This window comes from Diadema antillarum, unplaced genomic scaffold (genome assembly GCF_040938485.1).
Source record: "Diadema antillarum isolate AM-2024a unplaced genomic scaffold, OU_Dant_1.0 seq00000615_RagTag, whole genome shotgun sequence".
Classification (NCBI taxonomy): domain Eukaryota; kingdom Metazoa; phylum Echinodermata; class Echinoidea; order Diadematoida; family Diadematidae; genus Diadema; species Diadema antillarum.
In genome coordinates this window covers 317,550-461,728 of record NW_027271539.1, presented here as the reverse complement: position 1 = coordinate 461,728, position 144,179 = coordinate 317,550, and the positions used below count along the sequence as shown (strand labels likewise).

The window sequence follows — 144,179 nt, the reverse complement described above, 5'->3', positions numbered from 1 at the left end:
AGGCCATATGCAAAGTTGCAACCCAAGATATAAAACCTTGGCATTTTACGTGGGACGTTGTCGTCATTGTCCTTGGGGGATACAGAGACACCTCGAGTGCTACACGTTTCCAGATACCGGACAATTGGGACAGAGAAGCTTACTCTGATTTGTCAGTTGACATTTGTTCAGTGAACTGTTGCTATTTCTTTCTATGGCTGCTGACTCTTTTTCTTAGTTAAATATGGAAACAGTAACACCGTTTCCACATTTAGCCTTGCCTCATCTGCATTTTCTTCAATATATCACTTCACATGTGACCAACATTCTTTGACCAGTGCTCACCACTGTTTCTCACCTGTTGCAAACATGCACCGCTTAGCGCCATTTTGCATTTTCTTGTTAGCAATAGCATAGACCTAATATACACGGACTGTTCACGGCAGTCTTTCTTTGATGTAATCATTGTCGCCAACACATGATTATGTGCATCTTTTATGAGTAACATTCAGGTGTCTGGACAATAACGATTGTGTGATCATGTATCGTCACTAACAAAAGAATAGTTTCCCTCATTTCAGTCTTGTTTTACTGATGAGCCTTTTTCAGACGTAAATGTCTTTGTCTGGACAATAACGATTGTGTGATCACGTATCGTCACTCACAAAAGAATAGTTTCCCTCATTTCAGTCTTGTTCCACTGATGAGCCTTTTTCAGACGTAAATGTCTTTGAATAAATATAGATGATGAGGAGCAGCAAAACCTGAGAACATGACAAATTTTGTGTCAAAAGATGGGTAATTGCTGATTTGCACATTTTCGCACATGCATAAGACCTTGCATAATGGCAAGATACCTGTTCTCTACCATTACCGTCCCTTTTTGCTCTGGAATAAGCTGTGGAAAAGTGAGATATTGAGATCACAAATGACAATCATTCTCCCAAAATGTTAGCTTTCTTTTACAAACTGCTTCTCCCAAGCGAAATTGTTTGAGGCATGATTTCCTAACATACACCACAACTGCACATTCACTTTACTTTATTTTTGTGAGATATTTTCTTTTGCGCATGTAGTTACTTGTTCTTCTCCCGGGTTGCTGGCGGTGACGATCATGGGATCAAAGCAGTGAAGCATGTTAAAAATGTCTTTGTGGCACTTTCGAGAGTTACAGGTGCATGAATTAATTAACGATACAATGAACGTCCTTAGGCGTTTTCACATCAGCCCGATGTTTCGAAATAGCATGCTATCTTCTGACTTGGGAAATTAACCCGATCACAAAATAGCGTGCTATCTGATGTGAATACAAATTAGCACGCTAATTTTATCGCTCTGATCGAGAAAATTTCTCAAGTCCAACTCGGAAAATTTCCGAAAAAGCGTGATAATTTTCGAACTAGCGCGCTATTTGATAATGTAAAATCGCCTCAAGAAATTAGCGCGATGCATCCCATCATGCCTACCATGTGTGACCCGACCGGAACGCATGCTCAGCTGTCGAATTAGCTCAAAAAAATTTCGAGCTAATTCTCTTCGGGCTGATATGAATAGGAAATGAAATAGTGCGCTAATTTGCGATCGCGAAATATATCTCGAGCTTGGATTTTTATCGGGCTGATGTGAAAACGCCTTGTGATTAGGTCCATGGCAATAGCAAGTAACAGGTTGTTATTAACAAGTGATCAATTCAAGAGTCAGTAACAATACAAGACATTTTTGATTGCAGAACACAAGCAGATATAAGCTTGGAAAGAGTCATGTATGGCAAAGCTTAGGTAAAACATGCACTTTCAAAAAACTGGAATTAAATCAAGTGACTATGATGATGAAAACAGAGTGTCAATAAATTGTTTTCTGATATCAAAGTCACAGGAACAGGACTCTTAGAGGCAGAAAATGTAGTGCCCAAATTCATTTTACTTTGTGAGTTTGGAAAGCAATTCGATCCAATATCTGACACTTGTCCTTCTGAACACAGGTGCATGGAATAAGTAGCAGAAATGGAGGATATGAAAAATATGTCACGGTCTCTGCAAATCTAAAATATCCTCAAACTAAGACACTTAAACATTGTTACACTACAGGTGGCACTGCACTATCCCTACATGGGTACTGCATAGAGGCTGCATACTGATTGCCCAACAATGGGGACCGCACAGTCACCACACCATTCCTTTGCAGTATCTGCATGGAAGATGCAAAGGGCTCAACATATAGTTTCTGTGCCGAGGCTGCGGAGACTGCTACTGCAACCGCACTGAGGTTTGCTCAATTTCATTCCAATCTCCATGCGGCATCTGTATAAAGGTGTTACCACACTCTTACGTCCCTTAGGGGCCATGCAAGAAATGGCACGATGCTCACAGACAATGTGAATACTTGTACCTCCAATACCCGCCCCCCCCCCCCCCCCCAAAAAAAAAAAACAACAACAACAACAACAACAACAAAGAACAAAAAACACACACCAAAAAAAAAAAAAACACACAAAAAAAACCCCACAAAAAATATCAAAAACATGCAGAGAAAGGTAAAAGATATTAGAGCATACTGCCCTGCCCTAAACAGCAAAGTATTTATTTGCAGCCTTCTTTATATTGGTGAAGATGTCTAAAGATCGTGATTACATTTTAACAATGATACATTTGAACAATGATGCACTTTTTGACTGTGACTTTATCATAGCTTCCAAGCATGAAAATGTTTCTGCCATACCCCTCATGGATTCTTTTCCTTCCAATAGCCCTTCCCTCCTGAACCATTCATTGGGATTATGCCAAGAATGCACAATATTATTTTCTCCTTGAACCGTTTTGCAGTACTTGGCCATATCAAAAGCAAGGCATCACACATAGGGAATCAAAAGGAAATAAACTATTACAAGACAAACACACTACAGTGTATGCATTCTTTCAGCAGATGTGGTGAATACACCATGAAAACTTAATTGATATCCCACAGTTGGTTTCATGTAACGCATTCCCCATATTTGCTATTCAACTGGTGTGTATGTGTGTGGAATTCCCAATGAAATGGAAGCCTTCAATATTGTGGCTAAATTCATGGTATGTGTGGTTTGAATATGAGAGCAATTAATGCACACGTTCAATGTACTATGCACCACATGTACTTTCTAATCTCTTCTTTGACGGCAGTTATAATTATGATGCCTGCAGCATCAAGAGTAAGTGCAGCCACATCCCGCAAGTACTTCAGAGTCAACGAGGAAAAGCCCCACGAGTACATCCAATCAATTAATAGGTATTTAGTTAAAAAATCTTTAGGTGAATTCAAATGGAGGTCTGCCCTTTTAGAATATGAAGTATTTAACATGAAAGAGTAAAAATATAAATTAACAAAAACTTAAACCTGGCTTGAGAAGTCTAAAATCCTATCTATTTTGCTTTGTGTTTTTTTTCTCCTCTGATCCCTAGTCTTCTCAAGGATACACTAAATTAATGCAGTCCACAGAAGCAACCAGAATCTCGATACACTTTGGTTTTTCATCACTTGGAAATTGCAAGGCATGTAGTTTGAAATGAAAAACACTTTCTGCAGCATTGTAAAACAGTAAGTTCCCTCAAAAATCCAACACATATCGACTATGTACTCCATTTTAGGAAGGGTTTTGAAAGATTTTGGAACTAGAAAAGCACTCTGAGAGCGCAGACCTCTGCCAAGCAGCTGCTTTTCACCGATGATCTTGCGCTTCCATAGTGATCAGTGATTTCCATCCATTACGTATGCATGCTGAAAATTTGCCATATTTCCCAATATAAAAGCCTTTGTTGCGTCATAAACCCTCTATTGTGTGGCTTGCCTCCCCCTAGCAGAAACTAGAGCACGCACTTTAGTGTGCGTATGAAAACCTCAAACATGCGTACCTGGGACTCCCAAGTTCATTGACCCTACCTGCCAAAATATTGAAAATCCTGCATAAAATCCATAAAAGTTTCCGGAACACTACCAAAATTTAATCATCTGTTCCTTTTGTCATTCTCAACCTTTCCTGCAAGTTTCATCTAAATCCGTTCCCAACTTTTCGAGTTATTTTGCACAAGGACAAACAAATGGTAACGAAAACATAACCTCCCCCTTGGCGGAGGTAATGGATGAGATAAATCTATGAATATGCAAATTCAATCCATAAATATTCTGCCAACGATAAATAATCCATGGATAAATTTCGAACGACATGCATTTACCACTTACTGTGCACGCATACAGCCTGAAGAACTACTTGTGATGCAAAAGAGCTGCTTTAACAAGTTTTGCCTCAGATCTTGATATTACTAATCTTGACTGACATATCATGTCGACCTTGTCCATCTAGCACTTGACTACATTAAATATTCAAAGTCACTTTTGTCAAAACTATTTGTCTGTTGGCCAGCTTTTGGGCTGTTTCCATCGTGTCCCCCCCCCCCTTTTTTTTTTTGGTAACCTTAATGGAGCAAATGAATTAGCATAGTAAAGTGTAGAGTCTGGAAGAATTGTAAAAAATACTGAAGTCATGAAATTGATAATGAGCCATGATTTCATGATGATGGGAATGTACCAGGCATTTCAGAGGATTTTTTTTTTCTTTTTAAGCAATGGTTTGCTATTGGAAGATTCCTCCAATTGCACAGAGACCCAAGATTTAACCCGTTGAGGACGAGACCCGTGTATACTCTGGCAAGCGTCTATGGGAAATGCGTGCTGTAGCAAAATCAAACTGTCCTTAACAAGTTAAGAAGCTTTTGCCAACTTGAGGTGGTCAATAGCTGTGTCTGTAAAGTTAAGCTTCTTGATAAATTGATTCATAATTCCTAAAGCTGAAATGTTGGAATGGAAATGCTCAATGAAGACAGCTTTAAAGCATTTAATACATTATGATGATTCACATAGAAACGCCAGAGTTTGAAAAATGTAAAATGACCGAATATGTTTTCATATGTCTCATAATATTTTACGATTAGTCACAGTTTTAGTTTGAGCTTGTATTACTGGAAAAGGGAAAAGACAGGAAATTTCACAATTTTAAAAATTATCTCAAATCCACCCTAATCATCCAAAATAACGAAATTGAAGAAACCACCTCTGTTGCACTTCAAGAATGGAGCTTTGCAAATGGAGCCCTTTGCCTCTGAAAGAAAAAGAGTACATTAGCTGTATTGTGAAAATAAAGAAAGAACAAACCACTATTGAATGAGCACTGGAGTGATTTGTTACAAAGTTTCTGTAAATCCCCTGTATCTCCTTTCAGTCCAATTTCATCTTACTTTAATCTAGGATCTTGAATTATCCTCTTTTATACGGTCGGACATTTATCACCTAAGGCCAAACATCATCAACTGCTGGAAAGATTTAAACCAAACCACGTTATTACATGCTGTCATTGTCAACCAAGGTCCTAGAGGCTTGCCTAGATGCAGCTTACTGCTAAACTGGTACATCTGTCGGTAATGCTCAGGTGGATTTTCGTGTCTGTGAAAGGATAAGTGCCAACATATTGGGGGAAATCTTCTCCTTAAGGAGATAACTTCTGGCAGGTCCACACATGTGAATATTTCTACAAAGAACTACAAGAATGAGGTAATGACCTCTACCATGAACTGAAATGTGCTGACAGGGAAAAATGAAACCTCGTTCTTAACCAGTCAGCATCTTTTTTCTCTTTCTAAAAAGTGAAAACGAATGCCACATTGATATGGACCAAAAACAAGTAACATAACTCCGCCCCCCCCCCAAAAAAAAAAAAATCCACACACAGACTACACTAGTTTAATAAAAACCAAAACTGAGATACGAAAGTCTTATGAAAGACTGCACAAAATGTTTCAATGTCATATAAAGTGTAGTTACATGTGTTTTGTAAGATGGTAATATTGGCCACAGTCATGTATGCAAATTAACTGCTCAAGGAGATATCATGGCCTTAAAAGTCTCCTGAAGTTTTTGATCCCAATGAAACTTATGAACACACACAGACACATAATCTACATGATAGGGATGAAAATCTGTTATTGCAATGCTGCCCAGTCTCTGGGAAAGCTCACTGGAAAAAAAAAATACTCAGATTTAAAGGAAATTTCCCGGAACATTAAGCATAAGTTTAGATACAGTGAAATACTCAATGAAAGTTTGAGGAATATCAGACAATTTGTTGGAGTTATGTAGCTCTGAAGCTTTGTTGATTCGATATTCCGCACTGTCAAGAAAAAAACTCTAGCACAATTTATGATGCCAGAGTGGTAAAGCAACATCAAGAAAATATAGATCTTTGAAGAATAACAGCTGAAGTGTCCATCATTCCACTAGTTTTTCCATCATCTTGAGTAAATCAAACTTTGAAAAAAATGCTGGCAAAAATTAGTGCTATGTGTTTCACGAAAATGAAACTCTGTGACAGAGATGCCAAGTTCAAAAAACTTTTTTGAGTGAGATTTTTATGACTCGGCGTCTCGACGCTCGCGCGCATGCGCACGCGAACAAGGCTCCCACGGTAAGGAGCTTTTTGAAATTATTATCTCTTCATGATGCGATCTGACCTATACTTAAGTGACTATTTTTTACTAATTTTGAAAGGCAAAAGGGAAATATACCTTCAATTGCAACTATCACTCTAATCCTTTGAGCTATGCTCCTTATTTTTGGCCCAAATTGCAGACTTCACCAGATGCGTGAGAAAAATGGGTGCCATGCGTGAAATCGTGAGACAGACCCTAAATGCTTTAGTCTCACGCAGAATGCGTGAGACTTGGTAGCTCTGCTGTGAATGATTGGATTCGTCAAACTTTAATACTGTAAACATATCTCTGCAAAACAGTACAATGTGATTATCGGTAAACCACTTTTGAAGTGGTTCACCAGCATGGTGTTATTTGTTCATAGATATCTTGATGATAAATATTTTCATGACTTCTGAATGCTTGATTGTTTCCTCACCCATTTCTTCACAATAATTCATTTCAGCAAGGAAAGAACAGACAAACTAATGTATGCCTGAACCATGTGAGCACTCCATCTGTAGTCCCACCTATAAAAGTATCTGTGCAGACTCACTGGTAGCCAGTGAATACATTGGGCATTGCAAAAAAGTCACAGGAATAGGAAAACCAAATTGAAAATATCAGCCCACACTGTGGATAAATATTTCATTAATGTGCAATTCCATACCCTAATCATGTTGGCTGTAACAACTAGAGTAAATCAAATTACGAACATAATGGAAGTTTCCATACATTCCAACATGAAATGAAAAGGTCATGATATTTCAATATCTAATCTGTTTTCACACACACACACAAAAAAAAAAAACCTGACGTTCATTGAAACCACATATGGTGATTGGATGAGGATACGGCATCACTGTCTAAAATATTTTTCACTGACATATTAAAACCTCTTTAACTGAATTGGATGAAAAAAAATACATGTGTCCACAGAATTAAACAATTGCTATTTTTGTCATGACTAATGTTAATGAGTTCTGCGGGAGTAAGAATTACCTGGCTACTACATTCATGTACTATCCAACGGGAGACTTGTGACGTACTGCAATCACCACATGTGATTCTCACATGCTTACTTGCTTACATTCTTACGTGCTTACTGCTCTTTCATGGAAATGGTGAAACTGTCCATCCCTCCCCCTCAAGAAAAAAAAGAGCAGAAAATACAGTTGTAAAAAAAAAAAAAAAAATCCCACTTTTTAAACTCGTTGAGGACGAGTTGCGAGTATACTCAGGCAGGTGTCTAGATGCAAAATATGTGTTGTAGCAAAATCAGCCCATCCTCAAGGGGTTAAAGTCCTATATCATTAGTGATGGTTCTGTTTTTTCTTCTTGAGCTGTGCATTTGATTCTGCTCAATCTATTACAATTCATAACAACTTGAACACGGAGTGGAAAACCCCTTCAGTACTTTCAATATGTGGTCAAATTATAATGACAATATACATGGCTACTTTAGAACATTCAATGAATGAATTTGCTTGATAACCAGAGAGAGAGGAAAAAAAAAATCAAGCCCGGACACAGAACAAGATAGTTCTGCTACTAGTCTAGAGTAAAATGAAAATGGTTCTTATGTTGTGCATTTGCTCGTAGATAGAGTACCACTCATTTGCCTTAATATACGTATCATTATTCCACGTAACTTTGTAAGTAACTGTTTTGTGACAAGATGATAAATTGGCAATTTGGGTGTCAACTAATTCACAGTGATGCTAACACACCTCCATCCACAGCTCCCTTTGCAACCAAGAGCTACAACCTATATGAAAGCTAAAAGAAGATTTCATTATCAAGAAGAATGCAGTGTAGAATCCACACATAGGAATTCCTGAAAGCACCATTACAATTATAAAATCCCAAATCACCAATTGCCTGCCTGTCAGACAGAATCTCTAAATGTCACTCCCACAGTGTGGCATCGTTTGTCGGTAAGACGAGTCAAAGAAATCTATTCTTTTTTTTTTTCATTTCACGTTTTATTCAACGAGACGAGATGAGTCTCATAAAATACTAGCGTCTGAAGAGATTTTGCGGTGGTGCAAACTGAAATCAATCTCAACGTGTTGCATCAACAAGTGATAAAGTGATAAGACAAGGTCAAGGAGGCTTCCTTTATCCAATGCTATCACTCTCCTGCAACATAATGCGGTGGTAAACAAAACTATGACATGAACAAAAAGAAAGAAAGAAACAAGAAAAAGGACACCAGCTCCAACAAGGAGACAAGAGCAAAGCAAATTCTCCAGGGAGGGTAGTCGTAGCACTTGAGGATCCTTGGCAAAAGATATAATGACTGTTGTATTGGACAGGAGAGAATTAAAGGACAAGTTCACCTTCATAAACATAAGGATTGAGAAAATGCAACAATATTGGTATAACACATCAGTGACAGTTTGAGGAAAATTGCACAATCGATGCAAAAGTTATGAATTTTTTAAATTTTTGTGTTGGAACCGCTGGATGAGGAGACTACTACAGCTTGTGAGTCATATGCGTACAACAGTATAAAGAAAATGTAAAAGAAAATTCAACATATTTTCACTTTTTTTGCATAATAAAAGTGCACTTGACTTGCCTCTTTCTAAAGGCAGGGGGAATAATATTACCCATAACATTTGTCGGTAACAAGTCAGGGGAATGTGTACTTTTTTCAAAAGATGGAATTTTGTGAAATTCTCTTAATATTTTCCTTATATTGTTGTACGCATGTGACATCTAAGTTATTCATACACTGGAGTAGTCTTCTCATCCAGCGGGTACTGCACAAAAACTTCAAAAATTCACAACTTTTGAACGGATTGTCTGATTTTCCTCAAACTTTCAATGATGTGTTCTACTAATATTGCTACATTCTCTCAATCCTTATGTTAATGAAGGTGAACTTGTCCTTTAAAGAACTAGAGTGTATCCATTCCTTTAACCCATTGAAGACAAGCTGATTTTGCTGCCGCACACATTTTCCATAGACACTTGCACTGGTATAATAAGATAATAAGTAGAGGAAAATGGCACATACTATACAGAATTGTGATAGCATCAAATGAGACAAAGATATTTAGAAAATTATAGGATTTTGAACATGCTTTTGATATCAAAATAATGATACTGAAAACAAATACACTATTATGCATATTTGACTCTCTGGTCTACTATTGGTTTGTAAACAACAATATCACTGACTCCTTTTGTCAATAATTTATAAGACCCTTAATTTGAATTACATTCGTACATTTACTGTCATAATTTCTGATTTGTTTAAGCTGGAGTACAGTGTGGTGCATTATTTTTTTCTCCTTGAATTCATGTCAATATTAAGGAAAATTTAGTACTTTTTGTGCACAAGTAAATGGGAGTCTTGCTGAGCTGAGACATCGTTGTTTCTACTTTGCCTCTGTTGCTGTGACCCACATCACTACTACTGCTACTTCAAAACTGGAAATTCCTTGACTCTTCCTCATCTTTAGCCTGATTTCATTGAAACCACAATACTCTGTTTTCTTGAGTTTGTTCAGTTTCATCAGTTTCATTTATCCTGTCCGAGTACATTTTGTTCTTCAAGGCCTCATTGAGGCACGCAGCAGCAGGCTCTCACACCCAATCAACCACAGATATCCAGGGAAACACTCTGTTGGCATGCATGCACATGGTTGCCAACATCCACTTCCCACCCCACACTGTTATCAGCTGTGCGCGCTCCACATGCAGGAAGAATTGATTGATTGAACACTGATGCAAGCGGGTGTGTCGGCTGCAGAGAGATCACATAATATCCTTGCACCTCCTCACAACCTACACTTACCCCACATGGTATGAGACCTTCACTAAGTAATGGAAGGATGATTGGTCATCATCAACCTATCGCCTAAAGCTCATGCTTATCTTGTTAGAATATGAGAGCGATGATGAAAGGGTGTGACCATTTCTAGGAAATGTGAATTCCTGTTTCCACCTCTCTTCCCCTCATCCTCCCCCCCCCCCCATAAGAACAGATTAGCTACAGAGAATAGTGTTCTATCCCCTTCTTCTTCTTCTTCTTATCCGTCTTCTCTTCTTCTTTTTCCCTTTCTTCTTCTTTTCACACAACACACATCAATGGTAAGCTGTGAATACAGGAATTAAGCCTAGAAACTTCTGGGTTACATACTTCAGACACATCAATCACTGAGCCTGCCACCCAAACTTTTCAAATGCATTTCAGCATAATTAGAGAGTCCCATGCTTGCTAGTATTAATGCTGAAGGTTTGAATGTTTTCATGATTTAAGCATATCATCCATGAATTAGTTTCTTTTGTTTAGAACTAGAAGAAACAATCATTTGAGGTATGGAAATCGTGGTCATATGTTTCCAAACGCAATCATTTCATTTAATCCAACAATTATACAAAATTTACTAATGGACACCACTCACTGATTCCATTCTTTCAATGGCATTCCATGGAGTAAAAAAAAAATAATTAATTTGATTTACTTCTAACCCAATTTAGTACAACCAGCCCAAGTCTGACCAGTTGGCTTAAATGATGTTATCATATTGATAATGATTTGGCCATCACACAAAGCACATATGCAGTGTGTCTTTATTGTTAAAGAATCTCTGAACATGCTATTCATGGCTACAATCACACTTACATCAGAGGATAGCACCTGTATTCGGTCATTCTAATTCTTCTACTTCAGTTATTCAGACAAACCGTCAACAGGAACCTCGTTCGACCAAAACAAATGTTAGACAGGACGCAGCCATGACATTTTCAGATCTCAAAAAAACATGCATCTCTCAAGAGGAAAAATACACCCACATAATGATAAAAATCAATTGCTCTTTCTCTATCCAGAAAATCTTGTTTCTTTGAAGTATTTGTCACAAAATGTATTCTATGTAATAAAGCAACACTAAAAGAAACTGGAACAAGACATGTCTTAAACTATTTTCTTTAAATTTTCTTTCTCTCTCTCTTTTTTTTTTTGGGGGGGGGGGGTTGGGTGGGAACTGGGAGGGGAGGGCAGGGCAGGGGATACAGCATGAACGTTTCATGTTGCACATAAGATGTTCTCTCTCTCTCTCCCTCTTTGTACATGTGTTTGTATATATTTATAGAATAAATCAACAATTTGCAAATTGTTCTCCTCTTCACCCACTTAATGTCAACTGATGTGCATGGTTAATTAAATGGAAAGGGAAACTCAAATCTAACCTGCCCAGAAACCACATTTCTGTGGATTGGTGCTAAATATATGTATCTTTAATCATGATTTTTGCCAAACACTATATGCATTATTTGTAAGGTAGAGTGAAAAAAAAAAACACCCAACTTTGGTCATTTGAGCCCTTTGTTGTTTAAACAAAGGATCTATACTATCATGGTTATGCGACTGCAACCACTATCACTGTTTTGTAAAATCATATGAAACATTAAAACTTAATGACTTTATTGATATATATGTCCGATACCAAAGACAAGTTTACCAATCTCCTTTAAATTACCAAGACTTTGGAGTAATTTCACTTTAAATCTCGGTAACTACAGCACATTGTTGATTTTTTATTCTTGCTTTGTACATACCATCTTTTTGCTTTTCATTTCAATGCAGACATAAAAAAATACCCAACAAAGTGAAGTCATTTGTAGAAAAACAAAAAGGGCAGTTCACACTCAGATGTAAAATCATGATTTTACTCATGATTTTACTACACAGTGAAAGCTGCTGTGCTTAAAGCCACCTCATCCTCGTGTTAGCAAAATCACACACCATAGTAAGATTTTCTGTTCAATTCATGATGTTGATAATATGATTTGCAGATATTTTCATATTTTCACCTAAAAAAAAAACACACACACACACACAAAACAACTTGTGAGTTTTGTTAAAGGGAAGCAGTCCTGAGATTTTCAAAGTAATGATAATTAAGAAGAGTAAAACACATAACCTTTCACCAGTTTATACGCGTGTAAATGAAAAACTGTCTCCGTACGCGATTTTTGAAAAATAATTCCTGCAAGCGATCGTGTAAGAGCCGGCAAAAAGATGCTACGTAGTGCATGCCCTACTCACCAAGTTGACAGCCGTGCCTCTAACAACCAATTTAAGTGTTAAAATGATTAGTTGCAATTTTATCATATAATGTGAAAGTTTGTGGTTTTATTATTTCAAACAAAATATTTCAAGCTTAGATACATAATTCATGAAAAATTGATATTGTTAACATAAATTTATACGTATTTTTAAACCAAATATACCATGAACTTGACATCAAATAGGCACGGTCCTTTTCTAGCTTCCGTCCATGTCGCATACTTCTTAGCGTAGAAACAACTCTCGCGCGCGAATTCTTACCATACTAATGTACACAGTGCTAGTACTCTGTCTAGCTGATTTTGCCGAAGATAACCTGTGCATGAGAGAGTCGAATTCTTCAAAGAAAATATTGTTTGTATCTCAATATTTTTGTAAGTAGTCAGATATCGCCTTTCCTCGACGTGAGCCGCGAAGGGTAAACACAGGGGGTCGTAGGGATATGATTTCGCTCCTTTTTGCCGTGCATGTCCAGTCGGCACTGGCAGCAGCTAGCTCAGTAGCACTGTACTGCAGTCCAACCCCGGCTGCAGCCCAACGGTAAATGAAACATAGCTAGCCACTTTCCTTACCTCTCTACGCTTTTTTCCCTCGGTTCTCTTCGAAGTCGATGCTCGAGGTGTTTCTGTTGTATAACTCATGTGAGCAAATGGTCAGGATTGCATCTGGCTTCAGGAGTTTTCTCGGTTTATAACCGGAGGGCCACAGCCTGCCGGTCCATGTAAAAACATCGCTTCTCAAATGGTCCACGCACAGGTAGGTCACAACACGATATCGAGATTTTGTAGGCCCTATGTTTCTTATGTTCGGCATTGTTGTACCAAGATTTCTCAGCTATACAGCTCACCTTTCACGATACTTTTGTGGGTCTGGGACGGAAAAAAGGATTTTCCTCGGAAATTTTCTGCACGATTCGAGCAAAACTACTGATGTAAGATAGCCTGACCAGACGACGCTGAATGCGGTCGCCCCTATAGTGTACTAGCAGGCCTGTAGCTAGCTGTGTAGCCGTTTCTACCTACAATCTGTACATACTAGAACGTATACATGAGCGGCGACAGGGCTGCAGCTGCGCTTGTGATAGACTGGAAAAGTATGAAGGGCAAACTGCGTACGGGGTACTGTATCTACCGTAGATCTAGTTGTACCGTCCACACGTATACTGTGCGACTATAATACACAATACACACACACACACACACACACACACAACGTAGAAACAATGTCAAATACTACTACACGTAGTAGCCATCGACGTCTTCATGCATCCGGGTAACTAGGGAGCGTACAGATAACGAGCAGAACACGGCTGGGAAGAGTTGTGCATCGGTGACGTCTGACTCTCCGCCAGGATTTGCTCATTAGCATATTCACCATGCAGATTCACACTTTTTCAACCAAAATTTACGAGCTTATTTGGTGATCTGAAAGTTCGGTGAAAGTAGTTCACTGGAGGTACCAACAACAACATATTTTTTTAAATTTCGTGAGGACTGTGTCCTTTTAAGAGTAGCTTCCATCAACTACTTGGTTAACTGCCTACAGCAAAATAGAGCAAATTGTGCATTTCCAGCACTGAAACAAACAAATAATTGTGTTCTCTATAAATTGCAAAGATGAGTTCAGATTGTCAAAAGCATGCACTTTGAGAAGACATGCTTTGGTCCTGATGCCAGAACATCACAATTCTTCTTCTTTTTTTTTGTCACTGTGAAAATTAAGAAACAGCCAATATTATAAACTGTATTGTTGCAGTTTCCAAGTGAGAACTTGCCCGTAGGGAAGAAACTCAACACCTGAGAGTGCACATTCCTGAGATTGAAAGCTTCTTTTATTCCCACATGATCAGATATTTGATTCACCAGGTATGTCTTTTGGGCTTACACTAAACATTAATTACAAATGTGAAGGGACTAAACATCAGGAAAAAAAATAAATGAGTCCAGTAAGCTGAAATGTGTCTTTCCAGGTAAAACTATTTGTTTTCTGAGTGTCATAAGCCTTTGTTTTTATTTCTAATACAGGGTATGAGTATTGTTTTCTTAAAGCATATATAGCACAGAAAGGTTCTAGTTTGTCTTGTTGCATATATAACATATCAAAGAATTGGATTCATGTCTTAACTTTGAGATCTTGATTTTTTTTTTTCAAGCTGACAATACAGAATGCAATTTGGTCTTAAACCGCAAATGATGAATTATTACCAAGGAAGGAGTTTATGTTTTCATTGGCATTGGTTTGTTTGTTTATTTGTCTGTCTGTCTGTGTGCACAATAACTCAAAAAAGTTAAGGATGGATTTGGATGAGACGTGCAGGAAAAGATGATAATGACACAGGGAACAGATATGATTAAATGTTGGTAGTGATCTGGGAATTTTTATGAATTTTTGAAGGATTTTAATTTTGTTTTTTTGCAGAAAGGGTCAATGAATTGCTCATATTTGAGGTTTGCACAAGCACTCTAGAGCGCATGCTCTGCTCAGGCAAAGCACCGTGCAGCTGGAAGTTGATGACATAAACAAACAGCTTCTATATTGGGAAACTGGATGACTTTTAGCATGTGTGTATGGGTAGAAATTAGCTGCTTGGCGGAGATCTGCGCTTTCAGAGTGCTTTTCTAGTTCTAAATGGGAATGGTGATAATACCTATCATCCTTTGTCTATATTTTTCTGAAGTCAAGAGCTCTTCAAACTGAGAAAGACATCAGCTGGAGATGAGGTGAATTAATTTCAAGTCTCAAGACTTTACAGCTTGCATATGTTTAATGCCAAATAAATACACTATGCATTTGTGTTTCCAAACCAAAGTATTGATACATGTCTTAATGGAAAAAAAAAATCAAATCGAGGAATCAAATTTGATTTTTGAATTGTCTCTCTTTTAAAGCCACCATTTAACATTGGTAGCAGTGATTAAAAAGATATTTGAATAATCACACTTGATGCATATGTATTATAGTTCAGTTGTATCACAAAACACCTTTAATACCATACAAAAATTTGCAATAAAGTTGCAAATATACGGAAATATCATTAAGTTTCTCAATAAACTGTCACAGTGATTGTTTATTATAGAAATGGTTTTTAATAAAACTATTGTTTGCATTTTGTATCTTTAACAATACTTAACACTGATTACACTAATTTACATTTTATTGTTGGTTATTTTAATCCCCAAATCACTGTTATAGAACTTTTTTTTTCATCTACAAATGTTAGCAATGTTAGCATGGGGTTACTTATACCATGGAGCTGTTCCATGCCTAAGCTATGGATTCAGCCATAAAATGAAATTAAAGGGACTGTACAGTACTGGTTTAGGTGGGGATTCATGTTTTGAACATTCCTAAGTAAGGTACTGAGAAACCTCTTATGAAATATGAAAGAGCATGTAATTTTAAGAAATACTCAACGTATATTTGATGTAAATTGGTTTTCAAATGGCTGAGATATCCAGAAAAAGGGATAATAATAAAAGACTACAGGCCACGCCTTTTATTAGGATCTATTTGTTTCACCTTGTTTTTGGATATCTCAGCCATTTCAAAACCGATTTTCATCAAATAAGCTTTTGATACCCCTTAGAATCGCAGTGTCTTTGACATCTCATAGAGTGGTTCCTGAATATGTCGCAAAATGTTAAAAGCTAAATCCTTACCTCGACCAGAACTGTACACACCCTTTAACTGCCAAGATCAGCAGGCACAGACATACACTATATTTTGATTATGAGCAAACATAAATGTGTCACGTCAATGGAGGCAGGGGTTAATGACAGCAGCACATGGAGTGAGGGCTCAAATAAAAAGGTTAGGTCATTTATATCATCTAAAGACAAAAAAGATATTCCCCCCAAAATAGTGAAAGGTCATATGAAAAAAAAAAACTGTGAAAATGTAAATGAATCGAACCAAAGGAGAGAGAGAAAAAAGTTAATGAGAGAAAATTAGTTTCCAAAGTTTTAGCAAAACAGTAATGTCGATCACAATTACATTTGTCAGTTATAAAAGGTGATGATGTCAATATCCCACAAACTCTGCCTTTGGTTTGTACGTGATGGTAAATTAAAAAACTTCTGAATCCATAATTTACAGCTGGCAGTAACTACCCCTGATTAAAGTATTTACATGGAAACGACTAATAACATTAGTTTGATGTACTTGGGATACAAGTTAATTCATTATGTTGAAAACATGTAAATCAAATTAAGATTTGTGTTGGAGACAATAGCTTGTACTTATGATCATGGCCATCATCACTTTAATATCTAATGAAAACAGGAACATTTAGAACTTTGAACCTAACCTTCACTATTTTATTTCTCTGATTATGTACTCTTCATCACAGAGAACTTGAACGATGAGTGGAGTTTATCTCCAATGTCTTAAAACTGTACATTGAAACAGAGAAATGGGTGTTGCCCTGGATACAATCTGCTCCATCCTCCCTATGAAGCAACATCCACAGCCGATCACGGCCAACATCTCTCCGTAACCATGACAGTTTGGACAAACACAAGGGCCTTCAGGAATTGGGCAGCCTTCTCCAGACACATCACGCTGGGAGGTTGTCTTGCAGCATCATCCGGTGCTATGATCTACACCAAGGAACTGGGGCGATCCGCTCAATGATTACCTTTAACAAACACCATCTGTACACATGCCTGTCAGGGAGGCGTGAGGTGATATTGTTACAGTCTCTCTCTCTCTCTCTCTCTTTCTCTCTCCAATGGGACAATGGTTTACTGGGTATTTCATTCCTACAATTGTATCATACATGAAATATTTTCCTTTAGTTATATAAACAACAATATGTTATCCACAGATTAGAAGGAAAGATCAAGTGGGGAAGATGCTTCAAGGGATTATAATGGTCAGAGTAACATTCAAGCATTGTAAGGATATACAAAACCCTTCTTACATCCATAGGATAAGTCAATTGTGGGTTGTTTTTTTTTATGTATACCAACATTTTTCAGACACTCTTCGTATCAATTACAGCATGTATTTCAACGTGGAAGATCCTATCCCTTTTTTCCCACAATTATTCTTTTCCTGCAAATGAAACTCATGCGTAAAATCAAAGCCATGCTTCAAGTACATTTTTTTCACAAATTTGCTTGAGATTGACCCAAACAGTGGAGCTATATGGGTCCCAATCATGTTCAGTGTGAGGTTTGGTCAGAACTGCAGCTGGGGTGAGAGGTCATGGGCAAATTCCAGACCTGCACACACTGTAACTACATGACTACTTAGACCCCGTTTACAGTGCGAGGTGAGGCCGCGGCTCAGACGCGGCCGAGCCCACCTTCATTTCAGTGTAAACACGCAAAAGAAAAGGCCAAATGCGAGACCAAAATTGGCCTCGTATTTGGCCACGCTTTGGAGGTGGTCTTGGCCGCGGCTCAGCCGCGGCCGCCGCCGAGCCCGGCCTTTTCTCAGTGTAAACGCAAACTGGGCCAATTGCGCGTCCAATTTTAGTCTGGCTTCCTAACCCTCTGCCTGTACTATTTCGCTATTCAGGATATTAACCCCCTCAATATCCAAAACTAGTATAGTTTAAGGTAGTTTTGTCCAGCAAAGGATTTTTTCCTTAGGCAAAGGCCTTTGCCCGAACGGTGACTTTGTCGCCACGGAATTCAGTTGGCAAAGGGTCTGAAAACCAGACGATACCAAATTGCGTTTGTTTACAAGCAGAGCGCCACTACGACAAAATATTGAAAGGTTTGAATCAAAAGCGCGGCCGAGCCCGGCAGTGTAAACGGACAAAATTGCGGGGCTCGGTCTGGCAATTGAGGCTGGGCTCGGCTGCGGCTTGGCCGCGGCTCGGCCCAGCCCCCGCACTGTAAACGGGGTCAAAGTTTATTACAGTGACTACAAAGTTATATAACATGGGAGGAGCTATTTTGTGACCAATCACCATTTTATGCTCAATAACATGCAAATCATATTTAACTTGCAAACATTTAGCTTTGACAATGCCTCATTAACCTTCTAGGAGGTTGTAATGAAACGCTCAGGGCGGTGTCAAACTGACCTAAAGATTAAGTCATGAAAGTATACAAAAATACAAAATGTTTCTTATTACCAAGAGGATTTAGTTTTTCCTCCACACTGGAGAATAATTTTGGTATTACAGAAGAGAGAGCAGCTGTTCACTTCTATTGACTAACTGGAAAAATCAATAATGATTGAGTGCAAGTCACAACGCTACCAGACAGACAGTGGTAAGATGATCTATTATCATCTCCATCAAATATCAGAAATTTCTGTAACTCGTTTTGTCCTCACTCTTTCTGCACTCAATTTAATCATTTACTGGCAAGACTATCTAATTCCCATAATACTTCTATTTCCTTCTCCCTTTGACACGCAGAATTACAGAGAAAAAAATACAAACATTAACTTTTCCATTTTAGACAGGATGCAACTGAAGTCAATAAAAGTGATATATTGTACATAATTGCACTACCAAGAAAATTACAGTAGAATGTTTTTCCACGCACAAAAAATGGAGGCATACACGAAGGAACACAGTTCATATCTAAGCAAGACAATGATAAAAATGATACCACCATGCCCCCCTCCCCCAAACATACACGAAAATGATGATGATTAACCTTTGGTTTTTACTGATTGCAATGTTAGATGGCATCTGCATCTGCGTCACATGGCAATGGTTGCTGAAACAAGCAAACAAACAACTAAATCATACCTACAGGGCCTCTCAACTGATGAGGGTGGGGTCATTACACTAGTTGAGCAGTCAAGCATAAGCCAGCAGCCCAAAACACTGTGGCTGCATCACGGCACATTGCAGCTGAATTCCAGGCAAATGAAAAGTGATTTTCAATTACCGTATGCTTATCAGTGGATCAGTTTGATGTCTGATTCAAACAACTTTTCTTTTTTCTTTCTTTTTTTCTTGATCGTCCTTTCGCAATCCCGGAAAGCTTCAACTGTGGATGGGGTCAGTGCACAGTGGGCAATTTTCAATGCGTGGCGTGAATGCATGATGACTGCCATAAGTGCAGTATGCAAGCTATGCTACGTGTTTCCCACATGTCTGTCAGAATTAGCATACTTTGATATAGTTGCAAGTACATGTATGTACACCATCATCTGCCTCTACACAGTATTCTTATTGGGTAACTGAGATGCCTACATCAAATATTCAAGTGTAACAGCACCCAAGGCAAAGCCATCATCTGGGTCTGTTGCATAAAACTATGGTAACTCTAAAATCAAAAGTAACTCTGCAAATTAATGGTTATCATCAGCAATTACTTGGCTTTGACTGGCAATAAAGTAGTGATGTAATGGCACATGTACAGCATTGTAGGTACCATTGATTTCAGAGTTTAATATAATTGAATTGTAAAATTACCATTATGGTTTTATGCAACGGGGCCCTAGAGTTTACCTGAGTTGGTAGTATCCCTAATTCATGTTAACCCACACCATTTTTGTTTGTTTGTTTGTTTGTTTCTCAGGGAAGGGGGGTGCCAGTTTATTTCTTGCCCTCCACGTGACAGGCTTAACCCTAACTAGGCCGGGGGGGGGGGGCCTCCGAGGCCCCCCCTCGACGTTCCGCGCGATGTATCGCAATTGCAAAAAGCTATCGCTGCGATGTTTCATGACATTTTTCTTTCGAGTCTCCCGCATCTTTTGACACCAAATTTGCGATGCCCGGGAACGCAGTTCCGAAGTTACGCATAAATATGTACATGCATGTCAGACCAAAATTGCTCAAAAACGTGAATTTGTGTACAAATTCAATGCAAACTATGTTTACAGGCAAATTTCATAAAAGCATGGTTATTTTGGTGTTTTATTGATTAAAATCAATGAATAACATATTTTCTTGTTCGGAGCGATGTCGCGGACAAATTTCATCGAAAAAACAATGAAAAACATGAAGTCGAAAAAACAATAAAATACTTAAGAATTTTTTCTGATATAATAATAATTTTTTTTATTACATTTGCTAAGGACACTAAAAAGAATATTTACACAAAAAATGTGCCTGTTTTGAGCTTTATTTAGTGATTCATACCAAATAGTCTGATTTTATGCATCATCATGCATAAATTAGCATAATTTAGCATAAAAGATGATTATTTGAAAAAAATACCTTCATGGGCGATCGCGCAGCAGCCCCCCCGGCTCTATCAACTACCTAAATAGCCCGGCCTAGTTAGGGTTAAATTGGCGAACAGAGCTAAACTGTGATGAATTGTTTGAACAAAGTAGCTCAAAAAACTGCTTTTGGTCAACTTGGATGCTCATATTTTGTGTCCCATTCTCCAATACAGCGCAGTATGACTGCCCTGTAAACATAACTGCGTAAATACAATGTATGCCATATGAAGCAACATTCACCTTAACATAATTATAGACATTCTTGAATGATGTGAGGGCTGCAGTATGAATGGGGCATAACTGTAACTGGCCATCCCCTTGGGGTCATGCTATCCAATCATCACTGGGATCTGTTCCTGCAGCTTCATTCCCGTTCAAAGCAGGAGATTTATGGGAATATCCAGTGATCCTAATGAATAGAGGCTCCTCGTTGACGAGACATTGATAGTAGAGTTGTGCCATCGCAGGAGATATTGTAGCCATGCACACACGTACTGCATTCAAAGTCAAAGCACAACTGCACAACTGCCATTCCACATCAAATCTTGGCGTTAAACTGAACAGAGCATCACAGCAATCACTTCACACTTGAGGTTTGGGATGGGATGGAGGAGCCATGATCTGGCTCCTGTCGCTATTCTTAAAGGCCTAGTACAACTGCAGGAAATTCTGTTCAAAGTAATACACTGCAAAAACTACTTTTTTGAAGCAGAAATAAGGCATATATGACAATGAATTGTACATAGAACCCATTCGGTCACAAACACAATTTAAATTCTGTGGTTTTCAATTCTGTGGTTTTGCACTGAATGTATCAACAAGCTTTTCCTATTGATATTGGCATATTTTGCAACAGGCTTGCTGTCAGGTGGATGTGCTGGCAAGTACCAGTTGAAAGGATTATATGAATTATAGTCTTTATAGCACAGAGGCTTATTTCAGTGAATTTAAGACCCAACATACCTGTTGGTACAAATTACCTTTTTCTGCTCAAGCACAAAATGAAACTCCTTTCTGGCTTTAATATTGGTTTATGGTAATTATTTGACAAACACTGACATGCTTTAGCTTTAATACCATTCCTCCATGACATATGATATTGTGACCTCTAGTGAAAACAGTGTCCTCTTAAAATTCCCAGATTACTAGATGAAGTTATAGGCTATTTCAGTATTACACATGTATACAGTGCATTTTGTTTAAATTTGTATGGCAAGTGTGACAAGTACAGTTATGAGAACTGCAGAGATAATTTTTGCTTCCCATGATGTAAATTTATTTTTTTTTCTACAAAAATGTAGTCTAAAGCAGGTTTTTGTGATTTTGTATCATTTGTATAAAAGCTGGTGGTCATTATGAGGGTAGAGATAAACTGAAAAATGCCTGATTGATCATTTTAGGCAAAAGTGGCCTGTGTATTATGTCTACGGGGATTTCAGAATTCAGTATGGAATGGGTTAATACCATTCCTCCGGTAATGAACAACCATTCTCTCTCTCACAAACACACACACACACATTCTGTATGCTGACAGTTACTTGCTCATATATTCCTGATGAGCAACTTAATGTAATCATGTACATGTCGTGCATTTTCTTGCCACACAAGATGTTTCTAAATATTTTCCCCTTAAGAATAAAATGATATCAGCTTCAATGTAGCTTTTGCAAATTACGCTACATCACTTCTACTGTCCCTAAGCATTTCTTACAAAGCAACACTCCTCATGAAGCTGAGCAGAAAAATTATCCAAAGGTTGTTGGAAACCAGGCAGTCAGTGGCATATTGGGATGTACAGGTGTATTGATAGAAAATATCAATTTTCAATCACATTTTCCAACAGGCTAAATTCAAAAGGTCAATCATTTCTTATCAACTCTTATTCCAGGCAACAATTCTGCCATAAATGTTCATGACACATCATATTGTGACCTCTAGTGAAAACAGTGTCCTCTTAAAATTCCCAAAGTATTAGAAGTTATAGGCTATTTCAGTATTACACATGTATACAGTGCATTTTGTTCAAATTTGTATGGCAAGTGTGACAAGTACTGGTAAGAGAACTGCAGAGATAATTTTAACATCCCATGATGTAAATTCAAATTATTATTACATTTTTTACAAAAAATGCAGTCTAAAGCAGGTCTTTGTGATTTTGTATCATTTGTATGAAAGCTGGTGGTCATTATGAGGGTAGAGATAAACTGAAAAATGCTTGATTGATCATTTTAGGCAAAATTAGTGAACTTCAAGCCAGTTTCTAATGACATTCTGCAACTAACTAAACCTTGAGGCTGGAACTGTACATGAGTGTGCTAGCTTGATGTAATTAAAACACTATGCATTGTGCATATATTTACAATCATATCCCAAACATGATGCATGCTTATGACATTCAGAACAATTCAAATTCAATGTTCGCAATGTTGCTAAAAGAGAAAGCTACGTGAACAGCAGCATCCATTTTCATTGTTTGATCCGTTCCGCCCACTTATAGAATGGCATACCAATCCTCATTCAGAACATGGACACACTCACATCATGTGGCGCCAGCAATTACCGCTTGAGAAAAGAAAGAAAATGCTTAATTGTCCAATGGGAAATGGAATCACAGCCCAAGCGTAGTCACAGTTGCCTGAGCTGCCGACACCGGTTTTGGATTCAGACATGTGCAAAATAAGAAAAACCCTCACGGGAACTTCAAATGGGAGGTGATCAGGAAAATGTGAGGAGAAACTACGTCAAAAGAAAAAAAATAGAAGAGATAGCAGTGTTCATGAACATTTTTTATGCATTCCAGGCTGTACTCTCAAAATGAGGAAAACATGGAATGAAAATGACTATTAGAACATTAGGTCGAGTATTTAGGATGAACTTGAGTAGGATGATTGCCTACGTGTAGTCATGCATGAATGCTGAAATAAAATTAAAGTAATAAAAAAATTTATTGATTTATTGAACCACATTTTCCTGAATTTAAAGAGCAATTCTGTACACTTCCCATTGATACTGTTTGCTTAATATCATGTATCAAAAAAAAAAAGCCACCTCGAAAACAAAAACAAAGGGGGGAAACAGATTCTGTATCTCCCTTCTTCTTTTTTTTTCTGGGGGAGGGGTGCTCATGTAAGACAGTTCTGATCAGTTCGATGACATTTATTTCCCACAAACATTACACGTAAGTACAAATTACAATGTGATCATTTTGAACAGACTCTATTATCACAGCATTTCTATGAGAACCCCTGTTTTACCCCATGCTTGTTTTGACCATGCCAATGAGTTTTGGTGAAGAATAGTTGGTTTGATGGCAAATTGGCCACAGATATGCATTTGGTTTCTTTTGTTTAAGTGGCTCTATTCTTTAAACTATGGTAACTTTGCAAAGCCCCCCCCCCAAAAAAAAAAAAAAAAAAAAAAATAGTTAAAAAAATTTCTGAAGCTTTCAGATTATCAAACAGCAATTGAAGTTTGGGTCAATTGGGAATGTAACATGATATCTTTATTGCGCCGAGTTTCAACGACACATTACTTCAGGGCAAATCTTATTATTATTTCTGTATTAAAGAAAGAGCTCTTATGTACTCTTGAAACAGGGATGAAAACCACATGTATCAAAAGCTGAGTTTGTTTATACTGGAACTTAAAATGCCTTAAAGGAGAATGTTCTCCCTAATTGAACAAGAGAACAAAATATCACTGCAGAATCCTTTTAAGTAATGCCTGTTAAGTAATTGGGAATGTAACATGATATCTTTATTGCGCCGAGTTTCAACAACACATTACTTCAGGGCAAATCTTATTATTATTTCTGTATTAAAGAAAGAGCTCTTATGTACTCTTGAAACAGGGATGAAAACCACATGTATCAAAAGCTGAGTTTGTTTATACTGGAACTTAAAATGCCTTAAAGGAGAATGTTCTCCCTAATTGAACAAGAGAAAAAAATATCACTGCAGAATCCTTTTAAGTAATGTCTACGGATCATTACAGTAAGTAATCACTTATTCCTGGTTGTGGTGTTTATCCATAATATGAGAAAAAGGAGGGAAAGTGTTTAAGTCACATATACTGTTCGACCTTGATTATTCGGCTTCCTTTTATCCGGAAATCTCTGTTATCTGGACGCGTTCATGCAGTGAAGGACTTTTTTTTTTCATCCAAAAATTGAGAAAAAAACAGTGACTTTAAACTCAATTAAAATTTCTACAAAACTCACATATTTACCTACAATTTTCCCGACAGAACTTGCATAAATTCACACCACATTAATCATTGTAAAAGTAAGGGACTACAATTTTGCAAAAGGCTAGCATAGATTACACCACCGTTGCGGGGTACGTTACCTGCATAGCTGCCAGTGCACTGGGACTGCAGCTTGGAAGGCAGCTATACATTATTATAAAATGGGTTCAAGAATGTAGCCAATTGGAAGCGCTGAAATGAGTCACGTGTACATGCATTAATTTCTCACTAACATGCACGGCCTGACGTCACAATGTTTACACTAGCAGTGCGCACTCAATCAGTTGTTACAAAAGCGTCGCGCGCTACTTTACGCGCTGTCAATCCTGTAAACAACTTCTAGTTTGATCGAGCTGCCGGCCGGCCTTTCTTGTGCATAACATGTGTGGCGTACGTATACTTTTATACTTACAGTTCTTATATGTGCGGGATTTCCAAGTGCGACGTGCGTAAATGTTTGGGACGAACATCTTCGGACATCTTGATTCTTGAGCGAGTGCTACATGTAGTTGACTGGTATTGACCCACAAAGGTACGTGAAAAATGCTGTTAGTTTTCGACCCATTTTATAAAACAAATGATGCACAGGATTATTTTGTGGCGTTAGTGGAGATGTAGCGCACTCAAGGGTATTTACAATTGTGAAACATGCACGAGGCGAAGCCGAGTGCATGTTGCACTACATTGTAAATGCCCGTGAGTGAGCTGCATCTCCACTAACGCACTCTATCCTATGCATCATTTGTATAACATTGTGTCTCCCATATCTGGCCAATTCGCTTATCTGGATGAGCGCCGCTTCCGACATGGCCAGATAATCGAGGTCGAACTGTACTGAAGGCTGCGTTTATAATTTTTCCCAAGTTTGAAATGGCTTTCCATACCCACTATCAAAAGTTGTTTCCAAAGTCCTTTACAAACGTCTTCCAAAATACCAGTAAGTTGCATTTATCAACTCATTGCCAATAAGAAAACCGGCCATGTCACTGTGTTGCTGCATTGCGCCATTTGACCTGAGGAGAAGGGGTCATTATACAGCACGCGCAGCACAAAATTGCTTCAGAACGGCTTTGCGTTTCTCTCGGTTCTAGAAAAACGTTTCTGGCTGAAACCTGCTTCGGAAAGCACAACTTTGCGGTTTTCAAAAAGGCTTTCTGAACCCCATAATCAAAACAGCTTTGTGTTTATCATCTCTAAAGATATCCCTGAAAGCTTTTTGGATAACTTGTTTCTGCTGAAAGAAAGAGTTTATAAACAAACCCATAGATTCAGAGTTAGATGGACAAGATATGTCAATATTCTTTGGCCAACAATAGGTACATGGGTAGTTTCATCAGATTCTTCTGATAGTCTGCGTTGAACTTAGTTTTCTGTTGAACATAAATCTCTGATGCAAAGGCTTAAGTCTTTTTATATCACTGATTCTATGCCACAAAGTAAAGTTTTATAGCCAAAAAATGTCGCAGTATTTTGATGAATTAAAATCTGCAATTAAATCACTATGCCATGCTGCAACCTCACTGTTTTTACTCCACGTAGTATGGGGCACTGGATACATACTTGCCAACATTTTGAAATCCTGAAGAGGTAGATTTTGCGAGGGAGCGAAGCGACCAAACCCGAGCGCGCTTGCACGCGAGGGTGGGAGGGTGTGGGAGGAGGGTGTCCCCCCTCCCGCGGTGTGGACTTTTTAAGTTTTTCATTATAAAAATATTGGATTTGGTGCATGCTTTTTAACCTTTTTAAAGGATTCTTGGTATTGATAAAAAAACATATAATCCATGTAAATCTATGAACTATTTTGTAGACTATGCATATAAAAATAAAATCAGACATATTGGTAAATAATTTTTGTAGGCTAAGCATATGTGAAAAAGTAATCAAACATATTGTTATCACAAGTTACATAGTTTTATGAAAATACATGTATGTTTAATACAATCACGTACGTACACGGCCGCCTGGGATCATGCACACGTGAGCTACCAAAACATTTCTATTGTGCGTGGTTCTAGCTACACATATACGTGTATAAGTCTTGCACGCACGTAGATATGATAGAGACTACTCAGTGCGCCACTATACAGTGTGCATACATGTGTGCATATTAGAAGGCTGAATACAGCGTTTTTGAGGAACGAGTTCCTGGAAATCACTGTATTAGTATTCTAATTACTAGCTTATATTAGGGAATCAACGCACAATGAAGGGAAGATACGACTTCTATTTCATTTTATGGTAGGTTTGCTACAAAATCGGTAGATCAGAAGAGAAAATCGGTAGCCGGTCAAAACCTCTAAAAAGTGGTAGTCTACCGCCCAAAGCGGTAGAGTTGGCAAGTATGTGGATATCATGCCTAATGTTGTTTTACCTACCTGACCTCACAATTTCACGTAAGTTATGAACAAAAACATAAAACATTACAATCAAAATTAATCAATTACATTAATTTCAGTTGGGAAATGTCCCTAGATTTAATAAATGGCAGGGGGGGGGGGGGGGAAACAAAGGCAATGCAGATGTACTTGGTTCCAAAGACAGCTCTTACATTGTAATACAGTGCTCTTGTTCCCATGTTTGTCAAAGAGTGATCATACAAATTCACAACCACATTTCATAGTAATTTATATGGTGAGTATGATAAAAAGATTTATGCAATACTACCTAACTACTTTAAGTCTGGATCACAGAATGACCCTGATAGCAGACAGATGTAAATATCATGCCTTATTTATGCCCCATGTCATCAACGCCATCTTAGAATCAAGGCAACGGTGAGACCATGAAATGAATTGTTATTACAATCAAATGACATGCAACTATCAATTCACAACTAGTCAATGATGTCTTATTACACATGTCTGCTATCAGCATAAAAGTTTGCAACAGCTATTCCTTCTTTCCAGCCTAGCAAAATCCTTGTTCTGAGGGACCACTCATATTCATATGAAATGTTTATCCTCTCTATATTTTTTCTTCTGGGCAACCATGATATAAAGTGGACAAACTCCAAAGGTAAGACAGCTACAAGTTATTGTACAGTGCCCAGTTACTCTAGGCTGGTATTATTAACCCATTCCTCCCACAATTCAATAGGAACCTTCGATGCCCACAAATGAGATTTTTTTTTTTTTGCCGGTCACCTAAAAATGGACAGGTCAATAATCTGCCTTTGCAAGGCAGTCAAGCAGTACATGGATCCCCTTTCCACAATTAACTGCATGTGCCCGCGAACATTGCAAAACATCGATTGGATGTAGGAAATGAATTAAGCCTGCACAGGGCACTTTTGTTTTAAACACTACATAGAAGTACAAGGGCACCTGAATGGGGTCAGCAAAAGTCAATATATAGTGAGATCAGCCTTGATTGCTATGTACGTCTTCATACGAGTTTTATTGCATGACATCAACCTACACTGGAAAAGGTGAATCAGACAAAAACACACACAGCTTTGATACAGAAAAAAAGGAGAGATATTGAAAGATGAACCTGACCAGTGTAATCTTTTGATCAAAGTCATTCTTCTGGTCAACATAACACAAACATACAATCTCGACCACAGATGAAGACACTCGTGTCTACACTTTGGGAACACCCGTAAGGAATGGGTTAATTGCTGCAAAATTACATTGTGACACCTGTCAAATCTTACTTACCGGTATAGTGATGTTTTATCAGAATTTAAAAAAAAAAAAAAATTGGCAATGCCCATGACTTAATTTTTCAAGAAAGCCATTTGCCTTGATTCATTTTACAAAGGCCACCTCCATGATTAACTTGGGCACTGTAGGCTTGAGTTTAAATAATGGTAATTACCTCCGCCAAGGAAGGAGGAGGTGAAGTGATCAGTGAAATTGGTTTGTCTGTTTGCAAAATAACTCAAAAAGTTGTGACCGGATTTGAACGAAACTTGCAGGAAAAGTTGATAATGACACAAAGAAGTGTTGATTCAGTTTTTGTAGTGATCCAGGAATTTGTATGGATTTTTGAGGGATTTTTACAATCTTTTTGCAGATATGGTCGATGAAGTTAGGAGTTCAAGCTGCGCCGATTTGAGGCTTGAGATGACGTAAACAAAAGGCTTTTACTAGCATATTGGGAAATTCAGCAATTTTCAGCATGCATGTATACATAATAATGAGTGGAAATGAGCTGCTTATTGGCAGAGATCTGCGCTCTATGAGTGCTTTTCTAGTTATGAACAGCAGTGAGGTGATCATAACATATTGGCTACCACTATGACCATATGGGGACCTTCCTACTCATGAGGCTGGACTTTCTTAGTCTTGTGTATGTTTGAGTGCGATGCAATATTGCCACTTGTAAGGTGTAAGGTAAAAATGGTTTTCTTTGATTCTGCTGGCAGCATACTCTCATACATCTACAGACACTGAATTCTTCATTTTCTTTTTATTTGTGACCCTGCATCACAAAACCACAAAAAGTTGCCAGACATAGATTGCTAGAGAAAGGCAGATCTGAAAGAGCAGACTTTATGCTTGAAAATAATGTGTAACTCAATTCAAATGGACTCTCCCAAGCTATGTAAATATCGAAAAGAAAGCCATACTCTGGAAAAGTGTGTACTGAGAAAAGAGGCTTTAAAGTATAGGGTATACTCAAGCATTCAATCTTTAATATCAAGCCCTGCTAGCTGTGCAAAGAATGTGACAAAAGACAGGATACAAAACACCACAGCAAAACAACAATGAAGGAATAATTAGATAATATCTATGAAATAGACAAACACTGTAGTTTTTTATGGGGTGCCAAGTGTCGCATGGCCTATTTCGTTACGAAATCAGTTATTTCGTCAATGAAATGACCATTTCATCAACGAAATGAAGAACTTGACAATTTCTAGCATTTGATACTAAAATTGTCCCTGTAGCTCATATATTTTTTAAATTATTGCTGATTTAGGATTTTTAGGAAAAGTAACATTTTTCACGGAATTGCCCTTAACACGGATTTTTTCCCCATAAAGTCGTATCTGTTTGCAAAGTTTGGTAACCTCAATAAATGGAATTCTCAGTGAATAAACTTTAATGTCCTACAAAACAGCCTTAATTAAAATTGACTTATTCTGCCTGTGTTTGAACTACATATTTATCAAGGCCCATACTGCATCTAAAGGACAGAGCATTCACAAGCTACAAAGAAGTAAAACTGCTAAAATACAAGCAAATTAATTGTGAGAAATTTTAACTGTTGCCATGGTAGATACAATTATCACAGTCTACTCTTACAGCACCAGACCCCTTACAGGGTGGGGCTATGGGTAATTCATGATTGCACGTAATTGTTGGGGGCCCTTGCCACATGCATTATGTCACATGGCGGACGGAGAAGCAGCCAGGTCTACTGTGAATGCTGATGAGTGATGACTGACACAAAATCCAATTCCAAGCTCCAATGCACTTTGAAAATGCAATTCAGTATGATGATGTATACACTCTTCCATGAACAATGCAAGCTGAAATGGTGGATGGAGCCTAATTTGCTCCTCCTCCACAACCTCGCCCCCCCCCCCCCCCCCCCCCCTTGACATCACCTTGCAATATTACTATCTGAAATAGGGTACTGTTGTCTGCACATCCTAATTGTCAATAACTGTGCAGGTAGCTGATTACTGATTAATGTCTAAATAATTCAAACACACCATACAATCAATGCAGTTTTGAACTTCTAATTTTCAGCAGTCACGAGCACAGCAGCCAACTTCCTTTTGTTTGCACCAATCGCGCAGTTGTATAGGAAACCTAAGACCAGCATGGTTACAATTACACTTGAAACAATTTTGTTATCTACAATGAAATACCCCTACACAACAAAATGGTAAAAATGGTAAAAATGTACAATCCAGACACTAATACTATAATTAAAACTGTGAAGACAAAGGTGATTCATTGATATTTCTTGATTTTGTTGAAGTTTGTAATCTTACAATCAATCAAGTAAACTACAGCTTGAACAATGTACATACTGTAAAACAAGAAATGTTCGCATGCATTTTAATTTCGTGAATTTCGCGAGCGCCAAGATTCGGGAAATTAAAATGCACGCGAAATCTCTTATCTACACTATATGCATTGAACGCAAGAGGCACTTCGCGAAAATTTCTTGCCACGAAAAAGGCCGTCGGCTCCAATTCGCGAAAATTTCGTGCCACGAATATATCATGTTTTACAGTAGCAGGAACAACAACTGCTAACTAAATGAGATCACCCCACTCTCAAGGTAAAAGCCCCTCATGATGTATATCACCAGGGTTACAAATCTGTTACTAGATAATGTGTCACAGGTGTTCACATGACCTCAGTGGTGATTATGTGACCTAATCTTATTGCTCATCTTGCTTAATTCATGGAGGATAGCCATTCCTATGTGAATACACTAAAATAAAAAGGAAGCATTATCTTTATATTCACATTCACAAATCTATGATGTCATCTACTTAGCATTCCATTAGTGATAAATGGAATTTAGATTTGATCAACCCCAAGGTCTATTCCTGGCTCTCTCTCTCTCTCTTGATGTATGAAATACTGTGGCAAGCATTTGATAGGCATTTCTATAAGTTTTGATTCTCTGAATGTAGTTCATGTGTAATTCAATTAATCATCTACGTATGTATATCACAGGATACAGAATGCCACAGAAATTGATTCCAACTGTACTCGTTAGACAGGAGATCTGTGGGTCTCACGCTCACCTTAGGTACCTTATCAGTATCACAAGTTCACCTTCCACGCATTCTTTTACACTGGTAAAAATACCTGCAAAGTATACTGTATTTGGAAAATATGACAATGCAGTTTAAAGAAAAAAGAATAAAGTGTAAAAACTGGCCCCTAATTCAGTCCCCGCCCTACCCCTGGACTGATCATAAATAACCCTTGAAAGTACACTTTTAAAACCTAATGTATTTACTCATTTTCAAATTTTCAAACAAGAATTTTCAAACAAGATTTGTGTGAGCGTGTGTTTGTGTGTGTGTGTGTGTGTGTGTGTGTGTGCATGTGTGTGTGTGTGTACGAGTGTGTATGTGTGTGTGTGTGTGTGTGTGCAGGTGTGTGTGTGTGTGTGTGTGTATAGATTCCAGGCTAATGCATTTACAAGAAGAAAATAATGAAAACATAAAAATTGGTTCCAGTTTGGTCCTCCCCCATGCCCCAGCCCCCAATCTGCCATGAACAAACTTGAAACTACAGTTAGCAATCTAACTTTTTATGGACCACATTGTAACTCAGCTTTGAATATCGCTTAAGGTTTGATAGAATAATATTTGTAAAGATTCCTTACTTTTGGGGTTTTGTTTGTCTCTTCCCACTATCTGTCCCACCCCAGGACATCATGCTCCATGGGACCCCCAAGTGGGGAATGGTGCCAGTTTGTAGAAAATATCTATTCTATCACCCTAGCGATAACATCTGCCAAGTTTGGAGAAAATTTGACAAGTAGAAGATGAAAATGTACAATTTAGGCCCCAATATGAACCCCCTCACAGGGCCCTAAGGGGGCATCCCCTGGAGCTGCCATGAACAAACTTGAAACTACAGTCATCAATCTACTTACTTCTAGCATTAACTCAGCTCTATCACTTCTGGTTCTAGAGAAGAAGATTTTAAAATATTCCATATTTTCTTGGGGGGGGGGGGGCTGGGGCCCCATGGGGGAGGGAGCATGGTGCCCATGTGAACAAATTGAGATTCTATCTCCTTACGGTGGGATTTCACAGAACGCGAACGATTTGCGAAGGACGCGAATGACAAAATCCAACATTTGGAAAAGTTTTTCTCCGAATGTATTCCGACAATGATGCCGAAAACTATTCTTGCGCAATTTGTGCGAAGTTTCCACGACGTATGTGCGAACGTCGTGTGTATCATTGCTTAAGTACACGCGACGGAAATGTGAACAACGAAAAATTTTCAATAATCATGGGAGAAAATGTACCCAAGGAGAGGTGGAAGCTGTCTTGAGCTGAATTGTTTTTCTTTCCTCTATTTCTCCTTTCTTTTTCTCTCATTTCTCTATCGTGTGATTGCCTACATTTTTTTTCCTAGAACCTACATGTATCGCCACTAGTAAAGCATTTGATTTTTTTTTGCAGTTCCTCCAACACATAATCTCTACAGTTCAAATTTTACATACTTTAGATTAATTCTAAGTGTATCTCTGATTTTTTTTTATATTTCTTTCTCTTTGATAGTCTTTAATTACTTTTGTTACTATAGTTGTTAAAAATTTTTTGATGTTTAGATGTATGCTTCGATTTTTATTTGTAGAAAACGTATCGTAGGTCATACATCCCCAAACGTGCGCTAAATGTTCGCGAGAATGTCTCAAAAGGTACAAGAACAGTTTGCGATTGCGTCGTAAAATGATCGGAAAAACTTCGCAGATTTCACGTAACATACGCGAGACATTCTCCAAAGTTTCGGAGTCTGTTTGGGGTTTCACGAACATTTTGCGAACATCGCGCGTGTCTTACGAAGGTCTTGCGCATATGACGAGGCTTTAAAGACACTTTCGAGAACAATTCACGAGCAAATCACGACCAAGTGTGTGGAAAAGGTTCGGAAAAAAATTTCAAACTTTTTTGAAATTTTCGCCGGAGTAAAAACGACATTCGCGAACAACTGACGACGCTTCCGAACCATCACGTTCGACTGGCGATCTTTTGCAGACTAAAATACGACTGCTGGATTTTGCCATTCTCGTCCTTCGCAAATCGTTTGTGTGCTCCGTGAAATCCCATCCTAAGGGATGCTACCTGCCAAGTGTAGTGAAAATCCGTCAAGGGGTTGCCAAGAAGAAAATGAAAAATAATTCAAAAAGTTTACACACAACTGATGCCAGACGATGAGTGATAGAATAGCTCACTTGAGCCTTTGGCTTGGGTGAACTAAAAATGCAAACATAAAATACTAAGATTTGAGATAAAGTTTATTTGGTTGTCCATTGGATGTATCTCCTCTTCATTACCTAACATTACCATCCACACAATGTCAGTAACAAGTTGAAGCAATGTGTCCTTTTTACACAAAATGAAATTTTGATTGCAGGGGACAGCATGACAACACACAACATTGCTTGGCTGAGCATGAACTCAAACTACATTTTTCAAGATAGACACACATCTGACTGTACCATTTTTGGTTACAGCTCGTTATTCTGAAGGTTCGTTATTCCGAAGGCTCTTTATTCCTAAGATTCCTTATTCCGAGGGTTCATTGTTCCGAATTTCATTTTCGGATTAACCAATCTTCGGAATAATGAACCTTCGGAATAGCGCCACAAATTTTCGGATTAACGAACCCTTTTTTATTTTCGGATTAACGAACCTGTAGGTATAGGGAATTTGTGTGTTTCGGATTGACAGCCTTCGGAATAATGAACCTTCGAAATAGCGAACCTTCGGAATAACGAACAGCACCCCCATTTTTTTCCACTGATAAAATGAAATTTTAGTAAAATTCTCACCATGTTTTGCTTTAAATATCATTGTTGTGAACTCTTGCAGTTGTCTCATCCAGCGATGATGGTGCAACAACGACTCAAAACATTCATAACTTTCTGATGGATTTTCCTCACACTTTAAAGATGCATTCTAATTGCTGCATTCACTCGATTGGCATGTATATTTGGGGAAACCTCCCCTTTTAAAGTAGGCTCTTTCATGAACACGAATTGCAGATCCCTGACACACAGGGCTCCATTTCATGTCTAATCTGAGTGGTGCCCACGTTTTGCCTCTCATCACAGGGGACAGCATGACAACACACAACATTGCTTGGCCGAGATTGAACCCAAACTACATTTTGCAGGATAGACACACATCTGCCTACAACACAGGTGCCAATTTGCCAGTCACAATTGTGGCAAAACAATCACTAAAGAGAGAAGGAGAGAGAGAGAAGGAGAGGGCTTGTGGAGCAGGGAGAAACTAGACACCCTATCTTCATTATACATCAAAAACAACTAATTATTGTAATTTCTTTGCATTTTCAATATACCCATTCAGATTGATTTTGATCAGAATGGCAGGGATGTTATTTCATTTTTATGCTATTCTTCAGACTCAGTGAGGGAAAACAGTCATCATGAGACAACAACAGTTTCTTAAAATCATACTTTAATAGTTGTCTGCACTTTTGGTCGCAACAATGAAATCTGGAATATCAGAGATGTTTTTCCTCACTTTTTTCGGAAAAGGAAGCAAAAGGGAGCTGTGCTTTATTGTGCTTCCCAAAATCTGGAGGCATAAGCATTTATCTAAATAAAGGTTAAAACTTGTTCCCACTCAGGTTCACACTTTGCATCACATTCCTATTACCGGCACTTGTGAAGAGTATGCTTGGATCCCTCAGTATCAAATAATATTATAGAGATCATTGACCCGTTGAGGACGAGTCCCGAGTTATACTCGGGCAGGTGTCTATGGGAAATGCGTGTTGGAGCAAAATCAGCCCATCGTCAACGGGTTATGTTCAAATGAAATGTACAATCTTTAAAATATCAATAATGAATAAAAACAACAACCTGCAGAGACAAAAATATTCAACATCGAGACTACGTATTATTGGCAGCTGAATAAAATGCACGATACTGACACCAGAAATATGACCCTAGACAGAAAGACAAGTTTGTATAACATCAATCATCACACAGCCATGAGATGCAGGCAATAACCTGTCTTACTGCGGGGACATGAGGGTGAATTACATGGCAGTATATGTCACTATTATAAAGCTAACATTAAACAGCAGCAATAAGACAGTGGCAGTGGCTCACAAAACAATCATAAAGAAACAAAGTAAAAAAACTACAGCAAGTTACTGCTTGACAATGGTGGCATTACAACGTATACAAATATGTACTTCTCCTGCTCTGTGCATAACTAATTCTGTCATATCTAAGGCCACGACAGAAATAATTATGCAGTGACTGCAGTAACATCAGGTTGTACACTTTATTCATTTTGATAGGCAATTACTTAATTCATGTCATAAGGGCTAGCCTATGTATTTTACTTAAGACTTTATCTAGTGGCACAGCAATAGCCTGTACTTAAAATACATTCCAACTACACAAGCAATGTAAAAGGGAAGTGCCAATAGGGAATCACCATTCACGCATTGTAAAAGTGGATATTTTTCCGTGAGTAATTCTTCAGGCTCGGCTGGGTAAGAAAATTTCACGTTTCTAATTCCGTAGAATCAAGACATTTATTACTGGAATGTATATGTCAAGCAGAAACATTTGCATGCTTTTATTTCTATTTTTTGAAAAATGCTCTTTTTTCACAATAAAATTGTTTTTATACCTATGTGAGTACTTTCGCCTACGACTGGTGGCTTCTTTGGACTGCGTCGTAGATGATGATTGTGAAAAAGGAACGTATTTCTATGAAATCACCAATCAGATGAACCTTTACAATTCAAGCTTGTATTTTTGTCTAGTTTCTGGATGGGCGAAATGAGCAAAGTTTTCACACTGTGAAAATGTCCACTTCTGCAGTAATCACAATACAGGACCACTGTCCCATTTTAGTTTGACCATGTCAGTTAATAAGAATGATCTCAATAACCAGACAACAATTATATCCTGATACAACTATGCCTTCTTCTGGCAAGATAACAACAGTAAGCCCTGGTCTGCTGTGTTGGTTCTTTTTACACTTAACACCCTTCCTCCACCCCACCCTCTCCTCACCTCTCATGCATCCCTTCACCCAATTCCCATCCCATAAAAAGAGCGAGCGAAAGGGAGAGTAGTTACTCTTGCCGTTAACTGCCCCTCTCCACTACTACCATTAAAAAAAAAAAAAAAATCAGTTGGTCAAAATTAGAATGAAATAAAATACAGTCAGACGGAAAGGAGGAGAAAGGTAATAAAAGCAGAGTAGTCTAAAACGTTCATCAGTCTGTCACTTTATTTGAACTCTCACCAAGAGGGTTTGGTTCATATCACTATATTTTGACAGACACCAGATTGCTCTGTGATGTGAGCCCTTGCACAACTTATACATGCCTGAAGAATGACCAGTTATATTATCTGTACTCATAAGATATAAGACAGTAGCTGTCAAATTTCCAGCGTACATCGCATAACAAATTCATCTCCATACTTCTAAATTTGTACATAGTGTTATCCATGTCTCAAACACAGAGCTTGATTTGCAATTCGTTTCTCTTGAGATGGTAGTATCTTGTTCAAGCCAGTGAATTGTACATGTACATCTTGGGCAATTCTCGGTAGGTTGACACTATTAACAAATCACATGAAACTCTTGGCGAGTAGAACAGTCCACCAAGGCAGGGAGACATGTGTGATGCTAGCCTTGCTTTTTACATGAGTCATTACAAATAAAGAAACAAACATACAGACCTACAAACACACACACACACACACACACACACACACACACACACACATACATAAAAAAAAAAAAACAGACTTAAACTGAATAACATTTATATGTATGAATACCAAAAAGCTGGCAATCTGTGCAGCTAACAGAATAGCAACAGCAGACTGCTGACTTTTCTCTTAAATCAAAATATAAATGATACTTATTTCATCACATAACTTGTTGTTTTCAATTGTGAAGTTTTCAATTGTGAAGTTAATGCAATGGTCACAAAATATAAAGCATATACAGTATTAGGGACCATGACTGGAAGTCAGGCTGTAAGTTTGGGCAAATACAGATTGCTGAAATGCAGGTAGGTAACCAAATGTGGAAAGAACTGATACATTTTTAAAAATGTTTTGGAGAAAAACTATACCTACTAAAGTGAGGGAAATTAGAAAAAAAAAAAGGAAAAAAGGAAAGAAGAAGAAGCATGATATGTCCTTGGTTCTGCAAGAAAAAGACTTTACGTGCACAGCAAACACCAAACATTTCACCAGATTAACATTTTGTGAATTGGGACTTGCAAGACAATTTCGCAAGTGGTTGGATTCTGATTAAGAATCAGCAACCAAATGAGAATGAGAATATCGCTCTGCAAAAAAAAAATAATAATAATAATAATGATAATGATACATGAATAGATAAAACAGCTAGTAATCTCCCTGGAGACAATTGTTAATCAGTTGCAGTTCTTTTCTATTGAATAGGTGTACTTACTCCTTGAAGAAGTTCTCTGGTCGCTGCGTGAATTCACCGAAGAGCGGGAACAGACCCTTAGTCATGTCAAAATGAATCTGCGCTGCTCCGCCCTCATTGAACTGACTCGTCAAAATTACCTGCCAGTCAACAACACAGAACAATAAGTGACCAACTCCAACATTTCTTGTCCTGTGAATTTGAACACAAGGGACAATGAGCTCCCACATTTGAGTGAACAAGTGATATATGTGACCTTGTATCACAAAACCAACTAAAATTCGCATGTGCTGATTTTGTGTGAGGACTGAAAATAGGTGAAACTGGTCAACCTAGCAAATCTTGAGTCTTTCATATTTTCTGAAAGAGCAAGTCTTCTTCTACATTATGCTAAAGTTTGGGATCACAAAATGAACAAGAAATTGTGTCTTTCACAGGTTTTCTCAAACACTTTTTTTTTTTGTAGAATACGGTAATTAGGTGTGTTTTATACTTGTTTAACATCTTGTACACACTCTTCAATTTCAACTCCAATAACTTTAGAAAGGATAATGCTACTGCTTTGAAAGTTGGCATTAATCTTGGACAGAATATGTTGATAAAGCATGCTCAATTTCAGCTTAACCCTATTCTAACTGGGCTATTTGAGACCAAGTTTTTACTGGGGGGGGGGGGTATTTTGACCCCCCTTCAGATCTCGGGCGCCGATCGCGCAATCACCGCGAAATTTTGCCTGAAGATAGAGCTGGATGTCAACTACAAGATTACATGGTCATACAATAGAAAAATATTGGCTTTCTATTTTTAATAAATTAATTATGCAAATTTGTGCATGAAATCATATTTTCACCTATAACACCATTAAAAAGACTGGAGGATTGCTAAATTTTTGTGTCAGAATTCCTCAAGACACATCAAACAATTTTCGTGTAAAAAAATAGCACAATTGAAATCAGTTTCTTTTGTTTTTTATTGTTTTGTTAATTTCTTATATATTTTATTGTTTTTTCGACCTATTGTTTTCTATTGTTTTTTTGCCAAAATTTGTTGCAGGCACTTTTTCAGGCTTATCTACACTAGAATTGATTAATTTCAATGGTTAAAAGTTGAAATAATCTAATTTATATCAATTAAACCAAAAAACACAATTTGCATTGGATTTGCACACGATATCATGAATTTGAGCTGTTTTTTGGTTGACATGCATATGCAAAACATTACGTAACTTCAAAATGGTGTACCCGGACGTCGCAAATTTGGTCTTAAATATGCGGGAGACTTCAATGAAAAAAGTCATGAAACGACGCAGCAAAATTGTGCGCATTGCGAAATCGTGGCGTGAAACGTCGAGGGGTGGTCAAATTGACCCCCCCCAGTTAGAATAGGGTTAATCTGATAATCTCTTCATTGTTGTTGCTCCAGTGGTTTACATCCTGTTTTTTGTCCCATTCATCACACAGCTAGCACAGTTTGGTGAAGATTAAGTACTTGAAAAGACTCTGTACTTCAGAGCCTCTTTTCTCGGTTCACACTTTTCTGGAGCGCGTGCTTTCTTTCCGATATTTAGAAAGGTTAGGAGACTCCATTTGAATTGAGGTATACATCATTATAAAGCATAAAGTTTGCTCTTTCAATATCTGCTCTTCAATATAAATCCATGTCTGGCGACTTTTGTTGGTTTTGTGAACAAGTGATATATATATCCATCACTAGGCTTTTTAAGCCTTTGTCTGCCATGGGCTTTAGGCAGTGTGCACACTAAGACAGTGCTATGGGGTTTTCTGTGCCAATCAGCACTCAGAGCACATATAGTCTTATGCCATTGTCTTCTAGAATCTCGTGATTTCCTTTAAAAGATAAAACATGGTTTCCATATGCCTGCAGAAACTGCCAATTTTGCCCTAAAATGGATACAACACAATCACGTATACTGACATGTATGAAATATTACTGTTATAACTTGATTTCAGCACGGGTAATGACAAAAATGCAAAATGTTAGCCAAAAAGACATGCAAAAAACATTGCAATATGAGAAACATATCCAATCATCATGGTTGTCATGTAACGTTTTATGATCAATTACAAATTGGGCCATACATGTAGCTGTATCCATCAATCTTTGTGTGGGTGTTAATTGCATACAGCTTGTAAGAATATACTACAGCTGCTAGGGCATGATCGATCATCATGTAGTGTTTTATTTTTAATACACAATACTGAACAGGGAGGGTCTGGTACTCTACAGTTATCCGGTAATCTAGATTATTTCACAATTTTTATCTCACAAAATTCAAAACAACTTATCATACGGCAAACTGCATCAACAGCCACAGTCACACTGACAAAAGATCTTTAAGTTTAAGATGACAAAGTCTTCGCAACCTTTTGTCGTCCATTCAGACTGGCAGCCAAACCTCTCGACTTTTGGATCGAGAAGTTTGGGTCACTAGTGTGCGTGTGCAAGAAAAAAGAAAGAATGATTGTGACTGAACAATACACTCCTGTTCCTCACAATGACCGTGGGCTTCAGAGACACCGTCTGCAAAAAGATGGTGGACTGGTCACATGACAAACTTTGCAAAGTTTTAGTTGCTAGCCTTCACACTGGCAAGAGATCAAGAAGTTTGGCAGGGGTGGGGGAAATACCCCCAGTTAGAGTGGGAAGTTTCAGGAGACGTTTAGCGATGAAGTTTGCAGTCACACTGGCAAATCATTGAGATCCTAAAAATAGCAATCTTAAACTTTTGCCAGTGTGACTGCCGCTAGTGAGACAAGTTTCTTAGTAGGACCTTTCTGTATATAGTATTGTATAAAAGAAATTCCCAATGGTGTTAGATTTGGTTTGAGTCCTTCTGAGAACTATATTTTACCTTTAAAGTCTGTGAGGATTCAATATGTCGGAAGGAAGAGGTCATTTTGTCACTTATAGACATGGACACTGCATGAAAATCCTATCAGAGTTATGGTACAGTTTCATTTTCTTGTGGCCAACTATTGAAGAAAATATGTAATGCCAACTGTACACACATGAACTTGGAGACAAATTGTCACTAACATATAGATGAGATCATTTTCTTTTTTCAAAGAGAAAATCAGAGATTACCATACAAACAATGCTTGGAAAAAGTGAAGCTGACATGAACAAACATACAGTGTTCATCAGCGACAATAACATGGGTTATTTCATTGCCTGTGCTTTCATTTTGCATGTTATTTTTATCACTGCTGATTAGAGCCTCAGTGAACATAAACATTAGCTGAAAGACAGATATTTATAAACTCTTTAATGTGACATAACAAAGGCAACTGATTAGAAAATTGTGCCCTGTTTTTGTCATTTACCCACAATTAGTTGTAATGATTTTGTTTTGACATTTACTTTAGGCACTAAATTTAGATTGGTGGAAGCTATACATGTCCTTCTGAGGCAAAAACAGTAACAAGATGGGGTACTGTAATCATGTTAAAGTAGTCATTAGAATCATTACGAACAAAATATATGTATATATAAAATGACGGAAGAAACAAATAAAAGCACTCACATAACAAGCTTGTTTCCACAAGGTCAAAATTGATTTTTGTGTCTTTGACACCTTGATAAAGAAGATATGACCTTCATATAGTATTGATCAGTGCATCACTTTGACAAACACATTAACACAAAATAGATTTCTATGGCACAGTCTTGTGGCACACTGAGTATAGGCACTTGCATACCAAAGAATAAATTCTGATGCAAACACAGTATTTATCTTTATTGTTTGAAGTAAAAATAACGCCATTTACCTCCTGGAAGATGAATTTGTTTAGTTTGCCAGCGATGCCTTGCCACAACTTGTCGAAGAGATAGAAAGTGAGTTGGTCTCGTATTAGGTGTAGTCTCTCTTTCAGACTCTGCAGCATGTCACAAGCTGTCACAGACAGTGCAGGCAAGATGTAGTCTTTTGCAGAAGGCATGGAAAACCACCTGTTGAAAGAAATTTATAATTCAGTCAAGAACAAGACATTTCTATACCACACCTAAAAAGATTCTAGCTGTCCAATTGGTCAATTGCTAATCATGTGACATATAATACAATTTATAGTGTATAGAATGAACTCATGCAGTGGAACCAAATTTCACACTTGGTGAAAGATGAACTATCACATGCGTGACCACTCTCTATTTGTATAATATAGAGATATTGAGAGGACTCATACCTAAGTACATCTTTTGTGTTTTCATATTTCTCAAACTGAAGATGTGTCTTTTCATGTACATGCTTTCAAACAACCTATGAATCTTACACTCACAAAGCACCCCCACTGACAAAGAACAACACTTCATAACATACTATAAGTTCTGAGTTTTCCACTGAAGTCTAAATTTCCATATTTTAGGCTTCTCTTTGAATGTGTGCTTTAATACTAGAATGAATCTTTACTGTCAATACAAACTTTACGACGAAGTAATTCTATTCTGAAAAAAAAAAAAAATATGTGATTCAATGTTCTGCAGTTCCACATTCTAACTTTTTCTTTCTCTTTTAACAATTCTCACTAAACTTGTCTCTATCTCTGTCTATCTGTCTCTCTCTCTCTCTCTCTCTCTCTGTGACAAATGTAATAGTAACAACAATAGAGGGCCTCAGTCCCAAAGGCTCATTAGGCAACATTCATATTTGTACCAGTTCTTTTGATCCTTGCAGGAAAATACTTCCTTTTTTTCACCCCATGTGTGTGTTTACAAATGTATTTGAAGTCATCTACCCCTTCAGAATAAATGAATACACTCTACCAGATTTCTAGCTTGCAATGAGGAGTAGTGAGAATCCTAACCACAATCACTTCTGGAATCTTTACCACGCAAACAAAAACAAAAAACAAAAAATGGGGAAGGGAAGGCTTATTTGATGGCTCGTTCATGATTTATGCATGTGAAACTCATATTTTAGAAAGTTGAGAAACGAAAAGAAAATTAGACTGAACTGATTTGATTGATTTCATTAGGCCACTATGGAAGCAATGAATGCAACAATGGAACCCACAACTATTTAAAGGGATGGTATAGTTTTGGTTGAGATAGGGGGATTCAGATTTTTAATTTTTGCGAGATGACCAGAGACCACTTACATGAAATACTAAAGAGCAGACAATTCTATGAGGAATTAAAAGTTTACTTGATGAAGATCAGTTTTGAAATGGCTAAAATATCAAAATATAGGATAACAAAGTGGTCCAAACAAAAGGTGTGTCCCCCTTTTATTAGGAGCTCTTTGTTTTTGGATATCTCAGCCATTTCACAACTAATTATCATCAAATAAACTTTGAATTCCTCTTAGAATTGTATGCTCTTCAATATTTCATAATAGGTTTCTCATAATCTCCCTGAAAAGCTGGAAACCTGAAGCCCCATCTCAACCAAAACTATACCATTCCTCTAAGTCCCCTCTGAAGGGCTGGACACCAAAAATAAAGCGCCTTGCCTAGGGCCAGATCCACTGCAGATATGGAACTCACAACAGCACCCTCATGGTTTGACATTCCATGGTCTTATCTCCTGAGCCACAACAGCTCCTCACAAGTGGTGTTTATTTTTAAATACCTCCAGTGGCATTCATCTTTAAATACACCGCAAGTGGTATTTATTTTCTCAGCTAAGGACATGATGCTATTATCCCAAATCAGGCCAGTGCACGCATTGTATAATGTGCACAAACAAAGGAGGCCAGCACATTTTCTGGGGTTTTTTTTTTTTTTTTTTTTGGTTTTTTTTTTTTTTTCATATGAGTGCATTCAAACTGATTGCTGTCAAAAAAACTGCTCCTTGCTGGAAAACATAACATGAAATACGGCAAATTATGTATCATTTTACAGAGGAGAAAAGTGTCTGTATTTACATGATTGTATGAATCACTAGCATTTTATTCATTCAGCAATGACAGCATTCAAAACAATTCTGAAACGAATGGTTGCATGCGCTTTTTAAAACTACGGGATATCCCGTACATGGATTCTGTGATGATTTGCATCAACTTCACCGCACCGTTTCTTAACAGTTGCCAGCCCTGACAAGTTATCAGTCTCTGACGATTACCACAGTAACAGTCAGTGAACAGAGCTTCTCAGCCAATCAAAACCAAGGATTTTACTGAAATTGTAAGAGACAGGCAACTTGTAAGGGTTGACAACTTTCATGAAATGGTGCCCTGGATATTCCACACCAGGCAAAACACATTGTATGACTTAAAGTAGTGAGGTTCTCATAGAAGAAGCCCCTGATCCCACTTACTTCTCTTTTTGGTAGTATCTGGCCTTCTCCTTGATCTCCATGACAACGGTCTTCTCTATGGTGGCAGCCATGTCTTCCCGGAGTAGCTCAAAGAGGGAGAGGATCTCATCAAACACTGTCCCTGACAGTGCCTCAGTGGGACTCTCATCCAGGAGCTACATGTAAGTACAGATTACATCAATAATCATAGGATGATAATACGAATGGTGATAATGATAATTACATCAAAAAAATCAAAATTAATATATGTAATGACCATAAAAAATATCAATATCAATAAATGTAATGATCATGGTGATGATGATAATAATCCCAACAATGACAGTAATAACGTTGAAAAACATTATCATGCAAAGATAATAAGTGATATGTAAGAACAATATCAGTAAAATATAATCATTACTTTGTAATCATTTTTTACTATCAATGAAATGACTAAAATCTTCAAAAACAAAACCACTGATAACAAATATTTATTCTACTACATTTCCACCACACTGTATCGATTGAATGCTCTCCAGCGTATTACCTAGGTCACAGGATGTGAACTCAATCAATAACTATCATGTGCGTCGTCTTTTTCAAACATGAAAGGAAGTGACACTGTCTGAAATAACATCTACAGCTGTGCAGATGTAGGACTCCCCTTACCGTGGGCAGACTTGGGGATTTTCCCTCGGCTAGCTGGGCGTTGAGCCTCTCCATGCGAGCCTGCTCTTTGGAAAAGTATTGCAGCTGAAGAAAGAACTAATGGAGAAGGAGGACGAAAGGATGTGGAATGGGTTACAAGGTGACTGTCTGACATTTAAAAAAAAAAGTGTGACTTCTTGTTGATGTCATTGAATGGAAACACAATCTCCAACAAAGAAACAACTCATCATGCTACCTACAAGACAGCCCTATTTCCATTACTCTCCATGTGCTTTGTTATCACACAGTACGTACACATGTGTGTACAACAGTTTGCTAAATACGATAATTTGTTCCAGAAGAAGAACAAGAAGAAGATTAATGACTATTGCATAAAATGCAGTGCAAAATCACAAAGGAACGATTGAATTCATATGAAGTGAGCCAAATGGTAACTGACTCTATCAAGTATGACATGCAAACACATATCGTTCTCCTAAACTTAATGTTATACGAACCATGCAGGCTACATACAGTGTACTCCTGTTAAAATGAATATGGTTATAACAAAATTCCAGTTATAACAAAGTAAATGTTTAGGCTGCAAGATTATCCGCTCTATGTTTTTTATTGTTTATTTCTTCAATTTCAATTTATCTTTGATATACAAAAGACAACTGCCAGTCCCGAGGACTTTGTTATACATGTAATGGGAGTCAACAGTACCAGAAATGGAGATTTTGCCACATCTTTCGTTTAAATTTCAAAGCGTAGCAGTGTTTTGAAATACAAACTATTTCAGTTCATATGAAGCATGTTGCTATAGCGTTTTGAACTGACCGACAGTTTTTCAATGTCAAAATCTCCTGAACGCCTGACCACGTCTAAATATGAAAAATATATACAGTCAAACCTGTCTATAGCGGCCACCCGAGGGAAACGAAAAAAGTGGCCGTTATAGACAGGTGGCCGCTATAGACAGGTAATCCAACTTAATGTGCATTGCCTTTACATGTACATATATCATCGTTGGATACGTCGATAAGTATTTAATGTACATAATGTACTATGCGTAAGTATACACACGTGTATTTCATGCATTGAACAATGCCGGTGTTTATGAAATTGTTGCACAGTAGCATGTGTACAGTCGTGAAGAAAGCTTTACACTAGTGCATTATTATGACTGAGTAAGTGATGAATGCAGCGGTGGCGATCACTGAACGTTGCCCATAAATGTCTGGCACGGCCACAAATCAGAAAAACATGCTGAATTACCGGCTCTGTGGCCGCTATAGACAGGTTAAAATCTACCGCGGGAAACAAAATTTGTGGCCGCTGGCCGCGTTAGACAGGTGGCCGCTATACACAGGGTCTTTAACAGGGCTTTTCTCTCGGGGGGATTTTTCAGTGGCCGCTGTAGACAGGTGGCCGCTATAGACAGGTGGCCGCTAAGACAGGTTTGACTGTATATATATGTGACCCGCTACAACAAAATGGTCCTAAAGTCGCGCACGGTCGAAGCTGTGAAAATCGAGTTTTGAAGTCAGAGCATCAAAATTGGTCAAAACTTACGATTTTCTGAATTTGACATATTATTAAAGTCTGACATGTCTTCTATCATCTGTCTAAATTTTGAAGCAAAATGATGGAAGGAAAGACTAAAAAATAGCGTTTTTCTAGGCCATGTTTTTTTGGCGTTTCAACGAAGCAGAAACTGGTTCGAACATTTGGATTAAGCGCCACACATAGGCTCCGCCCCTAACAACGGCCAGAGTGATCTCATTGGTCAGTTTGCTGCTTGCCGCTAACCGAAGCGTGAAGCTCGCACACTGCCCAGTCGACTGGTGCGTGCTGGCGGGGTGCGCTATGCCCAGCCACTTCTCCTGGCCTCCTGGTCACTGATTGGTCGGTGAGGAGACCGTCGACGCTGTGTTTGAATGAACATTTCGGGGGTTGCTAGGGCTTACCTTCTATTGTCCGGAGGTGAATACTGACTTGTGTGTCCCTTGATCATGATTGCGTCGCAAGGAGAACTTTTAGGGCGCTTTTCTCGAAACAGTGATTTCCCAGACGTCTCGACATGCTCTTTTTTGAAACATCGATATCTCTGCAGCCGATTATTTTTATAAGATGTGTTTAAATATCAATTTAAAGCAGAAAGATTAGGGAATTGTGTCATGCAATTTTCAAATAATCGACCTCGCCCAACTTTAGGATCATTTTGTTGTAGCGGGTCACATATTTTTCAAACTTGTGTTTGTCTGGTGGCCAGCTTATTCCCACTTCTCTGACAGGTTTTTGGAATTAGAGAAGACAAATTATACATTACTTAAAAGCTTACATTCAGGAAAAATTATGGATACCTCAATCAGAAAAGTAATGTAACAAATCACAATGTGGGGTTGAGAGCATGTAAATGCGTAAGAAATGCGAGTTGGCACGTCTATCACCGGTAATGTATACATAGCATTAAGTGGGACATTCAGTTTTTATGATATTGCTACCTGTTTGATTCACATGTCTTCATTTGGCCATTGTACACTATATCAACATGATAGATATGGATCTTTATGTGTGTGTATGTCACCAAATTGGTAAATCTAAAATCTCTGTACCAATGACATTTCAAGAAAGTGTGCGTCTGTGTGTCTGTGTGTGTGTGTGTGGTGTTAACAACGGGAAAGTGTGCATGCACATGAGTTATGGCCAGAACAAAATAGCGTATGTGTGTGGATAGTGTGCGTTATGGCAACCAGCTTCAATTTGGGATATTGTAGTGTTTAACTCCAGGTAAGCAGGGAAACATTTCACATCAGGCTTATGTGCCCCTTTGTTTAGAGTATTTAAACCAAATGAAAAAGCATCCTCTTAAGGCCCTACCCCTAGGGGTACATAATTATGTACCTTTATAGGGGTATATAATGCGCCTGCCTGTTCTGCATATAGACGAATAGCACTTCACACTTTTCAAATGAGGAAATGTGACCATTTTTACAAGTTACCTCGATTGTTGTGCATGCGCCTATACATTACATGGAGCCTACCTAATTCTTTAAATACTAAACTGAATTTGAATATCATTTTTTTTATGGTTTTCAATTTCATTTATTCAAGTTAGCATAATAGAGAAAAATAATCATTTTCAAAAACAAACAATCATGAAATATGCACTCATACCTTGAAGAAACTATCATATCCTCAGTTGACACATCTTACAAGAATGTGTGTATGTGTGTGTGGGGGGAGGAGAGGGGGGGGGGGGGAGAAGGAAAGGGAGCAAAGGTCATGATGACCTCACCACTTGTTCAGACCACTCGGAGAGCACTGTGATGATGTAGTGCACTCCGTTGAGCATGGCCGTGTAGTGGTCTCCGAGGGGGTTGGAGGCTTCCTGCCTCATGACCTGGAGTAGCCTCACTCGGAAGTCATCCAGGAGCTCAAGCTGCAAGTCCAGGAAGCGGAGGTGGTGGGTGGGGGAGTCGAGAGACCTGTAGCGCTCTAAGGTGTGGTTAAAGAGATGGACAACAGAGACATGATACAAGTTAATATCCTACTGCTAAAGGAGAATGAAACCCCAAAATATACGATGATTAAGGGGATGCAGCAATATTACTGAAACACATTAGCAAAGATTGTTGGAATTGGACAGTTGGTTGAAAAGTTATGAATTTTTAAAGTTTTGGTGTCAGTATTGCTGGCTAAGACTGCAACAGTTTGTGACATCACTACGGGATAAATAGAGAAAATTCAACATATTTTCATTTTACTATCATAATGAAAGAGCACTTGACTTTCCTTCTCTGAGAAAGTAGGGGGAATAATAAAAATACCCTTAAGATGTGTCATTGGCAAGTCGAGAGAACATGTACTTTTCCTTTAAAACATATGTGACCAGCAACAACAGTTTCAGGCAAAAGTCAGGAATTCTGAAAATTCATTTTTTCATCGAATCACATAGCCCATTTCTTCAAGGTCCAGTTTACCTTTGGGAGCAGTCATCTGAAAAATGTTCAAGATAACGCCTCTCATGCATATGTGTAGGTCTCTTGTACCACAAAACACCCTCCCATAAAAAGTTTTGCAATAAAGCCTAAGATATATTAAAGGAAATGTTAGTATTTTTCTCAATAAACCTGAACGGTATACGGTTTAGTCTGGAAACATTTTTATTATAACTATTGTTCACATTTTCTATATTTAACAATACTTAGCATCGATTGTACTGATTCAAATTTTCACAGTGGTTGTTTCTACCCCTAACTCACATTTTAGAACTATTTTAAAGCACTAAATGCTGGGTTCTGTTTCATCTGCAAATGGTAAATTATGCCTTTAAGCTTTGCATTGATGTAAAATACTTGTATTCCTCGGTACTGTAAGTGGGCATATAAAGCGAAATGTAATTCACTTTTTAATTTATTAACCTGACAAAATTGCGAGAAAACAGGCTTTGAAGATTCACCTCTTGCTCAAAGACAATGTCAGAGCGGCGATGCGAGGTGAGAATCACCCACCCGTACGATGGTGCCAATCGAGATTAAGCTCCGCCTCTATCAACCACAGCACCTTCTGATTGGCTCACTAAGAGAGTCAAATTTCCCTAGCACCTTCCTCAGAACTCAGCATGCGGAGCCGAACACAATGGGTTTCTCTCGGGTTTGTTTACCACTACGTCTTTCAAGATGGCAGGTAAGATAATTGCAAACCTGCTGGTGTTTGAGTGTATACGTATGGTGCACACATTACCGAATGGCATCCAAACACCCCGCCTGTGTGTACACATAACAGGAGCAGGTGGCGCATTGTTTTTTTTTTCAAGCCATGCATGTGTAGCACTGTGCGATGGTGTTCATCATAGAAAAAACACACACACACATAACTACTTAGTTTGGCGCAATCTTGACGTTCAGTATCAATATTGGTCATTTATGACTGCTCCTTTTCTCTCCTCTGCTGTCTCTTGTGTCAACCTTCTGTCATAATCATTTACTACGAGAACACATTTTTGAGAATATTGTATGTTTTCTTTTACAAGATTATGTCATTTTGCTGCAATTGAAATGTGAGTTTTCGATCGCATGTTGCACCATTTGTGTGGCGATTTGCGACTCTGATGGGTTCAAACCATGTTCCCCATGTATCTGTTTTTACGTTGGAAGTTAGTGTACATTGTAGCTGTTCACTTTTTGTGTTACTTCCGCTGTCGAACATAGCGGTAGAAAAGCTTGGATAGTAAAAGCCAAAGATCGGACACTGCAGAGCGAGTGTATCTATTGTGGCAACAACAATGGAAGATGCACGCGTGGACAAAACATTCCCGAAACGCTGCGAGACGTGTCTCCGAAAGCCGAACTGTGTAAATGTGTGCGACCCACCAGCCAATCACACGCAACACGCCGCACCGTAGCAACAATGGGCACTTTGGCGCAGCGTTCGAATGAAGATCGAAACTGACAAGTGCGATCCGATATAGGGTGTTTAAAATTCCATTTTCGCTTGGAAAAACTTAATCTTATGCTACGAAATTTAGTGTAGATGTAGAAAACATATCAAGGATTCTATTTCTGCAAAAAAACAAAATCGACAAAAATAAAGGTCAAAATCTTCGTACCCGACTAGGAGGGAATTTGCTCTTGCGACTATTGCCTGAAACCGTTGTCGCGGGTCACATATGTATTTTGTGGATTTCTCTCTATATTTTTTTTTAACTGTTGTCCTGCAGTGACATCATGCCCTGTAGTAGTCTTCTCATCCAGTCATGGCTGCATCAAAACTTTGAAAATTCATAACTTTTCAAAATAGCGTTTGGTTTTCCTCAAACTTTGCTGATGTGTTCTACTAAACTTGCTGCATTAATTACGTCATTTTTTTGTGGGATACAAATAACCAACCAAATGCATGAACAAATGATCCTATGTGGATGCAGTGGACAAGGCAAATGCACGGTGTCATAACTACACAATGACATACGATGAAGTTTGCAGTTGAAAGGCCACATTCATCACCAGCTCATCTGCTAAATGCTCTGAGAGTAGACGGAGAGCTTATCTAACTAAAAACACAACAACAAACACAAGAATTCAGTGAAATTATTAACCCACACAGCTGGATTAGGGCAATAGGTTGGCATAGAAATGTAACATGGTATGATCAGTGATGGATGCTAAACCTATATATGTGCTCTAACAGCTACTAGTGCTTTACAACCCCATACACCAGTACAAACCACTGCAGGTAGAGAAGCAGCTTGACTAACCTGTAATGACTAACATGAGAGTCATGAATCCCTCTACACACTCAGGAACTTTTGACTCATCAGCCTCCATCATGTCCTTGTACTGGGACACCCAGGCTGATGACGAAGATAGCAACGTCTCCACTTTCCGTACCGCAACTGTGCATGCAGAAAAGACACAGAGAGAATGTGAAATCCAAAGCAAACATGAAAGTTCTGTGACATGGTACAACCACAAAACAATAAAAAAACGTTGTGACATTCTACCAGGGAGAACGGTACATGCCAGGAAGATAGTACTGGTGGCAAATGGTTTAGTTCCAATAAATGTTTGTTTGTTTCACTTCCATTTGAGAAGATGGCTGGATAGCCCATATTCAGGTGCAATAGCTGGTCTCCCATGGGGTCCAGTTGGATGTGAGGCGGACCACTTCACCAGGATCATAAACCCTGCTTTTGCAATGAATGAAGGACCTCCATTTTATGTCCTATCCAAGGACATGTTCCTTTATGTATTTTGCATTCTGTATTATGCCTCTTTATAGGGGATGGTATGATTACACACAATATTGCTCAGATAGACTTGGAAATCAAACCCAGGTCATATGGATTGGGAGGCAGATGCGCTACTGACTGAGCCAAATCACCACCCTATGCAGTGATTTTGTCAAGAATCATTCAGATATCTGAAAAGATATTTCTGTAATACCCACAAATATAGTGATGTCCTAATAATTTGATATAATATCTCTTTGCCCAAGTGGCTTACTCTGTTTTTCAATGCCGATCCACCGATCAAAGCAGGCTGCTTGAGTGAGGACATGCAGACAGCCCGGCTGTGAGGGTGGGTAGTGCGCACTCCGCAGCTCTTTGTCAAAGAGGAGCAATTCATCAATGGTGTGGCACAGGAGCTGCTCATCAAAAAGGAGTTCTGGGATATCATGCTTTAACTTGGCAGCCACCAGGTGCAATAATCCTCGGATGAATTCCGTCTATCATTACGAAAACAATAACAAAAAGTCAAAAAAAAAAAGGAACAAAATGGTTATAAACATTTTACAGGTGACTGCTGTGCAATCCTGGTACCTTGATACACCACCAATGACAAACTGAATAAAAAATGCACACATTTGTGTCTACTGCTACAATTCTGCTTCTTTCTAGTGACATTTGCTTTCTGAATTTTGATTTGATTTGATTCACATATTTTTTCATGGGACGCTTACGTACTGCAATAGAATGCATACATATTAAAATTATCCTATTTTCGATTTTTGTTCTTTTATCCTTTTAATACTCTTTATGAATGGGCAATGATGTATCATTACTTTCAGCTTTCTAAATTTGGAAGAGAAATAATCTTGAAGTATAGTAGAGTACCGGTTCATACTCAGTAAATGTGATTGGAATCCTCTGACTTGGGTAATTAACTTTTATTCGTTGGCTGTTCCCTCATGATAAGCCCTGTGCTGCAATACATTTCTGTGCTGTTTCGAAAGTCATTAAAGACAGATTAAAGAAAGTACAGGGTACTTCCACAACCTAATATTTTCACAGCCTATTCACTATTTCTACGATGGCATCTACCATATTAACACTCAGTAAGAAATGTCAGCATTACACTTTTCAAGACTGGTGCATTGTAACTTTGGACTGGGGTCTGGTGTGTTTTTGATATCAAAATCGTGATCATCTGTGATGGTCTAGGGGAAGATCAGGTGGGGCATGGGAGACGGGATGGGAGATTTATGGACTTGTATCATTTATAACTCCCCTTACCCTTGCATCAATTACTGCAGTCCCATCTTCATCCAGGATAGGTTGAATCGTCCGCTCAAGGAATTCTGTGTGGTCTCGTATCCAGTTGAGGATTTGTGTGAAGTACCATTCAGGCTGTAGGCATAATAAATGGAGAGAAATTACACATTTCACTCATCTTTTGCCATCCTGGCAAAAGTCATCCTACCACTGGTTTCACCACAAGTGTTTAGAATCTCTATACATGTATCATTCATTCCTAAATAATTTTATCTTGTTTCTCCATCTTGCGGGTATCCATGCATCATGTCTCTTGATGGATCTGATGGTTTGGCCCTTATTTAGCCCTTGTTCTGAACCTTGTTTTGGCCTTCTTTTCTTGTCCACAACGTACATCTCCACATGCTTGGCACCATGCATTTGGTCGTAACTTGTCCAGCCACTGATCCCCCCCCCCCCCCCGACTCTCGGCAATAGGTCAGTTTGAACAAACTACTCTAGTAAAAACAATGTGACAGGTATACAAAGGAGCCACTGTGCTACAGTAGAGGTTGGTCACATTTCGGTCCCTAAACACCAACAGCTAATTTGAGGACTTCTGTACTAATTGGCAAAAGAATATAAATCAGCTCATGTGCCAATCAATAAGCAGAGCACATAGAGGGTGAACTTTAGTAAGATTCCTATTAATGTGACAAGTTTTCACATTTCATTCAATGTCAAATCAGGTCTAAGTTGTTGTTACTTGTTTTCTATTTGTTACATGGAACTGTTTCTCACAACTGAAGCTTGATAATCCCTTACAATCCCTCTAGGAATCTTACGTCTTCAGAGTCATCTTCACTTGCTGTGCCATAAACCCATAATTCTCAGGTGATTGATAACTTTTATATGCTGGTCTACTTCTATGGAATAAACTCCCACAAGACATTCATAATCTGTCCTCCCTTACTAAATTTCATTCAAAACCTGGTGATCTAGACAAGCATTTCTGTAAACGTTTCCTTCATCCTATTTCTCAGATCTCTCTTCATGCTTGCAATATGTTTTCTCTGCACCATGAGCATCTATTCACGATGGTTCAATGACATTTGCTCCCGTGACAACTGCTCTCATGAAATACAGTATCTGCATGCAATGCCTAGCAAATTCTACCCTCAAACATAATCTTAACCCTAATCCTAATCCTCACATCAAACTAAACCTAAAACCCTATCACAACCCTAACCATAAGTTCTTGGAGAAAATAAGACAAGAGCAATTGCCACAGAAGCAAATGTTGTGTCACCATTCACGATGAATACTGGCACATTGCAAGCGTTTGTATCATTATCATTTTCACAGGTGGTCTTTTTTGTTCCCAAAATACTGAATAATTTCCCACTTGGCTACCATTTTCGGTGGCTTTTGAGGCAACAACACACTGACCTTGTCCAAGCTGTTGGTGAGTTTCTTGCCGTAGAAGTGATACTTAAATCTCTTTTTCAGCGGCTGTAGGAGTAGCTGGAGGGGGAGGAGGAGAGGTGTGGAGCCAGGGATGACAAGGTAATCTTGAGATGATTTGTCTTCCGCTGCAAGTGCATCTCTGCATTTAACATGTCAAGGATTTTTACGCAATCTTACATTTTTTCTTCATTGTATAAAGGTCAGAACAGTTGTGATATATATATATAACTTTCTTTTAAAACCTTTTATGTGCTCTTGACATCAGCTGTAACTTGTCTGGCATTTCATCAGCATTGATCTATCCCTATCCCTCACCTGATAATCATTTAAGTTACCCCATGCATCAATGCTGAACACTATTTGAACAAAGGCCACTGGAATGCCACAAGGATTACTAATTCTTACTGTCTGACAGTCAATTTTAGAATGTCTGTACACACAAATATGCATTGTTTGTTTTATCATATCATACAATTTGCACATACATTCAGTAATATTCTTTCCAGTGTGTACTTTCTTTATTTTTTGCTTGTACACTTCGTACTACTAGGTATCGTCTTTTGTTTGATGGAAATAAAGAAATTGAATTGAATTGAATTGAATTGAATTGAATTGAATAGTGAAAGAAGCATGCCAGCTGTGATTGGCAAATGATAAACATGAAGGATTAGGGAATTACTCCATCATTCACAACCAACTACATGTAGCTTGGATTTTTGCTAAAACTGAATTGATTTTGCCATGAAAAGAAAGAACTGATAATACTTGAAGTATTTTGAATCTTTTTAAATGAATACTAAATGATTCAAGAGAGTTGACCTTACTACAATGTACATGCTCATACATCTGTTAAAATATTGGTGCAAAGACACACAAGAATAACACTTGCCATGTTTCAGGTACCTGAAAGTTCATTGCTGGGGTTTTGTTGAGCAAGATTAATATAATGGTGGATTTTCTGCACTTATTTGGAGGGACATAAAATTGACATTAACTTTTTTTAACAAATGGAGCAAAGGAATTGCTAAAATGGCTGATGTTCAATGGTAGCTTACTGCAACTTTTGTTTGTACTGCACATATGACCAATTGTTGACAAAGCTCTAACGACATTACAATCAAAAGTTGTGTCACCACAATTTTGTATTCATGCACACAAGATAAATGTTTATAGATGGTGGGCAGCATGCTTTCCAACTTGTATTTCCTTGCTCATAGGAGTTACCAATTATTATCATTATCATTTATCTGCCATTTCAACATAAAATACAAACAGAAAATCATATCACATGATAGAAAGATTGTGGTGATTCTAGGTGCATACTGCTGGTTGCCAGGGGAGGAAAAGGCAAACTTTATCACCGAGGCTCAAGGTCTTTCTCCCCAACCAGTGCATGCAACCAGAATCAGCTATATCAAGGTAACACAGTTACAAACGATATAAAATAACACATTATTAGCTAGAAATGTTGTTATGGCGACTGGTATGCCTCCGCCATAATGCATGGTTCTCCTACAATATGTAATAAGTGCAGTACGTCTTGACAATGTGTGATGACAGCATAATTGTTAAAATATAAAAATAACAGGTTTGTCACAAATGTATGGAATGTTCACTTCCCCTGAATGAAATTCAACTGGATGAATGGCTAGATTGCCTATGAGTGCAGGTAATTGGGGATTTGAGAATTTTTGCTTGACTTTTGACCCTTTTATAAGTTTATGCATCAGAGTAATTTTCAAGGTATGGAGAAAAAGTGTAATTTCAGTACAAATGGTATTAAATAGTAAAATAATGATAGTGTAACCTGGACTTTGACTCTTGACCTTTGACTCTATGGCCATAGAATTCCCAGGAGAATCATTGTCACTCCAGGTAGAACATGCATGTACTAAGTTTCATGATGATACCTTCAGTCACTTTCGAGATATGAAGGAAGTGAAATTTAGCACTTTAACTTGACCTTTGACTTTTGACCTTTAGGCAAGAAACTTCCCTGAGAATCTCTGTTGGGTATTACATATATATATTAAATTTCAACGAAAATGCTGCAGGCAGTGCATAAATATGAGGGGAAATAGTGAAATTTTGAGGAGTTGACCTTGACCTCTGACCTTTGACCCATGCCCCCCAAATTCCCTAGATAATCAATGGCAGTCAGTACAAGCATATATACTAAGTTCTATGAAAATACCTCAAACCATTTGCGAGATATGGAAAAAAAAAAACTTGTGATATTTTACATTTTCACTCAACCTTTGACCTTTGACCTTTAACCTCATGACCCAAAACTCTTCTTGGAGAATTTTCATTTGGTAATACAACTGTACATGTATACACTAAGTTTCAAGAAAATACCTTTGGGCATTGCATAGATATGGGGAAAATAGTGAAATTTTGAGCATATGACATTGACCTTTTGACCTTTGACCTCGAGCATGTGCATCCTAAAGTAGATAGGCACAACTGCGCCCACTCATAAATATACATGCCAAGTTTCAGTAGGATACCTCAAACAGTTTTTTAGTTACGCTGTCCACAAAATTCATTACAGCTAGGGAAGGACGGGCGGACAGACGGACAACCTGAAAACATAATGCCTCCGCCACAAAATAATTTTTAAAAAAGGGAGAATATGCACTGAATTCAAATACAAATAAATACAGATGACATTATTACATCATTGCTTTAAAAAAAAAAAAAAAAAGATACGGCAGCTGAAGTTTGAGAAGTTGGCGAAGAAGTGTGTTCAGCTTTGTCTTGAGCTCTGCAGTGGTGGTCGATGATGGTGGCATTGGGACAGCAGCAGTCACGAAGGGCCATCCAAGCAACTTTAACACCTCCTCAAACTCTCTGGTGCAAGCAAACAGACAAAAATTGATTGTCACAGCTCACATACTGACACTGACACATTCCTGCTGAAGTAGTATCAGGCATATTTGTTTGTCTTCATTACATTAAACAAACTTTTGGTTTTAAGACTGCACTCATCATGCTTACAATCTTGGGTCTACTTTGCCTTTGGCCATGTTCTTTTTCCTCTAAAAGCCGTAAGTCCAATTTCGAAAGCCCTGACAATTTCTGAGACTTTAAACAAATGCAACTGACACATGGTATGCATATCAGTATTAAAAACAGGATATCAAGTTGTATCCAGTTGAGAAATTACATCAGTTTGTAAAAATCGTTTGTTTGATTTTATTCTACTTCTTTCAGCATTACAAGCAATTTGGGGCCACTTTAGAATACCCATCATAATTTGATGCTTTAAAGATATATCTAGAACCATGGACATGGAATAAAGGTGTTCTTGATATTTCATAAATTGGAGGCTGAAGCACAAAGTGCACTGCATCTGTGTGGCCACTTGATTGATTGATTGATTAAAAGGTCTTTATTCAAATAAAATCTGAGTCGGCGACTCAGCTGCATAAAAAGTATCATTCATTCATGATATCCACCCTCTTCATCGGAGTGCCGTGGTATTCTGCTCTGGACACTTACAGTGTACATGTACATGTACATCAAAAGCTCAAATCCCAATCAGTGCGTACGTTGTGGAAAATTTGCTCTTTCCACAGCATTTCACAAAAGTTGTCACCTCTGACGAGTTGTCAGTCTCTGACAATTTCAGTAGAATCCTTGGTTTTGATTGGCTGTGAAGCTTTGGTCACTGACTGTTACTATGGTGATTGTCAGAGACTGACAACTTTCATGAAACAGTGACCAGGGGGGCGTTTCATCAACGAGTTCGTCGGAGGTTTTCACTGACAAATTTGCTATCAGCCAATCAGACGCAAAGATTTCAGTAGCTTTTAACAGTTGTCAGTGCAAATCACTGACAAAAAGTTTCATGAAACGGTCCCCAGGTGTATATAAAGTGGGTACTTGTATCTAGCACTATGAAGATGATAATAATGGTTGTGCTCTAATGGAGGTCAGAACTAACACCAAAGAGCTAGGCAAAATAGGACAAAAGAAATAATTTACCATTACTACCATGCATACAAGAGTGCAAAAGTTAATAATGCCTCCGGTGACACTTCGTGGCGGAGGCACAAAAATTTGGAAGGATTTACAGTATAGCTACCCAACCCATGTTGTCTAGAGAAAACCAGCCCTAGTTTTATTCCAGAGCTTAAAAGTGTATCAATACCCTGATAATTAACTTTGTCACATGGAAGAGCATTGTTCCAATGTTTTCTGAAAGTGGGATTTGTTACACACGTCTTATAAAATGCATATCTTTGTTACTGTACTAAGGCGAGATGCAATGGAAGCGGATGTATGGTCTGTAGCATGCATGCCGTGTTTAACATTTGCAATTGCACAGCTTGGATTATTTCAAAACAGCTGCAATGAGCAGACACAGACACAAGAAGGGCTTTTATGGAGTTCATCTGGGAACAAACTTACAGGTACTTTGTAACCCATTCTATACAGAAACCTGGTGGCCTGTGTATTAAGTCTATGGGCATTTCAGAATTCAGTATGGAAAAGGTTAATATGTGACATAAAATTGTTTTCTACAAATTATGGAGGAAATTGATAAACAATGAGTATCATATTTGGGATAACTCTTTAGGTGCTCTTTCATGTCATAAAGTTAATTTTTAGGGTAATGCCACACTTCCAATCACTCTCACCCTGCCAGTTTCTCCTTGAGTATCTTGTACCAGAAGAGTACAGTCCTGTCCACAAAGTCCACCAGGTTGTGGCACACTGAGCCCTGTAGGGACTGGCTGACCTGGGCCAGCTTGGCAAAGTGCTCCACGGCACTGGGCATGGCACTGGCCGACAGGGACTGCTGCACGGCGGAACTGTGGAACAAGGCAAATGGGGCTGAGTTGACCAGTAGAGAGCCTTGAATTTCAGTGCTGTTTAGGTGATTGAAGTTGATGAGTGGAGTGGTAGATGGATAGATGGATGGATGGATGGATGGATGGATGGATGAATAAATGAATGTATGGAAGGAAGGAGAGTTGGGTGGTATGGCAATGAGAAGAAAGATTGACGCCTTGTAGAAACAGCACAAAAATAAATCCAGTTACGTCAATGACATTATGTGCGTAAGATTGGGTTAAGGTGAAAATGAAATGACAGATGACATGATAAGGCAAATATTTTGAATTTTGTTGCAAGTAAAGTTTGCAAATTTGTTTCCATTCATGACATCAACACAATACATACAACGTATATGGATAAAAAGACAATACCACATGGTTTATGATATTGAAATAGAACACACATACACAGAGAGTAGTGCATATATCCTCTTCATATAATGGGCAGCAACAAAATTCAGAACATACAATTGTATCATAAAGGGATAACATTACAACACATTAAGGATACCTTTTGTAAAATCAAATTCATGATGTTGACAATCATTTTAATGGTGATTTAATTGCAGCAACATTGAGGACAAGATGCAAAGAATTATTGAGCAAGGAGAGAAAAAGTAGTCTCAAGGCCATGTAGATATTTCAGACATGCAGGACAAGAATACTCGACATTCCATTCAATGGAGAAGAATAACAGCAACACAAACAGAGCGTTGGCAAGAGTGAAGATGAAACGAGGCGAAGAAACAATGCCAGCAGTGATCGATGCATTCCATGGAAGGAAGGGAAGGAGGGAGAGGAAAAAGAGAAGAGAAAACTGTGTTACAAACTTTGTACTTACATACAGAGCATTCTGTACAGATCTACACGAGACAATGTACAAATGCATCACAGGAAACTATGGTCATTCTGGTGATAAGAGCAACTACTTCTATCACACAGACATAGTACAGGTGTCAGAAAGTTGACAAGCAGACATAATCTGGCCCTGTTACACAAATCTAGGTCTGGACTAAAATGGTCAAAACACAGGTCCTATTAGTTATGAAATTACATGACGATATTCCATATTCTTAAATTCAGCTGTGTAGATTATCTTTTCTGGTAAACATATCTCTCTGTCATGCAACAGGGCCCTAATCTAACCCACTGGACAGTTCACAAAGCATGCATTGGTGTGCAATGACATTCATCCTTAAGGTAGTAGTACTATTTGAAGTGATCGACTTTCATATAGGGCATTATGGAAAATTAAACTCAGAGTCATAATCAGTACTTATTGTAGATATACTTGTAGAACATGTCACAGTCTAGAAATATGTGCAAATTTTGTGTTCTGCTTAATTGGCACCAAATGTGAACACAGATATTAAGTTTGGGAGATACTGCAGTATGGACAGAAATATTCTCACCAGTAAAAAAACAGACAGGCCAAGTTGAAGTTCACAAAGACTGACGTTCATGGCACAAAAATCTAGTGCATAAAAGCTTCCATATTTACGATAAACTAAAAAGTGCTGGGCAGCCAGCACAGTGCAAAAGGATTACTAAAATGTGATGTGTTCATTGACGCCTTTGATGGTGAATCTATGTCTTAGAAATTGAGAGTACATTGTAAATGAAGTGTGCATCATAAGAAATGAATGCAGACTAATAGAATACAATATGGATGACATCAATCTCCATTCATGCTCCAATTGTCAATGGAGCTAAAATTTCAGGGGACCAACAAGCTCTGTTACAATAACTTCCATTTGCATACATAATTGGATTTTTGATGTACTTGAAATCCCCAACCTAGAAGAGAACTGGACAAATACTTATTTATTTTCAAAAGTTATGAAGTTTTAGTTTCAGTACAGCCATTGCTGGATAAGAAAACTCCCAACAATTTGTGATGTCACACATGGACTATGATATAAAGAAAACACAAAGAGAATTTGACATATTTTCATTTTTTTAGCATATTGAACAAGCACTTGGCTCGCCTCTCTCAGAAGGCAGGGCGAATAGTATTACCATCAACATATATCAGCAACAAATGAGAGGGATGTGTACCTTTCATAAAAAATGAACTTTTGTAGAATTTTCTTTATACTTTCTGTACATATAATTGTCCTGCCGTGATGGCTTCACACAGTGAAAGTGACATCACTTGAAAAATCTGTATGAAATATCACTCAGTTGGGTCTGCTATGCTGTACAGTGGTAAAGGTAGTGACTATATGTGCTGATATAGTCAAACATGGCTTGGTAACTAACTGGAGGGGAGGGGGTGGATGGAGGAGGTACTAGTACATGTATTTACAACTTGGACCTGTGCACAAACACTACTTGCTCACAATGGCAGTGTCTTCTGCATCCCTAAAGTAGTTTTGTAGAGGTCTGAATGTATCAACACTTTCAGAAGAAAAAGTCATAATTTTGTATAGTGCTAACCTTAACTCTTCCACCATTGCCATCCATTTCATGTACTCAAGGCACCGCTCCAGAGCCTGCACCTGTCTGGTCAGACCAGCGAAGTGGGTCACCATGGGCTCTGCTTGGGTCAGATGACTGGTGACCGACCGCCTGGTTTGCTTGTAGTCTGATGACAGTTTGTCCAGTTGCTCTGTTGCCGTGGTGGCTTCAAGGAGGGCGGTCTGTATTCTAGACGGAGCCTCAGTGTTGGCTGTGGACAGCTGTGATGGAAACAACATCATTCATAGCAGGCAATACTTAACATCTGTCCTATACACTTTCTCCCTTGCTAAACACATATGTGACCCGCTACAACAAAAGAATCCGAAAGTCGAGGGAGGTCGATTTTCTGAAAATAGCATGCCATTATTCCCTTACTCTTCCACTTTAATTTCATACTATGTAAAGCACGACTCATAAAAGTACTTGGTTGTGGAGATATTGATGATTTATGAGACCATGTTGAGTGGTCTAGGAAATCAGTGTTTTCAGAAAACTGCCTTTAAAGTTTTCTTGCTGACGCAATCTCTTTCTGAGGTTGTTTTTCCTACGTAACTGTTGGGGGATGCTACAACATACTTAGACAGAAAGATCCGTCTGTCCGGAGGACTCTTTTTATATTTTGCCATTAACGCTGTCCTCCGTAGACAGACGGAAGGTTGCAGTACCCATTGCTGTGTGGATGTTCTTAACCACTGTCTCTATGGAAAATTGGGTGAGGTACCTCACCCTTCTCGATTGCGTCTAATTCACGGCCCTAGGTCGGCAAATTTAAGCTTGTATAGTGAAATTAGCTTTTTAAGAATACATTATACTCACCAGATTAATGAATAATCCAACATTTTAGTAGAATTTTCAACGTAAAACACAGCCTGTCGCGTCGTCACGTTCAAACTGCAGAAACATACACTAATATCACTATGAATCTATTAGCCAATCACATGCGAGTTAGTTTCTACGTGTTTGTTTTACTAAAACATGTACCTCGCATGTGATTGGCTTACAGATTCAAAATGGCGACTTACAGCTTGCGAACGGCGATGTTGCGATATCGATAAAATTTCTGCGTTATACCCGAGTTTATGTAAGTATTTCGATTGCACAATTGAGAAATGTATCCCAAATATTGCTGCATAATGTGTCATGTCATGTCAAACTTGTTTGAATGTAAAAAAGCTGTCTGAAATTTGGTTTATCGTAACGTTTGATCTGTGCGCGACTGCTCCACACAGGAGCCGCAATCATTGACTTCGGTCTGTATACGGAGGGGATCCGTGAAGCCAGACGCAGTCTCCGCGGAACATTCCCCGACGGACAGATACAGACCGATCTTTCGGTCAACAACATACTCTGCATGCACTGACGAAAAATAAACAGGAGTGAATGAAGGGAGCGGTGGTTGGTGATTTCTAACAATACATTAGGTTCTAACGTTAGGCATATTAAAATTAGAATGCGTGGGTAATACAATGGTAAGCATAGGCCCACATGAATCAATAGGCATGGGACTACATAATGTATGAAATTGATATCAAGTAACAAATATACCTCCTGTTCGATTCGTTTCTTCTCTTCCCGGGCATTTTGCAACAGCTCCTCCACTAAAGAGAGTTTCTTGACGTCATTTCCTAGCTGCACATCTAGCATTCGACATATTTCGTCGGTAAATTGAGGAGATACGCTAGAAACTCCGTCACCCATATTCGCGTTGCAGAAATCTACGTAACGTATTCTATGGTATCTGCAAGGTGCGCTCAGATTCATCTAAAACGAGGTTTACCGTTTTGAAGTACTGTACAACTATATTCCGGACAGTTTTGTTGGTTCGTTTGTTTCGCATCTTTATAGTTGTCTGATTTTTTTTTTTTCAATGGCTATGTCTACATTCCACTCTATATAATTTTTACTTGCTGTATGGAATCAAATTTTCGCTAAAAGAGTTTTCCTTGCATAATGCATGGAAAATAATCGTAATTCGTTATTTCACTCAAGTCATAATTCCAATTAGCTAGGCCAAGCTTGATTTCGAGAGAAAATAAATAAAATGGATATCGATAAGAATAATTATCTTTTCCATGAATATATTGTAAGACGAATGAGAACATAACTCCCTGTCATGATAGAGAAACAATAACCTTGACCGTAAAGTGCTGTTTATGTTTGTTTTTGTTTTGTTTTGTTTTGTGTTTTTATGATGATGATGCCTGCTGCTGCTGCTGCTGATGATGATGATGATGATGACAATTATTTGTTAATGAGGTCAAATATCAAGGGTTTGGGGTCGGGGGGAAATCCAGGAATCTGCTGGTCGATGTTTAAGCTGCATTCTTTCCTCATGCTTTGAAATTGTTTGATACACGAATGTATCTAGTTGAATTGGATTTTATGTATGTATCATTGCATATTTATTTCATAAGGAGTGATCTGTTTTCGGAAATTGTTGCAGCGCCATCTGTGGGAACATTCCGTGACCGACTGACGGTTGATCACAGGGGCTAGTCTTTGTTCTTCATATTTGTTATGTGTGTGTATCTGTAGATAAACTGTATTATAATGTAATTAACACAGTCTGCAAGAATCTTCAGCTTATTGAAGGAGGCAGACTTAATCAAAAGAAGAAGAAGAAAAAGAAGAAGAAGAAAAAGAAGACCTTGGCCATAAATGGAGTCAATGGTTTAATGCTTATGTTAGAAGTTTGATATTGTGTTTTTCATGTTTTGAAAATATATGTATCAGTGGCGGATTCAGAGGGGGCCGCAAGGGGCGTACGCCCCCCCCCTTTATTTATCATAAAAAACAAAAGAAATAAAAAGAAAAAAATGAAATGAAACCCGCAAGTGGCACCAAAAATTAGTTACGCCCCCTTTACAATATTCCTGGATCCGCCCCTGTGTATGTAGTCTGGAATAATGTAAATCGCTGTATACAGTGGTAACTAGGATGATGACGGATAGAAATGGAAGAAACAAAAAAGACTCCACGTTGAATAATCACTGATCTCATGAGAATACCCCCCCCCCCCACACACACACACCCACACACAAAATAGTAAAGTGAAATTGACACTTATTGAGAAATCCTGCGCATGCTTTCTGAAGAAAAAAAAAAGAGAAAGAGGGAAAGAAAGGATGAAAAAAAAAGAGAAGAAACACATGATGAAGGTAAAGATAATAATTTTCATTTTTAGGTGTAGTGGAACCTGTTTTGTAATGGATTAAAAAATCCATCAATTATTTGTTACGAAGGGAAACTACATGCAGCGAAAAAAAAAAAACAGAAATCCTGAATGCGGCTGAAAAATAATAAGACACCTTTCAACCAGAATAGATGCATCAAGGCGGAAAATTAAGGAATAGTAAGCAAAAAAAAAAAAAAAAGACAGTTGAAAGGGAAAAAGCAAAGAGAGTTTGACCCGAGAAAGTGAGATAAAAAGTCAAACATTAAGCATTTCCAAGTCTATGTATCCCTCTTAAGTGTTCACCTGCAAGCGTTAACGTCTATTAAGCCGGTGATTAGCTGTAATGAAGCCCGCTTGATACCAGTCACCATTGTTCATCTTGGCATCAGCCGGCGTGGTAATCTCTTCATCCACGGCAGGTGTGCCCCCGTCGCCAAATCTGGCCCCTTGCCTGACGCACCCTTCCGACTGTTTGCACGCCTGATTTCTCATTAGCCGGATGAATTTATGATGAGTCCTAGACAGCATACTCCTGAACTTGCAAAAATGTGCTCACACACCGGCGTGAATTGAGCACGTCAAGCGAATGGAAGTTTATTATAAACGAAGAATTCGCAGACACATGCCGCAAATTATAGTGTATCAAAACTGCAATACTGTAGCAACTGCAATAATGGAGATTTTATTCATCTTTTTTTTTTTTTTTGTTATTACGCAGTGACGTGAAGTGCATAATTGTGTAGGACCGCTTCTTCCGTCCTCAGAATTTGAGCCACTTGCCATGGTTCCATATCAAAATTTTCGGGAATGAAAATACATACCAACCTTCGTTCTTCGAGCTTCAATTGTGGTAACCTATCATATCTATTATTTAGGCCTATATAGGCCTATAGCCCGAAGTGTATAAAATTATTATTACTATTAAAACAAGTCATTTGAAATTCACTAACTCAGCTTTAAGAGCTAAACTGCTAGATTCACTTTTAGTAAACAGTGGTGATGAAGCAGACAAATAGGGGAAAATCATAATCATAACTAAGAGAAAACAACAGCGCAATTTTTCTTTCTTTCTTCTTCTTGACCTTTTGTCTTTCTGTGAGGAGAAGCTGTCGTCTTTTAGCAATAAAAGTGTGTGCCGATGTGTTACGTTAATATATAATTTCAATCGAGACCTCAGAAAACTGTACCAATGAAACCAGGAAGGACACCGAATGACCAACACCATTTTGGATCCGATATTTCCTGGTGTCAGATCTATCGTACACGACGGAGCAGTATTTCTCCTTTTGATAACAAGAAAAAAAAAACTTTGATGATAGTGACCTTTCCATGATAGATGATTTGTCGCCTGCGGCATCAATACGATAAAGATGAATTGTACGCTTGCTATCGCACTTGGACACTTAATATCACACCTGTGATAGCCCTTTGGGCTGTTGTGATTCCTATTAAAATCGTATCACACACATTGAAATGATTGTATCGTTAATGGTTTTTTTACGGGTCATGACAACGACTGAAATTGATTTTATGTAGTGTTATTTTCAGGCTTGAGTATTAGTCTTGGAAATTGTTGTGTTGACTGGTAATGTACAAGAGTAATAGATCCTTTAAGCATGTTAAGTCCATTTAATCTTCATCTGTGTAAAGATATATGTATAAAGTAAACTAGCAAGGTTTGTGATCAAAAGTGTGTGAAACCTTCGATAAAGTTGAAAATAAAGTTGAATTGAATTGAATTGAATTGAATTGAATTGAATTGAATTGAATAAGGTTTGGCACGGCAAAAGACGATTGCTACAGGGCCGGCGGAGCGTTTTCAAAAGTGTGTGTGTGTGTGGGGGGGGGGGGGGGGTTTCATGAGCTACTTCCGGGTTTCTTCAGCTGACAAGCAAAAAAAAAAGGGGGGGTCTTCAGCGCAAAAACATAACCTTCAAGATCTCTATCTATTTCTTTTTAGTGCCACTTACGTACTTCCGGGGTAAAAAAAGTGGGGGGCCCAAATAAAGTGATGACACCTTATGTATTCCTTTGTAAGGTGCAAACAAGTGAGGGGGGGGGGGGGGGCGCCCCTCCCCCCCCCCCCCCCCCCCACCCGTTCCGCCGGCCATGTGCTATATATACCTACACCACTTTCATCAAAGCGTTAATACAGAGTTGAGACTGGCACTGATATTGATTTCACAATTTCTGTAACTAAGCTTTAAAAAAAATAATCAGAAATTACAATTAAAAAAGAACAAAAAAGAATGATGATCAGCAAAGAGGGCAAAACAAAACAGAAATTGATAAGGAGCGAAACAAGTAGGAAAGAAGATAAAAATCACAAGATCTCTGGGAAAGATGGAAAATTCATCATTACAACCTTTGAGAAAGAAGGAAGAGCATCATAAAAAAAAATTCTGGGAGAGAAGGAAAAGCATCATACGAATTTCTAGGAGAGATAGGAGAGCATTATAAGAATTATATCCTTACGATGCTTTTCTTCTTTCTAAGAGATCTTATCATTTCATCTTTCTTCCTCTATCTTCTTTTTTAATCATTTTTTGTTCTCGTATAAGTTTTGTCAGAAGACTCGCGTAAACACAGGTTCTAGCAGACACCCATGCATCGATGCACCTGCGCACAATATAATTATTATTATTGTTGAGGTCAAATCTAACAATCTATCTCCCTTCGAAGAACGCAAATGGATTCAAAAGGAGGGTTAATGAAATTATCGACCTGTCGTCATAATGGCATTTGGCGGGTGGTTACGGTGACCGAGTCGATATCTATATAGGGTTATAAATTACCATTATTACACTATATGTTATAAAACAAATGCCAACGTATGCCAACGAACATCCATGGTGTTGTATTGTATTACGTATGCGAGGGTTTTGTATAGAGAGAGAATCGTCTTTTTTTTCTCTCTTACTCTGTCTCTCCGTCTGTCTGTCTTTGTCTGTCTTTCTGTTTGTCTATTTGTCTATCTGTCTGTATCTCCATACCTCCCCTCTCTCCCCCCCCCCCCCCCCCCCCCCCTCTCTCTCTCTCTCTCTCTCTCTCTCGTCTGTTTCAGAACCTGTGCTGTCGAAAGGTTGCTAAAGAGCGCATTCATTCAGTGGGAACGCTGTGGTATGGGGGATAAGACTCCCGACTCCCAATCGGAGAACCCGAATTCGATTCCCGCCCAGTGCTTACGCCCTTGGACGAGGAGTTTTTACCCACATTGTCCCTCTCGAACAAGTGTATAAATGGGTACCTGGCAACGTGCCAGGGTAATAATAATGGCAGGGCCCTCTGGTAGAGCAGTGGCAACGTTTGAAACTGAAGAGGCTATACTGGATAAAGAAGACCTTATAATTACCATTATTATTATCTAGAATTACAAAAGGCTAGTGATTGCTAAAGAATTGAATGCATACATTAGATACTAGTACTCGTTGTGAAATAAAGCTATAGAATGTGGAAACGGATATATTATATCAGTAGAGATTAACGCAACACGTCTAAGCCATAATATGAAGCTTCATTTTAATATTTCACTCTAATCATTAACAAAGATTCTTGATCGCCATGTTGTGATCAGTGGCGTGATGTGCTTTAACCAATTCAATTCAATTCATTTACATTCATTCTTTTTTCCAGCAAAACATAACACCATACTTCTGGCTTGTATACGGCATACACGAAAAGAGTAAGTATTCTTCTACAAGCGATGACTTTGTCGCGTACCTTGCAATTTTGAGTCCTTCTGTTGATCCAAAGGTTCGAGAATTATGCCAGTGACATTTCCCTCATTGAAAGGCCTACTCAAAACATATAAATCCAAACAAAGTCCCACTGCATTCTATCAAGACATTAGTATAGATATGCAATAGTTTCATCATTCACCATATTCTAAGCAAGAAAAGAACAGAATTGGGGGGACGTCATGTACTTAGAAATGTAATATGTAAGTATGAAAGACACTTAGTAATATGTAATAATTATGTAGAATTATTACATTAATGGGATAAATGTAATGATTTACTGGAATGACATTTGGCACTTATCCAAAAAAGTGTATAAGTTAGTCAAATTGGATTGGCACTCGGATACTTGGAAATGCATGTATCCCGGACAAATATAATGATTTATTCGAATTTCATTTGATTAGTTAGAAAATGTGATGGAGCATCCTTGACAAAATAACGAAATGAGTCATTGGTTATTGACACTTAAACACTCAAAATTGTGTAATATGTATTAAAGAAAATATAAAATTAGTACAGTTGATAAACACTTCAGCAATCAGGAATGTAATATAGTGTATGTGTACTGCGTGGGGAAATGTACGGTGACGAATTAATTTTGTGTGATTGTTGTCAACCTCACAAATCTGTTGTAAATATAACTATATTGTTATATGTTCACTGTAAGTATTTGTAAGTGTGTCATTACCTGCTATATGTGTCCAGAATGGGACCGTGGACCTGGTATATATGTCAACATGTCCTTTGTTTTTACTTATCAATAAAGACATGATTACAACAACATTCGAATCCGTCAATGATTTAAATGCTCTTGAACGGTAAAACTAAACGTAAATAAAAAGTGATGATGCAGTAACATATATATTTTCAATAAGTTCAAATGATTGTTTTCTCGGTCTCTTATTGACTTTAATATCCGAAAATAAACTAGAATGTAAAACGCCCTCTGTGATAAATCATTATGTTGTGATCAGACACATTTCGTACACTGATATATAGGAAAAATCAACAACGATCAGTGATTCCATATAGAGAGTGTAGTAGAATTGTCGTCGCTGTACGTTAGTTGGCGCTGTGCGATTTCAAAGGCATGTGAATCTAACACTACGATGTTATTGATAGAACTATATATATATAATTTATTTTGATATATACATTGTTTTGATTGAATTGACTTGATGGAAATGAAATCAATGAAATAATCAAAATGAAATCAAATTAGACGAAAGTGAAATAAAGCGCAAAATGTGGATAGCAAATGGTAATGAAAATATTTAATTCTCTTCATTATCGTATTTTCAAAACTTGTGTGATTCGAAGGAACGATGCAGATGACAAGAGCGACTGGTATGGTAATCAACTTTTAAAGTTCAGCGATGATCGAGTCTGCATTGCCTTTGGTTTCATAATTAAATCGTCGTGTTTTCGTCTATCAATGCCGCCGTTGCAAACAATTTTACGTCATAACCGTCAAGAAACAACGGTAATTTCGAACACATTGATTAAAAAGCGGCGACCTTTCTATAAGAGGAATGGCGCTTTTTCAACGTGCTAGATTTTTTAGTAGAAAAAGGTAAACGTAATTTGTGCGTGTGCATTTCAAAAACATAATTGTAATTTTGTGTTGAGTTTGATGTTTGTTTGTTTGTTGTTGTTTTTTTCGTCAGTAAAGTTTACCTCAACCAGAGAATGACCAACAACTTTCAAGCTTCATTCCATTACAGATCTCCATCATCTTCTCCTATCCTTCAGGCGTAAAGCTGACGAACGTATGTACGTTTAAAGGGGATGGCTATAACTGATCAGTGGGAATCATTGGGAATGCTGGGGGATGATTGTTCCAATCCATGTGGGATTCATTTAAGAGTACATTATATATCTATTGTTGTGTGAAAATTATTTGCTTCAGAATTGTCTTATATTCAAGTAATGTGCAGATTAATGTTCCGTCACTGACCAGGCACGCTAACCTGGAAACATTAAAATGCACATTACTTGAATATGAGACCATGCAGAAGCAAATAATTTTCAAACAACAATAGATACATAATGTACTTTTAAATGAATCCCACAAGGATTGGAACAATCATCCCACAGCATTCCCACTGATTCCCACTGATCAGTTACTAGCCATCCCCTTTAAGGAAAGGATCAAACATGTACCACATCTTCAAGATCTGCCAGTCCACTAATGGTTCAACCAGTCCCATACATACCAGCCCAGATGACTGACACGACAAGATGCAATCTGTATACTGTGCTTTCCCACCCTATCTTACATGATTGTGAAGTTTACAAGCATGCATTTATGAAGTATACATTACTGGTTCAACAAATTTGAAACCTATGACTTGAAATGATGACGTCACGATCATCAAGTTAGGGTAAGATTGTTGAAATTTTTGTAGATGATTAAAATGATCTCTGAAAATGTAAAGAAATAATAGAATTAGAACAGAAAAGAAATTAAAAAAATAGCCGTATCTTGGTAATGTGGTACGAAGTTGAGTGCTGGAAATGCGAATGTGTATTCTTGAAAACGAAATTGAGCTAAATTGTTTCTATGACGTTATCATGACCTGAAATTGCGACAGGTGAGAAGTTGACTAGAGGTATTGTGCCACGAAATAGAATTAATCTGTCATTAAGTTGAATGATGATGTCGAAAATGATTATCTTTTACATTGACAAACTTGAGGCTTCTTAATAGCAACTTTAAACTAAAGTAAAAGGCGAGTGAGGTGAATCATAAAAGTGCTTGTTAGCGAATTCGAGTGAAATGTTTATCCAACTGGGTGGCGGAACCTGTAGTGGCAGTAGTTGTTGTTGTTGTTGTTGTTATCAGTGCTATATACTACCACTATTACAGCTACTACTACTACTACTACTACTACTACTACTACTACTACTACTACTACTAACCATAATAACAATAATGATACCAGAAGTAATAAAGGTTTTCCTAGCCAATTTCGGAAATTTGTCATTCATTTTCATTTTATGTGCATTCAAATTCGCATGTTTGAAGCTGCTGAGTGAATCGGGTCAAGCGATTTCATGCTTTCAAATTCGTTTTTAGGCACCCGAATCTATGGTCACAAATTAAGTTCGGATGTAAGCACTCAATTTCGTGTTTACGCATGTATTTCCAACTTTGTACACTCATATTAGTGAGATGGGCTCGATAAGAACTTTGCAGGACGTTCAGTTTCACTTTTAACATGTTTAAGCAAGCATTTTTCACATAAGCATTCAAGACTTTCAATTTCGTTATGCACGTACACTTATAGACAAGCAAGATAGATTATGTCCAGCTATTCATTGAATGTGACTTTTATTTTTTATCTGTAATTTCATCATCATGATCAGCATTATTTTGTTTAATAACACATCCAGACTTTTTTCTTTTGTTACGTAAGTTATGTAAACCTCAGTATAACATCTTCATTTTGTCATGTCATCATGGCTTTCTTTATCTCTAATTTACGTCTCTATTTTAATTAAGATCATCATATCCTGTCTATAACCTTCATTTAACAGCTTTATTTTGATATGATTATCATAATATTTATACATATACTGCTTTGTGATCTTTATTTTGCATAATCTTATTTGCATCATTATGACTTTGTATGTGTGTCATGTTGCATGGATGATGTCAGATATAGGCATTATCAGAACTAATAAAGTGAATGTTGTTAGAAGACACCTCGAACTCTTTGAGGTGTCTTTCTCTTTGATGTGCCAATTCAATTTGACCCAGAAGGGTGATGCCTTATAGTTTTCAGAGTGTTAAAGAAATCACTTCATATGGAGGCAATTACGCTGTGTCATTTTGAGGGGTACACGTCACTAGTTCGACACCCACAAATCATACAGCCAAAGAGTCATACAGCCAAAGAGTTTTACAGCGAACGAGTCATACACCCCATGAGTTCGACACTAAGCAAATAAGGCCCACGAGCCCGACACTAGGCAAACAACATCCACGAGTCCGACATTATTGATAAAGAAGGCCAGCGAGACCGACGCACACTGATTAAGCAAGCCCCGTGATATAACGTCGAATTCGTAGGTTTTTTTTTACCTAGGGTTGAACTCTTCAACCTTTCTTTTTGCTTAGTGTCGTACTCGTGGGCCTTGTTTGCCTATTGTATCGGACTCATGAACCTTATATGCTTGTAGTGTCGAACTCATGCGCTTATAGTGATTAGTGGGCAGTATGACTCATGAACCTTTATTCAATGTCGAACTCGTGGGACGTACGGGGGCCGTACGACTCATGGACATTTTATTCATTGTAGGACTCGTTGGCCGTATGACTCGTGGGTGTCGGTCTCGTGGGATTACCCCTATTGTTAGAGCATTAGAGAGAATGTTATCAGGTGAGTTGCTTTGTCTGAGGACTTATTTGATATTCGATGTTGCCCACAGAGTAGGACAGAACTTTGATTTGAATACTGTAATTCTTTGCTGTGTTTCGCTCATTCATTATTACCGCATTCACGTGTCGGTGAAGGAAAAGACGGACTCATTAGACCGACACGATCGATTGATTAAAATGCACACGCAGCTACTTTATTGGTTAGCCTTCGACTGTCTCGGTTGTGTTGATATATTGAGTTATGATGTCCAACAAATCGGGCTCATATTGCCATGGGATGCTATAACGGGGCTCGTTATCTTCGCTTCGAGATTTGAACTATCGTTTTGGGCCCGAAGATCTATACGTGATGCGTAAATGAGGTAATCACCACCAATAAAATTCTCCTCGAATTTCGCGGCGGGTTACTTCACAGTCTTCGTGCATACGATTATCAGAGTCTCTGGTTCATTGAATCTTTATGAAAATGTAAAGAGACGTGTCTTTATGCGTGGGGTGCGTGGTTTCAAGTCAGAAGACGGAACAGAGTTCATTTCTGTCTTTAATAGTCACAAGGATGAACGACCTGCTCGTTCTGTTTCATTTTCTTCCTCATTACTTGACTAGAAGAATAAACTCTGTTCCTCGTTCGACTGCTCAAAAAGGAAAACAAAATTTCGTGCACATGAACAACAGAAACATACATCTTGGGCATGAAGCTTGAAGAGGACAATTAATTTTATATGCGAAAGTTACAATCTTCAACGTACAAAGTGTATCATGGAAGATTTGCACCAGAATAAGAAGTACTATCGGAAGTATATCCAAAGAAGACTTGCATATCAGTCTCCTTAATGGCATTTGGCGTGTGGCCACAGCGAAAGGGAAACAATATATTCGAAATGGCCGCAAGAAGTCCAAGTATCATTTTGAAGAAAAAAGTCAAGAAAATACTGTCTGTGTTTGTGTGTCTTTGCGTTTGTGTACAAAATGTGTGCACATGCATGTGTGAATGCAGGCTAGTTTAATGTATATCTTAGTCTAAAATGTCTTAGTCTAAACATATTTATGTTTCTATGCGATTCATAAATGCGACATAAAGAAAAAGTACAGAAGAAACACGAGAATTTGCACAAAAAACCTCTGTAATCATTTCAGTCTTTGAACAGAAACAATAGGCCTAAAGTGGAAAAAAGTTTGTGATCACCAACAAACAACGCAATAATATTATATACCATGAAATGTTGCCGAAGTTGTAATTATGATCGATGGTTTCGTGTGATGTTAAGTTAAGAGGCGTTAGGTTTACACTCCATTAGAATTAGCCCGTTAGCTCCAAGGATAAGATGCTTCCGCATAGTTTTGATATAGATATGACAAACCTGTTTCCAGCAAACAAAGGATTTAAATCAGCAAAGTTTGCAATTATATTCATTAACCGAACGTTGTCATCTGCGGACTGCAACATGTAAGTGGTCATTACTATTTGTTGAGTGAGCTATTTCGATAATTGAAGCAAAGCTTCTTTTCAGCCTGTTTTGTCGAACCGAAGACGAGGAATTAAGATTGATAACCCTCATTCCAAGAGATGATCTGTCCATTTAGATCAATGCTGATTGCATGGCGATCAACAAGCCTCGACTCGGGTAAAGCAATGGTAACAGATCACCCCGGGAGAACGAAGTACGGCTTTGCGACCCAGATTTTCGCGCCTAACGGCAGCAAGTTATCAGCGGGACCAGCCGAGTAAAACGACTTGGCTAAGCACTTGCGCCAGTTCTTTCATCCTCCAACACGCGCCACATTTTGACGAGGCATCGCTTCTCAGAGCAGTCAGTCGCACACGGTCGAGCGAAGTCGAGAGCAGCGTGCCGCTGATAAGCTCGTGGGCGCGCAGACAAAATAAGCCGTTGACACATGAACTACCCGATTAGTGGCCCTCTCGGAATTCATCGCGCTAAGATCGCAATTAAAGTGGAAATGCCTGGGTAGCCTGCTGAGTTTATCCAGCCTGTTCGAGTGCATGGAATGATGAAGGAGTCATAAAAAATATTGCCAGAGCGTGAGAAGGCAATGCGGTGAAGATAAGCATCATTAACGTGAGGAGAGGGTAAGAATTTTTTTTTATTAAACGCTAAATTCCTGGTTGCCAACCAATGTGGATGTACTTGACATTTTATGAGCTAGATATGTACTAGGCCATAATGCTTTGACATTCGTTTCATATTTCTTTTATATTACAAAAAGTGTTTTATTACCCTGTAGTAGAACGTAATATGCGTGAAATGCATGACTACATCTGAAGTCTATTCAGGTTCAAGTCAGTGTGAGGTGAAACCATGGAAACCTTGAGCTGTTTATATTCTAAGTTTTCGAGAGAATTGCTGTTTGTTAACTTTCCCATGGAAGGTTTGATGGACGATGGGAAAAAGATGGAAATGTGACAAATCTGAAGTCATCTGACTCCTTTCATATTTGTCTGTTTGAAACAGAGCGTCCTCATATCACCAAGTTTGGAATGTTGTTGATTTGTTGAACATTAACGAGTAGAAAATATATATTCAAGTTAATGACATACGTGAAGAAAAGCATTCGTAAACAATGGTAAATCTGGCTCGGAATAAAAAAGGCATTTTTTAAAAGAAGGCTGTGCACATTAGAATGACCGATTGCCACTGTGGACTACAATCGTCATTGCATAGTCTCTCCTCTTCGTTTAATGAAAATTGTGGGGGATTTCAATTTGTAAATCATACATCATATCGCTATGAATATGAATTCATACTCATCGGTCTGGGAGGGAACGGGAAGGTTGTAGATCGTATACTTCTGTTAAGTTCTGTTAAGCTATATCTTTTCCACCAGTGCAGCCAAGAATGTAGTATGTGAAATTACGGATTGGTTGTGGTTGTAAACATTTTGTGTGTCATTTATGAAAATGTCGACAGAATGGATATGATAACATTCATAACGATGATACCAATGGTAATAATAACCAATTCAATGTGTGTGTGATTTTTTTTTTTTGCCTTTTCATAAGAAGTGATCGAAATAGAAGCTACTAGAATAACGGAGTCGGGAAACAAAAAGTCAACGACATTTTTCAGAGCAGACACACAATGATACACCACTTGTCACTCAAGTCATTACTCAGTGAATCTACTGGCAGCCCAATTTATTTCAAATAATGTTTTCTATCTTGTTTCAGGAAACTGTTAAGTTTATCGTGTCTGTCTGCATATATAAGTCATGAGCTAGAGGTCCTTTATCATTATTATTACAACTCTATTCATTATCGTCATCACTATGATTATAATTACTGTTGTTAGTATCTGTGTTAATAATGTCGTTATCTTCATCACTTTATCATTATTGTCATTAGATTCAGTAGTAGATGTAGCAGTAGTGGTAGAATAGTTCGCATCGTTTTCATTATCATTACAATGATTTTCATTATACCAACCACACGTGAACAAATGGCCATATAGACTTATACACCTGTTCCCTGCTTGGTTGACTGTGGGAGGAGCCTATACCAGAGCCGATTGGACATGTTATTGGTGGCCATTGGTGTTTACAAAATGATTGATAGATCACGACTTAACAGACCTTAAAATTTGGTACTATTCCAATCTTTTGTGTAGTCTCTCATACTGTTCATTCAAAGCACGTGACCATTTTCAGAAATGAAATAAAATGGAAGAATTGATCATAGTCTGTACTTGCGACCTGCTGGTTTGTCCATCTTGTAAATCGCATATTGAGATATTAAACACCAAAGCTAGCACACCTGTTAAAGTAAGTTAGAACCTATTCTACTAAGGATTCTTGTATCACAGGTGTGTGTTATGTCCAGTCACGATTACAACATACCGAACTATTTGCCTAAACCTACTTTCTGCCTTAATCTCACAACTCTTGCTTTAAAAAAAACAAACAAACAATGCCGTTTGATCTTTTTTGAAAAAAAAACAACAACCTTAAGCTCAAGCTATTTCCCCAGATTTACATTGTAAATGGCAAATATAACACACTGCAAGTCATTTACTGTTAGCTGACTGATGATTGAATATATAGATTTGCCTGTATCATCTAAACTGGTAAACAATGTATGAACAAACACGTATCTACACACACACCTTCACACACACACACACACACACACACACACACACACACACACACACAACAAATCCAAACACACAAATACGCACACTCATATGTCGTAACTGTCAATCAACGCTTCTTCTAGCATGGGTATCTAGGGTCAAGATAGTGTAAGTGACAATAGAGTGTCATGTAAAGTAAATAAAAAAAAAGTAAGAATGCTCGTGGGGAAACGGATGTTTACATCCTGCTTTGGTTTCAATATTGCTCGAATCCACTTCGCCTTATTCTCTATCCAGAACAAGGAGACTAGATAACAGGGGAGGGGTTGCTAGAGACCAGATTTCCGTAAGGGGTAACAGAGCTGTGGGCTTTTTAATCAATAGCTCGTTCTTGACATGAAATTATGTATTCATGGCAGAGCGAGAGAGGACAAACCCTCGATCCATACCTCTAAGGGGAAGCCGTGTCAATTTGACTGTGGTCGATAGTCAGCTCAGATGGCTCGATTGTTAGTGAGCAGGTAAACCCACGGTCAATAAAGTTATATTAATAGGTCCCGAAGTGGGAGCGTACGCGTTGATCGTCTGCCTGTCCTCTGAAAATGGCGGCAAATCATCTATCGCACCTCTAATGACGGATGCCCTCTCCCAGTCATCAGCCACGGTGCCGGGCTTGGGGTAGATTTTCAGCCAGAGATGAGGGGTCCTGATATGACACTGACCTACCTTTGCAAGAAGCACATGAAACAAAATCGACAACAGCAGAAGCAGCACCAACAGTGATAGCAACAAAAGCAAGAGCAACAACAGCAACACTGAATATCGATAGCATAGGACGATCGCCGGTGGCGTAGGTATCACCTTTAAGTGGTGAGATGAGATTACCAGAGTACCTAGGGGCCATCACCGTGACGCCATGTCATGTGACCAGCTGTGCCTAAAAATACAAATAACGATTTTAGTAAATGGAGAGGTTTTTGCTCTCCAGTTATCCCATACGTCCATCATCCTGATTTCTAGAGCGCGGGGGATCGCTGTCACAAAGTGGATTGTGCTTTTATCGCCTTCCGTTTCTCTATGTTCCTTCGTCTCCAACATTTGGCACATTATTTTCTTGTAGTGTGAGTAGGAAGATCGTAGCAAGATGACTAGTGCTCAAGGTGAAGATATGTAAGAAATAGAGCGTGAGGTAAGCTAACCTATTTGAACTCGTCATCTACACTGATTACACGAGTTGAAGTGAACAGGGCCTAAAAGCATGATGTTATCTCGGTGTCGCACTCCTCCCAGGTCTTTTCAACTAGCTGTGACAAAATGGCCGAATTGATGCGACACTCAAACCTGGTTGATACTCCATCGATCAAGCCTTCCTTGAGGCAGCACGGTAAAGTGGTCTAGGTGCTTGACAGGATTTAAGAATACTTAGTCTGTGGACACCAATTTGTTTACAGGTCTGGCGCGGTGACATACGACACTTCTCTACACCTCAGACCTACGTCTATGAAGCGGCTAGCGTCGAAGTGCTCTCGTTTGTTGCAGCCACATTATTTTAGACCTGGTAATCTCAAACGTTGCATTTACTTCCAGTAAGCTCAGCCATTTCAAAAAAAAACAAAAGCTATGACAAACGTTTGAAAAATGTAACTCTGCAAGATTCAGTCGTAATCATGATTTACAGTGTTAAAATCCTGGTATGACAAATCATATTTGTTTCGAGTGTATACAAAGTAAGATAAGATGCAAATAATCCTGCAGCTTCTGCATTTTCACACAACTATTAGTCATGATGTCACTTTGAAAGGGAGACATGATAAAAAGGAGACAAAACAAACAGAAATGATCTGACAGCGACTGGAAAGTTAATGATGTCTGGCTTCAAGTAATACTGTAAGCGTGAGAACAAATTCAATTTCAATTTATTTCATTTTCTCAGAACAAAACATAATTCCTTCTCAGTTAGTTTCCTTCTCGAGAAGACGTTTCATCACTGATTTTAAACGAGAAATCTCCACGGATGAGAAATTTATCTTGAACGGAAAACTGTGATTGGACGCAGCAGACATATGGCAGTCCTTTAAGAAGTTGTGAAATAATGCTTCGCAGCATCTTCAAAAGGACGGGGCGTCCCCTCTCATGGCGTCTATTTGGCAGTTGACGCAATGAAGCATTCGTCGTTGCGTAGCCATTAACTACATGTACCAATTAACTACCAGTACAGTCACTGAAAAAATAATATGAGATTCTTTTCACAAATTTTAATACTGATATAAAGTCTTTTACAATGAAAGGCGTATTTAGGGTAAAAACAACAATGGACGATATTGCTCTGCAGACTCGTGGAAAGTATCTTTTTTTCTTTTTCTGTTTTTTTTTTTTTTAGAAATGTGTAAACGCTTACATTTGCTGCTATGGCAACTTAAAAGATGCCCGTAAAATACCAAATTGATTATTGATATTCAATAATTCAGAGTGTAAGTCTTCTATCCGTCTGATCCACTAGAAGTCTATTTGTGATTTCTTTTTGTTTTTGTCATTTACTGCTCCAATTCCAGAGAGCGTTTTTAGACCAGTATAGATGTGCCATAATATCATCCAATGTTTTCGTGCTTTTAATACAGCACAGGAGAGCGATTACCCAACTCACTAAGATCCTTCCTTCCTTTCTCTTTCAAGAAATATTTGAAATATACTAATAAAGGATAACATTCTCGATTCGCCCTATATAGAGCTGTGCACCATTGTGCAAACAGCTGCCTCTTGGTGGTAAGATCACTCGTAACATTCATCCAAACGCGCCCATCGAACCTCTTGGAGTAAATTATTGATGTAATTTATCGGCATATAGTTCGCGACGTGCCAGAACTGATCATGCGAAGATCCATTCCGCATGACGACTAAAGAGAATTATGAAAGTATAAACCCCTAGAGGTAGGGCGATCATTAAGTTACTAGATGATAGTCTTATATAGGGGAACAGCAAGATAGTTCCTTAAACCCATCATTTTCTGAATTTCAAGAAGTGCATTAAAGTTACATATGTGGTTTTCAGACTCTTGAGTGGTTGGTATCATTGCATGAGAGTCGTCGCCATTTGATAGGCTTCATAGGAGCATATCGAAATTGCCTTTTCTCTCTTGATTCTTGAGTGCGGTCCACACTCGGTACATTCGCATCGGTTTATGAGAACATGAGAGGGTAATTGTAGAGATTGCGTCGCATGGTATGCACACCGAGAGCCGTCTGTAACGAAGTATGCAATGATCCGAGTTCTCAGCGGGCTTTGCAGGCCACATCCCCTCCGGTTTTCTCTTCCCTCGTCGCGTTTAAACAAATTGCGGCGGTCCGCTTCTTTCCCCGCGCTTTATATATTTACCCTGACGTTGGGTTGCGAGAGGACCTATTAAGGTGAGTGTATAGACACACTGGAGAGGCAGACCGTGAACCCATCCAACATTTCCTTTGCGCTGAGACTCCAGAGTGCGTTCACGTCTCCCTTAGAGAACCTTTCACATTTCATCCGAGTGCGGCGTCTAGCAAAAATCGAAATTGACGTCATGTCATGTCTGAAATGCATAGATGCCGACTGCTCGCTTGAAGAAAAGTGTCCTTGCGTTTCTTTCTCAAATGAAAAGGATCGGACCGAAGTAGACGTCTGGTTGCGACTTGTCCTGTCTCGTTTAAATCGCATCTAATAGATAGTATATTGGGCTAAAGGTGTGTTACCTTACCTCAGCGTCGGTTACAATTACCCCTAGGCAGTCATTTGATCCAGTTCTATCACAAATCATCAACTCGCGAAGGCATTCAAGCATACAGAGCTGAATTTTAGGCGTTTACAAACTGCGTTCGCTACTCCTACCCTTTCCTGTCCATTTCAAGCTAAAGGCATGAGCTAATTTGCATATAAAAGCTCATTTGCATGATCTATCTGTGTGTAATTATTTCTGGCTATCGCTTAATGCATCAATAACGGTGTAAATCACATATTTCGTAGAACTGGAAGAACGACTCGATTTCATTCTAAGAATCACAGTATAGTTTTCGGCATAAAGTGGAAGATGGATTCATACTGCATGTATGAACTTCAAGATTACTTTCATGAGCTGTATGCTACCGAGAAATAATCATGATTGTAGTTAGCAATGTGAACGATATTTCCTAGAAAGGTCGTGTGTCGAAGACGAAACGATGGATTTAAAATGAATTGAAAATGAAAAGAAAATTATATTAAAACAAACTAAGAGATAGCTCGTTATACTGTCCGCATTACTGTATAATTGCAAGGAAGCTCTTTTTCAATTATACGTAATTCCATATTTGATATGTTGCCGCAGCAACATATTACGTGCGGTTATTCGTAATACTTTCATTATTCTCTGATAACTCTCATGTTATAGAACACTATTATACCGTCTACATCATATTCAAAATGATAAGATACCTTGACCATTTTCAGCTAATTTCTTTTGGTATATCTATTCAAAACACAATTACGCGAATGAAGGTTTTATTGATTATTTCAAGTGATGATCACAACAGTCAATTACACCTGTCGAATTATTCATATATGCAGTGGTACAGCTGATTGAGACAATGCTACTAGAGGCACACGATCGTAAGATGATTCAATTATGTTGGGGCATACGGATTAGGGTATTCCATGGATTGTAGATCGAACGTTAAACCTGCCTTTGCCCTCAGTAAACACACACAAGATAAATAATGTATAGGTTACAATCCCAGTGAGTGTTCGATTTGTGTCATGAAAATGCGTGATTTACCTTTTTTACCTATTGTAATATTGTTTCATTACTCTAACTATTCTAAACTTTATCACCGAGATAGCGAAGTTTACGTAATGAGGTTTGCTCCCCGAAATTCCCTAGACTTTGCTCATGAGCAACCAATGAAAGTTCCGGTACAGGTAATAGAGTATGTACGAGGGCATTCCGCACATTGTTTGTAAGAGTACTGGAGTACCATTACTATGTGTAATGATAAAGATAACAGTGATAAATTATATAGACGGTAACACTAGTGAAAGAAGTAAATATCATACACACACATACATACATACATACATACGTACATACATACATTCATAGACAGATAAATGGATATCATAAACATAATGCCTTATGTCACCTTAGCAAACATGCTTAAAAAACCCACACAAACATAAACGCCCAGCTGCGCCTACTGGGGACCCGCCAACACCCATTAGTCTCGCAACGAAGGGCGTTGGAAAATATTTTGTTCATAGGACATTCTTTGCAGCGTCATCAGGTCAAGGGGTCGGAGTATGTTACTTTCTTATCGAAAGGGCATGCGTTCGTGATCCACAGAATGACGAAGCGTCTATACAACTTTAATACGCAGTTTGTGTATGTTTAAGCGGTTGTTCAAACTTGACATGATTCAATCATAACATCAACACGGTAACCTTGTTCCTTTGAACTCTCATCAGTGCTACTAACGTTTTCTCTTTCGGTTTACAGGTCGAAACTTATTTAAGATCAACCCTGACCAGTAGAGACTTGCCGAATAACGGAATAACACGGAATATTATACCATCATGGAGCAGACGATAGTGATGAGCACGAGCATTCTGGAGTCGGAGCTGAATACTCCCGCCAAAAACTGCTACCGACTCGTCATTCTTGGCTCGTCCAAAGTGGGCAAGACGTCGATCGTCAGGCGATTCCTGTCGGGAGAGTTCGTGGAACAATACACGCCGACCATCGAGGATTTCCACCGGAAAATCTACAAGATTCGCGGAGAAGTGTATCGACTGGATATACTAGACACATCGGGCAATAACCCGTTTCCCGCCATGAATCGCCTATCGATACTGACAGGTGAGTAACAATCAAGATTTTGGTTTTGGTTTTGGTTTTGGTTTGGTTTATTTCTGCATTCAAGCAAATGCAAACTCAACACTAATTCCAAATATACAAGTTCAATGTAATGATTAATCGTATAACAAAATATTACAAAAGTAGATAAACACAGTCAATAATGTTGTACAATAAACATAATCATTATCCAAAATATTTAACTAGGATGAGAATGTAATAAATATTTTTCCAATAAGTGAGAGAGTTAACGAAACGCAGTAGACCACCAACAGTTAGGCTGAAATTGGATAGGGCCTCATCATTGTCATGGTTAGTTGATAATGAATCACGTACACTGGAACAATGGGAGAGTTTTGTTTATTTAGTGTACTTTATCTCTTCATGTTTGCTAGTCAGGCAGGATAGCTCACCTGTTGTGTATTCCTCATCGGTATCTTTAGAGGTGCCATCCTTTAACGCTGTCACTGCTATTTACAACTTGTTTCTACACAATGCCAAAGACGTTTTCTTGTGGCGGTCCTAATGCACAGGGTTAATAACTTGTGGTTGGTATGCGGCAGATGATGCTCGTTACTGCAGAATGAAACGTCATCCTATTTCTTAGGGAAAATATCGCATCTTCGGATCATGCAGATAGGCTTTTGGTCGTAAGACATTGGCCGGCGGAACGAAATGCTTTCTGTACTTAAGCTACAATCTAAGATTCTCGAGTCACTCAAATGATATTGAAGAAAGGAATAAAAATCTTTCATTGGTTGTTCATTTTCTGAATAATTTGACTCCACTTTTCCTTGGAGAACATAACTAATAAAACCGGTATACACGGGTTAAAATGCTGGGCCTGTGACATCCAAACGAATTGTGACTTTAATGACTGAAACCTTCTCCGATTCTCTGCAACCCCCTACCACGTGACTCACTCGAAGACGACAGCCCTGAGACGACGTCACCGGGTTTGATTTTGCCACTTTTCAAGTTTGCTAACGAAGGTCGTGAAATTCACCCTCACCCCGCCCCCAGTACGCACTTTAGGCTCCCCTCAAAGTAGAAATAAAAGGAAAAAAGGCCGTTAAACGGAAAAAATACCCAACGACATACCTTTAAGCCCTGTTTGAACAAAAAACACCCTCACAAACCCAATGAGACACGATTTTTCCAGAAGTTTCGACCATGGGGGAAGGAGAAGGGGTACCCTCTGGACCTCCTCCCATTAATCATTCAAAACGGTCAGGTAAGTGTGCCTTAGAGGCAACTTAAATTTTCAGATGTGCCCCACCTCTCCCTCCGCTCCCCTGAAGACACTGTGTCTATCGAGTTCATGCAGAAGGGGTCACCATGCATGTATTATACTTATGGATTACCAATTTTGTTGGGGAACTGAGAGATACCGTGGAGAATATTGTGGATCCTTTCACAGGTGCATGTGAGTTCGATTTCCAGCAGGTGCATTTATCCCTGGACAAGGTGTGCTCACCCATTACATGGTGTCTCTCGACGCAGCAGACAATGCTGCTGCTCAAGAAGAGCAGTGATATCGCTGATTGCCCTCTATATCAATTAGATAAATGATATGAACAAGACCACAATCGTTTTCAAAGAAAGATAATAACAATGATAATTGCAATAATGATAACAATAAGAGTAATTGTTAATATCATTAGTATATTATTATCATTTATCATAACTAGTATCATTATATTATCATTACTACTACTACTACTACTACTGCTACTATTATATTACTATTACTATTACTATTACTATTACTTTCATTATTATTAATACTATCTTCATTGCTACTGTCAATATTATCATTTCATCATCAACATCGTCGCCAGTGATATCATTGAATAGTGTGTCTATATACGGCTGGGTGTTTGGAGGGTAATGATATGCATTGAACTATTGTTCCGAATTGTCGCTTCAGACCCGCCAAAAAAGTGTACACAGTCACTTGTTCGTCGCTGGGTACATGCAATCATTCATGATGATAATTATCATCCATGCAAGCATCAATGTTGAGCAAATATTGGCAACTTTTGATCATTTGACATTTTAGGAAATTGGACACTCTCTATTGTAACTCGCCTGCACGAAGCCAAAATGAACCCCTGCAAAGGTAAAGTAAAGCAAAGTAATTTTGCTAAAAAGCTAGACATGGGTTATTTGTTTAAAAGATCAAACCACCCCAGTTTTCCGACACATGTTCACTTTGGTGTTTCGAATTGCCTAATCTCCCACACGTGTGCTACATGACTAATGCAGGGTCATTTTAATTTATCTTTTTATTTTTTTGTCTTCTGCGGAGAGAGTGTGCAATTATCAATAAATGTATTTGTTGTACCTGCGACAATAAAGCTTACAAAACGCTAACCTAGACACCTACACGGCACTGTAATACAAATATTTGTTCACTTTAATGAAGGAAACGTTCATCTCGAACCCACCAGGCATCATTAAAATCCATCTATAGACACACACGAATTCCACTAGGAGGATGGCGTGAAAAGAAGGGTGAGAACAGTAATATTCAATCCTCTAGGGAGAAGGGCTTTCATTCCGGGTGTCTCATAGCAGTCAAAGAAGCTTTCATATCACGTGACATTCGGCAAAAATGTGAAAACGAGACAAACATAGCGTGGAGACGGTCGTTGCCTGGGCTGATCCACTGGGAGTATAGCGTGTCATTCGCGCAATCAAAGACGTCAAGTTCGTGTTCGTTAGAACGAGACAATAGAACACCATAGTGGAACTAGTCTGGACTCCACACGCTCTCAGACCTCTAACCTGTTTCTATGGTCAAAAGCGTAGGTGCAAAGGACCATTCACGATGTCATACGCGTACATAATTATGCTTCCTCTCCTAAATAACCGTCTTAATATTAAAATCATATGTTTCCTATAGCTTAAAATCAATCTTCTAACACAAAGAACTTGATCTTGCAATTCCAGATGTTTAATGAAGTATGTCAACGCAAAACTTTCGGAATAAGTGGTACTCTGTTTCCTGGCAGCAGTCAATTTTAGAGTTCGTTCTGCTAATAATCCCGTCAGCCAAGTTTCGGTGTCTTTTTGTTCGTTTTAGTATGACAGGCGTTAAATGGTATCAGGTTGACACCAAAGGTATTTTAAGAGTCTAATATCTACAGACTAATGGAAATTGCCTGGGGAGCTCGAAGTTTAGAGAGGGCAAGAAAGGCTCTGTTACAAGAATTGTAGACTGTGAAGAGAATTGTGGAGACGAAGGGGATAAAAGACAAAACACACTACCAAAGCAACAATAAAGCTTTCCATAGAAATGGCTCTCTCTCGCTGTCACATCAAACCGTCTGAGTTGGCTGTCATTCAATATTTATCACTTATATGTCGATGATATTATTTCCGCACAATGTCGTGAATATTCCTTTCTCCGAAGTGACATAATCGGAAACAAACGTTGATAGGCTGAACTGAATTCTTGTCAGTCACCTGCTTTCACGCTCTTGGTTTTAAAAGAGCTATAAATTTCATTTGGAGAGATTATTAGAATGGATGAGGGAAGCAGAGTGAATGATTACCGGCATTATTGAGTCAAAATCGAATTAGGTTTCATAGGGATGCTGCATGGAGATGGTCAAATGCACTGAAGTCTCCCGGAATAGCACCTCTGAAATCATATATATATATATATATATATATATATATATATATATATATATATATATATATATTCAGTGTGAAAAGAAGAGCCAGGTGGACGTAGCTAGGTCAACGTGTCTGTTTATTGCCGCCGAGCTTTCGGTCCCAAACGGACCTTCATCAGGGCTGTAACGATACAAAAATGACTCACTCGTATGGCTACACTAATAAATATATATTCATATATGTATACTAATATAAATCTAACTGGCGTGAGTCTGTAATGACTGTGTAATCAATCAATCCGTAATTACAGCTGTATATAACATATTCCAATAATCATATACATAATCAATTGCATATTATTGAATACATTTCATATCACACTCGTGTTATTAATTGAGGTGAAGGTATATAACAAAAACACCAATTCAGTATCCTCATCTTATGTGTTGTGTGACAGACGACTGTAATAATATCAAACTAGACATTTTTATGTTGTCGACGATACTACAGCATGTGGCAGCATTGCAAGACGTAAGTGGCTGTATAATACAGTACAACAGCCACGCGTCGTCTTCTGGCTATCGTATAATGAGGTAAATAATACAGCCACTTACGTCTTGCAATGCTGCCACATGCTGTAGTATCGTCGACAACATAAAAATGTCTAGTTTGATATTATTACAGTCGTCTGTCACACAACACATAAGATGAGGATACTGAATTGGTGTTTTTGTTATATACCTTCACCTCAATTAATAACACGAGTGTGATATGAAATGTATTCAATAATATGCAATTGATTATGTATATGATTATTGGAATATGTTATATACAGCTGTAATTACGGATTGATTGATTACACAGTCATTACAGACTCACGCCAGTTAGATTTATATTAGTATACATATATGAATATATATTTATTAGTGTAGCCATACGAGTGAGTCATTTTTGTATCGTTACAGCCCTGATGAAGGTCCGTTTGGGACCGAAAGCTCGGCGGCAATAAACAGACACGTTGACCTAGCTACGTCCACCTGGCTCTTCTTTTCACACTGAATGCAAATAATGAAGGCCACAATTATGTATACGTATGATTTATGATTAATATGAATGATCTAAGATGTGACAACAGAATAAAAGTTATACGAGTTGGCGGCGTTGTGTTGCATAAGCTCCTTTAATGAGCTTTCGGCAATTCGGGCCTCGTCAGATCTAGATGCATTAATGCAAGTACATAAGTGATTGCACGTTTCAAGCAAATTTAACGGTATATACTGTATATATGATTATGTATCTAGCGCATTAAGTGTCATACTTATATAGGCATATAACCTCAATAGTATATTATCGGATCAGAGTGTGCATAAATCACATAATATTCGTAGGTCTGTATGTGTATAAATTCATTTCAATACATGAATGAATTATACACGCAAGGGTAACACGTGATGGTAACGATGATACTATTGTGGGTGTTGCCACCTCATACAAAGTTAAGATACCATACCTGCTGGCATTGTATAATATCGGCTAAAAGTCATTCCGATCGTCGAAAACGCAAACTCATAAGTATGTATATGGGTATACGTTATATACAAGAGGGAGCAAGTAAATATATATATATATATATATATATATATATATATATATATATATATGTACATGTTGGAATTTTCCACATGTTGGACTTCGAATGTTATCACAAGAAGAAGAAGAAGGACTCTAGAATACGCCATTTGTTGTTCCAACAAGAAGGTTTTTATTCACTAAATTTTATATATACATGCTAACATGTATGACTTGAGGTGCTTGTGTCTGAGGATTCTTCTGAGTGGATCCTCAGAGGAAGAGTATTGCAAAGAAATGGCTCTGCAGAACTAAAAGGTGTTTTTTTTTCGAAAAGTTGAGATATTCATGTAGCCTGTTAGTTATACTGTGCCTGTGTATGTGTGTGTGTGTGTGTGTGTATGTGTGTTTGTGTCTTCAATACTATTTGGGATGATTTATAATTGCTCAACAACGAATGTTAGTGGAATGCAGACCTCGTCGTGTAGGCAGCACCTTTTCATCTGCATTAGTTTCTGTACGTGTGCCCCCAGACGATAATGGCGTAAATATTGAGAGGCGCATGTTGTTAATTTTCGATACATGACAATGTCTTATGTGCAGTCATATTGAAAACATAATTGATTGATTTGTAGCGAGATGATTTTTTTGGTGTGTTGCCTATGACGCGCGTGTGTATTGAGCCCTAAAAGTCAACGACCAATAATTCGAAGTTGTTTAGCGCTTCCGTTCAGCGGCAATTCGCGCCGCTCAGGGTTACCGAGCTGGTTGATTATTCTCAGCGCTGTTAATGTACCATGACGTCAGAACTCTATCGATCAAGCCAACTGACTCATGTAAAGCGGGACACGAGGGAGGCGGTTCCATCGTACGTGGTCATCCCTGTTAATTGTGACAACAACAAAAAAAAAAACAGAAGACAACAACAACAACAACAGCAACCAGGCTTTCCCAAAGCAAAGCCAATATCTTTGCTAATTAGGAGCACTTCACCAGGGGCTGCTTTAGTGGATTACGCGTTCCTTTAAGGCTCCAAGCCGTATAATGTATCGGGGTATCCTACACTTGAAATCCACACGTCGTGTAATCGACGTGGTGGCCTGTACAGACATGTAATGGCACAGGACGTACCCATCCGTAGCACCTGTTCCGTATATATCCAATGGGTAATGATGTTAATGTTTTAAAGCAGGTTATTTCTGCTGTCCAATCATGACGTAACATATCACGTGTGTTCCTGCGTCTGCGATTCTCTGACCAATCAAAGCCGAAAGACAAAACTTTAACATCAAAAAGGGACTTAATATTTTTATTCACGAAAGGTAACATTACAAATCTTGTAATAAAACTTACATCTAAATGAACCACACACATTCCTTTATCACTGTTGCAAATAGGTGGCAAGTTTCCAAAATACAAAGTTTCTTGTTGAGACCATATTATTTTGTCACACAACATTCATTGGTCATGACCCCAAATTGTTGATTAGCGCAAGATGTCAGAAGATGTTCTCATACCAGTTTCATTAAATTTCAAGTCAATAATGTAGGCATTTGTCGAATGTAAAGGGAAGGGTACATCGTCTTTGGAGTACATATTGAAATGCTTGGCTCATCAAATTCATTCTGTTCCTACTTTTAGTTCTCCCTCTCGACTTGGCGTGAAAAATGTAAATCTCATCATCTTCCTTGTGCTCAGCCCTGAAACAAGAAGCGCATGGCCACTGAAACTGAAACTAAACTAGATGTGACGATGAGATGAGATGACCACATAAAAAAACAAGAAACGAACACAATGCATACTGTTTGTAAATCATTGAATAATAAAGCTAGCTAGCTAGCTAGCTAGATAGATAGATAGATAGATAGATAGATAGATAGATATAGAAAGATAGATAAGTACATGGATAGATAGATATGTAGACAGACAGATGGAAAGATAGATAGAGACAGACAGATAGAAAGAAAGAAAGAAAGATAGAAAGATAGATAGATAGATAGATAGATAGATAGATAGATAGATAGATATCGTCATCATATTTTGAGCCAGTTGGCTGGTGGCATACGGAAATCATTTGCTGAAAACAATGCGCTCTAATGACTTCACAGATGCGCAGATATTTGCGATGTAGCCATTTCTATTCATTCACCTTTCGAATGGTAACCAGAAGGACCAAATCATCTCATACCCTCTTAGATCTAGATCATTGAGAATGCGCGGTAAGAGTCTTTTGGCAGTGTCTACAATCCTCGTACTTAAACGTACAACCCATACAGTGATATCTAGAAATGACGTCACAGGTTTCCAAGCAAAATACTGGTATTAAGCTGAATGTTAGAAGCTTGAATTCTCTTTTAAGATGTTTATATTCAATACACACTTGATGTTTTGCAGACACTGAATGTTTGCTGTTTTGAAGCTTCACTGCGTGTGTGTTTCTTTGTTGCTTTTTTAGGTGGTCTCATGAAACGATATCTATGATTAATGCACAGCAAAGGAAATTCCATCACGGATGACATCCATATCATCATATATTATATACGCTAGGGCAAGAGTACGCTTCCCGATATGAAAACACAGACATTGCGATAAAATGCCAAACGTCCGTCAGGTTTGCCCGGGTTTGCTCTTTTAAACGATTACTGACAGCGAGTATCTCGCTCGACGATATCTTGGATGCATTTAGCCACGGGGCACACCTTTAAAAAACCCGAGCAGTGCATGTTGACACATTAATCCGATTCTTCAACTCTTTTTCGCTGACTGTCTGCCCTGCAGTTCTTCTCACTTCTTTTTGAAAGAGAAGACACGAACATCACAGAATTAAAGACGTCCAGACTATGTACAGAATAAATCTCTTCTTAATTCTCCCCTTTACCGACGCCCATCATAGCTGGTTGTTTACATTCAAATGCAAGAACTATTCTGCAGCGAAGGTTTATAAGATTAAGAGAACGAACGATATTTTGCTTTCAATGTTCATCGCCTTTCAACGCTCGACAGTAAAATACGACAAAAGAAAGAAAGAAGAAAGAGAACAAGAACAAGAACAAGAAGAAAAGAAGACGAAGAAGAATAGGACGAAGAGTAAAGAAGAAGCAGAAAAAACTAAAAAGAGAAAAAAGGGAGGAAAAGAAGACGAAGAAGAATAGGATGAAGAGAAAAGAATTTTCTATTGTGACTTGGCAAATGTGGGAAATTCAAACACTGTCATTGTCTGATTATGGACGGAGTCTCATATGGGCCTACTCATTATTGTCATGTGTTCACTCACGATGAATAAGCTCTTTTTCATGAAGTATTCAATGTTATGCTGCATTCCCTTCAAATGGGTTACTGCAAATGCAGATAATCAGGGGGGGGGGGGACCTGCACACTTTCTGCATCGTTGCCTTGGTGAATTAATAGATTGGCGTGACACTTGAAAATCAAAGTCAGGGGTGCAGGAAATATGAAACCTGCAGCGTGAGAGATCCTTTCAGTATATCTATTTCCGTTGTACATTTATCATCCACACCAAGCTATATGTATCTCTTTCACTCTCTCTTCCCATTGTGCGTTCCATATATGCCATGCTTGTGTGTGTTGAGATGAATCAAATCAACTCTGTGCAATATGGATCATCTCTCTTTTCACATATCACTCGCCATTAGTCAATTATAATCAAGTAAGCTATAGGGGTTTCCAGCTAGGAAATATCGTTATTTTTTTTAATGCATTTCTGGAGACGTGTTATTATAAATTTTCTTTAGGATAATCATCTTTTAAAATAATTATTCAATTCAATTCAATAGTTTATTTTTTCCATAAAAAATACATGATACAACACGTATGATACGACTTTAAGTCTGTGATGACGTCATGATTTCAATTTTCCAACCTGCATGCTGTTTGAAATGGCATTTTGTGTGGATTAATACTATTACCACTGGAGTAGGAGGAGCCATAGCCACGAAAATTAATTACGATTAGAAGTACCAGTATCAAGATGATAATGGAAATGGGGTATATAATCACGAACTGTGATGTTACTATTTTCTGTAAGTAATAGATCATGATGATGCTACCATTGATATCAACTGTGATAATAAAGTCGATATAGTAATAGTTATTTTTTATAATGATGCAGTATCAGCAGCGGCAACAACAAGGTCGTCGACAATATTGTTGTTTTTATGATTGCTGTTGGTTGCTTTAACTATGACAGTGACAGCAATATCGATGATTCATTGTTACTGGTAGCCGGTGACCATTACGGGTAAAAGATGAAGAAGTATATATTTCGTAATTAAACAGTGATCGTTTTAAGGAGTCTTTGTTTTCTTCATGAAGTATAATACTGGAATGCACTGCAAGCTTATACCCTCATAGCTTCACCTAAACTCAATGTAACCAAGGAGCTACAACACACACACACACATATATATACACACACACGCACACACACACACACACACACACACACACACACACACACACACAAACACACACACTCAAAGCCATGATACTGGAACAAGACATGGACGATGTGTAGGTCTCAAATTACGCCAGTGAAGGCAAGTATTACGCTCCGGTGTTAGACAGTGGGCTGATGAGTGACTTAATCAAGTTACCAGTCTCCTTTACTGTGGTAGATAATAGATGCCGGATCCTACATAGAATGTCACAAACGGGACAGATTAAAATCATGTAATACAGACACGCTACCTATAAATGTCTCGTGACATCATTTCTGTCGTGCAAGGATATTGATGAAATTTTGAAAGATTTATGTTTCAAACGGATCGATAACATCTCCTAATTGGCTTCGACGAAATAAAGCTTTAAAATGCGTGGGATTATTAAGGTGAAGAATCACAATATAACTTGTATAGAAGTGTATTCAGGAAGACTACACGTAAAAAGGTATGCAGATTGGTTTGTTTTATAGTAGGGGAAACGGAAACGTAAACAGCAAACGGGTAGGGATGGGTAAGATATGTGTTCCAAGATTATGAGTGCAGCAATCTTTACGGAGGACGGTATGAACACCTGGGTTACCAAGGCAACGATATTCCAAGCGTGAAAGTCATGATTTGTTAAGTCTGGCGTGACCGAACGAACATGCATTCCAATCACTGCATAGGGTGCATCTCTACCCCCTCCCTCTCCCTCTCTCATATAACAGAGGGCATAACAGAATTGTAGTATAAGGTTATGAATTAGTCAACAAAGTTATGAGATATCATGAAATCATATTTAGATTTGGATCCATGTTGCGCATGCAATTGTTTATGCGTAAATTTGTACTATAAGGGCAAAGTACTTGCCAAATTAGTCACAAAATATTAAGCATCTTTGCAACTTCAGGCTTTTGCGCAAATGAATTCGTCGCCTAAATATCTTTTACTACTGCTGAGATGCAGCAGAGTCCAAAGACTCCCGTCACACAGTACGCTTTATTGCCACGAGGGAGGATATAGTTTATGACAAGTGCTTCACGTTGCGACAGGGTTGTCCAAACATCAATAAAACCTCGTGCACGTTAATCAACACGCCATTCGTCAACACAGCTCCTAGGGGCGGTTGGTTGGGCGCGTGCCTCCGTGTATTAGAGTAAATTACCATATCATTGTCACGTTTGGCTCTGGCGCCAGTATAGTCATTGGCAGGGATCACGTGACCCTGAGAGACCTCGTGTTCTTTGAATGGGCAATGAATGTTGATTGGTCAATCACAAAGTCCTTTTGCCGCTTTTAGATATGTGAGAAATATCACAATAGGTTGTGACATACAGCGGGTCTACGCTCTATAATCTAGTTTTAGATTAGAGTTAAATTTCTATGCCCCCCTATAAACAAAAAGAAATCATGATTAGCTTACCAATTTCCTTATTCCAAGATTATATTTTGCAGTTCACATTGTAAAGGTTGCCTGTCGAGAAGCCTCGTACAATATCTTGGGTGGGCATGAAAATCTTTCGCTATGATTGTGCTCATTTGAATACATAATGTAACTAATTAGCGTTTTGCTTATTGTCACTACTTATTAGCATTACGTATTAGGAACTTATTAGCGTTACCGTGAGCAAAGTCTATCCGTTGGTAATGATAATGCGATATTGCGAAGATTACTTGTCAACTCTCGTTATTGCATCATTACTGTTAGGTTGATCATTAACAAGAAATACAGAAAAATTGGAATACTTTGGATCCGCCAAAATAAAACCCGACAGTTTAAAGACCAATTAATACGCTGGATAAAGTTTTCTCAACCCATTAAATCTGATGAGTGAAGGAAGATTTTCATGAGCAAAGTTTTGTTTACTTTATATTTTCACAAGTTCACTGTTCAGATGCATAAGTTCCATATTTTTTAAATGGCAACATGTATTCATATATGGATATACATATATATATATATATATATATATATATATATATATATATATATATATATATATATATATATATATATATATACCAAAATTAGTGCACGGTAGGCTTGTCCTCTATAATTTGCAAGTATATTTGCACAAATTTTATAAAGATGCATAATATATTGACTCTCTCTCTCTCTCTAAGATGCATTAGCGTCCCGATGTGAGATTATGGGATTTTGCTGTTATGAAGCAATTAGCTTGAAATGGATTTCTTGCTTTCGATGAGGAAGACATGGCAGTTGGGTGAGCTCTTAATCCGAGCAGAAGTAATTCGATTGTATTCCATTAATCATGATAAAAAAAAGGAAAAAGAAGCGATCTCAAATGTCTGTATCATCTCCGGTAACATGCTGTCGGTGATGCCGCTGCAACTTAAATTTCCTCGTCATGCTGTTACAAAATATGTCCCATAAGCCCGTCAATTTGTCTGACAGTAATATTATGTATCAAATTGCCAAAATGTATCCATCAATTATAGTCCTACGGATTAAATCGATGCAACCACCATTTACTCAGCATATCAGTTCTTATGTGTTTTCATGGTGATACATGGAGCTGTTAACACATTGACCAAAAGCATGAAAATCGTAACTAATAACATGATTTTGAACAGTGGTTATGATTTGAAGGGAAGAAAATCTAAGAAAGAAATAAACATCCAGATGAAAATAGACACATTCATGGCAAAATAGGGAAGATGTAAATTTCGAGAGGAAATATGATCATAATACGCAGATAATTATGTAACATTATCATACATATGTATATATTTATATATATATAGTGTGTGTGTGTGTGTGTGTGTGTCTGTGTCTGTGTAATATGTCCTTCATCATTCATATCGTTGCAAGGAAGATGAGTACTATTTTAACTTTAAACTCCATCGTGCATTTTTTCAACATGTTCAATAGATTCGTTGAATTTGTGCATTCTGCAAATAACGTCATCAAAATTTAGGAAACACGAAAATAAAAGATATTAATTTTTTGTTTTTTTCGGCAAAGCACAGCAATGATGACAAAATATCTAACCCAAGACAAAAACAGTCTCTCTGTGTATGTGTATCACCCCCTGCCTAAACGATCAGTGTGAGCTAGCGGAGTGTGAGTGATATCATCCTTATCGGCTTCAAGACTCTTCAAACGTAAACGTTGAGTCAGGTGTCAATACATCTGGTCGCTCCACCTTGTTCTGGCAATGTAAATCATTGTCATGACTGTGAATGCTAGCAATTACAACTCAACAGCACTTGGCTCAAGCGATGTGACAGCCATATACAAGTGACGTCATAATATGGAGAACAAGGAGAATATCTCTCCTCATTCACTCTGCACAAGCAGCATGGGTGTGTACGCCATGTTGTACGGGGCATGATCTATATTCTGGAGTATGGTGTATGTTACGCGCATGGTGTCTGTTGAGTGTTCGTTTTGTTGTGTATTTTATTTTCATTACAGTATTGAAATGAATAAAACTAACTTTAATCGTTGATTCTAAAAAGAGAATAGTGCTGATTAATTTTGTGCTGAAGAAATCCCATTGAATAGGAAGCCTCATTCAATAGGAGATTCATGCTTCTACCAACCTTTAGTGATTTGTTGGCTAGCTTTCATCCACTCCTGTTTACTTCTTCAGGCCAAGTGATTGTACCGTTTCTCTCGCACTGCCTGTTTGTTTCTTGATCATTGGACTATCTAAGATCCGTGATAAGCTATATCCGGAATCCCTATTGCGAGTGGGTTTGATTTGTTTTTTATCCAGATGGACTCTTTTACTTTTTCTACCTACAAAATAATTTGTGAGTTAGAAAATTCATGATACTGTCTTAATTGAGAGCAAAAGCATGGCACATAGGAAAAAAAGTTCAATCGTTCTCTATATACACACAAACATGCACAATTACATAACAGTAACGTAATGAAATATAGAAGTATATATATATATATATATACATATATATATATATATATATATATATATGTGATTATACGTGTTAATACGATAAGATTAATTATAGGTTAGTTGTAGGTCTTTTTGTCTTTGATTCTTTTGTTTGTTCCACCTTTTTACGCATATCCGTCAATCGATCATATAATTTGTTGTATTACGTGTGGGGAATGCACCCTACAAGCACTGCTTTTTAGCATTCCTCCCCATTTCCAGCATTTCCGTATACTTACAATATTCTGTAAACTTATCCTTTATCTTGTATTATGCTGAAATCTATGCATTAAATTGCTGTAATATATGTATATATTTCTGTTGGAAATGGAAAAAATAAATGAATGAATGATAAATGAAGATAAAAAAAGAGCGGGTGTATAATCAAATATGTAGCTGCATATGACGAAAACAAAAAATCACTACCTTACCCGCCTCCCGAGTAAAATCTGATTTGTCTCTCGCAAAGGGTGATTGTGAGGAAGTTCACAAGTGTTTTGATAAATGTGTGTAAATTGCTAGCAGTGTTTATTTTTGCGTTCAAGATTAAAGATATATCCAATACGTTATATGTTCCGATGTGGGATAGAAATTCATAAACATTCCATATACATTTCTCTGTCATGTCATAGTGTTTCTGACTTGTACATGATAAGAGAATCATATAGCCACTGGATACAAAATAGGGAGAGTCCGCTACGCTCTGTCGTGTATTAAACACAATTCACCGCAACTGCCCATTGAAAAATTATGCCTGATGATGTATACGTATATGCAAACTGACAAATGAAAATACATCGCGAGTACCTATATAATACCCATTGCTGCGCGTAATTGCGTTACGAGTTTTTCATAGATCCACAATAAAAGCCCTTTGTACGTTAGGCCCGCTCTGAAAAGGGAAGAAAAAAACACACACACACACATAATACACCCTGAAATCTGTGCTCCGTTTTACCATGTGCAATCCATTAGGGGATCGTGACTGAACCAGTGCAGTGTACAGACACACAATGAGGGAACGAGAGAGAGAAAAAAAATGTACGTGATCAGATAGTGTGAAAGAGGGGCAACGTTATTCCATTATCATTCCGTAATTGTATCAAGCAGCTATCCAAGGGAGATGCCACGATGACTTTGACAGATGACGCAAGAACATGGTGTATTATCTGCCTCCTGGTATAATCCTATATTTCACGCCTCGCATGAGCCGTCGCACGCATACAGCCTACTAAAAATAAAATGCTCTTCGGAGCAGTGGCATAACCTCATGTGTAGGCAACCCACCTTCCTATAACTCTCTCCTTCTCTCCCTCTCTCTCATGTTTGTGTTTATCCTTAACTCATTTGAGTTTTTAATTGTGTGTGTGTGTGTGTGTGTGTGTGTGTATGCGTTGAATGCAGAGTAAACGCGTTTCTGACCACTGTCCCTAGCTTTTTCTGCAAGGGAAGGAAAAAGAATAAAACTAGGCAGTATTTCACAATCCTCCGGATGATATCATAGCGAGTGACGTATTAGTTTGATGTATATTGATATGATCCCTCTTAACATGGCGATATACTTATATATCACTATATGGTTTTAGGAGTGTGTCAACTACTGAGTCGAGATAACACACTCATAAGAAGCCCGATATTATAATGACATAGTGAATGAGACGCTGACTTTAGAATCACCCTCGAAATTGAAAGTGTGCTAGATCTTTGTCAATACATTGCCAGCTTTGAACAATTTAGATTTCAATTAATATTTTCCCATATACACACAAAACCGCTCACACCCTCATAGTCCATCCCTCTCTCTTTTGTGTTCCATTTTTATATCCTTTATTTCTCTTGTCTAAATCATGTGTGTGTGTGTGTGTGTGTGTGTGTGTGTGTGAGTTAGTGTAACAGCCTGTGTTTGACTTTTTTGGGGGGACCTACTCTCACAAGCAACTGCTTCTTCAGTACGTTCCCACCGTACATAATTTTATTCATCCGTCATGAATGTAATGTACTTGAAATTGATTTCAATTGATTTTGTGTCACATAAATGTTATTATAGTCTGTATAATATTATACTGAACTTATAATTTATGTGTTACTTTACATTGTCATGAACGGATGTTGCAAATACAATTATCCGTATATTCTTCAAATAACAATGCTGAAGTTGCGTTTTACAAAGGAGAATCAGGAGATTACGGCCACTGCAAGGAAAGAAAATCTGATTCCTCCGATCAGCTTCAAAAACAGAAATCATTCCAAGTCTTTTCATACATGCCTGAATAACTGATCCTACGCTAGAGCTGTCGGGGTTACATTACTCTGACGACTATACCGTATATCTTGATCCCCAATTAGTCGTGATACCGAATTCCACAGTGATATTCAAATTGCCACATATTTTTAGTGCTTCTCTGATTTCGCTCTTGCTTTTACTCATCTCTTGCTTCAGCTCCAAATATCGAAGTCCTATTTGTTTTTCCTTTTAGGTGGCACATATCCCATGAAGTCGTATGTGATATGATCGGTTGTTCCCTTACATCATGCCTGAGACACGCAAAACTTAGGATTAAAGGGCAAATGTAACCCTCCTCACACGCTGGCATGATTAAGATAATGGACATCGTATGTCCGCTGCGAATTGCTGGTGTGTACTGCCAATTAACAATGTCATCACATCCTTAACTGAAATCTTGTATATGGAACTCAGCTTGACACTCCTGGTTTAAAATTTGGCAAATTTTAAACAGATTTACATAGGAGTAATCATCATCCTCTTTTTTGAAGTGGTAAAGAAAAGATATAAAAAGAAAAACACGATGGTCTTTTACAGACATATGCTGCCATTTGCTTTTTAGACCATGACTGCATTATCAAGAGTATCAGGCAGACGGCAGCGGGGTGATAGTGGTAACATAATAGCCTCCTCGAAGACTGTATTGCATTAATAATTATGGACATTAAAAATATCATATCCTTGACTTTATGTACAGGATAATCCAACGTTGACCAGATGACCATGACTTTACAGAAAGATAAATATTTACAACGAATTACCACTCGAGCGAAGCTCATTCACTCTATAGCGCCTACAGCGTCTTGTCTGCTGGTAGGCAAAGCTCATTAATGCCCCTCGGAAGTCATTAGGAACGACATGTAGTTTATGGCAGAAATATGGCAATAGAAACGAGTAAAATGGAGTCTCCCGAGGCAGCCAGTAAGCCGTAAAATACACGCATTGCCGAAAGCGGGTCAAGGCGATACACAGCTTACGGCTTGAATCAGTTAATTATACTTTAGATAGCAGCGCTGTGGTCACGTGTATTTGTCTGTGTGTGTGTGTGTGTGTGTGTGTGTGTGTGTACGTGTGTATGTGTCTGTGTCTGCTGGTGTGAGTGTGTGTGCGCGTATGTGTGTCTGTGTGTCTGTGTGTGTGTGTGTGTGTGTGTGTGTGTGTGTGTGTGTTTATCTTTCGTTTGCCTGCCGGCGTACGTTTCTGTGGTCCGTTTTCCCTGTGTCTACAAATTTAAAACCGAAAAGTTTAGTTTGCCAAAGTCTATGGTGGCATAACAAGCAAAACGTATATGTCTAAATGATTCTCTGAAAAATGTTCTTTCTTTTCGAAACTGCAATTCGGTAGCTAGGCCTATTAGGTGAAGCGCACGTTGAATTAATGGACGATCCCAGAAGAGCAAGTACATTACTCACATATTGCTTACTAGTCTATTCTTACAGTAGGATATAGTTAAAGCAATATAATAGCAACCGACCTTGGGTTGGGGATATTCATAAAGCAGTACAAGTCTACACAGATATGGCTTTGTGACTCTGGTAATGTTGATGCTGTATTGATATTGCAATCTTTACCAGGCCAGTCCTTCATCCACATTGATTTCTGCAACGCTGCATATGGTCTGTAATCAACCTGAGTTCAAAGTAAAGTATACAGTTTTATGCAGAGTGTTTTTAGCATTTTAAGACGGATTTACGCCTGGTTCAAACGCTTGAAGAGAAGGTGTAAAGGAAGACACAAAACAATGACTTTCATTTAAATTTACAGAGAAAAGGGTGGATTTGTTTATTCACACATTTACGATGTTTCCACCGACAAATCAATGGACATAAAACAAAGAAAACCAACACAGCACCACTGCGTGCACGTCACTGAGAGTACATGTAATGATGTAGATGTCCTATACCAGGTGAAAAGAGTATAAGGAAAATAACATATGAATGTCATGATTATACCAGGTGAAAAGAGTATAAGGAAAATAATATATGAATGTCACGATGATGAAAGACGCATTACTGAACAGATCTCAATACTGAATTACAACGTTTTCGATGAAATGCATCGCTTGAAAACCAAGCATAATGCTGCTGTACATGCTATATTTACATAGAATGTGGAGGGAGGAATGAATTCATTCCTGTGAATACAATTAACAAACTAATTAAGGTGAAATACAGCACATCAATATAAGAATTGTCTTCTAGTTGAATTAATCTGCGGAAACGACTGTGCATCGAATGAATACAGTGCAATTGCAAACGTCAAAACATTATAACTACTAAACATATCTCACTAAAACGCTGTGAGACCCCCCTTTTTTTGTGTACATTTAGCTAGAAAAGTTACCACAATCATATCTTGACATGTTGTGAAATACTAAAACACATATTATATTTACAGTGAAGCAGGTGGGATAAAATATCAACAAATTACCTTCAATGGATATACATCCAGACAGGCAGTATCCACGAGACTTGGAAGTCAATTTACAAGGATATGCTATAAAAGAAAACGAATGACATCTTTGTGATTCTTGGGAGCAACTACTATATTATTATGTTACAATATAGAAAATGTGTGATCGATATTATAAACGACTGCATATCCCTCCTCTGCATTATTTACACAGCACTAATAATACACTACAAGGTGTATCATACGAAGCTCGGATTAATCCATGCGCCTAATATAATACGCAAATGGTTAATACAAGGAAATAGATACAGAACACAAGTGACCTAATTGACATTCTAAGCTAAACCTGCGACTACTATATTAAGGAGAGATATTCCCCCAAATACTCTACTCAATGATTATCAAATAATGTACAGGAGAACAACTACAAGTATGTACAGGAGGCACTCTGTATAATATTCGGTATATATACCAATAGAGAGTAAAGTATCATATACACTTGTGACAGTTACTCACGATTCGAGTCCTTGGAACTGAGAATATCTTAGAAAACAACCCTCGCATTGATAAAATCCTTTGCCAATACTAAAGATATATTCATAACATATAGATGTCTTGTGGCACATAAAGTAAGTAAAGTTTAGAGATGGTAATTGTACAAAACTTACAGTTCTCTGGTAGAAAGCTGCATGTCTCCCACAATCGAGGCAGGTGGAGAGTTTTAAGACAGGCTGCTTCTCTTAGTGAGTATGTGGCGTGGAATGAATGCTCAGATGAGGGGGGCAGGCTAGTCTTTGTTTCACTTCGGACCCCATACAGGTCAATGAACACTTAAATTAGATGAAGGGGACTAGCTGGTCTTTGTTTCACCTATGAGTATCCAGGCCTAATGCCATAGATACACAAGGCAATCCTGTGTGATGGGGGGGTTTATTGTTCCCCCTTCCTGCCTTGACTCTTTTATTGCTTCCTGCCTATGCCCCAGTGTATATTACTGTGTGGGTAAATGTGCTACAGTGTAAGGGTACAAAATGCAACACTGCATAAAACCATAGTAGAGCAATTTAGGTAATGTCTGAATCCAACATAGAGATATATCTTGATACATGTACATACTTAATCAATACTAATAAATCAGTTGTTAATATTGTCCTCTCACATTCACCACCGGCTAAATAATTGCCGTCCCTGGCAATATAGGAATATGTTAAGGTAGGAACGGAGCAAAGACCTTCAGTTTATCAACGTGTGTATGTATATAAAGGGACAGGACTATGAGGATTGGGTGGCAGAACATGTGTCGGATGAGGTAGAGCTCGTCTCGTCGTCAGCATCACTGTCTCTTCTCTCTTCAACATAGTCCTCGTCACCATCACTGGGGTAGAATGTGCAGTGGATGAGCATATCCTGGTGGAGAGTGCGCTCCTTGTTTGTTTCATGTTGCCTGACAACATAGACTGGTGAATCAGCAATTTTGCTGATCACGACATAAGGGGTCTCCTCCCATCTGTCACCTATCTTATGACGCCCCCGTTGGCCTTTTCTTGCCACCAGGACAACGTCTCCCGCTGAGAATGAAGTGGGCCTTGTTCTTATGTCATGGTGCGCCTTTTGTTTTGCTCTTGCCTCCTGCGCGTTTGCCTCTGCGAGGTTGTGAGCCTCTTCCAGGGATCTCCGCAGGTGTGCCACATAGTCAGCTTCATCCACATGTTGGTCTCTTTTGCCCTCGTTAAGTAACAAGTCTATGGGTATCCTCGGTTCCCTACCAAATAACAGATGAAATGGGGAGAAACCAGTTGAAGCATGTTTCGTGCAGTTATATGCATGAGTGAGTGTCTCTACATGCTCCTTCCAGTTGGACTTCAGGGACGGCTGTAGTGTTCCCAGCATGTTGAGGAGCGTGCTGTTAAACCGCTCAGTCATGCCATTTCCCTGTGGATGGTAGGGTGTCGTCCTGCTCTTGGTCATTCCCAGCAAACCACATAGCTCATGGATGACTGCAGCCTCAAAGCACTTTCCCTGATCAGAATGGATCCTCTCTGGGATGCCATAATGGGTGATATATTTCCTCCAGAGGGTTTGAGCAACAGTCAAGGCGGTTTGATCACGAGTCGGAAAGGCTTGTGCATGGCGAGTGAAGTGATCAGTCAAGACAAGTATGTTTTCGATACCTCCCCCAGATGTTTCTAGGCTCAAAAAGTCTAGACAGACAAGCTCCATTGGTCGAGAGGTGCGAATGCTGGTGAGGGGAGTCTTCCCTTTTGGTTCAGCGATCTTCCTCAGGGTGCATCTCTTGCATCGGTGTAGGTGCCTCTTTACATCTGAAGCCATGCCCACCCAGTAGCAGCGACTTCTGACAAGGTCTAACGTACGCTCATAACCCAGGTGCGCCATCCGGTCGTGTGCATTCCAAAGGGCCTTGTTCCTCAAGCGCCTTGGAATAACAGGAACGGAAGCATCCTTGTCACTGTTCCCAAGCTTGTAGTGCAATACCCCCTGGATCATGACCAGCCGATTCCACCTACCCAGAAGCTTTCGCACATGGTTGGCTTCCTTACCAGCTTGACGTCTGGTTGGTTTGTGACCCTTGTCCAGCCACTCCTTGACTCTTGCGATCGTCTCATCCATAGCTTGAGCCTCCCTTAGTTCATCAGGAGAAGCGGTTGGAGACCCTCCTGTTTCTTGGGCTACTTGCTCATCTCGATCATGGGTCTTGTCATTTACCTGCGCTGAATTCAGCTGAACCGGACGGTGCTCCCTTGATGCCTGATCGAGCATCAGCTTGACCTCCTCACTCGGGATTCTTGACAAGCTGTCTGCGTTGTCATTTGCCTTGCCCGGGCGATAGACGATTTCCAAATTACACTGAGCCAGGTCATTCACCCACCGCTGTCCATGTGCGTCAAGTTTGGCTGACTTCAAGACGTATGTGAGTGGATTGTTGTCAGTTATGGCAACCACCTGTTGTCCGTACACATAGTCCCGGAATTTCACCGTCGCGGCCCAGTGCAGTGCCTTGAACTCCAGCTTGTGTGCTGGATAGTGGCGCTCACCCTGTTGGAGGCTCCTGCTTGCGAAGGCAATCACCCTTTCTTTGCCTTCCTGTTCCTGGGCAAGAACAGCGCCAAATCCATCTAGCGAGGCATCTGTTTGCAGGATGAAGGCTTTGGTGAAATCTGGGTAGGCCAGGATTGGAGCGGATGTGAGTCGAAGCTTCAGCTCTTCAAATGCAGTCTGACAATCCGCTGTCCAGTCAAAGGGCTTGGGTTTTGCCTTCTTAGAGCCCGGCTTCCCTCCCAGCATCTCAAACAGTGGTTTGGCTACACCTGCATACTTTTCGATGAAGCGCCGATAGTACCCTGTGAATCCCAAGAAGCTGCGCACATCCTTTGTGGTTTTGGGCACGGGCCAAGTCTTCACCACCTCGATCTTCTCCGGGTCTGTCTTGATGCCATCCTTGGAGACAACATGACCTAGATACTTCACTTCTTCAACAAGCAAATGACATTTGCTTGGCTTCAACTTGAGACCATGTTCACGAAGTCTGGAGAAGACACGATGAAGCCTTGCAATATGTTCTTCAATCGTCTCACTGAAGACTATTATGTCGTCAAGGTAGATGATGACCTCTGACAAATTCAAATCTCCCAGGACAGTGTTCATGAGGCGTTGGAAGGTCGCCGGCGCATTCATGAGCCCGAAAGGCATCCGTGTGTACTCAAAGAGTCCAAGAGGTGTTGTGAAGGCAGTTTTGGCTTGATCTGCCTCTTTCATTTCCACCTGAAGGTAGCCTGACATAAGGTCTAGACTCGAGAAGAACTTTGCTTTTCCCAGTGCATCAAGTGACTCTTCGATTCTTGGGATGGGGTATGCATCACGTACCGTGCGCGAGTTCAGCTTCCTGTAGTCAACGCACATTCGGATTTGTCCATCCTTCTTGCGGACAATGACAATCGGTGATGCAAATGGACTTTTACTAGGTCGAATCACTCCAGCTTCCTGTAGCTCTTGCAAGTGGTCTTTCACTTCCTTGTAGTCCGTGGGGGGGATTCTTCGATACGGCATGCGAAATGGGGTTGTGTCAATGAGTGGTATTTCATGAGCGATTGTGTGTGTGTGGCCAAAATCGTGTGGTCCTGTAGAGAAGACATCTTTGTTTTCCAGGAGTAGCTTCTCCAAGATTTCCCTCTCCATTCCAGAAATTTCTGTGCTTGGTAGCTGTAGTCCTGGGATTGGACCGGCGTCATCAGGCTTTGTGGCACCATGTATAGACAGAGTATAACTGGCTGTCGAAATCGTGGACGTCCGCGAACTTTGGAATGGACTCGTAAAAGAGTGACATGAAAACAAACAAAGTGCGTCCTGTTTAAACTGATGATCGTATATTACACGGCTTGTCAGACGGAAGGAGCAAGAGGCGCGTAGGACGGTAGGAGTCTGGTGGTTGTAGACAGAAGTGTGGCACCCCGCGCGGGAGACGTAGCGTAAAGTGACATGACAAACATTGCACCGTGATTTTTCCGTCAAACGAGTGCCCAAGAATCCTAGCGATCAATCTACAACTCATGCTCGGAATACTTCTGTGCCCATTCATCAAAGCCATTTTAGTTTAGGGGTGTTTAGACAAAGAGTAGGAGGAAGGGGAAAAAAGAAATAGCAAGCACCTTGTATACCCTCCAAGAATGACACCCTTTCATGTAGAACTCACACTAACCAACATCACGAACTCGTTATTTCACGCTCTCCCAATATACTTTACCCCTGCTTTTAAATTCACTTAGCATTGAATTCTTGTATAGTTGTGTGCTTTATCGTGCTTATGCCATAATTTAGTCATCACCCCATCTCTTTCTTTCTCAACCCCTGCCCCCCCCCCTCAATTTTCACCTCCCTTGTCTTTAACTCTTTGTTATCCTGTATTTGAGGTATTAAAAACATCCATCATTTGCCCACAAAAAAAAGTAATAATGATAATAACAGTTCGCAGGCAGAAGTTTCCCTAGTGCAGATTTATGCTTAAGTTGATTGAAACGTTTAATCTACGGTCCATAGAAAAATTAGCACTCGATTAAATTGTAAAAGAATTCTAATTTCTTCCACAAATCTATAACAAACAAACACGCACGCACAGACTGGTAATTTCCATGGGCATAAAATTAATGTGACACAGAGTGAGATGAACTAATTACACCGTGTTCGTAAAATTCCTTGGCGTTCTACTTCGAAAAATATTTTTATACGATTAAGGGGTCTATAGTAAAATATTCCGTCCGTCATTCTAATCATTATTCTTATTCTGACAAGCAAAACAGTACGTCAGCTATTTATTTGTTATCCACTGACAGTTCGAGTGGTTTCAAACTTCGTCACTTAATTCATAACAGATTGAAGTATGTGTAAGCGTTTTTTTCTTGCGTCGTCTTTTTGTAGCGCCAAAAGAGCATCATTGTGGTATTTCAACGAGTGTTATTAGAGTTTGCGAGTCAATCGTTCAACATCCTCAGCGTTGTCATTGTTAATTTCGCAAAGCATCCTTCTGGGCTGGTACAAGGTTTGTAGTGAAGCATCTTGCAAAGATGTTATCATTAGTGGGTGTCGTGGTGCCGATGATGTAGGTTCCGAGAGTCGGAAGATCAAATCGAGTAAGACGTAACACCTGAGCAACTCTGCTTTGCCCTAAAGAGTTGAAACAATTAGAAATTTACAACGCTGTTTATCATTTGGTTCATTGACCTTGAAGCAGATGTGAATGCAAGATAATCACAGTGACAACGAAACTTTGTCTCCGTTGATTATCAACCGATAGCAACTGCATTGTCCTAATTCGAAGTCGATGATAATTTGCTTCCACCTGCTGTTTGAAGTTCCGGAACTTCAGTGAGAGAAGAACGTGTTTTCATTGTACCATGTTGGCTTGATTAGCCCTTGGCGCTTCTGTTCGTTGATTGATTGTCTCGCGTGTTACGTAACAATATTATAGGAAGGGATTGTTGTTTAAGCCTTATGAAGCAGAAATCCCGCTGATGACTATTGATTGATCTCCGTCATTAAGCACTGTAAAGTCATTCTTATCTCTCCATGATCAATCGTCATTGCATACATGTTACTTAGTCAGCGGTGGATGTACTTCATAATAAAATACCATGCCGGATATGTTCTGCTTCGAAATGACGCCACCATCAAGAGATCAAAGGATTTAATCATTGAACACGTTTGGGTGCAGAAGTTTCTCTTTCCAAAAAAGAAAAAGTACAAAAATGTGTTTGGTCCCTAACCGGGTCCTTTCTCGGACGTGTGGGAGGCACTTCTGGTTCCCAGATGGCGCGATACTTCAACTCTTGTCAATCTCGGCAGCAACCATCACTGCTTACTGTACGCGGTGTATTTTGAATGTAATATTATCCATGTCCCCATTGCCTGCAATGTGATATGTCGAAATGATTCCCAGGTTCGCTCAGGAAAGTGGAGCAAAATATGCACTCAACATCATTACCACCCTGTGTAAAGGCATTTCCCCTTTTAAAATGAAAACCAAGTAGGTAAAAATGTAGGTAAATATGAGTTGTGTGATAACATTAAAGATAAAAGCGTTCTGTCTAATGAATTAAGAAGTAAACGTTACTAAATTGATTATTTTGGCTTTATATGTTCTTTTGATTTGATATGCGTAGAGCAGAATAATGCCTTTACTACGGTCTAGTGTACGTCAAATGTATTGTTGCATTTTTTCCTTCAGTCAATCTTTCAATTTAATATTAAAAGACAAAAAAAAATCCTAACATGCAGTACTGTGTATAGGAAGTACATTATGACCTAGAAATTTGTGGCTCGCCATTGCTACTAAATGCTAGCATTTATGAATATATAGTCCTATCTATATATGTATATATATATATATATATATATATATATATATATCTGTGTGTATATATAATAGATATATATATATATATATATGTGTGTATATATGTATATATAAATGTTCATCGCGGAATTTTCGACGAGTTGGACTTCGAATGTTATTATTATAAGAAGGAGTCTCAAATACGCCATCTGTAGATCCAACAAGAAGGTTTTAATTCACAAAATTTTCAACCCGCCTCGGGCCTTCGTCAGTGTAGTGTATATAGAGATGGGGTATTTGAGACTCCTTCTTCTTATATATATATATATATATATATATATATATATATATATATATATAATGGTATTATTATCCGCGTGTTGGAATAAGAGCATGAAGACGATGAAGACAAACAAGTTGACATAATGCATTAGATTCCATAATGCATTCTACAAATAAATGAAGTTGGAATCTAATGCATTATGTCAACTTGTTTGTCTTCATCGTCTTTATATATATATATATATATGTGTGTGTGTGTGTGTGTGTGTGTGTGTGTGTGTTTGTGTGTGCGTATAGTGAGAATACATTTCTAAACCTTATTAGTATTCTATTCTGTTAATTAGCCATGAACCAACACATGGACATGATTGATGTGTATTTTTATATCTGGTCTTCTCTCTTTGTCTCTGTCTTTCTCTCCCCCCCCCCCCCGTCTCTCTTTCTAATCTGAAAACGTATGACCCCCAAGGAAGCATTCCCTTAGCCAATCAAACCTCTCGACATCGGCACGGCTGGAATTACCTTTCTATCTATCAGGCCATCCTTGATAGTCGGGGAAGGACACGAAGCAATATCCGAGTCAAGGGCAACGGCACGCGCGCTGATGATGAATTCAGCCATGAAAATTGTAATGATAACAATTATCGTATTACGTCTTGAAAAATGCTGTCCTTTCATTCGTTCATCAGCTGCACAATGCCTTAATTTCTCCAGTGCAGTTAATCTCCTTCAATCTTTGCAAACCAATCGGAGAGGGGAAAATTGATGGCGAAAAAATAATTTCACGAACGATTAGATTTTCTAAATAGAGAAATACCTGTACATCTGGCGGACCAGCATATAATTCATATAAGGCGGGTATAACGCAGAGAACCTGTATTCAAGTTTTGGCAATGTTTATAAGGGATTTTCCTTACTGTTCTTGTTTTCGTTACAAGTTTCAATACAGTTTTGTGATTTTGTGATTGCATCGTTTTATTGATGCTTAAATAACATCTTTATTTTCATCGCGATCAACATAATGTTTTGAGACCTACATTTTACATCTTCATTTTCATCATGATTATCGAAGCTGTGATTGGAATTTTTCATTTTACATCTTTATTTCAATCATCGTGTGTGATCCACATATAGTTCTCAAGTTCATATTTCATGGGTTCGCGTGCCAAGCACTTCTCCATGCAGGCCTGGGTATGACCGTACCATTGGTTACATTTCTCTTGGGTGATGTTATCGATGCTGTTGTGTCAAATCAATACTGAAAGAAGTTTTACTTTTGATACAAGTTGATATTTTTTTTTTACATACACTGGAAGCATTCCGCTTTCGCACCGTCAATACACTTCTCTGAGATAAATGATTGTATTACTTTCTCTGTTTCAACTTATTACATTGCTTTACTACCACGGTCTCTCGCTGAGCCATTCTACGGAATTTTATCCTCTGATAGCCATGTTTTACTGTCGTGTTATATTTTGTTTTCCTTCAAGCTGTTGTTTCTTTATATCAACTGACTGTCAAAATCATCTTTCGTTTCTTTATACCTAACAATCTTACAGCGCGTAGATGGTTCACGTCTGATTGTTTGCCATACAGCTGCCGTTGATTCGCGATTATTCTTAAACCAGTTTGTGGAGTCGCGATCCGTTACATGTTATATCTCCACCAAACTTATAGAAAGTAATGTGCCCAAGTGATCTAGTTTGTAAAGTCATCCTCTTCTATGCCTTCGGTCTATGAATTAGCGTCCATCAAATCCGTTTGCCTTTTTCTGCTAAAGAAGCAAAGTAATAAGCCTATTAATCATCCACGAACCAAGTATGACGTGGAGACTACTTTAGGTGCAAGAGGCAAAGTGGTCAGTAAGTAAGTGTTAATCATCATAGAAAACTCTGCGAAAAACAAACAAAAAACAAACAAACTAGCTGCCAAATGGTGGTCATACTGCAATGGACACCATCGCGCGGTTGTCAACATATTGCAATCTGTCACTGTAAACGTGTCATAATATTAGCACAAATGAAGAGCATAGCGCAGACTGATTCTCGTTCCAATTCAAGCCATCGGTCAATAGAGCTCATTAAGAAGGCAGCTAAACATGCTTACCAACAACGATTTAAGTCAGTCCATTTCATGCATGCCGAGTGATTAGTCCGCGCTGCAGCGCAAATAAATACGTCGTACTTTACTTCCGCTAACTAGTTCCGATCGATACACTAACGTCGTGATCAAAACTGTCAAGAAAAAAAAAAGTGGAAATTCGAATAGGAGCCTTATAGAACGAGCTGAAGATTTGATGAAAAACCGTAAAATTACACTCGGCATTTCTACGTTTGCCTCAAAATCCACACTTTATCAGAGAGAAGTGTATTTTTTGACGCCATGAGCAATATTGCGCACAGTTTATATTATTAAGATGCTATAGCATGGAACGAGATTGAGGAGACGGTATACCAATACACGCTTTCATTTCCGTACCTTCATGGCTAGAGGAGAAAAATCTTAGGGAAATAATACACAGAACTCGTCTGAATTCTTGATTTCAGATCATGTAATAAATGATAAAAAAGGTTCACCTTAATGTTTTCTTATAAGATGTGACCTCAAACCATTCTAAATTGTTATTAGTTACTTCTTGCTAGACACAGAAATTCACAAGTTTTCTCATCAGACAGAAACAGCGATTCTCTCATCATTGGCTACAGATAAGAGACCGTCCTACCCTGATAGCCAGTGCCAGTCAGATAAGTATGAGCCTGCGTCATAAATAACCTTTGATAACCATCGATTTGTTCTAGTCGTGAATGAGTACTTATAGACTCATTTCATTTTAACTGGTTTTAAAGCCACTGAATTGCTAAAGATAGTTACATTACAATAAGTTGAGAAAAGGACAAAGGCGGAAGCAACCGTAAGTTGGCATGGCCTCTCGTATATGTTTCTAAAAAGAAATGCATGTCCCGTCTTTCATGAAAGAAAAAAAAAATACTGACTTCAGGTCTGTTCTTTTGATCAATTAGAGGGAGCATCTGTTGGTTCTAAATCCTTGATTCATTAGCAACACGTCAAGGGCATAGACTTAATATGGGGACTGGTCGTGAGTAACTTCAAGTTTTATACCATGATACACAGAGGTAAAAGAGAAAAATCGAACACCCCCATACTCACACACACATTCGTATCAAGAGGTTCGTACAGCATATACACCCACATGCACGCAGATATTTCGATTTCTTGCCCGTTTTTGCCTATTTACATCATTCAAGCAGAGGTCTTATATCATTTATTTTACCAGCTCAGACAATGATAGATACAGTATGGAGCGAGCGATAGCAGTTGAAAATAGGTGGAATTTTCAATTCTAACTTAAGGAATCTAATCTTTCAGAGGATACTGCAAACTCTCAGGCAGTTCACACATATTGTGAAATTCAGACATACAAAATCCTCCAATATATGATTCTTTAAATTTGACCTGCCCTTTACGATCAATTATTGATGTGTGGCAACGATGAATACATTGCTAAATGCGCCCAATTCGAGTTAATCAAGCCAAGGTTGCTCAAAATTGGCGCGAGAAACATTAACACTCAGTTGTCATGGCAACGTGCCTTATGTCTAGGGCAATCTTGAAAGGCATGCGTGACGACAGTGAAGTTCCATTGCAAATTTTCATGTACTGATTTCAATAGTAATAGAGTGAAATTACACACACACAACAAGTAACTAAATGGAAGAAGTTTCATTAAAATCGGACCGCAAAATGAAAAATTAACGAGACATAGCTCACATTTCTCACGCGACATTTCTTGCAACCGCCACACTTGCAGACATCCTCACTAATTTCAGGGTTTTTTTTCATCTCTGTCATGAAATCAACAAGAAAATATATGAATGCTTCACATGAAATTGTGTTGCTTAAATCACTGAACAATACCAAGTTTCAGGGGAGAAAATTGCTGAAATCCTCAACCACAACCATGACTTTTATGATCTATTCTGGAAGAGAGAGAGAGAGTTCTGCGAGCAAGGACACATTACCTCATCTAGTTTGCTTTTGTGCTTGCGAACGATATTACTGTTCATTCTGTGAAAAGGTGTGAACCTTAAGGGACAAGACTATAGTTTACCACATCAAGTATACGTGGATTGAGTGAGTGCGGCAATATAAGTAAAATACATCAGTTATGACAGTGTCAGGGAAAGTTTGAGGAAAATCGGACAATCAGTTCAAAAGTTATGAATTTTTAAAGTTTCAGTGCCGCCATTGCTGGATAAGGAGACTACTATACAGTTCATGACGTCAATATGGACAACAATATAAACACAATATAAAGACAATTAAACATAGCGTCTTTTCAAAGTTCTAGCAAAATCAAAGAGCACTTGGTTTACCTCTTTCCGGAAGCAGAGGAGACATTACCCTTAACTAACAAGTTGAGGGAGTGTGTAATTTTCATTAAGAAAAAGTGAAATTTGGTGTAAAAATCGCTTTAAGTATCTTCTTAATCGTGTTAATGTCGTTGTCCTGCATGCAGTGATGTCACCAGCTTGTTATAAGTCTTCTCATCCATCATCCAGCGATAGCTACACTGAAATTTAACTTTAAAAGTCCATAATTTTTGAACGGAATGTCCGGTTTTCCTCATATTTCACCAACGCGTTCTACTACTATGGCTGCGTTCACTCAATCCACACTTTTTATTTGGGTGAACTTGTCCTATATTAAAGACACAAACAAAAGCTTCTACCGTCCAGTTTGTTTGAAAGTTACTCATTTCATTGGGGTCGACTTGAAAGTGGCGTGACGTTGCATTTTATGTACGTTAGTCCGAGCGCTCGTGGTTTCGCGCGGAACGTCCCGGCATTGCACGGAGGCACGGCTCGATATTTTTTGAGATCCAACGCGCCAATGCCTTACTTACTGTCTTGCTGTCTGCATTATCTTATTTTGATTGAACTGCAGGGGGAATTATGCCACTAAAAGACTACAAATACAAACAATTCTCCAAAGTCTTATGTGCAACTGTAAGTGGAAGGACTGGTCTGATATTTTAGATACACACGCACGGCAACTCAGGTTTCAAGGTGAAATGATTGGATCCTACGGAATGTAATGTAATGTAAGTAATTGCTAAACGCATAGTCTGTTTTTGAGACCCTACTTTAACTATTCGTCATGACAAAATGCCCAGACCTAAACGGTTTCCAGGAATAGCAGAAAAAAAAATTTATGCAATTTAGACGTGACACTCAGCAATTGACACGACAGGATGTCACGAAATACTCCTTTATTTGTGACATATCATTACTATCTTTTTAATCAGTAGCATCTGTTGGCAGTAGACTATTCCAGCTCCCAAAAGCAACATTGGTAATCTACGGTGGATGTCGATTGGTCTGCATTGCCGTTGGGTGTAAGCGGAGAGCAACGTGTGTGAGAGAGAGCGTGTGTGTTTGTGTGTTAGAGAAAATAACGTAGCTCTCAAAGTGTATTCGTTCGTTGGACGTAGCGTAAAGTGGCAGCAGACAGTACGTAACGCATTGGTCGCTTTATGCTGCAAGAGTCCGGAGTCCTTCAGAAGTTGATTGATGCGTTTGATCATCTTCGGGAGGACTTTTATTTTGTATAAACACACTAACGTGCTGAAAAACCCTTCACCTTTCTCTTAATTTAGGGAATTATAACTTTTTTCAACACAGTGAGACATAAATCTCCGGTTTGCTATTACTATGTGGTCAAAAGCAAACTAAATTCAAATGACAAAGGTAAAAAACAAAACCTATGTTAATGTATCAAAGTTTATCACATTGAGAAGGAAAAACAAAAGCATAACGCAGGAGCCGCGGAGCTAGAGCAGTAGAGGCTGAGGGATGCACTACCATCTCCCTTTCTTGTTTTTCTTGGCTCATCAAAATGAAAAATGAATATTAAAAAACAAATCGTAACAAAACATCACAACACCTATGAAATTCCAAAGGTTCCGTCCTCACATTTCTCGAGTCTAAGCGGGGATGGGGGACTACTGAACTTTAACCCCCCTGCCCCGCTCCCGCAGTTAAAAAATAAACAAAACTAAACTAAACAAAACAAAAGTCGAAAGAGTGGTGAGGAAAGTTGTGTCTATAATTCATGTGTATAATACTTATGTCCGATTGCAATTACAGTTCTTATTATTCGCTTCCTATTAGATTTCGTTTGTTTGTTTGTTTATTTTTTAGGGGATGACAGGATAGGGGTTATTGAAACATATTTGATTTGACCGGAATACTGTATTTTTACACAAGCTATCAGATGAATCTTTTCAAGGGTTTATGGCAAGGGGACACGCGCAATATGTGTCGCATTTCAGGCAAATTACGCATTAAACGGGGCTGGTACATCCCACCCCGCAGAGTGGTATCGGCTTTCCTCCGTTTAGTACGCTGACATGGACTCACACGTATACCCAAAACAACAACAACAACAGCACACGCACACACACACACACACACACACACACACACACACACACAACGCACACGCACACACATACACAGAGAGCCTAGATATGGCAGTATCAAATATCGCTTCGTCGCTCGCCCTTCGTCACCAGCTGATGGCGAAACACGAAGCGTCCACGGTTGGTGAATCCCAAGGGGAACGGATATACGAGAAATAGAGGAGGAAAGAGGATGGTTTTCACCAAAATCTTCTCTCGTCACTTAATTCATGTATTCGCATTTTCAAACCTTGGGGAATTAATATTGGGTCATGCCCTTGATATTCTCTCTTGTCACGGTAAGCTCGAAGATTAGTTAGTTACCATGGTTACCAATAAATACATATACTGGAAAGTTTGATAATAGTAATTACGTATTTAACATTTCATCAACATTAATACGGATATTGTCTAAACAGGATTTCAAATTGACAATGAACATTGTGGTACTCAATATAGCATAAATGTCTCTCACATTTCCCATGTAAAACAAGGTAACAAAAAATGCAGTTGCGAACAATTGATGGATGCTTCCCAAAAACCAAAAACCAAAAACCAAAAAAAAAAAACCCAAAACAATAGCAACAAAAGACATGTGACTGACCGCATTCAGCACATTACATTTTTATCTATTAGAAAGGCCTATTTCGGGATGAAACCTTTCGGAATGGTTTACCTGCATAAATGGGGCACTGTGGCATAGTGGATAAGGCTCCTGACTTTCAATCAGAGGACCCGAGTTCGAATCCCGTCCATATAGCATATACATGTACGTCCTTGGACAAGATATTTTTACCCATCATATCCCTCTCGACCCAAGGTACCTAGTAACGCTAGGGTATAATGATACTGGAAGCGCCGTCTAGTCTCTGGTTGAAGAGGCTACCCTGGATAAAGAAGACCATAATGTCATTATAATGATATTTAAAATATTTTTGTAGTGGGAACACAATTTTCATTCCTTGTTTGCTTGTTTGTATGCTTCAGTGTTTTTCGTTGATTCTAAAGTATTGTAAAATTGTAAATCTCAATCGGGAAAGTTCTAGAATGTTTCTGAATTGAGTTTCTGTAGTCATAACAGCTAGTTTAACTAAATTCCTCAGAGTTTTAAATTCTCTAAGTCTTACATATTAGAATTACTTAGCGCATGTCTTTTGTAATTTTTGCCTCAATCATTAATTATGGTCTGAATAGATCCCTTGCTCCATATTTCTCTATGCCTGATCTTATTCTGAGACTTACGACTGAACAAGCTTGCTTGTATGAAGGCCCCGTCATATTTCTCCTATAAACTTTGTAAGATTGTAGTAAAAAATACTGCTGTTACCAGACCATTATGTTTATTTTAATGTCGAGACAGTTGTTGACATTCAAGTGATGGTTACACTTTTGTAATTTTTGTATTGTATAATTGTTTTTTTTTATGATATTTACTTTAGAAATATGAAAATAAATAGAAAAATATTCAAAAATATCATACATTACCATTAAAGATTCCATCATTACAAGCACGGGCCTTCCAAAAAGACGCCATGTGCACAGAGTGCATTACTTGTTGAGAAGGTCAGTGTTTTGCAAAAGTGCAGTTTTATCTATGAAGCCACTCGTTCTAAACAAGTGGCCAATCCCCTATACTATCGTCATGTCGTCACACTTGGCTATCTGAGTGAACTCTTCGAACAGACGTCAATGAAACTCTACGACAGACCCCCATCAGTGGGCAGGTTCAAGAGGGGTGTACATCTTGGTCCTATGATCTCGAGAGTGCGTCGTTAAAAGGCGTCCCTTCTACTTTATCAGAGCACTTGACAAGCAGAACGACTCTTATCCCCCCCCCCCCCCCTGCACCGCTCGGGCAGTGGAGGACTGGGTGGGGGGGGGGGGGGGGAGGGGGGGTATGAAGAAGGCCCGCTAAAGATTATTTGATAACACATATTTCTTCATTCTTGAGCTTACGCCACAATGCTTAGATTTGCACGATTTACTTTGTTTACCAAATATCGTTTTTCATATCTTTTTGTTTTCTTCAGTGATGATAGTTACGGAGTTCCGCAGCTGTACTGCTTTGCACGATAAGTACTGCTAGTCCAAGAGCATTAGGGTTTAACCTGGACATTTTTGGTAACAAGCTGATTTTTTCAGGAAAGGTCCAGGAATGTGTGTAAAATAACATACTAAAAGTCCTCATAAATCCTCCTTGAGCGTTTTCCGCAATCCAAGATGGCGTCCAAAATGGCCGCCATTTCATGTTTTTCTCATAACTTTGCAAGTAGGTTTCCCACAAACACACTTTAGATGTCTAAATATATGTTTTGAAGTACAAGGAACTCAATAGAATACATTATAAGAGATGTAGAAGCACACAAGAACCAATATATCCGCTTGAGCTCTTCCGCAATCCAAGATGGCGTCCAAAATGGCCGCCACATCATGTTTTTCTCATAACTTTGCAAGTAGGTTTCCCACAAACACACTTTAGATGTCTAAATATATGTTTTGAAGTACAAGGAACTCAATAGAATACATTATAAGAGATGTAGAAGCACACAAGTACCAATATATCCGCTTGAGCTCTTCCGCAATCCAAGATGGCGTCCAAAATGGCCGCCACATCATGTTTTTCTCATAACTTTGTAAATAGGTTTTCTAAAAACACACTTGAAATGTCTAAATATATGTTTTGAAGTATGAGGGACTCATTAGAATACATCTTAAAGGCAGCCGATCGCCATCCCTCATGGTACGTAAACTCCGAACGACCGAAGTTTGTGCATGCAATTGCGCAATGCTACCACTGAGACAAGTATGTGTGTGTGTGCGTGTGTACGCATCATACACAAACATTGTCACCGCGAGCTGCGGTGATTGGAGGAGAGAGGCCAGAAGACGCTGCGGCGTGTGTGTGTGTGTGTGTGTGTGTGTGCGTGTGTGTGCGTGTGTGTGTACGCATCATACACAAATATTGTCACCACGAGCTGCGGTGATTGGAGGAGAGAGGCCAGAAGACGCGTGGCTCTTTCGGCCTCTCTTCATGTGCATGCGCACTGAGAGTGTGCGTCCATTCGGAAGCTCTCGTGGCTCGCTGGGACAGCCATTTTGGGTTAGGACAGGGGGCACAGGGAGCTCTCTTGTAGCCTACCGTATTTTCGCTGACCCATTGAGCCAGCGCTATTCTCATTCGGGGGTCACTACATTTGATACAGAATGGGGAGGCAGCGTGTTGCGTTCGTCTCCGTGCCGCACAAACCACTCGCCACGACTGAGTGTCTTTAAGAGATGTTGAAGCACGCAAGTACCAATACGACCGCTTGAGCTCTTCCAAAAAATCCAAAATGGCATCCAAAATGGCCGCCATTTCCTGTTTTTCTCATAACTTTGCAAGTAGGTTTCCATATAACACATTTTAAATGTCTAAACATATGTTTTGAAGTATGAGGAACTCATTAGAATACATGTTAAGAGATGTTGAAGCACGCAAGTACCAATAAGACCGCTTGAGCTCTTCCAAAAATCCAAAATGGCGTCCAAAATGGCCGCCATTTCCTCTTTTCTCATAACTTTGCAAGTAGGTTTACCTATAACACATTTTAAATGTCTAAACATATATGTTTTGAAGCATAAGGAACTCAATACAATACATATCGGAAGATTTTGAAACACACAAAAACGAATAAAACTGCTTAAGCTCTTCCAGAAATCCAAAATGGCGTCTGAAATTGCTGCCGTTTCTGTTTTTACACCAACGTACTTCAACACGCACTTTAAATGTCTTAATATATGTTTTGCGACTCAACGAAATGAATCATATACTTATTGGATATTTTTTTAAAACACGCATTTACCAATAAAACCACTTGAGGTCATCCTGAAATTCAAAATGGCGCCCGAAATGCCCCTTTCCCTGTTGTTGTTTTCTCATAATCCTTCAACTAAGTAACCCAATTACGCACACTAAAATGTCTTTATAAATGTTATGGGAGTCAAGGAATCTAGATAAATTCTTATTCGCAAATTTGAAACAACCATATCTATACCAATAGAACCACTTGAACTCGTCCCAAAATCCAAAGGTGACGAAAGGTGACGAAAGGTGACGAAAATGGACCATATGTCGCCCTGTCTGTTTAGCATCAAACTGATGATAAAGTGTTCCCCTCGTAATGTCATAAGCGATTAAGAGCACACTTCAAGACTTTAACATTCAAAGTGATTTGAATACTGTATGGACAGCAACCACATTTTTAGTTGAAATGTTTGTTGAATATTTTCAGGATGAAATATCACGGGTTATTAATAAATGATATATATTTAAACAATTTTGAGATAAAATTGTTAATGACGGCCACTTTGGACACCATTTTGGATTTTTAGAAGAGCTTAAGCAGTTTTATTGGTACTTGCGTGCTTCAACATCTCTTAAAATGTATTCTATCGAGTTTCTTATACTTCAAAACATATATTTAGACATTTAAAGTGTGTTTTGGGGAAACCTACTTGCAAAGTTATATGAAAAAACAGGAAATGGCGGCCATTTTGGACGCCATTTTGGATTTTTGGAAGAACTCAAGCGGTCTTATTGGTACTTGCATGCTTCAACATCTCTTAAGATGTATTCTAATGAGTTCCTCATACGTCAAAACATATGTTTAGACATTTAAAGTGTGTTTTGGGGAAACCTACTTGCAAATATATGAGAAAAACATGAAATGGCGGCCATTTTGGACGCCATTTTGGACTTTTGGAAGAACTCAAGCGGTCTTATTGGTACTTGCGTACTTCAACATCTCTTAAGATGTATTCTAATGAGTTCCTCATACTTCAAAACATATGTGTAGACATTTAAAGTGTGTTTTGGGGAAACCTACTTGCAAAGTTATGAGAAAAACAGAAGAGGCGGCCATTTTGGACGCCATCTTGGATTGCGGAAAACGCTCAAGGAGGATTTATGAGGACTTTTAGTATGTTATTCTAGACATATTCCTGGACCTATCCTGAAAAAATCAGCTTGTTACCAAAAATGTCCAGGTTAAGGCCTATTTTGACCTAATGCTCTTGGACTATGCTCTATACACAGACTAATTGTGGCTACGCAGGGCGGGGTTCTGCAATTTTTGTTGGAAGACATCAGTTGCTATTGACATGACTGATGACGAATTTAAGGGCTATCGAGTACGCAGAGACTCTGAAGGCACCGATCAGTCAACCATTATCCTTCATTTTATCTTTCTGTGAGGCGTCGCTTCCAGGAAGTTTTCTGTGTGCAAGAGCCCCAGTCACATAATCCTCTGCGTCCGGCGTTACGTCCAAAAAAAGTCATTTTTTTGCGGAATCCCGCGAATCATTTGCCGTCACTAGAAAATTTATTCAAAATATACCGGGAAAAATGCGGGCGATACGGACAAATACGACCAGATGCGAATAGTTGCGGCCATTTGCGGATATTCCTACGAATTGGCACATAACAGTTCTGAACACTTGCGGAGAGTTGCGGATATTTTTGGATAGTTACAGACAGTTACAAATTGTTATAAATAATTATGGACAGTATTGTTTTCTGTGACGATCCCTGCTAAGTCAGTGTATTATGACGGCAATGTTATCACATATTGGACTGTCTTACATTCTACACTGGCATGACTGGGGAAAACTGAAATTGAATTACGTACAAGTTGTGAAAAAAAAAATCGTAATCGTTTAATTTGCTTTACAGTGATAAAAGATTTATGAAATTTTGAATTTGAGGTTTGAATTTTATTTGTGCAACTCAAATATGAATAAACTTCATAAATGTAAAGAATACATAACATAATTATACCACAAATTTAATTATAGATCGATAAGTTAAACATTAGAGTAAGAAAATTATTACTCACAGTCATGGAATAGACAAACTGTGGTTACGTTGTCGTTGTGCTGCGATATTCTTGACTTATTGGGTTATGTTAAGGAGATTTTTATAATAAAACAATGCTTATTAAATTTCCAGAGAAAAAAAGACATCAAGACTTCAAACACCCCTCCCACACCCAAGTACAATATACAAAAAATGTAATACGATTCCATGGAGCGTAAAATGGGAAAGACTATACAGAAAAATTCGTTCTCAGTTTTCAAGTTGATTTATGTCACTTCCAACTAACAAATAATTAGAAATACAATGAAACACTCGAATACACAGGTGTCAGGAAATCAGTACCACAATGCGATGAACAGAATAACATCGTAAAAGAGATACAGGTAAATTATCAACAGAGATACAAATAACTGTTACGTCACTGTTGTGAATGCATAAACAATATTGCTGGAAATGGAGGGGACTGCTAAAAAGCAGGGCTTGTAGAATGCAGTCCCCTCATACAAAAAAAATATTGCAAAAAACAACAACAACAACAACAATTTCCCTAAACGGTAGTAAAAAAAAAGACAGAGTAATACACACATATATGCACACATACCAACGCACATTAAAAAACACAAAGCGGCTCTCTTATAAGGAAAGATTGATGAGAGGATAGAAAGATAGTAAGGAAGGTAGGAGGTCCGAGGTGGAAAGGGCGGAGGAGAGGGAAATGGTGGGTCATAACCAGGGCACTGGAGGCACAGAAGCACGAGCTCGCTGATAAACAAAGAGTAGTGAGGTTACCGACGCAACAACGATTTTGAAAATCAAAAGTGAAAAAAAATAATGAATTATTTTTCTGCATACCGTGTCTTTAAATAATTCTTTAACTTTAAAGAAAATGTATTAAAACTTAAAGCTTCTTTTATATTATTGTCAAGAGAATTCTAGAATTTTGGTCTAGAAAATGAGAATAAAGATTTTGTAAAAACCGTCCTAGTCAAAGGCAAATGATATTCATGGGATTGACGGGTTGGATATGCATGAACAGTTTCATTCTTTAAGAACATGGAATCAATCACAAGGGGGAGAGAATGGTTAATGAGTTTGTACATGAATTGTCCTAAATGCAAACGATTAAGGTCAAAAATTTGCAAAATATTATTTTCGTGAAGTAAATTATTAGTATGACTTCTCCACGATTCGTGAAAAATGATACGAAGAGCTTTTTTCTGTAATAATAATATTTCTCGGTAAATTTTCCGGCGAATTACTGAACAGCATGCATTATTTTCTTCATGTTTTTTTACAAATTTATTGACAGTTTGTTCGCTCCTATCCAATGGAGTAACTTCGTTAATTCACCGTTTAAAGTATCAATAATCGATCAGAATCAGAATCAGATAAACCACAGTATTATCATCCGCAAACAATAAGAAAGAGAGGATGTTTGAAGAATTTGACATATCATTGATATACAGAATTTTGACATATCATTGACAGAGAATTTTCTATCGCTGTCACACACCTTTCCCGGCCAGAAAAGTGAATGAAATGCTTTCAACCCATCCCCTACCCAAAATATTGCCTTTTCGTAAACAATATACATTCAAAGAGTGCAAGAAAAAAAGTTTAGCACAAAGGGTCAACCGATGTCATGAGTATATGGGTGCCACCTAAAATGACCATTTTGTGGGAGAAATGTCATAATTTGACCATGCGGTTCTGCCTCTCCACTGCTCCGACTGTGTTGTAGCATTCCTTCAGGTAAATGCGCTGCAGCTTGGCAACACGAGTTATGTGGCTTCCCACGAGTCTCTGTGTTCCCATGCCAGTGGAAACCGGAAAACGTCGAAGGACGTAATCGTCCGCAGCATCCGTATACTGTCCTCAAATATCCGTAAGCGGACAAAAGTGTTGAGATACGTTAACTTGCGGTTACTTTCGGATACTTCCGATGGACGTAAAAGAACGCAAACGGACGGGAGGTAAAATTTCTTGCGGATGGTCTGCGTCCAGGCTACGGATAGTTACGTTCAGTTACGGAAAATTACGTTTGGTTGCGGTTACTTGCGTAAGTCTGCATCCGTAGAATCCCTCTGCGAAATTTTGAACATTTCAAAATTTCGCAGGCTTGGCGCCGTCATTGTACGTTTCTTTACGGATGAGTTACGGACAGATACGTCTACATACGTCCCTGCGGATGCCTGCGTCCACCCTGCGTCCCGCTGCGTTCACTCATTTGTATCTATCCGCGGCGGACGTAACCCATCGCAAAGCACTGTGTGACTGGGGCAAAAATTCGTTGTGTACGAGGGTTTCTTCTGATGTCCCATATTCTTTACTGCGTATCTGTCATCTCCTGGTATATTTTCAGGCTTTCTGAAATCTGTTTACGACAATATGTTTTTCTTCACTTTCGTCACTTGTATGATATGGTATTGCTACGTCACTATCAATACAAGGGAAAGCATTTTATTTGTGGATGTTCAGTCGATGTGTTCAATGACAAAATGCAAATAGCATGAAATTTTTCGTGTATGCCCTGAAGTACAATGGCTTTCTCATGTTTGTTTGTTGGTTGGTTGGTCAGTATGATAACATTGATATCTTATTAACATTTCAATTGCTTGGAGAGGAAAGTAGAAAAAACACTACTCAGAAAATAATGGGAATTATTCGTGCATCTATATGTCATTGGTAAATAATGATTTTTATTGTGATATGCCAGCTTAACACGCTTATATATAAGTCTTTTGTTCATGTGAGAAAAAAGAAAAAATTGAGAAACAATGTGGAACTTTGTCAAAGGAATTGCAGTATTCATTTTTATTATATCAGAAATTACTGAGATAGTATTTTGGAATAAAATTGTTCAAAGAGTAATTCGAATACCATCCCCATTTCCAAATATCATGTGTTTACGGAGGAATCTAACAAGTAAAAAAGAAAAGAAAAGAAAAGAAAAGAAAACAAAAACAAAACAAAAAACAATAACAATTCTCTGAAATTGATTACGGTCTCCTCCACCCGTACCTTAAGATACTATAAAATGTATCTTCGTGTATATATGTAATTATACCTACTTAATTTCAGTACTCCTTAATAAGTACTCTTATTTATATCTCGATGGGTACCCTGTCGTTATGATTTCATTCATACAAATAGAGAAATAAAACAAACTGAAAGGTAAACAGACTTCAGAGCATGAGTTCAAAATATTGAAATAGAAATTCCCTGTCAAAAAGTCTGCTTTATCAAGATATCACTGGTGGCTGTTTAACTAACTAATGCCACTGATGCATCGCTGTGCGATAACGGACGGATGGCTGAATAACGCACTATTATTGTCAGTGGTTTGAGGAGTAGAAGATAGCTGTGTGTGCGTGTCTCGGAATCAGAGCCAAATTATCTGCTTGCCCGCGAGCGGACGATGTGCACTCTGTGTACCGCTGGGGATGGCTGGAGATGCTGGCAGAAATCCGCCGGAAGTGGGATGATTGATTTGCTGCAAAATCATCATCATTGATCCTGGCCCACGCGTCCTGTGGAGGCCTTTTCCAGTGATTAGATTTATAGCTCCATGATGATTGTGTCTGCTTGCCTGCAGGCTCTAAATCACGAGCAAGAAGTTATGGAAGGTACCAGTAAAAAATATGAATATTGTATGCCATATCTCTTCGTGCCATAATACTCGGAAAGATGTATGTATTATATATATATATATATATATATATATATATATATATATATATATATATATGTATATATATATGTGTGTGTGTGTGTGTGTGTGTGTGTGTGTGTGTGTACACTTGTGTATATTTAATGTATTCAATGCACTGGTTAGTTCCACTCCTTGTTTGTTTCATGATAAAACATGCGTTTCATTGTCACTGATTATATTTGTATATTACAGTATACACCCTTGCAGCTCTTTCTTTCAACGTGATATACATCTGAAAACAGCAACAAGAAATGTAGTATGCGTTACATTATCACGAAGAGCTTATCTTTTATTTTGTAGCTACATGAAATAAAATAACAATTTTTCCAACATTTTTCTCTCTTACTTCCCAATCAAAGTTGTAGTGAATGCGATACGTGTGCCTATCAATTATGTTAATGGTAATTATGATAAGTTACATTGATAGTGCGCTTAATACGTTTCTAAACGCATACAGAACAAAGAACTTTAATTGAAGTACAGAATGTAGTTACGAACATTGTGGTATGTATGACGCAAAGGAAAATAAAAATATTACGACTGATTGAATAAGTGAATTTTGAACAATGATTTGAATTTGTCCATAAGCTGTTATACTTCCTTCTCTTTCGATCGTATTTCTTTCAACGAGATATATATCCCCTGAAAACAAAAATAGTAAGAAAGGAAGCATATGAATTTCATGGACCCAAATCTGCAAGTCTGATCAGGAGGATATATGGAGGCACTGTTTCTCTTCTTCTGCTTCCTCGCTTAGTCCCGATGTGAGGGATTAAGGGCGTAATGTAATATTTCGGGAAACGAGATTCGTCCGAGAATAGTTCTCTCGAGACCGGTGCGGAGATATGTGGGCAGATACGGTTCCTCCGCTGCATGATGGCAGAGAGACATGAGGCTGCAATTAGTTTCCGAGGGCCCTTCGTGGTGATTGTTAGTTCAAACCGCGGGGAGTTCCGGCTAAAGAGGGCAATGGTCCTGCCGATAGGTTTAGCTTGCAAATGCGATAACTAGTCCCCAAATCTCCCTCCCCTCTCCCTTCCTTTCTCACTCTCTCTTCCTTTCTTCTAGCATATTTTTTTTTGTTCTCTCTTTTTCTTTCTGTTGCTCGTCTCTGCTGTGTTCATCTTCTCTTCTCTTATTGCATCTTCATTTTCTCTGTGGTCATCATGACTGAGTTTTACTCATAACTACTGAGTTATACTGAGTCTGCCTCATGATCCAAAGGACCCAGGTTCGATACCCGGGTCCCACTGAGCAATGTTGTGCGTAATCATACCGTTCCCTCTAGTAAGAGGTAGAACACTCTGTACCTCGGATAGGACATAAAATGGAGGTCCCGTGTGTGAGAGAGTCACAACTCATGCACGTAAAAGATCCCGCTTCATTTAACCGGGTGAAGTGGTCCCGCTTAATATCCAACTGGACCCCATGGAAGACCAGCTAGTGCAGCTGAATATGGGCTATCCAGCCATCTTGTCAGATGGAAATGACACAAACAGTCAAACTCTGATCTTAATCTTGCCCCTCTCATTTTAAGCTTCTGACAATATTTCCTTCTTCTTTATACTAATGTTTCAGAGTATTGGTTTTTTGTTTGTTTGTTTGTTTGTTTTTCGTTCTTACAATTACGTGTTTGACGCGGATACTCTGTGTGTCTGTACAGAACTGCAAAGTTTGCGTGGTATGTCAAGCGTCCATATAACGTGCATTTTGTCCACACACTCGTATTTGTCTTACAACTAATAATAATAATAATAATAATAATAATAATAATAATAATAATGATAATAATAATAATAATAACAATAATAATAATAATAATAATAATAATAATAATAATAATGATAATAATAATAACAATAATAATAATAATACAGGGTACTTATAATGCGCCAATTCCACATAACTAATGTGCTCAAGGCGCAGTAGAAAAAGTGAGTATTACGCAAACATGCACATGAAAATGAATGCCACAATGATGACGATGGAAAAAAATCATAACATACAATTCTACTTGAAAACGGTTACGTACAAATGAGTCTTGAAGGCAGCTTTAAAGGAGTCAACATTCGAAATGTAACGGATAGCTTGAGGCAACTGATTCCACAAGTAAGGTCCAGCATGTGCAAATGACCGATCCCCCCATGATTTCTTCGTTTTTGGAACAACAAGCAATCTACAATCGGATGACCTTAAACATCTGGGAGGATTATAAAATGTCAGCAAATTAATATTATACTCTGGGGCAGATCCGTGTATGCAATGAAAAACAAACAATAATAATTTAAATACAATGCGAGATTCAACGGGTAACCAATGCAATGAGGACAAAACAGGGGTAATGTGAGTATTTCTTCTGGTAAGGGTAACAACACGAGCTGCTGAATTTTGCAATTTTTGTAACCGTGAAAGTTGAGATTGTGGTAGCTGAAATAGGAGTGCATTACCAAAGTCAAGTCGGGACGATATAAGAGCATGAACTATTTTTTCTGTGGCTGAACGAGTTAAATACTTGCGAATAATGCCCAAATTGCGTAACTGATACCTCACGGATTTATAGACAGCAGAGATCTGAACAGACATAGACATTGTAGAATCAAATAATACTCCACTGAGATTTCTACACGATTTAGATGGAGCAATAACCACATCATTGTCAACCGTTAAAGAAGGAAGACTGACCTTGTCAAGCAGAACTTTGGAGCCAATAAATAACAACTCTGACTTTTCCTGATTTAACTTCAATGAATGAGAGCTCATCCACTTTTTGACATCATGGATACAAGCCTCAAGTTTCTGAATGATGTCAACGACATTGGTTTGGGTAGGTAGAAATGATGTATATATCGGGATATCATCAGCATAACAATGATAGTTAAAAGAGTGACAATGTAAAATCTCTTTCAAACCAGTCAGATAAATCTAGAAAAGGGTTGGCCCCCAACAGAGCCTTGTGGGACACCACAGTCTAATGGAGCAGGATCAGATTTTGCATTATTAACACAAACAACCTGAAGCCTGTCAGATAAGTATGACTTGAACCACTCAAGAGCTTTACCATCATCACCTAATGACTTCAAAGTATTCACCAGACTCGTATGATTAACAGTATCAAAATTAATGCTGATGATAAATCAAGCAGTACCAGAACAGTAATCTTTCCCTCATCCATATCTCTCATAATATCATTGGCTAAGTTAATTTGTAAGGTCTCAACACTATGATGCGGCCGATATGCTGACTGACGGTTATCTAAGAGATTATTCTCCAGCAGATAGTCTGATAATCGTGAAAAGACAACACGCTCAAGAATTTCGACAAAAATGGAAAGTTCGATACAGGCCGGTAATTCTGCAGAGCCTCAGGATCAAGGGATGGCTTCTTAGACAAAGGGTGAATGTATGCTAACTTCAATGAGACTGGGACTGATGCCTGTTTAAGACTCAAATTAACAATGTTGGCTATTATAGGTGCAAAAACTGCACATGGTACACTCTTTCACTAAGATGGTAGGAATAGGATCTAACTCGCAGGATTTCGATGATATGTTGCGAAGAAGTTTCTCAATCTCAGCTGGAGTGGTAGATTCAAATGATAACAAGGATTCACTGGTATGCAAGGGTGGTTGAGGGGTGACATCTACATGAAAATTATGTTACTAATCTTTGACTTGAAGAACTGGATGAAGAGCTGTGCCAACTGCCAAGGATTGAGCATTCACATGGGCTGGAAGGGGTGATGACTTCTTACGATTCAGGAGACGATTAGCCACACTGAATAGAAGCTTCGAATCTGATCCGCAGTCTTCAATGAGACAAACATAGTAGTTACGCTTAGCCTTGCGAACAAGGGAATGAACAATCTGTCTCTGATGGAAGTACAGCTGCCGATCTATCTCCAGTTTGCCTTTGGTACGCCATTTCCATTCAGCTTTTCGACAGCTACGCTTAGCAAGGATGATCTCATGATTATACCACGGACTTGTGGACTGATCACATCTTAGCAGGTGCGACAGTGTCGAGAATGGTGCCTAGATGTGAGTTATAATTGACTATGAAATATTAATGACAAACAATCTAACAAGTTATGAATATTCACTGATAGCTGTTTTGAGAGTCATCTACACTCGGGACAAATAATGAGAGAGAAATTGTGGGAACTACCAGGAAAAAAATTAATATCGTAATGTTTCATCTCTTGTGTCACAATACGTGGAAAGTTACATTTTTTTATTAAATATTAATATATGGGGCTCGACATTAGCGTTAGTCCGATCGTGCCACCAAAAATGTGTGAGTGTGTAGATTGTTTTTATATGTTTATCTCACTCAGAAAAGGGGGAAAATAAGTCGTGACTCAGTGCTTCATAATTGCAGCCATTTCAGCAGGTAGTCGTCAGGCCGAACTCAGTATATTTCATGGCCAATTTCGGCCGAATCAATTTTTTCTATCTTTTATATTTCCAATGGCAGATATTGTAAGTATATCCCTAAATACTGATATGATAATATTTTCATGAATATGTGGTGTCGTGGAAAATTATGTTTATGGCTCAATTCAATATTACGTATGCAGTAGACTTAAATATCTATATCCTCTTTCATATATACCTGCCAGTGTCACATAACAATCAAGGTTTATGATAATAAACAAGGTTCATAATCATTTTAGTGTCTTATTAAATGATTTGATGAAATGAAGTGATGAAGACTAAAAACTCGTCGTCGATATATTCCGCCGACACTACTTCATCCCAACTACTGTGAAAAAGTCCATAGTGTAAAACCAGCTTACCCTTTATTGGTGAGCTTTACGACTTTCAAACGCCTTGTTGAATATATCGATGCATTTTTCATTACAGCAGCTTGCCTAAGGATGAAGATGTTGTGCGGATTAAACTTTCCGAGTAGGGATTCAGATAAATCGACCAGAATGAAAAATACTGCCTGTAAACATCTTCGTTCTACTGATTTTGTGTTACAGGGAAAATCCTTATTTATTAACACATTCTACCTTTCCTCTCCCGGCGATTGCAACCAGCACACGCAGTCAAGATACTGTCAGACAAAAAGCATTGTCACGTTCGTGCAAAGACGGCCCCTAGTATCAAGTGTTGTACCAAGGTGCACACGGGTTTTTACTATTCCCCACTGAAACAGACACCATGAAGCTAAAATGTCAGCTGTAGTGTTTTTTTTTTTTTTTTTGTTTACGTTCAAGTAATTTTTGCTCTTGGGTCAAGAAGTTCGTTTACCATAGTCATCATCATCTGCATGCACAGACAAACTTTTAATGGGAAAATGTATGAATGTATGTATTTTTTTTTTTTTTGATAATGGTGATTTGTCATCTTTGTTGTTAGGCAAACAGCATTGACCGTGGTACTGTGAGTTTCGGCAGCAACAACCCACCCATTTTACACTGAACAACAGGAAAACATCGCATTCGTTTCATTGCAACATTTTTTTTTTGGTCTAAATACAAGATGAAAGGTATCAATGTTGCCTTCATTGTCATTCAATCGTCTTCGAACAAATTGGTCTCTGTAGACTACTTCATAACATTTTCTGTCAATCAACCACGAGTCTGTAGTTAATCATTTCAATTCTGAGGGGATCGCTCCATCAGTAAGATTCTGCCCACATGCAACGTCCTTTGATGACCCTATAAATCTACATCTATACTTCCATCTGTCGTTTAAAGAGAGGAAATGAATTTGAGATACACAGACACCTTTTACGCGTGTGAGGGTCTGAAGAGATGAGGTCGAAAGAATGTGATAACATTGATGCATGTACTAATTTGGCATTTGTATAATATAGTTCAATATAATCCACGTTGTTGTAATCGCCCATGTCGATTACAGTTTTAGCTTGATGTTATGAGAGGGGAGACAGTTTGTATACTCTTTCTTTATAGAACCACATTTTCATAAAGATCATGATCGTGCATCATGTTTCGCCATTTTTCACAGGCTGTTAGATACTTGCCGAGCACTATTCTTTTGCTAGTTATACGACTTCATAATCCCGTGAAGCATATAAAAGGGACGTATCAATTCGTGAGTTGGGTGAGAGAACGGAGTCATCCCACAAGACCGACATGCACGAGTCATACAATCCACGAGTTTGACATAGAAAAAAGGTCCACGAGTCACACATCCCACAAGTCATGCAGCCCATGAGTTCGACACTATTAAACTAAAAACAACCCTCGAGTTCGACATTACAACACGGGACTAAATGTGGTGGTCTCGTGAGGCCTTGGTTGCTTAGTGTCGAACCCATGGGCTGTATGACTCGTGGGCTGTATGACTCGTGGGCTGTATGATTCGTGGGTGTCAAACTTGCGACGTGCACTCGAGAGAATATACCCCACACCAGATAGATAGCAAAATTTGGCAAAGCGTCTTTGATCGAGGAGGGGTGCTTCTAACTGACGATAATCTCACAGACTTATTTTGAAATAATAATCAGACCATGCAGGTGTGTTTACACTCGTCGAGAAAGCATGTATAAAGTGGTTAGAGAATTAATGTGTTTTTGTTCAGTCATGCTCATCGAAGAACGGTTTTATGTATTTTCTTTCCTTTTCTGGGTTCCCGCTGTCGTGCGATTGGCCGTTAGTAGCTGATCGTGGAATTTTTGTTTGTGTCAATCATAATTTGCGTCATTGTTGAAATCATGGTCTTAATCGTTGTGTAGTCATGGTGATCTCTTCAGACCTTGAGGTCAGTCAAGGCAATCGCATTGATCGTAGGCAAGTCTTAAGTTACGTTCAGACGGGAGCCCTTAACCTCGAAGTTAGGAAACTTCGAGGTTAGGGCTTGTAGTTAGGGACCGTGAAGACGCACTCGTAGTTAGCAAACCTCGAGGTTTGCTCGATGTTTCGAGCCACGAGAAATCTTATGGTTAGCGCTCTAACCACGAGCCGCGGGGGGTCCCCACTCGTAGTTAAGCACCGTGTGGACACAAAAAACAACGAACTCGAAGTTAAGAGTGACCTCGCCGTAAACTCCAGCCCCCCCCCCCACAATTTCCCTCTGCTTCCGGGTCAACCTCCCAAACGTACACCACAAATACACTACACATGAAAAACCTATGACGCACGACACAACAACATCATCTTTTCTTCTCATGCGCTTGATCTCTGAAACTGAACATGTCGAACTCGCTACTGTATTCTATATTCTTCTCCGACGCTAAAAAAGAAATGTTTTCGACGAATATCTTCATAAAGGCATAAAGTCATGACGGTTGAAAAATTCTCTACGATCAATGCAATTGCCACAGCTGACCTCAAAATCCGATAAGATGTGATAAGATCACCACGACGATTCCACGTTTTTAAAATCACGATTTCAAAAGTGGCATAAATTGTGATTTACACAAACAAAAATTCTGCGATCAGATACTTATAGGGACGCTCTTCCGGAACACAAGAAGTCTAGAGAATATTCGAGTGAATAAGCCAATCCTTCCTTTGTGTGAACCTTACCTAGCCAGTCGTAAAGGCAGCATGGACATGATACTTGTCAGCCAAGCTCTATACGCGAATTCCTGTCTGCGAACTCTTTCGGATCATTGATGAATTGACGAAAATTATGCCAATCTTCCGGCTAAGTGGAATCCAATGAACAGTATACCTCCACATTACATATCAGACCCTTTTGCAAAAGAAGGCAGAAAATTTGTCTTCATACCATGCTATATATAGCGCGATATTTTTACTTCGAGGGTAAGCCACATACGAGCGACTCTGAAAACTCGTAACTTTCTTATTATGGTGGGGACAGGATGAATTGGAATCAAATAGACTATCTATGTGTGGTTTACTTTTCTCATCGATTTTTCCTGAATTTGGACTTGCTATTCTGATCGCGAATGAAATCATTTCAGCTGATGCACCCATACTCACCTATGCACCTAATTTTAATGCTATAACGTGTGACGAATACTGATCCCCTGTTTATGACAATGTGCTATGTTTGTTCAGTTGATAAAGTGTGGTGTCGATGAGAATACCATCAGGCACTCCTGTACTCCCCCCCCCCCCTCCCCAAAAAAGAGAAAAATAATGATAAATATTAGAGAGAATAGCAGTCCATGAAAGGGGCATTGCATGTTTAGATAATTAGGTTGCAAACCAGTCCGCAATCTAAAGCAAAATAATTGGTTTTCAGCGGCTGCTTCGAATTATACTGAAGAAAGGGAACGCTCATGCGCAATGTAGCGCTTTGCCACGGATAAAATCACAATGATAAATACTATTACATGTTATAATTGATATCTAATAGGCACCCCTGAAAGAACACTGTCTTCGGTCAAATAGCAAGCTTCCGATTCGACCCGGTTGGCAGCTTGGACCCTCGACCCTGGGCGAGAAGTTCATTGCCTTTGAACCCGGACCTTTGGATAGCTTCAACTGTTAGCCAAAAGGATTAATAAAAAAAGAACAGTGAAAATGCCCCTTTGAAACAGCATTGTTTAGCTTGAGCTGTAACCTTAAGTTAAAAAACTCTGGGTATACCGTATTGTTCGAACTGAAACACAGCTATCGGCTAGTTGTAGAATTGAAGCTATAGAGTAGGTTAGCAAGACAAGACTAACGTCTTCATAGCTTGCCTCAGACGTTGGTAGACGGCGTGCACACTTCTCTTTATTTGTTTTGTTTTGTTTTGTTTTCACACGTGTGTTTTGTGTAAATGGCACCGGTGTCGATAGGGCCAGAACAAACCGATATCTGTCGTCTCGGGTGACCGTAAATCCGGCGCTGAAAACGGCACGCTCAGTTTGAACAGTTGCAGGCAGCGCAAGGCTGGTTCAACGCTCCTCTTTGCTTGTCAAATCACATGTGGTTCATACGAGCACCGGCATGCCGCAGTGCGTAACCTGAAATGTCATGCTTCGACTGGCATGAGACATTTCAGAGATGAATGCTAATAATAGCGCATACCCCAGTTTTCTTTTACTCTTCTTTTTTCTCTCTCCCCTCTCTTTTTTTTTCTCTCTCTCTATCCTTTTCCCACCTTAATACAGTAAACCTGCATGTATATATTGCGGACGTCCACAGGAGACGAAAAAAGTTGCCGTTATAGACAGGTAGAGCGGGGTCTCTAACATGGTTTTTCTTGGGTTTTTTGTGTGTGGTCGTATAGGGCAGGTGGCCACTCGGGCAGGTTTGACTGTACATGTTGATACACATACTGCATGATTATTTCGTGCATGTATGTCTATAGCGGCCACCCAAGTGAGAAAAAAAGTGGCCGTTGTGGACAGGTGGCCACAGTATACAGGGTTTTAACGTGGCTTTTCTCTAGGGGGACTTGTTCTTTAGTGGTCGTATAAGGCAGGTGGCAGCTAAGTAAATTTCTCCCCCCAGGTGTCCCTCCTCAATGGGATTATTACAGTCAACATTCTTCTGAAGAGTTCCTTGATCACTAATACAAATAAAAATCTTAAACTCTGACAGATTCCTAGATTACGAAACATATTTACGTTGCGTTGACTCTTTAGAACCCTGAACGACCATATTATGCAGACTTATGCAAGTGTTATGAGGACTTATGCCACGAAGGGAAAGCACGACAGAGTGTCCTTTTAAAGCTGTGTGATGAATAGCAACGCTGTCCGTAACAAGGCTGTCCCTGCGAAATGTACGTTAAAAATGATTAGTGGGTAATCTGAATTCTTCATGAGCGATATTGCACTATCTCTAATCACATTGCAATATGGAAAGGCAAATAAATGGATTTTCGCTCCCATAACTGGCAGTGAAATACGATTACGTACATCGCTACGAGGGACTGACGCATATTATAAGGCAACGCGAAGCGCGTTGAAATAATGCAACGACTGTGTTAGATATAACATTATGAAGAGGGTTTAAAGGGAGTATCATCCTATCCAAAGGGTTTAAAGGGAATGTCATCCCACCTAAAGCAATGTAAAGGGTTTTAAGGGAGTTTTGCCTCACCTAAAGGGTTCGCACATATAGGGATTGGCTGTGGTCTCTCTCTCTCTCTCTCTCTCTCTCTCTCTCTCTCAAAAAAAAAACCCAACAAACAAACAAACAAACAAACAAACAAACAAACAAACAAACAAAAAAAAGGACTCAAACGCTAATTGCCCCGTAAGTGAATTCTTCAAAATGTCCTGCTCGGAGCTTATCCACTTGAAGCACTGGAGAATAAAACAACAAAATTGAATTAACGGGTAATTTTTCTTTGTGTCATATGTAATGACATCCGATGGTTGAAGAACCTCGAAGAAGTATGTATGTGTTATTATCAAATTTCAAACACGAGTGCAAAACATGTACTGAAAAGTAAGTATCAATTACAATATTTGACATGTGACTACATCTCTCACGGTGAATGCGTTCGTTCCTATTTTCCTTATTTGTAAGGAAGAATAGATCTTTTTTGTTCCTATATCAGAATAGTTTGTTGTTGTTGTAGTTGCAGTTCAAGATTTTCGTGTTATTCTTGTTCATGTTATTACGAGCTCCATTATGATACTTCAGCAATGGTACGGATGATGGACTATATCCTATTGAAATGTTAGAAATATACAACGACACTGCAAATTACCATCATTCCACGATAGTGAAAATTACGATCAGATGATAAAAGGATACTTGATATGAATGTAGGATAATGAAGAAATTCATATAGCAAGTCATCTGGGTGTCAGATGTTGATAAGCTTACTACTTCATGGGTGCAATAGCGATATATTTCAGATGTCCCTGGGTTCTTTTCAGAGTAACAGAACGTAATGATATAGGTGGTGCTCCTGCTAGCATTGACAAACTAGAAATGTCGCTACAGCGACTGGTTATACCTCCGCCAAACAACATTTCATAAGCTTTGGTCAAAACAACATTTCATAAGCTTTGGTCAAAAAACTGAGGAAGTAGTTAAATCCGCAAGATCTTTCCTTGATCTTCTGCCATTAATATGCCGTTACCATGGCAACGTACTTTCGGGTACTGTCGAAAAATGCATCTTGCACATCTACAACCAAAGGCACACATCTGTACCAAGTTTCATGGAAATTGGGCAAAAACTGAGGAAGTAGTTTGCAACACATAATTTTCCATCATTTTGGCTCATAATATGTGAGCTGTTACCATAGCAACATACTTTTTGTCACTGTCAAGAAATGTGTCATGCTGACCTATATCCTAAGACAAACATTCAATATGAATTCCATGAGAATTGGAAGAACACTGATGAAGCAGTTTTGCCATGAAGCATTTTGCCCTATATTTTACCAATAACATGCCGTTACCATGGCAACGCACTTTTTGCCACTGCGGAAATATGTGCCTTGCACATTAACATATTCAGATGAACATCTGTACCTAATTTCATAAAAATTGATCAAAAACTGTGGGAGGAGTTCGCGACGCAAGATTTGTACCCATTTTTGCCCATAATATGCCGTTACCATGGCAACGTACTTTTGGGTACTGTCAAAAAATACGTCTTGCACATCTACAACCCAAGGCACACATCTGTGCCAAGTTTTATGGGAATCGGTTGAAAACTGAGGAAGTAGTTCGCGACGCAAGATTTGCAACGGACCGACCGCCCGACCGCCCGACCGCCCGACCGCCCGACCGCCCGACCGCCCGACCGTCCGCTGATTCCTATATACCCCCTTCAAACTTCGTTTGGCGGGGGTATAAAAAAAAATGTTTTAACATCTACTGCCGATGTGAGCGTATATATGCAATTTTGTAACAGTCTGAAGGAAAATTCGCCGATAGTGAGCATAAATAAGATTACATCACAAACTCGAATTATCTGCTCCGTGTTTTCACTTCAAACTATAAAAAACAAAAGGCATGTTTTTATTTCTTTAGGGCATTTGAGTAATCTACGATGTACAAAACATAATTACCAATTCGGTGGAAGATGTTGCAGTGGAATACACACACACACACACACACACACACACACGCACACACACGCACACGCACAGACGCAGACACACACATAGACACACTACACACACATAACGCACACACACACGCACACACACACACATACACACACAAACACACACACAAATCAATAACAACGCGTGATGTGGCAGTAAATAATAAATTTAATATAAGTCAATAAGCACGCATTCCCAGAACAATCCCTAGAAAAGAATCAAAAATATATTACGCAATCTATAATATCACCATGTGTAATTAAACCACGGGGAGTACATTATCATGAATTTGTGCATGCAGTATGAATAATGTATTTGTAGACGGCACATTACTGGACGCCAAAGATCCGCCCTATGTTTGATACGAAATTGCTGATACCCCTAGAGGTGCTTTTTGTAGGTCGTTCATTCCTCGAGCTCGTATTATCACTGATAACAATATCCACAGGGGTTTTTCATGTTTATGATCGAGGTGGGAGCATGTTTATCACAGGTGCAACAGTCTGTAGACAATATCTGTCAAAAAGTCAAAGCGAAGTTCTCATATAATGCCACCGTGTCTAGCATCGCTTGTTTATTTTGTTATTTTTGCCGAACATGTCGGCCAAAATATATGACAACTGTGAAATCCATAGGTATAACGCCATAAGGGTGTGAGATCTAATCTGTATTTGAATATGACAGTTCTCTTCCTGTTCATGAATATGCGCATCCAGCATATCACCAGCATCTCTACGGAGATGATTGTGATGATGATTATAATCATATTATCTCTTATCAAAACCACCCTTGTTCTGTTGTTGGTCACTCTTGTCACAAACATTGCCTGCGGTATCATCACTTCTCGTGACAGATTGATATCAGAGTAATCATTTGCATCACAACAATTCGGGCTTCAACATTCTAACTCACCATGAATAGTAATTTAACGATTTGAAAGTGAATGATCTAATACAAGGAGTATCTCGATGTACATCATGAACATGAGAGAGTTATTTCGTTTGTGTACGAGCAATGTCCTCACGTTCAACAAAACACATGCACAACAACAAAACAGTGTCTATTAGCACCCAGTTGTGCAAAATGCTTAGAGCAACTTTCACCTACGATGACCTCTAGAGGTTTGTTTGTTTCTTCTCTTCGAACTGCGTGATTCAAAGCAACACTACCCCCTTGTTTGGCACCGACGCAATATTCTCCTTTTGTTCTTTATCCTGCTTATCTTATGGCGCCATCTGTAGATATGATATCAAATTGAATGGGGGGGGGGGGAGGTGTCACAACGTTCCGACAGCATTAAGCAATCAAGTTCATTTCTACAATCAGTCAGCCAAGTGAGATTGTTTTCAGCCATAACCCACATCACAGTATAGTATCATCTACATACGAGCGATGGGTCATTATCCCACACGGGATTACTGACACTATAGTATCACAATAGTTTCATTTCTTGACCACGTGACTTTTTGGTGTCTCGATTCCCTCGTCAGTGAATGACACAAAACCTGATTCGATTAACCTCATTTGCGCCCATTTGTGACGTGCCAGCCACTTGCATAGTCCAGAACGATGGGATCAATAGTTCTCGTATCCCAGGGCAACAGGAGGCGGGTGGATGTAGCGGGAGCAAAGTTGGAGGAACAGCGCACTCCTAACTTTAGCGAGGCGGAGCAACAGCAAACATGATTTTGTTTTTCCAACTGCCCCTCGCTGATTGAACTTTGCCGAGCAAAATGGCTTTTCTCGCTGCGCTGTCTGATTAAGAAGAGTTCTGGTGTTTTGTCCGTATTATGAGATCTTCACCTGGTCTTGCCGACACCAATAGTAAGTGCATCTCCCTTACATGACCGAGGGATTTGAGCGCGGAAAATAAAGCAGCTTTTTTGGTTCTTTCTGCCCTAGATGTCCTGACTGTATAGTACATTCCATCTTAGAGAAGAAAGAAACTGAAATAATGTCAGTCGCGAAATCGGAGACCCGTTCATACTGCAAAAAGCTTGACACGGTCTTTTGGTAATTATTAGATATTTTTGTTTAGAGATGGGTCAACAGAGTAAAGTAGTCCTCATTTTTATGGTCTGAAAAGCAGGCACTAAAGTAAACTCTTATCACAATGTCCACGTTCTATGTGGAGTTTGAGAGTCAGAAGCAGGAAAAAATGCCTAGAACATTTATACTCAATTCTTTTTAAGTGTCAAGGAATAGTGGTGTTGCAAAGAAAAAAATACCAAAGATGCGACGCACGAGTCAATGAACTGTTTAAGTATACTGCAGCAAAAGAAAAAAAAATAATCGATTTATCTCTAGATTGAAATGAAAGACTAGCAAATCCAGGTGCTGAACATCGATTCGAGTCGTCAAGACAGGTGCCTCATATTGAAATAATGGTGGTAGCCCCCCCCCCTTTTTTTTCTATCTCCTGATAACCTGTTACTTCCGAAATCATTAGTTCCCTGTGAATTCGATGAAGGAATTTCCAGAAAAACATTCGTTTGAGAACTCGCGTGTTTTGTTAATTGAAATAACGCATAACCACCAAATTGTTTTCGTCAATTCTTACAGTTCACATGTGGACATTTCTTTTTTATCTGGCTGCAAGAGATCAAAAGCTTCCATAATTATGTTTCCAACTATCTTTGAAACTCAATGTTTGAGTCAATGTAGGATTAAACTGTGGTATTTATCACCCAACCGCCTCTGCTGCATCATGAATAACATTTCTTGTCTCTACGGCACCTGAGGTGCCATTCCTAGCCTCAAACAGGTTTTATTCTTTATTCTGCCTTCATTCAAAGTATTGCCCCTCCGGACGCTCAAAAATGAGAGAGGGACAAGTACTTTTTTAAAACAACTCTTCACGGTCTCTTCAAGCACTTTGAGCGACTCTTTGAGACTCATGGAAACGGATAAATCAGTGCACGTTAGGGGACAAAAATATGGCAAAATTAATTCTAAATGCAACGACAACATACCATTATAGCTACTCTAATCACATTCCTGTTGCGCAATTATCTTTTCTCGCTTGGGGGAGTATACAGCGATTGACATGACTTTTTCACAGTTTTACGGTTGTACACAAGTACACAAAATACTGATGGATGATTTTACCTTTTAATTCTGTGTCGCCCAGCTGCTTCTTTCCACCAAAATAAATTCATTCAAATCATTGCACCTACATCTGTCTATCGACACATTACCAATGAAATGATTGTTTGCATCCGTTTAACAACATTGTCTGTGGAGTCACATACTAACATCCTGGCTGAAGTCACAATCTTTATACAACTTATTTTGCAATGTTTGGTTGCTATAGTTACAGAAATAATTATCATAAACCAGACATAGCTTTCAATAATATAAAACTTGAGGTTGATCATTATTTGCCCATTTTCCATAACTGCTTTAGTTGTTCTGTTATTTTCTTACTGTTACTTATCTTATTGTCAGTTATTCGTTCAACACCAAAAAAAAAAAAAAGAATATCCTGGTTTCGCGCATACACGTTGACGCGGTAACACCCAATTGAACAAAACGCCCGCTACGTCAGCACCTCAACATCTGAAATGCACAATATTACATTATAGAGTTCTTTGTTTCAGACAAGTTTAAATTCTTACGAATAATCTGGATTAATAACATCCCACTAATGAGAAGTTTAATCATGCTTTAATACTCTACGGAGAAGTTAGTCAATAAAAGGGTTTTCATCTTTCTGAGTAAAATCTTAGATATTTTTATTTTATAATTCTTTTATATCATCAAAACCATTCATCTCCAGTGATGGGTATGTGGGTGAGAGAAGTGTGTCTTGGGTGTCTTTTGATGGGAGTAACATAGTCTGATGTTTAAGTGTTTATTGAGCACACCTGTTAAAGTTATTGAAATACGTACGGGTCACGTTGTTATACTGAAACACCTTGCCTCAATAAATTGTCAGTTTAGTTATGTTTCGTTACTTACAGAAAGTCTGATTTATAAAATAATGCCATTTTTCGTACTTTAAGCATATGCATATTGTGCAGACATCATTACTAATCAAGCAAATTCAGGTGTTAAAAACTACACTCTTCTCTAATCAGTGAGATAAGTGACTTGTGGCTTATTTAGCTACGTGAAAAAGCGTGATGCTGCATGATTTACCTATTTGGTAACGCTGTTCGGTACTTAATTTGATTTACTTCGATGAGAAGTAACCTTGCATTGAAGTGAAGAGTAAACTTAATTTATCTCATTTAATTCATAAACAATGTTGTTAATGTGGTTGTACGTCATATTCATTCTTGTTTTACTGTGTAATACACTCTAAGAACAAAAAGAAAAAGGTTCAACTTTGCACCTTTACCAGTGTCACACTGGGAGCACCTTTACGGGTGCAACTTTGCACCTTTCAGACCAGCGTCACAGTGCGAGCACCTTCGAGGGTGCAAGTTTGCACCTTTCTGGTCTGAAAAGTGCAAAGTTGCAACATGTGAAGGTGCGAAATTGAGCCTATTTTTCTCCGGATATGATAATGTAGCATCTCATTACAGTACGAGGAAATATAAAATGCTCTAGACCCGGTCTTCCCTATTATTTTTGTCACTCCAATTTGACATATGGCATTTGTTTTGTTGTATCATTTTTATATAGGAGACGCCTTCATGTTAGTGTATTCTATCGACAACAAAGAAACTTTTCAAGAGGTGCTACGACTACGTCAGCATATCATCGACACCAAAAGAGCCAAGGGTATCAAATCGACACCAATGGTTCTCGCCGGAAATAAGATCGACCGCGACGACTTCCGTGAGATCGACTTCGACGACGCGCGTAGGGCAGTGTCTTCCGCCAAGCGATGTTCGTGTCTGGAGGTCAGCGCGAAGGACAGCGTCAACATCGACTGTTTGTTTCATGCTCTTTTCGAGCATGCCCGACTTCCGAGCGAGATGACGCCATCCTTACATAGGAAACTAGGTGGCGATCCTAACGCGCCGCCAGATCTTTCACCTAAGACTAACCCAAGGATAATGCTACGGAAGCGCATCAGCGACGCGTGCGGAGTGATATCGCCGAACGCACGGCGTCCGAGTCTGCGCAGTGACCTCCTGCAGGTGCGCAATAACGCACTGCGCAGCGTGAAGCGCGGGGACGATGACGAGGAGGAAGAGCAGACGGGCGAAGGGACGGGCTTTCGCAAGAAACGTGGCTGTGTGCTACAATGATGACATCCTCCTCGATACCCGAAGTGCTTGAACAAAACACTATTATGCTGATCAGACCAGATGGCTTTCGTTCGATGATTTGACTTCATATTGCCTCCTGCATGTATAAAAAAGAGAAAATCTTCCAGGCGTTCCATTTGCGTGATATAATTGGCAAAGCGATTTTTATATGTTTTCATCAATCTTTATATTTCATAAGCCAATGTTATCGAAATGATAGTTGTTTGATTATTAAGTGTTTGCTGACTGTGTTGTCGGTGTTAATTATCTAACAAAGGATCTGCAAAAATGCAATATCATTGTATCATGAGTCATTCAAACTCATTTGGCAAATTGCTAATTGTGCCACTTGGTTACCGTCAATGTTTAGATATCATACAATTATGAACTTTTCGTTGATAATCATTTACTAGTAGTCTAGCTCAAACATCCCACACAGATTACAGGCTACAAAGTGTACACATCTTCTTCTTTTTTCCACAGTCAATAAAAGCAAATAATATCGGCCATCGATGCAAACCATGATTCCATGATGACTGTACAGTCTGTATTCAGCTGGTATTAGAAAGCGTTCCAAAATTGTGGAGGAGCCTGTATAGCATGCGTGTGTGCGTGTGTGAGTGTGTGGGCGAGGGTGTGTGTGTGTGTATGTGTGTATGTGGGTGATGTGCGTTTGTTCTTTCACTCTCTTTGCAAATGTGTGTTTTGTAAGTATGCTTAACTTTTGCTCTGGTTATCGGTGCAATTTTGGCAGGTACTATTTTTGAAGCATTTATAGTCACCTGGACAATGGGCAAAGCAATGAAAGTGTAATATCTACAAAAGTACACCAAGGTTGAACATACTTTACGTGATATAGACTCTAGTAGATTTGGAGATGCGTGACAGTGTTTAGTAGAAACAGGCCGCACAAGTTGGGCGAAATTACGCTTAACGAAAGTTTGATTTGTCCTTTTATGGCCGAGCACCTGTGCCTCACTTTCAATATCAACGAAGTCAGGGAATCAAATCGGACTCTTGGTAAAATAATGAAAAATCAAAGCGGTGCCGTGAAAGAGGAATGGAAGATCTGGGTATTGTGTATTCATGGAATTGCATCGCGCTATCAAAATCAGATCTCTGACGCATTTACCAAAGGAACGACACTTTCTCAAATAGATACGGTTCAAAGCGGACAATAATGTCCCAAGCAATATATAACTGTGCCATCACAAATAGTGTGAAGACACCTCTTCATAGCTTTGTAACTTTATGGTCCGGAGCCTGTGAGCTCTACTCTCTAATCAAAAAGTCTCTAGCTCTCATTTTCTTGTTTCCATCAGTTATGCTCAGTAAGAGGCGTGTATATGCGTATAATATCAAAATATTCATCATTTGCATAAAGGAAGATAAAGGTCTGAATGCAGGAGACATCAAAGTCACGTGACTGAGAGTTGCCAATTTAACACAATGTCACACGATTTACGAGCTACGAACGGGTATTGTAATCTTCTGTGTCCATTTTCACCCAACTCTCTTCTGTTATTATGTGTGTGGTTATATGTTTGCGTTTTCATTCAGAATAAGCATGATAAGGTTTCCCTTTGAGATGTCCCTTTAAACTTTCAAATTGGTAATTTCTTGCCGAAAGACAGTTTTTGTTAAATGATTAAGTATAAAAACTGAACGAGAATAAATGATTATCTGAACATATCACTCTTACTTCTTCCCCATGGTCAGTCTGTTCTGTAGTTGTGATGAATATTGCCTAAATGCCGCTGTTGTTAACTTTATCTCAATCTGAGTATTATGATTATTATCATTATTATCACAATCTTGATATCATGTGATGTTTGCATGCATGCCTTAATCATGATTATCCGCCACCCTCTGCTCACAGCTCTAGCGTTCTTGTTTTGCTTTTTTTTTTCTGTTCTGGTTTTGTTACTCATCTTTTGGATTTTCGAAGAATTATTGACAGTTTCAATATATAATCTTGCATGAAATGCATGACGATCGTTCATACGGTACTCAAGTATTCAAGTATTTGTCAGAATCACGACGGATCCGTAACATGATAGCTACACATCTTTCATTCTGTGGGCTGAATGAGCTGAACGAGAAACCTACGGATGCAATACTGCCTGTTTTGTGCGACTGGAAACACTGACGACATCTGTCTGCCACGCCCATCAAGTTCGTCTTGCAGACGTCATCATCGTCTTCGTCATTATCATCATCTTCGTCGGCGTCATCATTATCCAAAACAAGAAACAAAAACGAAAAATCAAGACAAACAAACAGACACACAATAGTAAAAAGTAGAATACGATAGGGTGCCCGATAACGTGGCCCAACAATAAGAAAACCAGTTCTGTTACAGATGAGTTATAGAACTTCATCTCAGTAGGTTCGCGCTCCAGACTGAAACCTATCAAACTAGAATCAACAAGTGCATAAAGGACTGTGACTCTACACTAATCGTCACCAAGCAACGTTGGGAGGTATCGAATTCCCACAGGCTCTTCAGTTAAACTGCATTCGTGCGATCTGAGACTCCCTAGTAACCATGTTATTATTTGTCTTATCATCATCTCACACGCGTGTGACGTCACAGCACAAACAACTTGGAGGGAAAATACACCGTATTTTCTTCTTCATTC

General features: G+C 38.7%; 2 protein-coding genes across 3 annotated transcripts; one reads left to right on the top strand and one right to left on the bottom strand.

The window, feature by feature from the left end:
* Nucleotides 1–38,085: 38,085 nt before the first annotated feature.
* Nucleotides 38,086–63,433, bottom strand: LOC139735963 (RAD50-interacting protein 1-like). 2 transcript variants are annotated; one of them, XM_071646716.1, is made up of 13 exons: nt 63,266–63,433; nt 61,697–61,938; nt 59,060–59,290; nt 57,126–57,266; nt 54,396–54,552; nt 52,989–53,102; nt 51,979–52,201; nt 51,231–51,368; nt 48,273–48,472; nt 44,993–45,088; nt 44,342–44,496; nt 41,857–42,037; nt 38,086–38,208 (listed from the first exon to the last, which is right to left on the bottom strand). In XM_071646716.1, exons 1-13 carry the CDS (start codon nt 63,416–63,418, stop codon nt 38,086–38,088), a joined length of 2,154 nt encoding a protein of 717 aa, XP_071502817.1. In that variant the 5' UTR covers nt 63,419–63,433. The 2 variants fall into 2 exon arrangements, with proteins under 2 accessions (XP_071502817.1, XP_071502819.1); XM_071646718.1 differs by having other exon boundaries at nt 59,060–59,233.
* A 19,487-nt stretch (nt 63,434–82,920) lies between these two features.
* LOC139735957 (GTP-binding protein Rhes-like) lies at nt 82,921–141,537 on the top strand. Its single transcript, XM_071646711.1, has 2 exons — nt 82,921–82,965; nt 140,966–141,537. The coding sequence occupies exons 1-2, from the start codon at nt 82,941–82,943 to the stop codon at nt 141,535–141,537; spliced, it is 597 nt and encodes a 198-aa protein (XP_071502812.1). The 5' UTR covers nt 82,921–82,940.
* The last annotated feature ends 2,642 nt before the right edge of the window (nt 141,538–144,179 follow it).

Coding starts and splice junctions, on each gene's coding strand:
- LOC139735963 (XM_071646716.1), bottom strand. CDS start 63,418: ATGGGTGACGGAGTTTCTAGCGTATCTCCTCAATTTACCGACGAAATA. Junction 57,267..59,059: donor CTCAAGGAGAAACTGGCAGG/GTGAGAGTGATT, acceptor TGCTTGCACCAG/AGAGTTTGAGGAGGTGTTAA. Junction 42,038..44,341: donor AGATACTACCAAAAAGAGAA/GTAAGTGGGATC, acceptor TTCTTTCAACAG/GTGGTTTTCCATGCCTTCTG.
- LOC139735957 (XM_071646711.1), top strand. CDS start 82,941: ATGAATCGCCTATCGATACTGACAG. Junction 82,966..140,965: donor TCGCCTATCGATACTGACAG/GTGAGTAACAAT, acceptor ATTTTTATATAG/GAGACGCCTTCATGTTAGTG.